The sequence below is a fragment of the Panthera tigris genome, chromosome D4, assembly GCF_018350195.1.
Source record: "Panthera tigris isolate Pti1 chromosome D4, P.tigris_Pti1_mat1.1, whole genome shotgun sequence".
Lineage (NCBI taxonomy): Eukaryota > Metazoa > Chordata > Mammalia > Carnivora > Felidae > Panthera > Panthera tigris.
In genome coordinates, this window is record NC_056672.1 from 92764660 (window position 1) to 92894468 (window position 129809).

Genomic DNA, 129809 nt, shown 5'->3' on the forward strand with positions numbered 1-129809 from the left:
TTGGTTGTCAGAACCGAGTGCGTGGACAGCAGTCGGGGCGGTCAGCGTCACACAGGAGGGGACAGCCCCTCCCCCGTCAACACTTACTTGGCCCCAAATGTCACCGGCGCTTTGCCGAGCAGGGTTTGGCTTCTGCCAGCAGACTAGGACCGCTTAAAATTCTCCCCTGAGGCCTCTAGCGCCCCACAGGTACCCTGACTTCAGACTGCAGAGAGGACACGTTTGTTCACCCCACACCGAGCCCCAAGGACGAGGGGTTTCTATCCGAGTTGCCTGCCGACTCCACATCTCCCTCAGCTGGAGGGGCACGCTCTGTGGAAGGTCTCCCAGTAGAAGACGCCTGGGGCGGACGCCGCGCCACCTCCTGCCCCCTGAGTCACGTGAAGGCAGCACAGGGAACGCAGAACCCCCGGGCGTGGCGGACGCCCCAGAGGTCACCGCTGCCGAGCCCACCCCCCCGGAGGCTGCCACCTTCACTGTTCCGGCCTCTGGGCAGTCCTTCACTCCATCCTGGAGGGCTGGGTAGGAGCAAGCGGGGTGAAGCAGGGGTAGGGTGTTCCAGGAGACAGAGGAGCATTTGCAAAGACCGGAGGTGGGAGCTGACTGTCCAGCCCCGAATCATGTGGGGTAGGTCCTGGTGGGGGCGCTTGGCCGATGAGGAACCCTGGGGCACATCCGGGAGGCCCATGCGGACATCACTCCTGGGGACAGGGCCCTCCCCGGGACAGGGGCACACCAGAGCAACCCTGGTGACCACGTCCTGCCCTGGCTGGGGTGTCTGGCGGGCCCAAGGCCCTGAGCCTGGGTCACAGGTTGCTCCGTGGGGCCTAGTTTTGGCAAGGAGGAGTGACAGCTGACCCGAGTTGTTTTAGGGTCTGGGATCTGTGAGGAGGGGCAAGCAGGCCAGCCTCGGCCCAGGCATGAACTCTGGTCACTCTCCCCCAAAACCAGACACAGGCAGACCCCACTACTAGAAACCACCCCTTTTCTCCTCCACGTGCTCCCGGCCGAAGGACAGCCAGCCCCTAGACCTGGGGCTCCTGCGCCCAATCACCCGTTAGGCCCCCAGGTGTTCCTTCCCCCCCCTCGGGGACCCTGACTCAGACCCGGGAGGAAACCCCCAGCGGCGGCTCCGAGGCAGCTCTTGGCTACTGTGTGTGAGGCCCCTCTGCTGGCTGTGGTCGGAAGTGCAGCCCAGGGGAAACCACTATCCTTTCCCGAGACCCCGGGGTCAGAGAGGACAGGCCTGCCACAAAGCCGGGCTGCCCAGGGCTGCCGGAGACCTGGGAAACACGAGGAGTCGTCCCCCGCTGACCACTGACAGCCGCTGGAGCAGCTTCAGGCTGTGACAGCACAATGAAGTCCCGCCCCGGTTTAGCCCCCCAGGCCGCGACCGAGTCCGTATCTGGAGCCACAAGGCATTCCGGGCCACAGCCTGCCTGCTGGCCCCACCTGGGCTGGGGGGGGGGGGGCGCTCTGGGGGAGCCCCGACTGGAAGAGAGGAAGAAACCCGTGTCCGGGCCGGTCAGGTGATCTTTAGCCTAAGTGGGGCTCAAGGAGGCACCTGCCCAGGCAGACTGCCGGGCCAGGTCCTAAGAGCCCCGCGCCCGCGCCCCTGGCCGGCTAGATGAAGGTGGAGTCCAAGGGCCCAGCATCCTGCTGGCCGAGGGCGCGCGCCTCAAACAGCTGCTTGATGAGGGCAGATTTCTCCTGCTCCAGCTGCGTGATGCGCTCACTCTTGTCGGTCACCTCCTGGACGGGCGGGAGGTCGGTCAGGGCACCCCGGGCCTCCAGCCCCCACCCTGCACCCCTCCCCGCGCCTCACCTGCGTGAGGAGCCGGTTCTGCTCTTTCAGCATGAGGACGGTCTGCTGCTGCCAGCCTGGGGCTGACGGTGAGGTGGGGGCCAGGGCTGGGCACGGGGCCCCCGAGGACGATGAGGGCAGAGCCTACGGGAGGGCACAGTCAGGCAGGCCTCGCCTCCAGGACAAGGGTGAGGGGTGGCACCAAGATGGGCACGGGCCCCAGGTGGGCGCCGGGCGGTCTGGGGGGGGGCGCACTCACCCTGCCAGCACAGGCTGCGGCCAACAGTTCCCCCAGGCACCGGGCTACCTCCTGGACCTTGGGCAGCAGCCGGCCCAGCGGGAGGGGGTTCCCCTCAGTCCCAAGGTCCTGAGGGGAAAGCAGAACAGGGGAAGGTCAGAGAGCAGGACCAGCCACCGTGCCTCGAGAAGAGCCCTCACAGGCGGCACTCTTGTCTCCCCAAATTACTGCTTGAGCCGAGAGGGAGCCTACGGGTGTTTCCGGTGGGGGACATCACGCTGTGTGTGTGTGTGTGTGTGTGTGTGTGTGTGTGTCGGGGGCGGGGGTCCCAGCACCCTGGGAGGAGGGACGGCTGATGTGTCCGGGAATAGGGCATCCCGTGCCTACCTGGGGGTGCCCGGGGTTAGGTGGGTGGTTCCTGCAGGTGCAGGGGGGGTCACCCTGCCTGGGGACGGGGACAGCCCGGTCCCGGGCGGCGTTACTCACGGTGCTGGCCCTGCTCCGGCCCAGGCGGCGCTGGCGCTCCTGCACGCGCTGCAGCTGTTGCTGGTACCAGTCGCGGCCCCGGGCCATCATCTCCAGACCCTGGAGCAGCACCTCCTTTTCCTGCTCCAGCTCCTTCAGCTGCTTCAGCTGCATGTGCGCCAACGCACACGTGTGAATGGCGCGCGCGCGCACGCACACACGCACGGCGCGCGCCCCGCAACTCGGACGCGCGCCCGCGCAGGCCAGCGGCGCCAGCACAGATCTGCCGGCGCACGCGCCTGTACGTGAGTCCTACGCGTGCCCGTGTTGGGAAGCACCACCCCGTTTGTCCCCCTGCGGGCGGGCTGTCCTCCCCCAGCCCCTCCACGCAGGCTTCCCCCACAGGAACGCAGGTGACACCCCCGAGCTCAGCAGCTTCCTTTGGAGCAAATGGCGAGCACGCAGCGGGGGAGCCGGGCTCAGTTTTGGCAAAGGACAGCCTCGTGAAGCCGGCTGGTGCAGGGGCAGTTCTGGGGAGGGGCCGTGCCCACTGCATGGTGCACGGAGGCTGCTTTCTCCCTAAAGGACTTCTTCGTGTGGTCTAGAGCCACGTCTCCAGTGGATTCAAACCCAGACACGGAGACAGATGTATGCAATTAACTCACATTCCAGCCGTAGGTCCCCCAGAACCCCGGCCTGACTGCCACCTCCCAGGCAGAGGGGTGGTCCAGGAGACCAAGCGTGGGGGCCAAGTCCTATCCCAGGCAAGGTGGAGAATCCCCCAGAGCCCTCACTCACCAGGTCACAGTCCACGCCGTTGGTGATGGTGTGCCTCCGACGTTCCCCTCGGGCACGGGGGGCCCGATGGGCATCGCCCATGCCTAGCTCCCGGGCCCCGCAGGCCACTGCACCTGCCGCAGAGGGGCAAGGACCTGGGTCACTTCCAGGCCTGCCTAGTGAAGCTCAACGTCCCCCACCCCAAGCCTGGCGGTGCACAGCTCGGTGTCCAGGCCTACGTCTCTCTGGGGTCATGGGCAACTCAGAGCCTCTGCACGGGCCCTCCCCATCTCAACCCATCCTGGGGGGCATGGGCAACGGCCCAGCGCAGCACACACCTTGCCTCTGTGTCTGGCTGGCGGCTGGCTCCCCACCCCATCCCCACCAGCTCCCCTCACCCCTCCCTTGGTAAGGGCCGTGTGACCGCTGAGGCTGCATGTCTGTACACACAACACAAACGTGCGCGCCCACACACATGTCCCAGCACGAGCGCCCTGGGGCAGGGGCTTTACCCGGTTCTTCTCAGCACTCCCGCTGCCCAGGGTGCTTCGAGTACACTGCAGGGGCTCATGGGCTGCTAAGTACAGGGGGAGGGAGCAGGCCTCTGGCCGGCCCTGCTTCTCCCTCCTGGTCTGCCGGGGCCTTCAGGGGTGACGGGAGTCCGTGCAGGTGAAGTGTGTGCAGCTGAGTGTGCTTGGGGCTGAAAAGCCATCGGGGCCAGCTGCCTTCCCCGGGGGATGGGGAGCGCGTGCCGGGCAACCCGCGAGGCAGAGTAGGGTGCGGGTGTGGAGAAGGTCACCCTCCTGGCTCCCGGGCCCTATTCCCCCACACCAGGCTCAGCCTCACAGGCTCTGCCCCCTGCACTGGGGGCGGTGGTGCAAGGAGGGAACATGTCCACGGGGCTGGCACCAGGTCTCTGCAGGCCTCCAGCCGGCCCTGGCAGACAGGCTCCGAGCCAGCCCAGAGTTCACGTCCCAACCTGCCCATGCTGCATGGCTGGCACAGAAGATACAGCAGAGGGAGGCTAGAGAGCATGGAACCTCAGAACCCCCGGGCTCGGTGTGGGGGCAGCTCCCAGATTCCCAGACGACAGCACGCTGGATGTTCAGAGGGACCAGCAGGCGGACGCAGCCCTGTCTGTCCCCATCTGGGCCTGAGCTAGCAGCTTGCACCACGGGGGCCAGGGCAGGCCTGGGTGCACTGAGCTCCAGCAGGGGATAGGGAAGGGGCCCCTGGATCTCTGGAGCGGGGGGCTCTGTGAGTAGGAGGGCTTTCTCTTCCTGGAAATCTGGGGGGGCTTGGAGTGCCAAAACATGCCATGCCTCTCGTCTGGGTCCCTGCCTGGAAAAGGGGACAGTGAGAGCCTGGCCTGAGACTAAAGCTGCTCTGTGGTGTCAGGCACCAGGACAGAGCAGGACTGCAGGTCTGAGGCCTCCAAACCCCAGTCCCATGGCTGATTTTCAACTACATGCAGCCACAGGGACGGCACTAGCCCTGCACTCAGAAGTGCCCCCTGCCTGCCCATACCACAGGGACAGAGTGGCTGGGCAGTGAGGAGCAGGGGGAGCCCCCAGCCTGGGGTGGGCTTCTGGACGGCTGCACCAAGGAGGCCAGGAGCCACTGTGGCTCCAAGCACCAGTCATGGGGCTGGGGGACATGGGCAAGGCTGGGGTGGAGGTCCAATGAAGCTGGCAGAGCAGTGAAGGCATAGAAAGGGCTGGCAGCGGCCATGGGGTTGGGGGGGGGGGGGCGGAAGGCCTGCACCAGGTGGTGCACAGGTGCAGGCTGAATGGGCTGAGGGGTCTGGACCCTGCCCCCAGCCATAATGCAGGTGCTATTTCCAGGGAAGACACTGGGGGGGGGGGGCGCACAGGGGAGCCATTCAGCCATCTCCCAGCACTGCCAACTGGACCGGAAGCTAGGCAAGCAGCCCGCTGTCCATCCACAGTGGCTGCACCTGGGTCTCTCCCTGGTGTCGCCCCTGCAGGCTTGAAGATTGGGCTGGAGACTCACCCACCGCTTCGCTCTTCCTGGCAACCAGGCCAGGTCCTTCGGGGCCACCTCGGGGGGCCCTGGCCTCAGTGGTGGAGGCAGCAAGCCCAGCCGTCTGAGCGGAGCTGCGGGACTGAGAACCCAAAAAGGCAGCGAGGGCCCCGCCCAGCCTGGGCCCCTGTCTCCTCTGCACGAGAGGAAAACTCTGCCTAGGCAGTTACCACGGATACGACTGAGGGTCTAAGTGTCCCCAGGTGTGGGGCAGGGGTCCTCAGTGCTCAGCTCAGGCCCGTACAGTGGCTTCCTGGTGGAGTTGGCGGCGTCCTCCACCAGCCCCCGGGCCCTACGACAGCCTCCCGCTGTGGAGGGGGAGGGGCTGGCCCCTGAGCACACCGGGAACCCAGGAGGCCGCTTTCCCTCCAGGCGCTTACCGGCCCCCGCGGTAGGAGAAGCGCCGCAGCGCCTCTGCGGCTCTGGCCTGAGGCGCCGGTCGCGGGGGTTCGGCGGGGGGCGGCTACGAGGCGGGGCTGGGGGCCGCCCCGCACTCACCAGCGTCCGCGCTCGGGCTCCGCTCCAGCGCCGCGCCCTGGGGCCGCTCGGGCTCCGCGGGACCGGGCGCTGCCTCTGCGGGTCCGCACAGCTTCTCTAGGCTCCGGGCCGCGCCGCCGGGGACGGCTGGCGGGGGCCGCGCGCCCAGGGGCAGGGGCTTCCTCTCCAGGACCGTCCGCGGCTCGTCGGCCGGCGCGAACACCAGGCGCGGCGGCGGCGGCGGCTGGCCCCCGGGCCGCGCCGGGCAGCCTCCCCGGGCCGGGGCGCGCGCCTGGCCCCGCGGGCCGCCGTCGGCGCTCAGCAGCGAGGTGCGCAGGCCGGCCACGAAGCGCTCGAAGGTCAGGTAGCCGCTGGCCGGGGCCACCTGGCGCAAGCCCTCGAGCACGCCGCGGGGCAGCTCGCGCGCGTCGGCGCCCTGCCAGCGGGACTCGATCTCGCGCAGGTGCACGCAGCCGCGCCGCCGGTCGTCCAGGATGTCGAACAGCGTGCGCAGGCTCTGCAGGAAGGCGCGCGGCAGCCCCTCAGTGCCGGGCGCGGGCGCGGCGGGCGGCCCGTGGCCCGGCTCGGCCATCGCGGCTCCGGCCATGGGCTGCCGCCGCCGGGCTCCGTCCCGGGCTCGGTCCCCGCGGCGTCCGCGCTCCGTCCCCCCGGGGCCCGACGGCGGGGCCCGGCCGGCGCGCGCAACCCGGCGCGACAATAGCTGCGACTTTTTGAATGGACCCTTCCCGTGGCGTCAGCGCTCATTAGCATTCGCGGCAGCCATTGGCCGAAGCTGGCCCGTCTGCTCCCGGATTGGCTGAGAGGCCGCCAGCCCGGTTTGATTTTTTCCGCCGAGGGCCCCGCCCCGCCCCGCGCGCTCCCGCCGCCGTGCGGGGAGGGGCCGGGGGTGCGCCGAGACACGGGTACTAGCCTGGGGGCGGGGTCCCGACTCGGCCTCCTCCGGGCCTGGCGGGTGGCGGGCGGAGCCCCGAGCGGACCCCTTTCTCCTCCCCCTCCCCCTCTCGCGGCGGCTCAGCCCTCTCGGAGGGGCGGGGCCTGGCGCCCTACGAAAACCTGTCCCCAGGTGGCCTCGTGGGGTAAGGATGGGGAGCACACCTCCTCTGGGAGTCACCTTCCCTGTCTGACTCCCCTGGGGACTCTTCGCTGAGGGTCCCCGGGCCCAGGCACCTCGACTCTGGGGCCCATTTGCCCGGAGAGTCCCAAGAGGACTGGGCTCCAGCCAGCAGGACGCTTCCCCTTACAGAGGCCTGTCTGTCCACACTGCTGCCGGCTCCTCCCCTTGTCCCTGGGGATAGCCTGGCCTTTCCTGCCTACTGCAGGACAAAGCCACTTTTTCCTGTGTCCCCAGATCCCCATCTGGTGACCAGCTCTCCTCTGCTCCAGCCTCTTCCCCTGGCTGGACCCTTCCTCCAGCGGTTCCCCAGGCGCTCCGGGCCAGGCAGCCCTGTGTCCCCAGCGGCCCCTGCTTCATTTCCAGCCAGCATCCAGTCATTCTGTCTGGTCAGTCTGGGAGGGGGCCGGGGCTTAGCCTGCGGTCTCATCCAGAAGAGAACTTCGTCTTGCTAGGGCGGTAAGGTGACTTTCTTCCTGTCCAGGACGTGCGGTCCGCTGGGACAGGTGCCCTGTTCATGAGAGCCCCCCTGTCAGGGCTTCCTGACTCCGTTGTAAATGTGGCCTTCCTTTATTACCTTTCACACGCCCCAGAGTTGAGGCTCCTTTATGGTAAGGAATTTTGGAAGCACCTAGAAAGCTGTGAGCCTGGAGTTTCCCCGTGGAGCCTAGCTCATCCCAGCCTTCCCCTTCAGGGACAGGACTAGCCAGAGTCCCAGAACAGCATTCAGGCCGCTTTTCCTGTAGTTCGCCTCTCCCTCCTCCTCTCCTTCCAGCACACCCTGCCCCATCCCCCATCCTTAGGGTGCCCAGCATTCTCTCGCCTCTGGGCCCTTGCACATGGTAGCTGTCCCGCCAGGAACATGTTTCCCTGTCTGCTCCTGGCCAATCACTGTGCATCCTTTGAAACCCCACTCAGGTACCTGACCCGCCCTTGGAAGTCTGGTTAGATGTCCTGACCTTCAAAGCATAAGGCTGCTTTCTCCTAGCTCTTGTGTTTCTCTCCCCATGGGTCCTTCCCTGTGCTTTCTGGAAGCAGGACAGGTCCACCCCAAGGCCGGGCTTCAGCCTGGCCCACAGTGGAGGCTTAGTGGGTGACCAGCACATGGGAAGCCTCATCCTGGAGGTCACAGTGGAAACGCCACCCTTGGGTGGGATGGGGAGGCCCAGGGACAGCTCCGTGGTGGTGGTGGGGGGGGGGGGTGTTGTGTGGATGTGGAGGCCAGCGGCCAGCAGCAGCAAGCGATGCTGCTACACCTCAGGACAGCAGGACAGCGTGGCCAGCAGCACCCAGGCCAGGGCCACTGTGAGCCTGAGTCCACCGTGCAGAGAAAGCAAGGCCTGCTCAGCGTATCGGGAGCCATGGAGGAGGAAGTCCCCACTGGCCTTTGGCCTGCCGGCCTCCCGGTGGGCTTCTCTGGCTAGGCACTGGAGGAAGGTACAGAAAAAACTGGAGTCTGTCCCAGCTCTGGGTGTGGGACTAAGGCGTGGCCCTCATGTACTTCCTGTCCTGAATTCTGACCGCTTCCTCCTCTCTAGCCTGGCCCGACGCTTTCCTAGCTCTGTACCTTTCAGTGTTGCTGTCTCCCCCGGAGGGCTTCCCAGAGCCCCGAGCCAGGCGGGTCCCCTGTGGCCCCTGTACTTTTTGAGGGGCCCATCCCCGTTGTGATTATGTTCTCACTGTGCCAGCTTGGAGCTCCTTGGAGGTGGACAGGGGGACTGGGGCCCCTTTGTCCCCTGCCTAATGCAGCATGGAGTCAAGGACAGGTAGCTGCCCAGTTCTGGCGATTCTCTGGTCTCTATTCCTGCAGTAACCACCAGGGACCTCGGCCAAAAGCCTGCCTTTGGCAGGTGGTCCAGGAGGCTGTACACCCCTGCCTCGCTGGCACTCCCACCTGTCTGCCCGGTGGGTCAGCTCTCCTTCTTCTGGCGCTTTAGGTGCCTCTGGCTACACAGCCTCAATTGTCCAAACCCTCCCGATCTCAGCCCCACCCCCACCTTGAAGTGAGATTTGGGGGTCACTCTGACTGAGATGAGCCCCGAGTTCACGTGACACTGCCTTCAAGGGCACATGTGCAGGGGGTAAGGGTTCCCCTAGACTCTGGCCTGGGGTGTGGGACCTACTCTGCTCCTTGGTTCCTTACCTCCCATGCACACCTCCAACATCTGCCCCAAACTGCCCTTCAACTGCCACAAACTATTGGAGCAGACCATTCATTCATTCATTCATTCATTCATTCATTCATTCAGAGAGCACTCCCTGAACACTTGCTGTGGCCCAGTCACTGTGCTAGATGTGGGATTCAACACTCATTCACCCAACAAACATTTCTTGACTTCCTCCTGTGTGCTGGGCATTCATCTAGAGTGAGGGGGCACAGCAGTGAACCAAACTATATCCAGCTGTTGTGGAGTTTCCTTTCTGAGGGGAGTCGGGCAGCAAAGAACACAGAAAGGCAGGAAGGAACAGAGATGGATGCGAAGGTGCTGTCTGAGCCAACATGAGCTGGGATGGTCTCCCCAAGGAGGTGACACAGGAGCAGAGACCTGGCAGAGTGTGGCAGGAAGTCTCTGGGAAAGAGTGGTCCAGGTAGGAGGAACAGCGAGTGCAAAGGTCCTGAGGCAGGCCTAAGGCCATCCTTGAAAAGTCCACCAGAATTTAGAGTGCACCCCCAGGGGCTGTGAAGCTCTCCTTCCTAACCCAAGAAAGGAACATGTGGGAGTTTCTATGTACAGAACCTGCCTGCACGGAGACACAATTGCCTTGTAAGGGTTAAATTGTAGTGTAGGGCTAACTCTTAGCTTGAAAAATAACAGCCTCATACTCTTGTAAATTAGGCTTCACCAATTAAGGAAACCAAAGTTCAAAGAAAAGAGCATCAGAGGCAGGGTCAAGGAGATCCACTGGTTGCAACTTAGAGGCAGAAAGTCTAAAATAAACACCTCATTAGGCAACTGTTTCTAACTCATCTGAAAATTGTTTCTTTGTTCTGTTCCCAGGTAATGATAAAACGATGTGATAGGCTATAAAAACTCTGTACCCCCGCCGTTCCCGGCGCACTCTTATCAAGAGTGTTGGTCCAGATCCGTCGGCCTTGCCTCTCATTGTAATAAACTTTGCTGTGACTGTCACTGGTGCCCGTAGCATTCTGTTTCAGGAGTCGTGTGGATGTAACAGCCTTAACAGGGGTTAGCTGGGGCAGGTCTGGAGGAGAGGTCACTTCTCATTTCGGGTCCCCAAATGCCATTTGAATTTGTTTTACTTTAAAATTTAATAAAAACTTTTTTTCTGGAAGCTTTGTCCCCAAATGGCCCAAGCTACTCTCATTATTATTTTTCACAAGGGAGTTTATAGACATCAAGATCTCTATCTTAATAATAGGAAAATATTTTAAAGTCATAGTTAAGATAATACGGCAGGGCGAAGGGCGAACCTGAGCGGTTCTGGTTACGTGGCAATGCGAAGGACGAAGGGTGTGAAGGAGGAAGCCCCCCGCGGGTGCTGGGTGGCCCTCTTGGGAGGCCTTGGCGGCATCCAGACAGCCGACCCTACAGACGATCCGACTCTATCCTCCCCAGCCCAGACGCCAGGGGTCTTGGTCAAGGCGAACACAGTCTCCACGTCGGGTGCCCTGACCCTCAGGGCTGTGGGGTCCAGAGGCGGGTACGTTAGAACTGACGTCCGCCCTCACGCGCCGGGGATCAGGGGTTTCCCGACTCGGGGGCCCCCGGGCCCCCACGCCTCGGGCGTCGCTAGCCCTCTGACTCGGCCCCTCAGCGTCCGGCGCCGAGCGGATAGGGGCGGAGTCGGGCGGGAGAGGGAAGGCGGCCCCTGGAGGAGGGGCGGGGCCGGAGGAGGGAGGGGGCACTCGGAGGCGGGGTCGGGGGCGTGGCGCCCTGGCCCCCGCCCCTCCGGGGGTCGCCACCGCCCGCCGGGTCCCGTGACGCCGGTAGGAGCGCGCGAGTCACGAGTGCCGACGCGGCCGACCGCGGCGACATGGCTTCGGAGCGGGACGTGCGCGCCCGGCTGCAGCGCGCGGGCCAGGAACACCTGCTGCGCTTCTGCGCCGAGCTGGCTCCGGGGCCGCGCGCCGCGCTCCTGGCCGAGCTGGAGGCGCTGGAGCCCGAGGCGCTGCGCGAGCACTGCCAGCGCGCGGCTGCGGCCCGCGCGTGCCCCCCGGGCCCGGAGCCCGGCCTGGCCGCGCGCCTGCGGCCCCTGCCCCCTGAGCGCGTGGGCAGCGCGAGCCGGTGCGACCCTGAGACGCGGCGGCTCTGGGAGGAGGAAGGTAGGCGGGGCGGGGCGGGGGTCCCCGGTCGGGGTGGGCCTGGCCGGCGCAGGGGGCCTTGCCCAAAGTGGGGTGACGGGAGAGCTTGTACTTGGAGGAGTTTGGCGCGCCTCCTTCCTTTGTGGGGTCTCCGTTCGCACACCAGCTCGCGACTCAGGTGTAGGGCTCCAAAAGCTGCGAAGGGGGCAGCCGCCCTCAGGCGGCTTCCCCCTCGAGCGAGTGCTTTGTGCAGGCGCACACCTGGATGGTCAGCTGCCCGGGCCACAAGCGTACTGACGGCAGGGAACCCCTTGCACATTTGTACACGCTCCGTTTCACAACCGCGCTGGCCCCGGGTGCACTCTTGGCTTCTTGGCCTTACGGGTGAGGCAGGTGCTCCTGGAGGGAAGCCTGCCCAGGGCCCCCGCCAGACTGCTCTGACCAGTCTGACCTGGTGTTCCCTCTGAAGGACCCAGGCTGGGAATAAGCCCTGGAGGACATCATCAGGACCTCTGATGGGTCTGGACAAGGTCAGATTTGGATGGGGCCCTGGCCCACGTGAAGTCGGAACGTTATTTGGAGATCTCTGTTCTGTGGCTCTCAGAAGTTTTAGAGCCCTGGGCACACGTCTGGCTTGCTCTGAAGTGAGGGGGTGGTTATATGGCAGGTCCCAGGGGTCCCCTCACGGCACCCTCTGCCCCCAGGTTTCCACCAGATCGCCCTGAGCAAGGTGGCTGTGCTGCTGCTGGCTGGTGGGCAGGGCACGCGCCTAGGCGTGACCTACCCCAAGGGCATGTATCAGGTGGGGCTGCCCAGCCGGAAGAGCCTGTACCAGCTGCAGGCAGAACGGATTCGGCGGGTGGAGCAGCTGGCCAGCGAGCGCAGCGGGACCCAGTGCGCCATACCCTGGTGTGCCTTTCCCTCCTCGCCTTGTCCCCAGAATGATCCCCCTGCCCACGCAGCATCAGCCCTGCCCCACACCAAGACTCGAGTCCCAACCCCCAACGCCCAGCCCCAGCCGGGACTCCGAGGCCAGCCCCTACGGGAGCCCTGGATCCCCGAGCGGCCGGGCCCTTCCAAGGGCCTGCTCAGCCCTGCCTCTCCTCGCAGGTACATCATGACAAGTGAGTTCACGCTGGAGCCCACCGCCAGGTTCTTCAAGGAGCACGACTTCTTCCACCTGGACCCCAACAACGTGATCATGTTTGAGCAGCGCATGCTGCCTGCTGTGACCTTTGATGGCAGGGCCATCCTGGAGAAGAAAGACAAGGTTGCCATGGCCCCAGGTATGCCCCGCCCCTGAGTCAGGGAAGCGCTGCCTGCTCTAGAACAAGGAGCTAATCGGAGGTCAGGAGGGCTGCGGGCGGCCAGGCCAGAACGTTATGCTAGAAGGCTGTGTGGTCCTGGGCGACTGGCCTCCTCTCTCTGGGCCTTGATTCCCATGTGTCGCATGACACAGCCATAGGGCTACTTGGATAGTGACACAGAGCTGCCTCAGGTACAAGGTCCAGCCCCAGGGGCCTCTCCTGCCTTCAGCAGGCTCTGGACTGGATGGCTGAAGCCCCGGGGACTGGTCCCTCTCTCCCTTGGCAGATGGCAACGGAGGGCTGTACCGCGCACTGTCGGACCACCAGATTCTAGAGGACATGGAGCGTCGGGGAGTGGAGTTTGTGCACGTGTACTGTGTGGACAACATTCTCGTGCGGCTGGCTGACCCTGTCTTCATCGGCTTTTGCGTGCTGCGCGGCGCAGACTGTGGGGCCAAGGTGAGCCTCCCCGCCCACTGCCCGGCTGCCTGCCTCGCCCCGCCCCGGCCCCGCCCCCGGCCCCGCCCCCGCCAGCCTTTCCCGTCTCTGCCTCGGCTGCAGGTGGTGGCAAAGGCGTCCCCGGAGGAGCCCGTGGGGGTGGTGTGCCAGGTGGACGGAGTCCCTCAGGTGGTGGAGTACAGCGAGATCAGCCCCGAGACCGCACGGCTTCGCGGGCCCGATGGGAGCCTCCTCTACCACCTGGGCAACATCTGCAACCACTTTTTCACTCGAGGCTTCCTCCGGGCTGTCGTCAGGTGTGCTCAGCAGGCGGCCAAGGGTGCTGGCCAGGGAGGCTGGCCTGAGCCCAGTGGGGCTGCGGTCAGGGGCCAGCCTGGGTTGGGGTGCATTTAAGTCGGCCAACGCCACCAGACCTCTAGCAGCCGGTATGAGGCTCTGGGGCCCGGTTGGCCTGCTCTTCCTCCCCACACGGTGGCGGTGGCCCCAGGCCCCACCTCTGCCCTGCGACTTGCCAGCTGCCATTTCACCTGGGGGGGGATGTGGCCAGTGGTGCCAGTCTCTCTCGCGGGCTGGGGAGCGTAAGAGGGTGCCTGTGTCCTTCCAGAGACAGGGCTCACTCCCGGGGCTCCTGTGCCCTGCGGTGTCCGTCTGTCGGCCCATCCTGCCTGGCCAGGTGTGCAGAGAGGTGGGGAGGGGGCTCCCGGGGGTGTCCCGTCTGAACCGTGTCTTTCCTTCTTTTGTTCTCCTGTCTCCCCCCCACCCCCAAGTGAGTTTGAGCCCTTGCTGAAGCCACACGTGGCTGTGAAGAAGGTCCCGTACGTGGATGAGGAGGGAAATCTGGTAAAGCCGCTAAAACCAAATGGGATAAAGATGGAGAAGTTTGTGTTTGATGTGTTCCCGTTCGCTAAGTTAGTGGCAAAAGTCGTTTATTTTTTTCTTTCTCTCCTCTCCTTGTTTTGGTGGTGGGTTCTGAGACCTAGTTGGGCTGGGAAGCGGAGGCTTGTGGGGGACAGTGGGGGTGCACCTTTGCAGTGGGGGGCTAGGGGCTGTAGGCGGGCTCCAGGAGAAGGGGGCAGGAGAAGGGGGCTCACACTGCCCCTGCAGTGTGAGCATGGTGACCTCTGGAGCGGTTGCAGTCTTGGGGCTGTGCTTCGGGGGCCACCCCTGCCACTCCTGAGCCTTCCGTCTGCTCCTGGCCGGGGTTAGGAGGCTGTTCCCGGGCCGGTGGCTGGGGGACTCCCAGGGGACTTGGCCCTCAATCTGGGGTCTCAGGGTCTGTGGGTTTGGCAGGTGGGAATGGGGTGGGGGGGGGGAGGGAATCAGGCAGCTCCAGGGATCTCAGAAACAAAGACACATGCAGTGACCGTGGAGCCTCCTGTGTGGAACAGACCATCATTCAGTCATCGTGAGCCCGGTGCAGGCTTTGCCTGCCCAGGACCGGGGCCTCTGGGTCAGGACATCTGGTCACCAGCTGTCGTCCGCACAGGAACTTCGTGGCCTTCGAAGTGTCTCGGGAGGAGGAGTTTTCTCCTCTGAAGAACGCTGCCTCGGCTGCTAGCGACAACCCCACCACGACTCGGTGTGCCCTGCTCCTGCAGCATTACCGCTGGGCCCTGCAGGCAGGGGCCCACTTTCTGGACGCGTGTGGGGCGCGGCTCCCTGAGCTGCCCAGGTGAGTGTGCCCGTCAGCATGCTCCTTTCAGAGGACAAGGGTGTCAGGGTCCAGCTCCCCACCCCAGGCCCTTGCCGGCTCCACTGCTGTCTGAGCTGCGCTGGGAGCTTGGGCTCCAGCACCACGCTGAGCATGGGTGGCCACGCACCCGGCCCAGCCATACAGTGACTGCCTGCAGCTTTGAGCCCAACTCCTCAAGGTCTGCTCAGGGCCTCGGGGAAGGTGAGTGGCTGCCAGCCTTCCTGACTCATCTGTAAGCTCTGAATCCAAGACCTAGGCATGATGTGTAGAAAACAGCAATGCGGGTCACGTTCCGGGACTGGAAAAGGAAACGACAGAGCCACCACCTGAATCGTGCTGCCCAGGGGGACCTGTGCGGGGTACCTGCAGGGCTGAGGGGTGTCTTCCAGCCCAGATCAGAGCTGATCACTCAAGTCGGGGGCAGTTTGCCGAGGGCTCTGGGGGTGCCGTGGAAGGGAGTGGTGCTGAGAAAAGATCTATGGGAGCTGGACCAGGCAAGGCCAGCCCCAGGGCACACACCCTGGAGCAGGTGCTGACACATGGGCTCCCACAGCTTGCCCAGCAGCGGAGAGCCTCCTGCCATCTGTGAGATCTCGCCTTTGGTATCCTACTCTGGAGAGGTGAGAGTTGACTGGCTCGTTCAGGTCTTTTCTGGGGTAGGGATGCATGATCGGGAGGAGGGCTGGGGAGTGGTGGATGCTGGGGCGGAAAGTCACAGCTCTGCCTGACGTTACCGATGAGACAAATAGTTCTTCAGATACAGAGGACCTTCTAGGACGTAGGGTGGGTGAGGCATCAGGAGGCCTCCAAGGACCAGGAGAGGCCAGGAGCATATCAGGTGAGGCCAGAGGCTAGGGTTCCAGCCAGGCTTTGTGGGAGCCTTGCAAGGAAGGAATGCTGGCGTGGACCCTTTGAGAAGATCTGGGCTCAAGAGGGCCTGGGTCTGCAAGTGGCATCCGACCCTTAGTGCCGGGAGCGAGTCTGGCCCTACCCCACACGGGCTCAAGGCAGAATATGGACCCCACCTGGGGACAGAGGTGAACGTGTGGACATAATGACGTCCTTGTTTCCAGGCTCTGGAGGTGTATCTGCAAGGCCGGGAGTTCCCATCCCCGCTGATCCTGGATGAGAACCGGGCCAGGGCTCTGCAGCCCTGACTTGCTCTCTGGCCTGCCAACCCAGGGGTCCTGAGGGGTGGCGCCGCTCCCGTCATCGTTCCCGGGGACACAAGTGACCAAACAGGGCTCTTTGGCCGTGCTCCTGGCTGTGAGGTCTGGGCGAGAGGCAGAGGTGCGGCGTCCTCGGGGAGGGCAGCAGGCCTGCCTCTGTCGGAACGGAGACGTACGTGAGGACGGCAGCACCTCAAGCCCTACGCGCAGATCCGCCCGGCGGGGAGCGCCGGCCACCCCAGCTTTTCTGCAGACCCACGGACGGACGAGGCGAGAGGAGGGGACGGTGTCCGTCCCCCGCAGGGTGACCTACCAAAGGTGCTGCTTCCTCCCTCTCTTGCAGCTGACCAAGTACCTGGCATGGCGGGGGGGGGGGGGGGGTGTCGCGGCCTAGCCCTCCAGCCCCCCATTGCCCACCACCTACCCTCACCCCCCCCCCCCCCCCCCCCCCCCGCACAGCCTGCACACCTAAAACTGAATTCTCTCAATCTCCCTTGGAGGCCTTGGCTCCTCGGCCAGGGCTGCGGTTGGTTCAGGCTGCTGAATTTTAGGTCTTTTCCCCAACAACCAGTGGGACCAATTCCAGTGGCCGCACGTGGTGGCTAATTAGTCTGAAATATAAGCAGGCGGGGAGCACCGTCCCCCAACCAGCTTGCCAGTAGCTTCCGACAGATCGTGGTGCTCACGGACCTCCCGCGCTCTCTGGAGGGAGACACAGACTCCACGTACGGGGCCACGGTCCCCACGCTGCACCCCTGCGGCCCCACCGAGGCTGGGGAAGACCCGCTGGCCCTGGCCCCTAGCCCTGCTGCTCCGGGCCCCAGTGCCTGCTGCTCTCCCCTCCGGAAAGCAGCACGGGGGCACCTCCCCGCCCGCTGACGCGAAGGGCGGCGTGGAACGCAGCCTGCCGCCCCGCCAGGCCGCCTGCTCCCACGCCCTCACACTGCGGCGACACCCCCACGGAAGCCGGTTTCCCCAGGGCAAGGATGTCACCTGGGCGGTGGGTTCAGAGGCTGCTGACTCCTCCAGTGGCTTGTAGTGGACCAGCGGAGGGTGGACGTGTGTCCCCGCACCCGGACCTGGGCGTGGCGGCGGGGTCGGGGCCAGGCCCAAAGCCCGGAGGAGGACTCTGCTCCCACCCGCGCTGTGCCAGTCCTTCGCAGACCTCAGAGCTGAACCGCGTGCCTTACGACGCTTCTCCCAGCTGCTCCGCTGGCAAGCAAAGGGCCTGGGACAGAGGAGGGCCAGCCAAGGCGGGGGCCCAGGTCCGGGGTCCTGCCCACAGCTGCTGCTCCTCACTGCCACAGCCCAACGACCGTGCAGCCTCTTTCCTACACCAGCTGGGGAAGCTACTGAAATGGCCTGTTTTTAAAGACCCCGTTTATTGTACAAGAATCACAGCTGCGCGTAAAGTTTCAAACACGGCCCAGAGATCCGGGGGCACAAGAGCCTTCAGAAAGGCTTTTCCACAGGGTTTGCAGCTTACAGGATTGAAGCACGTCCCCAAACCAGGAACACGGGTGGAGCCCTAGGTCACTGCTCACAGGTGCGCGCTGCTGTGCACACTGCACTCAAGAGGCAGGACGGGCCCCTCAGCACAAAACTGTCCCTCCCCAGACAACCGATAAGGAAGCCACGGACTTCTGAGAGGCTGCCAAACTCTTTGATTTCCCACAGAACGTGGCGGATTCCCAATAAACGCAAGATGCCGTGATTGATCCCTGGCCTGGCGAGCGCAGTTTCTGACCGGCACGGGTGCTGGGAACGGCAACCAGGGGTTCCCAGCTCCGTGCGTCCAAGAGAGCAAGAGTCCACACGCTGAGCCCGCACCTGCTCTGGGCGGCCCAGGAGGCCCCTCGAGCTCCCACCCAGCTCTTCGCCAGGGTCTCAGGGAGGCCAGGGACCACCTAGTGAGTCTGACACCCTGGGCGGGGGGTGGGGCAGAACCACCCCACCCCGGCTAGGTCTCCAGGGGTGGGCTCCCGCGCCCTCAGCTGGAGAGCCCGGTGATCCACCTTCCAGATACCACCTTCTCCCTGCTGTCCGCATGTGCAGGGACGGACGCACGAGGGCACCGCTGGCACTACCGGCAGAGCCCTGTGTGGGGGAAAGACCCGCAGGGGCCTCGGGGATGACCCCCGCTAGGGAAGGGGGGGGGCGGAGAGCAGGAGGCGCTTTCTGGGGCAGCTTCAGACAAGCCAGGGAAGCGCACACGCCGGGGAGCCCGCCACACACCCCTAAGTGCGGCGGCCAGGACTGCGGGAGGCGGCGGGCTCACCCGAGGGGGCCGGCAAGGAGCGGGGACGGCCCTCGGCGCTGCGGGGCTCGCTCCGCCCTGCCGCGTGTCTACTGAGGGGAAACGCGCGCACACGTCGCCGCGGCGGTCGTCCGCGCGCCCCCAAGCCCATCGGCTCCAAAGAGCGGACACCGACAGCCGCCCCGCCTCGACTCGGGCTCGCACCGGACCCGCTGTCCTCTCGCTGAGCTGCGGCCCCCACTAGCCCTGGGCCGGGAAGTCCGCCCGGGGCCGCGAGTCGAGCCCCGGAGCGGGGGCGCGGGGCGCCGGACGTCCTGCCAACGCCACGGAGCCGGCCGGTCCCGGGGACGCGGCGCCCAGCCGAGTCCCAGGCTCTGCGCCGGCGGGCTGCGCGCAGGCGCGGGCGGGCAAGCGCGTCGCGGCGCAGGTGCGGCCGTGCGCCGACGCGGCGGGACGTAAACACGCACGCTGGGGGCCACGAGGGCGGGCGCAGGCGCGGTGGGGAATAGGAGGGCGCGGCGCAGGCGCATTGGCCGCGCGCGCGATGGGCGGGGTGTGGACGGCGCTGCGATGGCTGCCCGCGGGTGTCGGACCAGCGAAGCCCCCGGCGCCTCTCAGAGCCCGGCCTCCTGACGCCGCCAGTGGGCGGGGTCGCCTGGGCCGCCGCCACCGCTGTCATGTATCCGCCGCCGCCGCCGGCGCCACATCGGGACTTCATCTCGGTGACGCTGAGCCTTGGCCAGAGCTACGACGGCAGCAAAAGCTGGCGGCGGCGCTCGTGCTGGAGGGTGAGGGTCGGCGCCGGGCCGGGGTCCCGCGGCCCGCCCGCCGCCCCCTGCCTGGAGCTCAGGCGCTCGTCCGGGCCCGGGGAGCGGTGGTCGCCGGCCGCAGGCCGTCTTTACAGCCCGCGCTCGGCGGGGCGGGGTCGGGGAGGAGGAAAGCTGTAGGCTGCCCCTCGGTGCGGTGGGTCAGGAGCCCCGCGGTCTCGGGCTGCAGGGCATCGGCACCCCCACATCTGGGCAGATGCGGGGTCCCGCCGGCTGCCTGAGACGGAACACGCGCGTGGCGCGAGCCTTTCCTCACTGCCCCTGCGATAGGACACGTATGGCTTCTGCGTCTGTTGTTTATTTCCGTTCCCCTATACCGTCTGGAATATCCCCGCGGCTCGTCAGTCTCTGCCGCCGGGGCGCTTCCCCCGGTTCAGAAACCGGACCTTGGGAGTTACCCACTGTGCTCCCTGAATTTGCAACGGTTGCACGGGTCCCAGCTGTGTCGTTTTCCGTCCCGTCCCGTAGAAATGGAAGCAGCTGTCGAGATTACAGCGCAACGTGATCCTTTTCTTCCTCACGTTTCTCGTGCTCTGCGGGCTCCTGTCCTACATCAGCGTGGCTGACCAGTGGAGAGGTACCGGCTGCGCGCGTGCCTCGACCCCGTGCGTGTGCGTCACTGACTGCGGGTGGCCGGGCAGAAGCGGTCTGGCCGTGCGCCTTAAGCGCCTGGAGCGTGTGCGAGCTGGCGAGAAGCGCAGATGAAAAGGAGCGGAGAGTGTCTTTAGCCACCGTGCTAGAACGTGGCTCGAGTTCGTGTGATGTTGCCCGGCTGCTTCCTGGGTGTCCGGTGTGAGGGCCGGCCTCTCCGTTCTCTGTGCCTCACGGGGGAGACGTTGGGGTCCTGAGGTCGCGTGCCCCGTCCAGACACGCTCCCTGAACTCCCTCACACGTGTCACCGTGTGTTCCGAGCGGCCCGGGCAGTCTGGGTGAGGGCGTAGGGAACCCCTGTGGGGGAGGAAGGCTCAGGAGCTGCTGCAGGTGGCTGGAGACAGCTGCACCTAGGCCAGCTTCCGCGCTTCCTGGAAGGGAAGCCGCTGAGGGGAGGTCCGTGTGGGCTGGGCTGCAGGACGGAAGCTGCCAAGTGCTGTGAGGAAGGGTTGGTTACCCTTGGCCGTTCTTGAGTTGCTTTAAAGGACCTTCCCCAGGTCTCACGGTGTCCTCTCGTGGTGAGGAGTGCCCGCCTAGACGTGCTCCTCCACGCGCTCGCTCGGGCTCTCCTTGGGGCTGTGCGGCACGTTTGGGATAAAATCTGTTCTCTCGTTTAGCCGTGGATGGCAGGTCAGCGGAAGAGCGGAAGGTGAGACCGGCAGATCCGCCCGTCTTGCCGGCTCCTCGGAAGGCGGATGCTAATCCAGAAAACTCGCCGGGGCTTTTACCCCAGGTACGTTCAGTGAACTACACGTGGGGTTGCGACCGGGGTCGGTCCCACGGGCGTTTCAGAACCGCGCGTGATGTTCCACACGGACGGGGGAGCAGTTCTTTCCCTTGTTGTTCGTCTGATGTTCGCGCCCTGCGCCCCTTATCCTGAGCCAGTAGGATGACGCCTGGGGCAAGGAGGAGGAATATTCTCTCCTTCCTTCCTTCCCCTTGGACACCTGCTGGTGAGCGAAACAGACCCGCCCCTTGTCTGGAGGAGCTGCAGGCCGGTGGCCCGTGGTGTCCATCCCGGGAGGAAAATAGCAGTCGCCTCCAGGGATGAGGCTGGGGACGGGACGCTGAACTGCGGTGTGAGACTGGGGAGCCGCCGGTCCTGGGTGGAGTCGGGAGAGCAGGGCTTGAGTCCAGTGACGTTGCCCGAGGCAGGGGGAGCTGGGCTTGTTCGGGGAGCTGCAGTTTCAGAGGGCGTGGGCGGGGAAGGGGGCCGGGGTCGGGCCCCACGGGGAGCGGCCAGGAGGCCTCTCTGCAACCCGTCTTACTCGGAGGCTGTGTGTCAAACAGCTCACGTCCTCCCTCGTGGAGCCGACACGCACGTCTCTCGCTCCTCTTGGCCGCTCTCGTGCACCTGGGCTCTCGTGACGGCGATGGGAGCAGAGCCCGCCTGCACGGCCGCCCGCCGAAAGACACGTTTCCGTTGCTCGGGAGGCCCGCGCTCCCGTCTGTGGTGGCGGCCGGGGTCGGTGTGCACGGCTCCCCGGGTCCGGGCCTTGGGGCGCGGGGCGGGGCCCCTTGTGGCGGGGCCGCTGGGACCTTTTCTGCTGCTCAGACTCCGGCACTTGTGCCCCAGGCCTGGGTCAGCCCCGGTGCTTTGTGTGCGGCCAGATCCCGTTCTCTTGGCCACGGGCGTCCCGGCTCCGTGGCACTTGTGTCTTTACGACGAGGACCTCTTCACGGGTCCTGTGGGTACCGAGCGGCAGAGATGTTTTCGATCCCTGAGTCGGCCTCCTTGCTGTGTCCTGCGGAGGAGGGGCCTCCTCCTGCCCTCTGCTGACGACGGGCTACGCCTGGGCCCCTGCGCTCCGTCCCTGGACCCGGTGCCCCGGCCACCCGGTTCTGAGGACAAAGGGTGGGAGTCCTGGGGCACAGGCCCGGGACAGTGTTCTTTGCGCCTCCGTCCACGGGGACGTGGCTCTGACCCTTTATTGCTATCTTTAGGGTCTGTGACGGCCTGGAACCCTCCCGGGCCAGGATTCTAACCCACTGTCCGGGGCTGCGCCAGCCCGCTGGCACAGTCTCCGTCCCGGTTGGTCAGGGCCCGGAGATCGTGAGAAAGGATCTTCTGGCCAAATCTGCATGTTGCCGTGGGAGCGGGAAGGCATCTGCTCCGGGGGCCGTGCGCCACCAGCCGTTCCACGCGGTCCGTGGGGTTGGGTCTGATAGGGAGAGCATCCCAGGTGGAAACGGAGTGGCAGCTCCTGGGCCGTTGAACTGTTTTCACGAGTGGCTCTTGTTTTGATCTAGAAGCCTCAGAGGCATCTCCGACGGGGACCGCCCAACCTGCAGATTAGAGCCCCCGACAAAGACTCCAAGGACCGGAGGCAGGATGACACGAGGCGGAGGGACGAGGTGGTGGGCGACGCTCGTCAGGAAGAGAGCACCCAGAGAACGGTGGTCAGGTACAGGGAGCGTCCGAGACGAGGCAGCACGGGTCGCTAGATACGCAGGGGCCGGTCCGCTTGACGTTTCCTGAAAAACAAAGGGATAGGATCGGCGCGCTGTCTGAAGCGGCTTCTCCTCTCAGAGCAGACAGGGGAGAGAGCGGGACCCCGGTGGGGGCGGGGCCCTGCCTTCTCCGCGTCGTGCCGCATGGAGCGGAGGGCCGCCGCGAGCCCAGCCAGGCTGTGACCGCGGGCGTTTGCATCTCTGCCCTCGAGCCGGCTGACTTCTCTTCCTCCTCTCCCTGAAGCTGGAGGGGTGCAGTGATCGAGCCGGAGCAGGGCACCGAGCCCCCTTCGAGAAAGGCAGAGGGCCCCCCCACCAAGCCTTCCTCACAGGCCCCCGGGATTCAGAACCAACCAGGTAAGGCCCCGCCTGCGCCCCGTCGGGCCTCACCCGGACATGGTGACGGAGAGGGCGCGTGGACACCCAGCTGGGCACCCGGGCGGGCCCCAGCTCTCTGTAGAGCCTTGGAGAGGACACGGGGCTCCACGGCGGCCCGCGGTCCCAGGCCCATCGCGGCAGCCACAGGCTGCCTGTGCGGGAACTGCCCGCGTCCGTGCCAGCGCGGGGCCTGGGGAGAGTGGAGACACGGCCCCGGCTCGGTGGGGTCCTGGGGTCCTGCGTTCTGGCACCTGTAGTTGAGGGCCCTCGGGGCACTGGCGCTTTGTACACTCCGTGCGGCCTGTCTGCTTTGGTTCTCGTGGCGGCCTTTGAGGTCATCGGTCTGTCGTAGGCCCGTTCCACGGACGGGAGACCTGAGGTTAGGCCGGCAGCGGCCACGGCCACTTGCCTCCCGGAGCGGGGGCTCGCGCCAGGTCAGCTGAGCCTGGGGCCCAGGCTGTGACCCTCCAGTCCTGTCGCTGTTGCCACTGAGGGGAGGAGGAAGAAGGAGCCCAGAGCCGGGACGGGCGGCCCGGGCGTGTGGGGGGAGGCAGAGCGGTCGCGGGGCTCTGAGGACCGATGTCAAAGCCGCAGATACCAACACGACTGGGCCTCGGGCCACACCGAGAGGACACGTGTCGCGAAGCCGTCGACGCTCACGTTTTTGTCCGCCTGGTGGCCCTGTAACTTGTGCCTGGTCCTCCGACGTGTGGAGGGGAGAAACCTTCTCGGTCGGTCGGTGTCGAGGCCACCCTGGAAGGGCCCCAGGGCGGCCTTGGGTGTGTCCGCCACACGCTGTTCCCTCCCCGAAAACACCCAGAGCTGCTGAGGCACGACGTGGGCACCTGTGAGATGAGGCGCTCTCGTGGAGGTCACCGGGGCCCGCCCGCCACGTCTGACGCTCCCCCGGCCGGATTGCACAGCGCGGCTGCCGTGGCGGAGCGGCAGGCACCGGTCTGCTGCCTCAAACACCTCCGCCCACCGCGTGTTCCCCGCAGCTCCAGAGGGTCGTGCCCGCCGGGCGTCTGGTGGAGGCGGACGGGCGCAGGCCAGGCGGATGAGAGGCCGAGCCGTCGCGTGTGGGCCCTGGAGGCCTCGCCACCTTGGCAGCCGCGTCCAGCCGTGCGGCTCCAAGCCCGGCGGCGCCGCGCCCCGACCTTCGGGGTCGTCCGCTGCTGACCTGCGGCCCCGGACGGTGTCCCCCCCCACCCCACCCCACCCCCACCCCACCGAGCGCCCCGCAGCTTGGGGCTGCAGAGGGGCGGTGTCTGAACCCTGGGCGGTTCCGGTCCCCACGACCCGCCGTCTTCCTCCCAGCCTCCCCGAACGAGCGTCAGAGGGCCGTGATAGACGCCTTCCGCCACGCGTGGACCGGCTACCGCAAGTTCGCCTGGGGCCACGACGAGCTGAAACCCGTGTCCAGGTCCTTCAGCGAGTGGTTTGGCCTGGGACTTACGCTGATTGACGCCCTGGACACCATGTGGATTTTGGGTCTGAAAAAAGGTACCTGCTCGTCCCCGAGCACGCGGCCAAGTTCCCCTGGTGGAACGCTTGGGCGCGCGAGTGAGCGAGCCGTGCCCTGGAGGGTGTAGACGCCACTGTTTCCGTCTGAGGAGCTCTCCCTTCCCCTGGGTGGCAGGCAGTGGCTTTGTCCCTTGATGTCAGGCGTCCCGGGGACGCTCAGGGCAGTCGCCCCCTCGGCTCCCGGCCGAAGGCCTGGGCTGGCGCCCAGGGGCAGTTCCAGCCCGTGCTCCTGTGCTAGCCGGAAAGGGGCTCCCTGGTGGGAGGCGGCACGTGATCTGATAAGGCCATCGGCGTCCCGGGGTCTCTCCGTCACACCCTTCTCAGGCCACGTGGACGGGGTGTGGTTGAGGCTACGGGTCTTTGGGTACTTCCGAATCGGTCTCTCGGAGTCCGTTTCCGGTGTTCTGTAGAGGCCAGAGGCTCCCCCTGAGTTACTCACGTGGCCCTTTGGGCCGTGGCCTTTACCCGTCAGCGTTGGTGCTCACGACGGCACGCTGGCTCCCCGTCCTCCGGGTGCAGGGGGCTCCGCGGTGTGTCCCCTTGCTGTGGGAAGTGAGAGAGAGCGAGCTCGGGAGAGAGAGAGACACGAGGACGCACGTGGCCCCCAGAGCCAGCGAGCGGTCACGGGGGCGCCGGGACCTGTAACCTATTCCCGCTCCCACCCCGTCTCCTGTCGCAGAGTTTGAAGAAGCCCGCAAGTGGGTGTCTAAGAAGCTCCGGTTTCAGAAAGACGTGGACGTCAACCTGTTCGAGAGCACGATCCGGATCCTGGGCGGCCTTCTGAGCGCCTACCACCTGTCCGGGGACGACCTCTTCCTGAGGAAGGCCGTGAGTGTCCGGGCGCCGGTGGAGGTTCCGCGGCTCGAGGGGCCCCCGGGGGTGGGGGCGGGGGTCTGTTCCGGGTCTCGCTCCCGCGCACGTGCGTGGGAAGGTCCCTGTCACCGTCGCGACCCGTGGGGAAGTGCTCTCGGGGCTCCTCGGTCTCGCCGCAGTTGAGCGCCGAGGCCACGTGAAGCCAGTGAGGTCCCGTGTCCACTCACGGGGGTGAGCACGGGTGGCGGGGTGGCGGGGGTGGCGGAGGTGGGGCGGGAGGGTGGGCGTCGTGGAACGGAGCCGAGGCTGCCGTGTGACGGGAAACCTCGGTCCTCGTCGTGTCGCGTCATCAGGAAGACTTTGGGAATCGGCTGCTGCCTGCGTTCCAGACGCCCTCCAGGATCCCATACTCGGACGTGAACATCGGCACCGGAGCCGCCCACCCGCCCCGCTGGACCTCGGACAGCACGGTGGCCGAGGTCACGAGCATTCAGCTGGAGTTCCGAGAGCTCTCCCGCCTCACGGGGAGTAAGAAGTTTCAGGTACGGGGGGGCCGGCCTGCCGGCCGGAGGCGTCACACCAAGCGGAGGCGTGCGTGGACTTGACCCGGGCCGCAGGACCACCGTCCTTTGTGCTTTCCCGTCCCTCGTCCCTCACCTTTCCTCAGCTGCACGGGCGGGAAGGGCGTCGACTGGGGGCTGAGTCCGAGCGCGGGCCCGTGTCCTTGGGGTCCCAACTGCCCCCTGCCTCGTGCTGTGGTGGCCCCCGGGGGTGGTCCGTGCCGGGAGCGAGGCAGGGGCCCACAGTCGTGGGTCTCGGCCTTGCTAGCCCGTCGCTGACGGTCCTTATGGACCTCGCTCCTGGCCCTCGCCCCGACCCCATTGGCCGTGGTCCCTCTCCTCGTGGGTGAGTCTCCAGCACGCGGCGGACCCTCTGGACTTGGCGCTCTGCCTTGTCACTCTTCCTCTGCCTTAAAAACCTGAGCTGCGATTTGAACGTCAGGAAGTTTTGCCTCTTGGCTTGAACGTCGCGCCGCAGTCCCACGTGGGCAGCGGCTGCCACCGTCTGATTCCAGAACCAGGTCCTCACCTCAGGAAGTAGGCCAGCGCACCCTAGCGCTCCCACCCGGGGCCCCCTGCCTCGGTGGCCGCAAATCCACTCGTCGTGCGTGGCTTTCTCCTGTGTGGAATGCTCGGCGTGAGCGAGGTCCTACGTACGGCGTGGGCCGTCCGTGGCCGGTTCTGTCGCCACGCGTGACGTCTTCGTCCGCGCTGGAAGCGTCCGGGAGAGGCGCACCCGTGTCGTAGCACGTGTCCGAAGCATCCCTTTTCGTGGCCCGGTGGTCTGCCATCGTGCGGTCGGACCACGTGCTGTCCGGGCTCTCGTGCGTTGAGGAGCAGCTGGGTTGTTTCCCACGCGGGGGTGGTAAGAGCGGCGCTCCCGGGAGAAGGTTCCAGGCGCACACAGGGCTCTGGCTTTTCCGCGGCAGCCCGCGCTTGTCCTCCGGTCTTTCTCGGGAGCCTTCGCGGTGGGCACATGAGGGTGCCTCCTCTGGGCTGTGGATTTTGTCCTGATGACGTGTGGCGTTTTCCAAACGCCCACGGGCCCCGTGTTCATCTCCCGGGTGGAGGTGGGCGTCCGGGTGCCTGTCTGCTTGTCGGCGGATTAGCGGCTTTCCTGTCGTTGGCTCGTACTCCGGAAGCTCAGCGTCTCTCTGTGTGCTCTGAGACGTCGGCCGGGCGCCATCGCGATGCCGGATCTCTGTAGCTGCTGGAGACCCAAGGGAAATTGAAGCCGCCCCTGCCTCAGAGCACTTTGTAAAAGGGGGCGGGCGTACGTGGCGGGTGGAGGCCAGGAAGTCACTCCCGAGGCGGGGTCCCGAGCACCGTGAGCAAACGCGCACAGGGCCATGGAGCACAGATGCGTGGCGCTGCCTGGGAGGAGCTGAGGTTGGTTGGGTCTCGAAGGATGAGCAGGATCAGCGGGCGGGTGTGCCGCGACCGCGGGCTCGGAAGCAGACGCGCCTGCCTTCCCTCCAGCGAGCGGGAGCAGACGGCCACGCCTGGGCAGGAGGTCCCGGGGACCGCGGCTGTGGCCTTCAGACACGGTCCCCTGCCGGGAGGAGGAGCTCAGCCCCGTGTTCGGGGCCCTCGGCATCCGCCCGCTCATCGAGGCAGCCGCGTGTGAGGGTGGGGACCTGGTTGCCGTGTGGCTGGGGCCACCCTCAGAAGCCCTTGCCCGGTGCGGCCGGGCAGGGGAGCGCCGCGGGCCGGGACGCCGGCCTCTTCCGGCCTCTTCCGTCCTCTTCCGTCCTCCGCTGGGAACGGGCCCGCCTGTCACGGAGGAGGGGTGAGCCGACGAGGCCCGCCTTCCTCGGCTGGCCCGAGGTCCAGCAGCCCCGTCCCCCTGGCTCACCCGCGCTCTCCCCTTGTGTGTGTGTGTCCCAGGAGGCCGCGGAGGAGGTGACGAGGCGTGTGCACTCCCTGTCGGGGAAGAAGGACGGGCTGGTGCCCATGTTCATCAACACGCACAGCGGCCTCTTCACTCACATGGGAGTGTTCACTCTGGGCGCCAGGGCCGACAGCTACTACGAGTACCTGTTGAAGCAGTGGATCCAGGGCGGAAAGAAGGAGACGCAGTGAGGCCTGTTTCTGCTGCCTCGGGGACGGGGTCCCCGAGGCTCCCCTTGTCCCGAGTTCTCGGTCAGGAGGCAGCGGCCGTGCCGGACCCGGACTCGGCCCCTCCGCGGGGGACGTGTCTCTTCCCGGCACGGCCTTCGTGCCAGAGAGGACGCCTGGCTGGTCACGGAGGTCCCCGGCCCCTCTGCGCCAGGCGGGGCCTGGGGTCTGGGCCCGGCCGAGGGGCCCCCGGCTCACCGGCCGAGCTCTCGTCCTCGGGGTTGTGGAGGCGGCTCTGCTTGTCCGCTCCCCAGCAGAAGGTGGCCAGGGGCCCCTGGGCCTCCCCACGCTGCCTGGTTGACGCTTCAGACGTGCGCTTTCCCAGACAGCAGTGCCTCGGGGAGCCTCGTCGTGCGGTCGGGAAAACACAGGTCACTCTAGTGAAGGAACTGGAAATCCTTGAAGTCTCACGCCAGAGGGTGACCACGACCTAGGACCGCTGGGGGGGTGGGGGGGGGGGGGGGGGGCAGCTCCAGGCCGACCCCTACGGGCAGAGATCAGGGCATCCCGCCTGGGGAGCCGGAGTCCCCCACGCCTGAACGTGGGGACGTTGAGAGAACCCTGGTGGGCACGTGGGGTCCCGGGTGGTCCACGGGGGCCGGCTGAGGGGAACGACCCTGTTCGGGGGGAGCGGCGGGCACAGCCCCGTGTGTGCCCCGGGCCGCTGACTGCCACGAGCCTGCATCTCCAGGCCGGCGTGGTGCCACCCCAGACAGGGCCAGGCCTCTTGGCCGCTGGCGTGGGGATGGCAGCTCGTGGCCACGTGCCCGTTCCTGGGTAACCGGGCGGGGGGTCGGGCCGCGCACCCACCTGGCCTGAGCCCACGGGGCCTGCCGGTTCACAGGTTACTAGAAGACTACCTCGAAGCCGTCGAGGGAATCAAAAGGCACCTGCTGCGCAGGTCTGAGCCCAGGAAGCTCACCTTTGTGGGGGAGCTGGCCCACGGCCGCTTCAGCGCCAAGATGGTGAGCACGGTCGTGATGCAGGGGGGGCGTAGGGGGGCGTAGGGGGCCGCACCCACCCACCGGGGCCCCCGGTGGCTCCGCGAGTCTGGACGTTGGAGAGATGGCTCAGATTCTGGTCGTGGGGCGTGAGCCCTCACAGGTCGATGATGGACTGCGCGGCGGTGTGCGGCAAGGGGGGCTGGGGTCTGTGATGGGTCCCCGGCCCCTCCCCCGGGGTGCCGCTCCCGTCCCCCAAGACCCCCCCCCCCCCCCCCCATGCCCAAGACTCCACTCCCTCCTCCCTCCCCTCCCCCCTCCCCTCTCCCCTCCCCCCTCCCCTCTCCCCTCCCCTCTCTCCTCCCTGCCCCCTGCCCCCTGCCCCCTGCCCTCTGCCCTGGGTCTAGTTACTTGTCCCCTGCCCCTGGTACTCCATCAGTGTTTGTGGGGTCAGGGCCAGACCCGGGTCAGCATCCGCTCCCCTGGCAGGCGGGTGTCCGTCCGCCACCCTCCCCCCTGCCCGTGTGGAGCTCCAGGGGCCGGGCCCGTAGTGGCGTCGCTTTCCACGTTCCTGCCCTTGTGGGCCCTGAGGAGTCCCTGCTCAGGCCCGTCGACCCCTGGGGATGCGGGGGGCCTGAGGTAGCGCTGGACCCTGCACCCGGTGTGGCCCCCGCCCCTGCCCCACGTGGCCACCGACTCACAGTGGTGAGGAAACCGCTCTGGTTTCAGGACCACCTGGTGTGCTTCCTGCCAGGGACGCTGGCTCTGGGCGCCCACCACGGCCTGCCCGCCGACCACATGGAGCTGGCCCGGGCGCTCATGGACACCTGCTACCAGATGAACCGCCAGATGGAGACGGGGCTGAGCCCCGAAATCGTGCACTTCAACCTGTACCCCCAGAGCGACCGCAAGGACGTGCAGGTCAAGGTGAGCCGGGCCGGGGTCTGGGCGTGGGGGCGCCCTGCGGGCTCGGCCTAGCTCCGGCCTAGCTGCTCCCGGGTCCCCCCACCCCCCACCCCCCACCCCAGCCGGCCGAGCTCAGCCCGTGTTGTGTCCCCCATCCCTCCCTCCCCCCTCCCCCGCCCAGCCGGCCGACAGGCACAACTTGCTGCGGCCCGAGACGGTGGAGAGTCTGTTCTACCTGCACCGCCTCACGGGAGAGCGCAAGTACCAGGACTGGGGCTGGGAGATCCTGCAGAGCTTCAACAAGTACACGCGGGTGAGCGCCCGCCCCGCCCCGCCCCGCCCCGCCCCGCCCCTAGTCCCTGCTCCCCCCCTAGTTAGTCCCTGCTCCCCTAGGGCAGGGCTCCCCTGGGCAGCCAGAGGGGGGCGCGGCCGGTGCAGGCTCACCGCCCTCGGGAGTTCGGCGCCATGTGCCCCAGGGTCTCGGGGACCAGGCTCTGTGGCCCGGTGTGCACAGGGCGACTCTCCTCCTGGATCCTCCGTGTGGCCCCGGGCGGCCCTTTCCCACCCCAGACGGCACCGTGACCGTGGCCCCGACACCCGTCTCGCGGTCTGGGCCGTGGCTCGGAGGTCACGCCGTGTCCGGGGCCTGCCACCCACCCCGGCAGAGAGAGAGCGCCAAAACCCGACCCGCGTAGGCCTCCTCCGGGTTCCGGAGCACGGGCTGCACGTCGGGTCACGTGAGGGCGGCTGGCGTCTCTGAGGGGCCGTCTGGAGGAGCTGCGGCTGAGCTCCGGGGGGCCGGTCCCCCTGGTGGACCTTGGGGTCGTCTGCCTCAGACCCTGCCCTCGGCCACGGGTGCCGCGGTGAGGCGCAGAGGCCCCGGCCGGGGGCCTTGCGGCCGCCGGCGCCCCCGAGGGCTGAGCCCGGCGTGGGGAGCTGGCTGGGCCTGCGGCCGTGGTGACGCCGCGGTCTCCGCTCTCGGGCAGGTCCCCTCGGGTGGCTATTCTTCCATCAGCAACGTCCAGGATCCCCTCAATCCCCAGCCCCGGGACAAGATGGAGAGCTTCTTTCTGGGGGAGACGCTCAAGTACCTGTACCTGCTCTTCTCCGACGACCCGGCCCTGCTCAGCCTGGACGCCTACGTGTTCAACACTGAGGCTCACCCCTTGCCCATCTGGGCCCCGCCTAGGGTGGGGTGACCCCCCTGTGGGCACTGCCCGGGGGCCTCACACGTCTTGCGTTTGTGGGTACCTGTCCTCGGAACCCTGGCCTTGGGTAGGTTCGCTCTCCTGACCTTGGCCGCGGCGTGTCCCCTCGGCCGACTGTCCGTGCTCCAGGGTCAGGCTGATGACATTCCCCGGGGGGTTACCGAGCCTGACATCTCAGGGCCTCAGAGGTGGTCAGGGCAGCTGGGCGCCCGGTGCTTTGCCGCTGGCTTTGCACTTCTGGCTTGTGGTTCTCATGACGTCGGATGGTGTCGTGAGGTCAGCGCTGTGAATCCCCGAGGCCCCACCTGCTGGGGACCTTCCTGCTTGAATCATGACTTACATTCCTGATCCCCAAACGTCTTCTGTGTGGCCCCAGTGTCTCTGCTTGTCCCCTGGGGCCGCTCTGGGTCTCCTGGACCCACACATGTTCTGAGATGAGCTGAAGGGACAGCCCGACATGCGGTTCAGCCCGGGCTCTCCGAGTCTGTGAATGTGCCCTGACCCGGGAGTCCTGGGCGGGGCACTTGTGACCTCCTGCGAATCCGGGCACCTGGCCGGCTGTGGTGTTTACATGTTGGACTCAGGGATCCTCCCCCGGCCCTGCAGGGGCGGGGAGGGGCGGGTGGACGAGTTCATCCTGCTCCTGGACCACCCGACAGAACGGACTTTCCAGGCAGCATAAACGTGGATTTGCCCTGACTGGTGTCTCCCGTGTCTGTGATGGAACCTGTGTTCCTTGCGCCATGGGTGGGGCATGCGTCACACTCCCACTCCCCTGATGCGTCGCCATCAGGCTGGAGAGCTGGTAGGAGGCGGTGTGGACACGGAGTCCAGGTTCCCGTGGGAGCTGATGCCCTGCACCTGCTCCTTCTCCAGCAGCTGCTGTTTCCCTCCTTGAGCACGGACTCAGGGCGCTTTTCCAGAAACAAACCTCAGCTTCTGCTTGGGATCCTGCCTCCTGGAACCAGGTGGCCCCGTGGGACAGGCCCAGCTCCTCTCTATGTGATACTCTTTCCGGAAGGTCCTCTTTGCCTGAAAAGCTTGAGTCTCTCTGCGTTTGCAGAGACCAAGGCTCCCAGTGCTGGGCAGGACCTCAGTTCTCAGACACTCTATACTCCTGTCGCTCCAGCAGCCCTGGGGGCCGGTGGCCGCTCTTGGGGCTGCCTTCTGCTCTTGGCCCCTAGTCCCGTGTGTTTTGTGCCTGGAACAGGGCTCTGTACCCCCTCATGGCTGTTGGCTGCTCCTGTGCACCCAGGGGCCTGGTTGGCAGCTGCCCACCCAGGGGTGCAGCCGTGGTGGCAGTCGTGGGCAGAGCTTTGCGGCCCCCCTCTCCAGTGGGCCACCCGGAAGGACGCCTGGGCCGGCCACAGGGGGCCCCAGCGCCCACCCCTTGCCCTGAGACCACACACAGGTTGAGGGCTTTGTTTTATTAAACATGAGGCTGGTTTGAGAGGTGTGGCAGTGTGCCCGGTCTGTCACCCCATGAGGACCACAGACACCATGCTTTGCGCTGTGCTGTGCACAGCCAGGCCACCAGATGCTTCTTTGGCCCCTCCCTTGGCCTTAGCCCCTCACCCCCAGCGCCCTGAGCTGCTCCCCAGCGGGCCTGTCCGGTCCCGAGTCGGGGAGCGCTCCTGAGCCCCCCCGAGTCCCCCACGCTGGGCCAGCTGCAGCCGCTGTTCTCTTCTGGCTGCGGCCACCCACTCGCCGATGAGCCTGGCCTCGAGCCTGCGAGCCTCCCGGACGGACGTGGGGTCTTGTGGGTGAGACGCTCTAAGGAGAAGGCGCGGGGGCCTCAGCCGGGCAGCAGGCCCGAGCCTCGCCTCACCCCACCTCGGCCCACACCCGGCCACGGCCTGGGGCCCCACGTCGCTCCCCTGCCGGGGCGGGACTGCACCTGAGGTCTAGGTGGTGGGCTCCCCCCCGGATGGTGACAGCGAGGACGGAGGTGCTGAGGTTTCTCTGTATCTGTGTCGGTCGAAGGACATTCCGTCGGCTACTCGCCGTGCTCTGGGCCACGGCCGACCCCACCTTCGCCCGCCCGGTGCCACCTGCTCCAGGGCCTCGTGTCCCAGCCCGTGGGGCACAGCCGAGGCCATGACTTAAAGACACTACGTGGCCTTGACGGCCTCATTGAAAGGGAGAGACGGAGATGAACGAGCCAGATGTCAGTTCACGTAAAGAAGTCAGGGAAAAAAGCAAAGGAGAGGAGGGGATAAAGCGGGAACAAGAGCAAAGGCGGCACAGAACCCACAGAACCACGTGTGCAGCCTGGCGAGGGCAGAGCCGGTTCTTGAGCGGAGTCTGGCGAACCCAGGGAGACTCACCCCGCCCCCTGCCCAGGGGTCCAGGTCACCGTTGGAGAAGATGATGTTGCTGGCAGCTTTGAGGTCTGAAAGCACAGATGTGGGGGGTGGAGAGCGGGCCCAGCCCCCCAGCTCTGAGCCACGGAGATCGGGGGGGGGGGGGGGGGAGTCAGCTCAGCACAGAGGGAAGGAGGCCACCATCTCGAGCCTCACCTCCCGCCCCGAAGCTGATCCGCAGCCAGTCCCTCCGGGGCCACACGCCCCACGTGTCCAGGCAGTACTGCTGGCGGAGGCCCTCCGTGAACGGCAGGTCGGGGAAGAGGTCGGTCACGTTGTTGCTGGAAAAGGTCAGGTTGATCTCGGTGCAGGCCTGTGGGACGCCACACACCGAGGTCAGCCCGGCGGGGCGGGCGACCTCACCCCGCACCCCCGCGCGGCACCCCCGGACCTGGTAATCCCAGGCCTTGGCGTCAGGGCCCGAGCCGCAGCCTGTGGGGTCCGCGCAGGCCTGGTACTGTCGGTAGATGTCATAGCAGGGCTCCGTGCCCGAGGAGTTGTACACCAGCCCTGGTGAGAGGGGCGCTGGGGCCGGGGGCCTGCACGGCCACCCTGCCCCCTCGGTGGGGGACACGTGCCCGTGAGGCGCGGGGCTCCTGGGGGCGGGGCTCTCAGCTGCCGCTCCGGCTGCTGAGGGTGGCCAGGCGGTGGCCGGGCTGGAACTCGTCGGAGACCCCGTGGAGCAGAGCCTCCCCCACCGACCCCCGCCGGGCTAGGGACTGCACGGGGGCAGCTGTGCTCCTGGCCTCCACGTGACCCTTGCCCCCAAGCCACACCCACCCCCCCACGCTCAGCACCAGGCCCAGGGCCGAGGGGCAGACGCACCAGCCAGCGCTCGGAGCCCCTTGATCCTCCGGGTCTCGCTCAGGAGCCGGTCGCAGCCAACCTAGGGGTGCCAACCAAAGACCCACGCTCGGCCTGCAGCCCTCTCCCCAGCTCACCCTTCGCTGGTCCCAGGCCCCAGAGTGGCTTCAAGGCGCTCGGGCTGGCCACCGCTGGCCACCCCGGGGCGGCCGGGCCCCTCTCCGTCCACAGATCCCAGCCGGAGTCTCCTTGCCTTGACCGGGTTGGCAGGAAGGTGCCCTATGAAGTCAGTGGGATACGGGTAGTCCATCATGGCCAGCACCGTGAAGGCGTTGCGGGCAAACCCGAAGAGCTGGGTCAGGTCCTTCTGGCCGGAGAGGGGCTGGCAGGTGCCGAACTCCTGGCTGACCGTGTCATAAGCTGCCAGAAGAAGGCGGGACGATGGCCTTCGGAGGCTGCTGTTGGGCGAGGATTGGGGGGAAGGAAGGAGGCGAGGGGGCGGTCAGTGGGTTGTGGGGGGGACTGCTCACCTCCCCGTATGAACAAGTCCTTGATCTGCCGGAATGCGTCCCGCACGCCCTGGGCACACTTGGGACTCTGGCCTTCAAAGTCCTGGAGAAAGGAGGATCGTGGCAGCTGCCACCATAGCCTGGTCCGGCCCGTGGGCCCCAGAACCTTCACTCACCGCCGAGACATCCCGGAAGAACTGGTAGGAGTCACCGAGGCCGGCCACAGCCACAACGGGCGCACTGGCTGCCAGCGCCCCAGCCACGAGGTGCGGGTACTTGATCCTCATGTAGGCGCTGAGCATCCCCCCGTAGCTGGGCGGGGACACAGAGCGCCTGGGGCCAGAGCCTCCCCAACGCCCCTCTCCGCTCTCCCTTGTTGGAGCCCACGGTGCCCCCAGGAGGACCCGAGACTTCCGCGTCTCCCAGAAATTCTGGCCCTGGGGCCGGCCACGTGTCTGTGCCTCAGGGAGAAATGAGACGGGCGAGAACCCACCTGCCACCGAACACGATGGCGGGGGTGTCCTGGGCCCCAAGGTCCCGCCGCAGCGCGCTGAGCAGCCTCGCGAAGTCGGCCAGGGCCTGTTCCACGGTCAGCAACTCCGTGTGCCCGCGCTGTGTGGACCGCTCTCCGAAAGGGAGCGACTTCCCGTAGTACCGCTGCAGGTGGCCGACCAGACGCTGAGCCCGGGCCCCGCCCGCCCTCGCCCGCCCTCCCCTGCCACGAGTGCGTGTACCCACGTGCTCCGCGAAGACGACCAGGGCCCCCTGCTGTGCCGCCAGCTCCAGGATGAACCCCGAGTTGTTGGCGAAGGACCACACGTTGCCCTCATTGCCCGTGTAGAAGAATATGGGCCCCTCGCCCTTTTTCCAGAACTTCTCTGTCGGGCGGAGGCGGGAGGGGGCGGGTGAGGCACAGGGCGGGACCTCAGGGCCCCGGGACCCCCAGGGCCACCTCACCTGACACCAGGAACCGCTGGAGGAAGGTCTTGTTGCCGAACCTCTCGAAGTTGAAGTGGTCCAGAAGCTGCTCAAAGTAGCCCTCCTGGAAGTCACACTGGGGGACTCTGTGGGCTGGAGGGGCGTGGTGCTCAGCGCATGGGGACACTGGGCACGGCGGCGGGGGGCGCCCACGGGCCCGCACTCACCCCCAGCCTCCGGGCTGCACAGCCCCAGCGCCAGCAGCAGGGTCAGGGCCCGGGGGAGGGCCGGCTGGAGCTGGGTCCCCATCTCCGCTCTGCCGCGGGCTGCGGTCACATGACCGGCGTGCCACCCTCACGTGACAGCCCGGGCGGGGCTGGACTCTGGGCCCGACCTCCCCCGCCCCGCCGGGCTCCTGATGCCTTTTCTCCGGGTCCTCCAGGTTCCTGCCACCCACCGTGTCGCTACGGAGACGGTCACCTTGGAGACACAGGAAGCGGGAGAGGGCTCCAGGGCTTGGTGTCGGGGCAGGGGACGTGCACCCAGCCACCTGTCCTCTAGGGGCCACTGCTGAGTCATGGGGAGGTGGGAGAGACCTGCCAGTGTCCCAGCTGCACCCCCCCTCCCCCACCCAGCCGGGACACACCCAGGCCTCTCCCAGCCTCTGGGCCGCTGGGTGATGCCCTGGGCCACGTTGCGCCCCTAGTGACGGCCCGCAAGGGAGGGCGGGCTCTTGAGGGCAGGGCTGCGAAGGCCACGTGGGCTGACCCCCCGAGGAGAAGTGGGGGAGCCTCGGGAAGATGGGGTGGCGGCAGCAAGGAGGGGGCTCACGCAGAAGGCCAGCAGCTCTGAGGAAGGGGCTTGTCCAAGCGAGAGTGTGAGGCCTTGTGGCAGCAGCAGGGGCCTCGGAGCCCAGGCGGGGGCTCGGACGGTGCAGACACGCAGCTGCCGAGAGCCCAGGTCGGGAGGCGGCTGCCCCAGGCCCCTGCTGGGAGTTGGGACCCTGACCCCAGCCCCTCAGGCTATTCCCTCCACTGGCCCCTCAGTGCCAGGGGCTGCGGCAGGTACCCAGTGCCCAGACACCAGGGGGGCCACCTCTCCCTTGGCATCCGGTCCTGGGCACGCGTGAGGGGCCAGATCAGCAGAGCCACCCCCTGCCCAAGGCCACAAAGGGAAGGTGAGTCACCTGTCCCCGTGCCAAGACTGTCCCTGGCCAGCACGACCCCAGTCTCTGCCCAGGTCTGGCCTGTCTAGCGCTGGGACAGGCCAAGGCTGGGGTCCTGCGCTCTGGCTGCAGCCTGAGAACCCGGGGCCCCAAGCCAGGCTGATTGGGGAGCAGCCGGTTAGCTGCCCCACACACTGTCCCAGGACTGTCACTGTGGCAACCAGCATGGTGACAATGACTGTTGATCATGTCATACCACCCCAGGGGTGTGGTCACCCCATGGTCACCGAATGCCACACCACAATCATTGCACAGTCCCTGTCCCCATCCCCACATCCCTGTGTCCCTGTCCCTGTGCCCCCATCCCCATGTCCTGTCCTTGTCCCGTGCCCCGCTCCTTGTGGTCCTGCGTTCCCACATCCCCGTGTCCCTCTGTCCCTATACCCCTGTGTCCCCATCCCTGTGTCTCTGTCCCTCTTTCCCTGTGTCCCTCATGTCCCCGTGTCCCTAGCCCTATTTGCCCACCATTGTTTCCCTGTCCCCGTCCCTGTGGCCCCATCCCCTGTCCCCGCCCCTGGGTCCCTGGGACCCCATGTCCCCGTCCCTGTGTCCCCACGTCCCCGTGTCGTGTCCCTACTTGCCCATCATTGTGCCCCTGTCCCCGTCCCTGTGTCCCTATCCCATGTCCCAGTCCCTGTGTCCCTGTGCCATGTCCCTCTCCCTGTGTCCCTGTGCCATGTCCCTCTCCCTGTGTCCCCCTGTCCCCATCCTGTGTCTATGCCCCCAAGCTCCCATGTCCCCGTCTCCCCGTGTCCCTGTTCCTGTGTCCCGGGACCCGCACCCAGGGCTGCCTGTCCTGCGTTGAGTAGAGAGCTGCCCTCGCAGGGTCTCCATGGCCTCTGCAGGGTAGAAGCCAGGACAGGACAGAAGGGCTCACAGCTCCTTCCCCTGGATGGCAGCCTCGCCCCAGGCAGGCCCTCCTCTCATCCTCTCCTCTCAGCTCGGCTGCCTGACCCTCATACCCCAGCTGCAGACCCAGCATATCCTTCCCTCCAAACCCTCCCGGCAGCACTGGGAAGGCCCAGAAGGTGATTCCGATTCTCTCTGACTGTCCTGCCACACCTGGTGGCCCTGAGCTTGCGGGTACGTCTGGGGGTCCAGAAGCCCTTCTTCCAACTCCCTGGGGAGGGGGGACAGTGACTTTGGGGCCAAAGCTGGGTCTTGATTCCCCCCTCCACAGCCCATAGATCTGGGGAGACAGGCCCTGTCTCCCCCCACCAGCTCTGCCCTTTCGGCCCTCAAAGCTGCAAGCAACAGAGTAGCGGGTGTGGACGACAGGAAACCCCACACGGGTCCCCATAATCTGGGCTCTGATCAAGCTGCACGTGAGGTCGGGGCCACATTTGTGTGCATGCTCAGTTATACACGCTACGTGCTGAGCCCCCTTTCATGTCATGAAAGGTGCTTTTATCTGTTGTTGAGCATTACTTTTTTATTGTTATGGACATTTAAAAAAACATATTCTAGATATAAATTCCTTATCAGATATGTTGTTTGCAAAGACTTTCTCCCATTCTGTGGGCTTTGGTTCTGTGCACTCCGCATCCTTCGATGCACAGGTTTCGACGAAGTCCTACTTGCCTGGTGCTTGTGCTTCTGGATTGTGGCGTGAGAAGCCCTGTGAGGCCCGCTGGGTGCAGACCTGTCTCCGTATTGCTGTTGCTGCTGTTTCTAGGCGCCGGATGGTTTCGCTCTTTGGGTTGCTGATCGATTTTTAGTTGATGTTTTGTATGTGGCGGGAAGTAAGGTCCAGCTCCATTCTTTGCATGTGGAAATCCAGTTTTCCCATCACCATTTGTTGAGGACAAGGTTCTTTTCCCCACTGAGTAAACCTACATACCCTTGCAGAACATCAGTCGGCCATCCACGTATGTGTTCATTTCTGGGCTCTCCCTTCAGTTACAACCACGTGTCTGTCACTACACCAGCACCACACTGCTCGGAGTACCATGCCTTCGTCGTAAGTTTTTAAATCGGGCAGTCCGTGTCGTCCAACTTTGTTCTTTTTCAAGAATATCTTGCTATTTGCGGCTCCTTGCAATTCCACATTAATTTGAGAATTCATTTTCCATTTTGGCAAAAAAGGCTGTTGGAATTCTAAGACGGATGGTACTGAACCTGTAGATCATTTTTGTCTAGCATTGACGTCTTAAAATTAAGTATTCCTGGGGCGCCTGGGGGGCTCAGTTGGTTAAGTGTCCGACTTCGGCTTAGGTCATGATCTCACGGTTTGTGAGTTCGAGCCCCGCGTTGGGCTGTGCTGACAGCTCAGGGCCCAGAGCCTGCTTCGGATTCTGTGTCTCCCTCTCTCTATGCCCCTCCCCCGCTCATGCTCTGTCTCTCTCTAAAATAAACATTGAAAAAATAAAAAATAAATAAAGTATTCCTATGCATGAACAAAGGATGTTTCCACTTATGTAGATCTTTATTTTAGCAATGTTTTATACTTTTTGGTGTACATTACATCCTTAAATTTATCCCTATTTATTCTTTTAGATGGTGTTTTTATTTTAAAGCTCTGTGCCCAACGTGGGGCTGGAACTCACAACCCCAAGATCAAGAGCCAAATGCTCCACAGACTGAGGCAGCCAAGCGTCCCAGCCCTAATGTTATTTTCAATGGAAGTGCTTTCTTAATTTCCTTTTCAGATTGTTCACTGCAGGTGCACAGGAACATAACGTTTTGATTGCTGATCTAGTGCCTTGCAACTTTCCTGAATTTATTAGCTCTAGTCATGTTCTTGTGAATTCTTTGGGATTTTCTATACACAGGATCATATCATGTGCAAATAGAGTTTTACTTCTTCAATTCCAGTCCGAATGCCTTTTATTTCTAGTGGCGGTGGAAGCAGGTAGTCCTGTCTTATATCCGGTCTTAGAGGAAAAGCTTCGTCTTTCACTGTTGAGTGTGATGTTGGCTGTGCGAGTGTGATGTTGGCTGTGCGTTTTTCCATGATTACCCTTTATTGTGTTGAAGAAGTTCCCTCCTACATACGGTTTCATGAGTGTTTCTACCATGAAAGAGTGTTGGCTTTTGTCACGTGCTCTATGTCAATTGCAGTTATCGTGTATTTTCTCCACTGTGCTCTATGAATGGAGTGTATTATTGTTTCTTTTTCCTCCTGGCGTGTGCCTTCTTTCATTCAGCACAATGTCCTTGAGGTCCATGCAAGTTGTTGCTTGTATCCACAGCTCATTCCTGTGTATTGTGTTGTGTGGATGACTGATCTCCTTATATTGAAACACCTTGATCATGGTGTAGAATCTTTAAACATACTGCCAGATTTGTCAGTATCTTGCTAAGGATTTTTGCATTAATATTCACAAGGAATATTGGCCTGTAGTCTTTTACTGAAATGTCTGTATCTGGTTTTGATATCAAGGTAATTTTGGGTTTACAGAGTGATTTAGGAAGTTTTCCCTCCTCTCAATTTTCTGAGACTTTGAGAAGGACTGGGGTTAACTCTTAAAATGTGTGTGTGTGTGTTTTAAGATTTAAGTCATCTCTACACTCAATGTGGGGCTCGAACTCAACCCCAAGATCAAGAGTTGCACGCTCCACAGACTGAGCCAGCAAAGTGCCCCAACTTTGAAAATGTTTGGCTGAATTCCCCAGAAGCCACATGACCCCAGGCTTCTCTTTGTTGGGAGGGTTTTGTTGTTGTTGTCTCTTTGTTTACCATTGGATCCATCTATTTGTTCTAGGTCTGTCGAAAATTTATAGATCATCTTGAGTTTAGATCATTCTTGCATGTCTGGGAACTTGCCATCTTAAAAAGACCGTCAGATTTGATGGTGTGAAATTTTTCTGTAAGACCACTGGTGACGCCCCCACTTCTGTTTCTGGTTCTAGCTATTGGACATTCACCTTGTTAGTGTAGCTTGGAGATTCAGTTTTGTTGATGCTTTCGAAGAACCAACTTTTGGTTTTGTGGACCGTCTCTGGTGTTTTTCTATTCTCTATTTTACTTATCTCCATTCTACACATTTCCTTCACACTGCAAGCTTTGGGTTTAGTCTGCTCTTCCTTTCCTAGTTCTTCAAGGTGCATAGTTAGCTACTAACTGGAGATCTTTCTTCCTTTTATATTATTTTTATTTTTAAAAAATTTTTAATGTTTATTTTTTGAGAGAGAGAAACAGAGTGTGAGCGGGGAAGGGGCAGGGAGAGGAGACACAGAATCTGAAGCAGGCTCCAGGCTCTGAGCTGTCACTACAGAGCCCGACGCGGGGCTTGAACCCACAAACCGCAAGACCATGACCTGAGCCGAAATCAGGTGCCCAACCGACTGAGCCCCCCAGGCGCCTCTATATTATTATTTTTAAAGTAGGCTCTACACCCAACATAGGGCTCGAACTCACGGCCCTGATAAGGAGCTGTGTGTTCTACCGACTAAGCCAGCCGGGCGCCTCGTACATTTTTAATTTTTTTTAATGTAGGCATTCAAAGCTATGGATTTTGATCTGAGCACAGCCTTCCGTGCATCCCATAAATTGTGTACTTTGTGCTTTCAATTTCATAGGTCTCAAAAGTGTTTAACTTCCTTTCTGACTTCTCCACTGACCCATTGATTGTGTTTATTTATATTTGGGAGACAGAGCATGAGCAGGGGAGGGGCGGAGAGAGAGGGAGACACAGAGTCGGAAGCAGGCTCCAGGCTCTGAGCTGTCAGCACAGAGCCCGATGAGGGGATCGAACCCATGAGCAGTGAGATCTTGACCTGAGCTGAAGTCAGACGCTCAACCAACTGAGCCAGCCAGCCCCGCCCCTCTTTCAATCATTTAAAATACACTGGGGTGCCCGACTCAGTTGATGGAATGTGCAAGTCTGGATCCTGGGGTTGTGGGTTCGAGCCCCATGTGGGGTATAAAGTTTACATAAAAGTAAAATCTTTAGGGGCACCTGGGGGGCTCAGTCAGTTGAGTGTCTATTTGAGCTCAGGACATGATCTCACGGTTGTGGGATTGAGCCCAGTGTCAGGCTCTACACTGTGCATGCACCCTGCTGAAGATTCTTTCCTTCTTCTGCCCCTCTCCCCAGCTTGTGCTTGCTCTCAAAAAAACAAAAAACAAAAAACAAATAAAATGCATTAATGCTTGTTTTGTGGCCTAATGCAGACAATGGAGAATGCTCCATGTGCCCTTGAGGAGCAGGGACACTCTGTTGTTGGGGGCGCTCTCGTCTGTTGGGTCTGCCACCTTTGTAGCCCTGTTCGTGTCCTCGGTTTCCTCGCTGGTCTTCCCCTAGCGGGTCTGTGCATCTTGAAGGCGGCTAACGAAGTCTCCACCTGCCACTGGAGACCGGCTGTTTCATTTGACTCTGCTGTTCGATGCATTTGTACCTGTTCTACCTCCTTTGTAACCCTGTCTTTTCTTCCCCATGGAAAAATCCTGTTTTGACCGAATACAAAGTAAGCTGCATCCACGTTGACCTCTTAAAAGTTTTTTAATTTTTATTTGAAAGACACCGTGTGCAAGCAACGGAGAGGGCAGAGAGGTAGAAAGAGAATCCCAGCAGGCACTATGCTCGGCGTGGGGCCCGATGCAGGACTCCACCCCACGACCCTGGGATCGTGACCTGAGACGAAATCAAGAGTTGGGTGCTCGACCCACTGAGCCACCCAGGCACCCCCCGTGTTTGAATTAAAGCCTATTTCGTCTGGCGTTCGCAAAGCCACCCCAGCTCTCTTTGGGTCACTGTTTCCATGGGGTGTCTCCCCCCATGCTTTTGCCTTCAATCTATTTGTATCTTTGAAAGCATGGTCTCTGCTAGACAGTATGTACTTGGGTCACTGTGTTTTAGTCCATTCTGCCAAGCTCTGGTTTTGATCGAAGAGTTTCATCCATTTTATTTTACGTAATTACCAATAAGACTTCTTTCTACCAGTTTGCGCGTGTTTTCTATACGTTAATCCTTTTTCGTCCCTCATTTCTTCTGAGGACTTTTTTTTTTAAAAACTTTAGTGAACCATTCTCACTCTCTTCTCCTTTCCACCCACGTGTAGCTTTTTGATGATTTCATCGTGGCCATCATGGGTGACATCCCGAATTTCTAACAATCTGGTCCACACATACAGCAACTCTGTTCACTAACATACACGACCTATCTCTGAGGCGGCTCAGACCAGTCTGCTTCTGTAGCTACTCTCAAAACTCACGCTGCACACCGTGGGCCCCAAAACATAAACTTGTAATTATCTCCCACGAACAGCTTTTAAATCCTGGAGAATAAAAACAGGAGTGGCAGCCAAACACGTAACTGATTTGACGCATCCCAGCCGCGTCTTAACAGAGCCCCGGGTTCCCATCCGGCAGGAGTTCGGCCCAGAGTCCTTGGAGCATTTCACGCACGTCAGGCCACCTGGCGACAAGCCATCCGGCTTTCCCCTGGAAATACCTAGAATCCTCCATTTCTGAGTCAGTTTTGCCGTACATGGAACTCCGGGGTGACAACTTCTCTCATCAAAGCGTCATTCCGTTCCCATCTTCTGGCCTTTTTGCTCCCTCACTGGGCGGCTGGCCTTGCCATGGGTCTGCACATCACAGGTCACCGCTCACGGCGGTCAAGACTCTCCCACCACTTATCCCAGGTCGTCTTGTGCTGATTCTACTAGGAAGTGTCTCACCTTCTTGAACTTGTAATTTACATCTTAGAACATCACATTTGGAAAGCGTTCAGCACTGTTTCAAATCCCCTTTTGCCCGAGACCCCAACTCTAACAGACTTGTGGGGCCTGCGGAGGGTGGGACCTGTCCCTCGGGCTCTGTCCACGGCTCCGTTCTGTGGTCTCCTCGCTGCTGTGGCTACTGAACTCTGCTGATGAATCTCTCAATCGCTGCACATTTCAATGGAAGATGATTTTTAGTAATTATTCCTTCTGGTAATTTCTCTGGTCGTCTCAGTGTGCTCGTAGTATTTCCCCAATGTCCCCTACTTCCATGTGTGTGTTCAAGTTGAGAACGTTTAGTTTTATCAGTCCTTTTCTAATAATTCTCAAGGCTGGACTGTCTCTAGCGACACTTTTTAGCAACTAATTTTGTTCCTTTCATGGAGACACACTTCCTTTTTTCCTCATGGTTCATTGGCTGTTGTCAAAACGGACCGCGACGGTTCTACTGCTGTTTTGTTTCTGGGGAGAACGGGAGGTGGATGTTGCCGCTCTGCCTCGCTACGGAAATCTTTTCTGTACGCTGACCTTACCAAGGTATCCGATTTTGCATTTTGTGAACTTCTGTCTTTCACGAAATGCACAGAAGCTGATGAAATAACTTGGGTGTGGCGCTCGCTGGCTCTGTTTGCTGTGGGTCTGTGTTCGGGACAGGCCGCGAAGCGCACCTTCCGCTCCCACCCCGTGGTGCGTTATCTCGTCCAACGACAGGTAAGGTGCGCATGTGCTAACTTATGTATGGAGGACGGCATGATTATCGGGCTGGAAACCGGACACCCCTGTGCACTGCAGTCAGAAGCGCCCCAAACCGACGATGGCTTTCTCTCAAACTACGCAAAGACATTTCACAGTAAAGGACCCACAGTAAAGGAAACAATCCACGTTTATGCTGCCTGGAAAGTCCGTTCTGTCGGGTGGTCCAGGAGCAGGATGAACTCGTCCACCCGCCCCTCCCCGCCCCTGCAGGGCCGGGGGAGGATCCCTGAGTCCAACATGTAAACACCACAGCCGGCCAGGTGCCCGGATTCGCAGGAGGTCACAAGTGCCCCGCCCAGGACTCCCGGGTCAGGGCACATTCACAGACTCGGAGAGCCCGGGCTGAACCGCATGTCGGGCTGTCCCTTCAGCTCATCTCAGAACATGTGTGGGTCCAGGAGACCCAGAGCGGCCCCAGGGGACAAGCAGAGACACTGGGGCCACACAGAAGACGTTTGGGGATCAGGAATGTAAGTCATGATTCAAGCAGGAAGGTCCCCAGCAGGTGGGGCCTCGGGGATTCACAGCGCTGACCTCACGACACCATCCGACGTCATGAGAACCACAAGCCAGAAGTGCAAAGCCAGCGGCAAAGCACCGGGCGCCCAGCTGCCCTGACCACCTCTGAGGCCCTGAGATGTCAGGCTCGGTAACCCCCCGGGGAATGTCATCAGCCTGACCCTGGAGCACGGACAGTCGGCCGAAGGGACACGCCGCGGCCAAGGTCAGGAGAGCGAACCTACCCAAGGCCAGGGTTCCGAGGACAGGTACCCACAAACGCAAGACGTGTGAGGCCCCCGGGCAGTGCCCACAGGGGGGTCACCCCACCCTAGGCGGGGCCCAGATGGGCAAGGGGTGAGCCTCAGTGTTGAACACGTAGGCGTCCAGGCTGAGCAGGGCCGGGTCGTCGGAGAAGAGCAGGTACAGGTACTTGAGCGTCTCCCCCAGAAAGAAGCTCTCCATCTTGTCCCGGGGCTGGGGATTGAGGGGATCCTGGACGTTGCTGATGGAAGAATAGCCACCCGAGGGGACCTGCCCGAGAGCGGAGACCGCGGCGTCACCACGGCCGCAGGCCCAGCCAGCTCCCCACGCCGGGCTCAGCCCTCGGGGGCGCCGGCGGCCGCAAGGCCCCCGGCCGGGGCCTCTGCGCCTCACCGCGGCACCCGTGGCCGAGGGCAGGGTCTGAGGCAGACGACCCCAAGGTCCACCAGGGGGACCGGCCCCCCGGAGCTCAGCCGCAGCTCCTCCAGACGGCCCCTCAGAGACGCCAGCCGCCCTCACGTGACCCGACGTGCAGCCCGTGCTCCGGAACCCGGAGGAGGCCTACGCGGGTCGGGTTTTGGCGCTCTCTCTCTGCCGGGGTGGGTGGCAGGCCCCGGACACGGCGTGACCTCCGAGCCACGGCCCAGACCGCGAGACGGGTGTCGGGGCCACGGTCACGGTGCCGTCTGGGGTGGGAAAGGGCCGCCCGGGGCCACACGGAGGATCCAGGAGGAGAGTCGCCCTGTGCACACCGGGCCACAGAGCCTGGTCCCCGAGACCCTGGGGCACATGGCGCCGAACTCCCGAGGGCGGTGAGCCTGCACCGGCCGCGCCCCCCTCTGGCTGCCCAGGGGAGCCCTGCCCTAGGGGAGCAGGGACTAACTAGGGGGGGAGCAGGGACTAGGGGCGGGGCGGGGCGGGGCGGGGCGGGGCGGGCGCTCACCCGCGTGTACTTGTTGAAGCTCTGCAGGATCTCCCAGCCCCAGTCCTGGTACTTGCGCTCTCCCGTGAGGCGGTGCAGGTAGAACAGACTCTCCACCGTCTCGGGCCGCAGCAAGTTGTGCCTGTCGGCCGGCTGGGCGGGGGAGGGGGGAGGGAGGGATGGGGGACACAACACGGGCTGAGCTCGGCCGGCTGGGGTGGGGGGTGGGGGGTGGGGGGACCCGGGAGCAGCTAGGCCGGAGCTAGGCCGAGCCCGCAGGGCGCCCCCACGCCCAGACCCCGGCCCGGCTCACCTTGACCTGCACGTCCTTGCGGTCGCTCTGGGGGTACAGGTTGAAGTGCACGATTTCGGGGCTCAGCCCCGTCTCCATCTGGCGGTTCATCTGGTAGCAGGTGTCCATGAGCGCCCGGGCCAGCTCCATGTGGTCGGCGGGCAGGCCGTGGTGGGCGCCCAGAGCCAGCGTCCCTGGCAGGAAGCACACCAGGTGGTCCTGAAACCAGAGCGGTTTCCTCACCACTGTGAGTCGGTGGCCACGTGGGGCAGGGGCGGGGGCCACACCGGGTGCAGGGTCCAGCGCTACCTCAGGCCCCCCGCATCCCCAGGGGTCGACGGGCCTGAGCAGGGACTCCTCAGGGCCCACAAGGGCAGGAACGTGGAAAGCGACGCCACTACGGGCCCGGCCCCTGGAGCTCCACACGGGCAGGGGGGAGGGTGGCGGACGGACACCCGCCTGCCAGGGGAGCGGATGCTGACCCGGGTCTGGCCCTGACCCCACAAACACTGATGGAGTACCAGGGGCAGGGGACAAGTAACTAGACCCAGGGCAGAGGGCAGGGGGCAGGGGGCAGGGGGCAGGGAGGAGAGAGGGGAGGGGAGAGGGGAGGGGGGAGGGGAGAGGGGAGGGGGGAGGGGAGGGAGGAGGGAGTGGAGTCTTGGGCATGGGGGGGGGGGTCTTGGGGGACGGGAGCGGCACCCCGGGGGAGGGGCCGGGGACCCATCACAGACCCCAGCCCCCCTTGCCGCACACCGCCGCGCAGTCCATCATCGACCTGTGAGGGCTCACGCCCCACGACCAGAATCTGAGCCATCTCTCCAACGTCCAGACTCGCGGAGCCACCGGGGGCCCCGGTGGGTGGGTGCGGCCCCCTACGCCCCCCTACGCCCCCCCTGCATCACGACCGTGCTCACCATCTTGGCGCTGAAGCGGCCGTGGGCCAGCTCCCCCACAAAGGTGAGCTTCCTGGGCTCAGACCTGCGCAGCAGGTGCCTTTTGATTCCCTCGACGGCTTCGAGGTAGTCTTCTAGTAACCTGTGAACCGGCAGGCCCCGTGGGCTCAGGCCAGGTGGGTGCGCGGCCCGACCCCCCGCCCGGTTACCCAGGAACGGGCACGTGGCCACGAGCTGCCATCCCCACGCCAGCGGCCAAGAGGCCTGGCCCTGTCTGGGGTGGCACCACGCCGGCCTGGAGATGCAGGCTCGTGGCAGTCAGCGGCCCGGGGCACACACGGGGCTGTGCCCGCCGCTCCCCCGAACAGGGTCGTTCCCCTCAGCCGGCCCCCGTGGACCACCCGGGACCCCACGTGCCCACCAGGGTTCTCTCAACGTCCCCACGTTCAGGCGTGGGGGACTCCGGCTCCCCAGGCGGGATGCCCTGATCTCTGCCCGTAGGGGTCGGCCTGGAGCTGCCCCCCCCCCCCCCCACCCCCCCAGCGGTCCTAGGTCGTGGTCACCCTCTGGCGTGAGACTTCAAGGATTTCCAGTTCCTTCACTAGAGTGACCTGTGTTTTCCCGACCGCACGACGAGGCTCCCCGAGGCACTGCTGTCTGGGAAAGCGCACGTCTGAAGCGTCAACCAGGCAGCGTGGGGAGGCCCAGGGGCCCCTGGCCACCTTCTGCTGGGGAGCGGACAAGCAGAGCCGCCTCCACAACCCCGAGGACGAGAGCTCGGCCGGTGAGCCGGGGGCCCCTCGGCCGGGCCCAGACCCCAGGCCCCGCCTGGCGCAGAGGGGCCGGGGACCTCCGTGACCAGCCAGGCGTCCTCTCTGGCACGAAGGCCGTGCCGGGAAGAGACACGTCCCCCGCGGAGGGGCCGAGTCCGGGTCCGGCACGGCCGCTGCCTCCTGACCGAGAACTCGGGACAAGGGGAGCCTCGGGGACCCCGTCCCCGAGGCAGCAGAAACAGGCCTCACTGCGTCTCCTTCTTTCCGCCCTGGATCCACTGCTTCAACAGGTACTCGTAGTAGCTGTCGGCCCTGGCGCCCAGAGTGAACACTCCCATGTGAGTGAAGAGGCCGCTGTGCGTGTTGATGAACATGGGCACCAGCCCGTCCTTCTTCCCCGACAGGGAGTGCACACGCCTCGTCACCTCCTCCGCGGCCTCCTGGGACACACACACACAAAGGGAGAGCGCGGGTGAGCCAGGGGGACGGGGCTGCTGGACCTCGGGCCAGCCGAGGAAGGCGGGCCTCGTCGGCTCACCCCTCCTCCGTGACAGGCGGGCCCGTTCCCAGCGGAGGACGGAAGAGGACGGAAGAGGCCGGAAGAGGCCGGCGTCCCGGCCCGCGGCGCTCCCCTGCCCGGCCGCACCGGGCAAGGGCTTCTGAGGGTGGCCCCAGCCACACGGCAACCAGGTCCCCACCCTCACACGCGGCTGCCTCGATGAGCGGGCGGATGCCGAGGGCCCCGAACACGGGGCTGAGCTCCTCCTCCCGGCAGGGGACCGTGTCTGAAGGCCACAGCCGCGGTCCCCGGGACCTCCTGCCCAGGCGTGGCCGTCTGCTCCCGCTCGCTGGAGGGAAGGCAGGCGCGTCTGCTTCCGAGCCCGCGGTCGCGGCACACCCGCCCGCTGATCCTGCTCATCCTTCGAGACCCAACCAACCTCAGCTCCTCCCAGGCAGCGCCACGCATCTGTGCTCCATGGCCCTGTGCGCGTTTGCTCACGGTGCTCGGGACCCCGCCTCGGGAGTGACTTCCTGGCCTCCACCCGCCACGTACGCCCGCCCCCTTTTACAAAGTGCTCTGAGGCAGGGGCGGCTTCAATTTCCCTTGGGTCTCCAGCAGCTACAGAGATCCGGCATCGCGATGGCGCCCGGCCGACGTCTCAGAGCACACAGAGAGACGCTGAGCTTCCGGAGTACGAGCCAACGACAGGAAAGCCGCTAATCCGCCGACAAGCAGACAGGCACCCGGACGCCCACCTCCACCCGGGAGATGAACACGGGGCCCGTGGGCGTTTGGAAAACGCCACACGTCATCAGGACAAAATCCACAGCCCAGAGGAGGCACCCTCATGTGCCCACCGCGAAGGCTCCCGAGAAAGACCGGAGGACAAGCGCGGGCTGCCGCGGAAAAGCCAGAGCCCTGTGTGCGCCTGGAACCTTCTCCCGGGAGCGCCGCTCTTACCACCCCCGCGTGGGAAACAACCCAGCTGCTCCTCAACGCACGAGAGCCCGGACAGCACGTGGTCCGACCGCACGATGGCAGACCACCGGGCCACGAAAAGGGATGCTTCGGACACGTGCTACGACACGGGTGCGCCTCTCCCGGACGCTTCCAGCGCGGACGAAGACGTCACGCGTGGCGACAGAACCGGCCACGGACGGCCCACGCCGTACGTAGGACCTCGCTCACGCCGAGCATTCCACACAGGAGAAAGCCACGCACGACGAGTGGATTTGCGGCCACCGAGGCAGGGGGCCCCGGGTGGGAGCGCTAGGGTGCGCTGGCCTACTTCCTGAGGTGAGGACCTGGTTCTGGAATCAGACGGTGGCAGCCGCTGCCCACGTGGGACTGCGGCGCGACGTTCAAGCCAAGAGGCAAAACTTCCTGACGTTCAAATCGCAGCTCAGGTTTTTAAGGCAGAGGAAGAGTGACAAGGCAGAGCGCCAAGTCCAGAGGGTCCGCCGCGTGCTGGAGACTCACCCACGAGGAGAGGGACCACGGCCAATGGGGTCGGGGCGAGGGCCAGGAGCGAGGTCCATAAGGACCGTCAGCGACGGGCTAGCAAGGCCGAGACCCACGACTGTGGGCCCCTGCCTCGCTCCCGGCACGGACCACCCCCGGGGGCCACCACAGCACGAGGCAGGGGGCAGTTGGGACCCCAAGGACACGGGCCCGCGCTCGGACTCAGCCCCCAGTCGACGCCCTTCCCGCCCGTGCAGCTGAGGAAAGGTGAGGGACGAGGGACGGGAAAGCACAAAGGACGGTGGTCCTGCGGCCCGGGTCAAGTCCACGCACGCCTCCGCTTGGTGTGACGCCTCCGGCCGGCAGGCCGGCCCCCCCGTACCTGAAACTTCTTACTCCCCGTGAGGCGGGAGAGCTCTCGGAACTCCAGCTGAATGCTCGTGACCTCGGCCACCGTGCTGTCCGAGGTCCAGCGGGGCGGGTGGGCGGCTCCGGTGCCGATGTTCACGTCCGAGTATGGGATCCTGGAGGGCGTCTGGAACGCAGGCAGCAGCCGATTCCCAAAGTCTTCCTGATGACGCGACACGACGAGGACCGAGGTTTCCCGTCACACGGCAGCCTCGGCTCCGTTCCACGACGCCCACCCTCCCGCCCCACCTCCGCCACCCCCGCCACCCCGCCACCCGTGCTCACCCCCGTGAGTGGACACGGGACCTCACTGGCTTCACGTGGCCTCGGCGCTCAACTGCGGCGAGACCGAGGAGCCCCGAGAGCACTTCCCCACGGGTCGCGACGGTGACAGGGACCTTCCCACGCACGTGCGCGGGAGCGAGACCCGGAACAGACCCCCGCCCCCACCCCCGGGGGCCCCTCGAGCCGCGGAACCTCCACCGGCGCCCGGACACTCACGGCCTTCCTCAGGAAGAGGTCGTCCCCGGACAGGTGGTAGGCGCTCAGAAGGCCGCCCAGGATCCGGATCGTGCTCTCGAACAGGTTGACGTCCACGTCTTTCTGAAACCGGAGCTTCTTAGACACCCACTTGCGGGCTTCTTCAAACTCTGCGACAGGAGACGGGGTGGGAGCGGGAATAGGTTACAGGTCCCGGCGCCCCCGTGACCGCTCGCTGGCTCTGGGGGCCACGTGCGTCCTCGTGTCTCTCTCTCCCGAGCTCGCTCTCTCTCACTTCCCACAGCAAGGGGACACACCGCGGAGCCCCCTGCACCCGGAGGACGGGGAGCCAGCGTGCCGTCGTGAGCACCAACGCTGACGGGTAAAGGCCACGGCCCAAAGGGCCACGTGAGTAACTCAGGGGGAGCCTCTGGCCTCTACAGAACACCGGAAACGGACTCCGAGAGACCGATTCGGAAGTACCCAAAGACCCGTAGCCTCAACCACACCCCGTCCACGTGGCCTGAGAAGGGTGTGACGGAGAGACCCCGGGACGCCGATGGCCTTATCAGATCACGTGCCGCCTCCCACCAGGGAGCCCCTTTCCGGCTAGCACAGGAGCACGGGCTGGAACTGCCCCTGGGCGCCAGCCCAGGCCTTCGGCCGGGAGCCGAGGGGGCGACTGCCCTGAGCGTCCCCGGGACGCCTGACATCAAGGGACAAAGCCACTGCCTGCCACCCAGGGGAAGGGAGAGCTCCTCAGACGGAAACAGTGGCGTCTACACCCTCCAGGGCACGGCTCGCTCACTCGCGCGCCCAAGCGTTCCACCAGGGGAACTTGGCCGCGTGCTCGGGGACGAGCAGGTACCTTTTTTCAGACCCAAAATCCACATGGTGTCCAGGGCGTCAATCAGCGTAAGTCCCAGGCCAAACCACTCGCTGAAGGACCTGGACACGGGTTTCAGCTCGTCGTGGCCCCAGGCGAACTTGCGGTAGCCGGTCCACGCGTGGCGGAAGGCGTCTATCACGGCCCTCTGACGCTCGTTCGGGGAGGCTGGGAGGAAGACGGCGGGTCGTGGGGACTGGAACCGCCCAGGGTTCAGACACCGCCCCTCTGCAGCCCCAAGCTGCGGGGCGCTCGGTGGGGTGGGGGTGGGGTGGGGTGGGGGGGGACACCGTCCGGGGCCGCAGGTCAGCAGCGGACGACCCCGAAGGTCGGGGCGCGGCGCCGCCGGGCTTGGAGCCGCACGGCTGGACGCGGCTGCCAAGGTGGCGAGGCCTCCAGGGCCCACACGCGACGGCTCGGCCTCTCATCCGCCTGGCCTGCGCCCGTCCGCCTCCACCAGACGCCCGGCGGGCACGACCCTCTGGAGCTGCGGGGAACACGCGGTGGGCGGAGGTGTTTGAGGCAGCAGACCGGTGCCTGCCGCTCCGCCACGGCAGCCGCGCTGTGCAATCCGGCCGGGGGAGCGTCAGACGTGGCGGGCGGGCCCCGGTGACCTCCACGAGAGCGCCTCATCTCACAGGTGCCCACGTCGTGCCTCAGCAGCTCTGGGTGTTTTCGGGGAGGGAACAGCGTGTGGCGGACACACCCAAGGCCGCCCTGGGGCCCTTCCAGGGTGGCCTCGACACCGACCGACCGAGAAGGTTTCTCCCCTCCACACGTCGGAGGACCAGGCACAAGTTACAGGGCCACCAGGCGGACAAAAACGTGAGCGTCGACGGCTTCGCGACACGTGTCCTCTCGGTGTGGCCCGAGGCCCAGTCGTGTTGGTATCTGCGGCTTTGACATCGGTCCTCAGAGCCCCGCGACCGCTCTGCCTCCCCCCACACGCCCGGGCCGCCCGTCCCGGCTCTGGGCTCCTTCTTCCTCCTCCCCTCAGTGGCAACAGCGACAGGACTGGAGGGTCACAGCCTGGGCCCCAGGCTCAGCTGACCTGGCGCGAGCCCCCGCTCCGGGAGGCAAGTGGCCGTGGCCGCTGCCGGCCTAACCTCAGGTCTCCCGTCCGTGGAACGGGCCTACGACAGACCGATGACCTCAAAGGCCGCCACGAGAACCAAAGCAGACAGGCCGCACGGAGTGTACAAAGCGCCAGTGCCCCGAGGGCCCTCAACTACAGGTGCCAGAACGCAGGACCCCAGGACCCCACCGAGCCGGGGCCGTGTCTCCACTCTCCCCAGGCCCCGCGCTGGCACGGACGCGGGCAGTTCCCGCACAGGCAGCCTGTGGCTGCCGCGATGGGCCTGGGACCGCGGGCCGCCGTGGAGCCCCGTGTCCTCTCCAAGGCTCTACAGAGAGCTGGGGCCCGCCCGGGTGCCCAGCTGGGTGTCCACGCGCCCTCTCCGTCACCATGTCCGGGTGAGGCCCGACGGGGCGCAGGCGGGGCCTTACCTGGTTGGTTCTGAATCCCGGGGGCCTGTGAGGAAGGCTTGGTGGGGGGGCCCTCTGCCTTTCTCGAAGGGGGCTCGGTGCCCTGCTCCGGCTCGATCACTGCACCCCTCCAGCTTCAGGGAGAGGAGGAAGAGAAGTCAGCCGGCTCGAGGGCAGAGATGCAAACGCCCGCGGTCACAGCCTGGCTGGGCTCGCGGCGGCCCTCCGCTCCATGCGGCACGACGCGGAGAAGGCAGGGCCCCGCCCCCACCGGGGTCCCGCTCTCTCCCCTGTCTGCTCTGAGAGGAGAAGCCGCTTCAGACAGCGCGCCGATCCTATCCCTTTGTTTTTCAGGAAACGTCAAGCGGACCGGCCCCTGCGTATCTAGCGACCCGTGCTGCCTCGTCTCGGACGCTCCCTGTACCTGACCACCGTTCTCTGGGTGCTCTCTTCCTGACGAGCGTCGCCCACCACCTCGTCCCTCCGCCTCGTGTCATCCTGCCTCCGGTCCTTGGAGTCTTTGTCGGGGGCTCTAATCTGCAGGTTGGGCGGTCCCCGTCGGAGATGCCTCTGAGGCTTCTAGATCAAAACAAGAGCCACTCGTGAAAACAGTTCAACGGCCCAGGAGCTGCCACTCCGTTTCCACCTGGGATGCTCTCCCTATCAGACCCAACCCCACGGACCGCGTGGAACGGCTGGTGGCGCACGGCCCCCGGAGCAGATGCCTTCCCGCTCCCACGGCAACATGCAGATTTGGCCAGAAGATCCTTTCTCACGATCTCCGGGCCCTGACCAACCGGGACGGAGACTGTGCCAGCGGGCTGGCGCAGCCCCGGACAGTGGGTTAGAATCCTGGCCCGGGAGGGTTCCAGGCCGTCACAGACCCTAAAGATAGCAATAAAGGGTCAGAGCCACGTCCCCGTGGACGGAGGCGCAAAGAACACTGTCCCGGGCCTGTGCCCCAGGACTCCCACCCTTTGTCCTCAGAACCGGGTGGCCGGGGCACCGGGTCCAGGGACGGAGCGCAGGGGCCCAGGCGTAGCCCGTCGTCAGCAGAGGGCAGGAGGAGGCCCCTCCTCCGCAGGACACAGCAAGGAGGCCGACTCAGGGATCGAAAACATCTCTGCCGCTCGGTACCCACAGGACCCGTGAAGAGGTCCTCGTCGTAAAGACACAAGTGCCACGGAGCCGGGACGCCCGTGGCCAAGAGAACGGGATCTGGCCGCACACAAAGCACCGGGGCTGACCCAGGCCTGGGGCACAAGTGCCGGAGTCTGAGCAGCAGAAAAGGTCCCAGCGGCCCCGCCACAAGGGGCCCCGCCCCGCGCCCCAAGGCCCGGACCCGGGGAGCCGTGCACACCGACCCCGGCCGCCACCACAGACGGGAGCGCGGGCCTCCCGAGCAACGGAAACGTGTCTTTCGGCGGGCGGCCGTGCAGGCGGGCTCTGCTCCCATCGCCGTCACGAGAGCCCAGGTGCACGAGAGCGGCCAAGAGGAGCGAGAGACGTGCGTGTCGGCTCCACGAGGGAGGACGTGAGCTGTTTGACACACAGCCTCCGAGTAAGACGGGTTGCAGAGAGGCCTCCTGGCCGCTCCCCGTGGGGCCCGACCCCGGCCCCCTTCCCCGCCCACGCCCTCTGAAACTGCAGCTCCCCGAACAAGCCCAGCTCCCCCTGCCTCGGGCAACGTCACTGGACTCAAGCCCTGCTCTCCCGACTCCACCCAGGACCGGCGGCTCCCCAGTCTCACACCGCAGTTCAGCGTCCCGTCCCCAGCCTCATCCCTGGAGGCGACTGCTATTTTCCTCCCGGGATGGACACCACGGGCCACCGGCCTGCAGCTCCTCCAGACAAGGGGCGGGTCTGTTTCGCTCACCAGCAGGTGTCCAAGGGGAAGGAAGGAAGGAGAGAATATTCCTCCTCCTTGCCCCAGGCGTCATCCTACTGGCTCAGGATAAGGGGCGCAGGGCGCGAACATCAGACGAACAACAAGGGAAAGAACTGCTCCCCCGTCCGTGTGGAACATCACGCGCGGTTCTGAAACGCCCGTGGGACCGACCCCGGTCGCAACCCCACGTGTAGTTCACTGAACGTACCTGGGGTAAAAGCCCCGGCGAGTTTTCTGGATTAGCATCCGCCTTCCGAGGAGCCGGCAAGACGGGCGGATCTGCCGGTCTCACCTTCCGCTCTTCCGCTGACCTGCCATCCACGGCTAAACGAGAGAACAGATTTTATCCCAAACGTGCCGCACAGCCCCAAGGAGAGCCCGAGCGAGCGCGTGGAGGAGCACGTCTAGGCGGGCACTCCTCACCACGAGAGGACACCGTGAGACCTGGGGAAGGTCCTTTAAAGCAACTCAAGAACGGCCAAGGGTAACCAACCCTTCCTCACAGCACTTGGCAGCTTCCGTCCTGCAGCCCAGCCCACACGGACCTCCCCTCAGCGGCTTCCCTTCCAGGAAGCGCGGAAGCTGGCCTAGGTGCAGCTGTCTCCAGCCACCTGCAGCAGCTCCTGAGCCTTCCTCCCCCACAGGGGTTCCCTACGCCCTCACCCAGACTGCCCGGGCCGCTCGGAACACACGGTGACACGTGTGAGGGAGTTCAGGGAGCGTGTCTGGACGGGGCACGCGACCTCAGGACCCCAACGTCTCCCCCGTGAGGCACAGAGAACGGAGAGGCCGGCCCTCACACCGGACACCCAGGAAGCAGCCGGGCAACATCACACGAACTCGAGCCACGTTCTAGCACGGTGGCTAAAGACACTCTCCGCTCCTTTTCATCTGCGCTTCTCGCCAGCTCGCACACGCTCCAGGCGCTTAAGGCGCACGGCCAGACCGCTTCTGCCCGGCCACCCGCAGTCAGTGACGCACACGCACGGGGTCGAGGCACGCGCGCAGCCGGTACCTCTCCACTGGTCAGCCACGCTGATGTAGGACAGGAGCCCGCAGAGCACGAGAAACGTGAGGAAGAAAAGGATCACGTTGCGCTGTAATCTCGACAGCTGCTTCCATTTCTACGGGACGGGACGGAAAACGACACAGCTGGGACCCGTGCAACCGTTGCAAATTCAGGGAGCACAGTGGGTAACTCCCAAGGTCCGGTTTCTGAACCGGGGGAAGCGCCCCGGCGGCAGAGACTGACGAGCCGCGGGGATATTCCAGACGGTATAGGGGAACGGAAATAAACAACAGACGCAGAAGCCATACGTGTCCTATCGCAGGGGCAGTGAGGAAAGGCTCGCGCCACGCGCGTGTTCCGTCTCAGGCAGCCGGCGGGACCCCGCATCTGCCCAGATGTGGGGGTGCCGATGCCCTGCAGCCCGAGACCGCGGGGCTCCTGACCCACCGCACCGAGGGGCAGCCTACAGCTTTCCTCCTCCCCGACCCCGCCCCGCCGAGCGCGGGCTGTAAAGACGGCCTGCGGCCGGCGACCACCGCTCCCCGGGCCCGGACGAGCGCCTGAGCTCCAGGCAGGGGGCGGCGGGCGGGCCGCGGGACCCCGGCCCGGCGCCGACCCTCACCCTCCAGCACGAGCGCCGCCGCCAGCTTTTGCTGCCGTCGTAGCTCTGGCCAAGGCTCAGCGTCACCGAGATGAAGTCCCGATGTGGCGCCGGCGGCGGCGGCGGATACATGACAGCGGTGGCGGCGGCCCGGGCGACCCCGCCCACTGGCGGCGTCAGGAGGCCGGGCTCTGAGAGGCGCCGGGGGCTTCGCTGGTCCGACACCCGCGGGCAGCCATCGCAGCGCCGTCCACACCCCGCCCATCGCGCGCGCGGCCAATGCGCCTGCGCCGCGCCCTCCTATTCCCCACCGCGCCTGCGCCCGCCCTCGTGGCCCCCAGCGTGCGTGTTTACGTCCCGCCGCGTCGGCGCACGGCCGCACCTGCGCCGCGACGCGCTTGCCCGCCCGCGCCTGCGCGCAGCCCGCCGGCGCAGAGCCTGGGACTCGGCTGGGCGCCGCGTCCCCGGGACCGGCCGGCTCCGTGGCGTTGGCAGGACGTCCGGCGCCCCGCGCCCCCGCTCCGGGGCTCGACTCGCGGCCCCGGGCGGACTTCCCGGCCCAGGGCTAGTGGGGGCCGCAGCTCAGCGAGAGGACAGCGGGTCCGGTGCGAGCCCGAGTCGAGGCGGGGCGGCTGTCGGTGTCCGCTCTTTGGAGCCGATGGGCTTGGGGGCGCGCGGACGACCGCCGCGGCGACGTGTGCGCGCGTTTCCCCTCAGTAGACACGCGGCAGGGCGGAGCGAGCCCCGCAGCGCCGAGGGCCGTCCCCGCTCCTTGCCGGCCCCCTCGGGTGAGCCCGCCGCCTCCCGCAGTCCTGGCCGCCGCACTTAGGGGTGTGTGGCGGGCTCCCCGGCGTGTGCGCTTCCCTGGCTTGTCTGAAGCTGCCCCAGAAAGCGCCTCCTGCTCTCCGCCCCCCCCCCCTTCCCTAGCGGGGGTCATCCCCGAGGCCCCTGCGGGTCTTTCCCCCACACAGGGCTCTGCCGGTAGTGCCAGCGGTGCCCTCGTGCGTCCGTCCCTGCACATGCGGACAGCAGGGAGAAGGTGGTATCTGGAAGGTGGATCACCGGGCTCTCCAGCTGAGGGCGCGGGAGCCCACCCCTGGAGACCTAGCCGGGGTGGGGTGGTTCTGCCCCACCCCCCGCCCAGGGTGTCAGACTCACTAGGTGGTCCCTGGCCTCCCTGAGACCCTGGCGAAGAGCTGGGTGGGAGCTCGAGGGGCCTCCTGGGCCGCCCAGAGCAGGTGCGGGCTCAGCGTGTGGACTCTTGCTCTCTTGGACGCACGGAGCTGGGAACCCCTGGTTGCCGTTCCCAGCACCCGTGCCGGTCAGAAACTGCGCTCGCCAGGCCAGGGATCAATCACGGCATCTTGCGTTTATTGGGAATCCGCCACGTTCTGTGGGAAATCAAAGAGTTTGGCAGCCTCTCAGAAGTCCGTGGCTTCCTTATCGGTTGTCTGGGGAGGGACAGTTTTGTGCTGAGGGGCCCGTCCTGCCTCTTGAGTGCAGTGTGCACAGCAGCGCGCACCTGTGAGCAGTGACCTAGGGCTCCACCCGTGTTCCTGGTTTGGGGACGTGCTTCAATCCTGTAAGCTGCAAACCCTGTGGAAAAGCCTTTCTGAAGGCTCTTGTGCCCCCGGATCTCTGGGCCGTGTTTGAAACTTTACGCGCAGCTGTGATTCTTGTACAATAAACGGGGTCTTTAAAAACAGGCCATTTCAGTAGCTTCCCCAGCTGGTGTAGGAAAGAGGCTGCACGGTCGTTGGGCTGTGGCAGTGAGGAGCAGCAGCTGTGGGCAGGACCCCGGACCTGGGCCCCCGCCTTGGCTGGCCCTCCTCTGTCCCAGGCCCTTTGCTTGCCAGCGGAGCAGCTGGGAGAAGCGTCGTAAGGCACGCGGTTCAGCTCTGAGGTCTGCGAAGGACTGGCACAGCGCGGGTGGGAGCAGAGTCCTCCTCCGGGCTTTGGGCCTGGCCCCGACCCCGCCGCCACGCCCAGGTCCGGGTGCGGGGACACACGTCCACCCTCCGCTGGTCCACTACAAGCCACTGGAGGAGTCAGCAGCCTCTGAACCCACCGCCCAGGTGACATCCTTGCCCTGGGGAAACCGGCTTCCGTGGGGGTGTCGCCGCAGTGTGAGGGCGTGGGAGCAGGCGGCCTGGCGGGGCGGCAGGCTGCGTTCCACGCCGCCCTTCGCGTCAGCGGGCGGGGAGGTGCCCCCGTGCTGCTTTCCGGAGGGGAGAGCAGCAGGCACTGGGGCCCGGAGCAGCAGGGCTAGGGGCCAGGGCCAGCGGGTCTTCCCCAGCCTCGGTGGGGCCGCAGGGGTGCAGCGTGGGGACCGTGGCCCCGTACGTGGAGTCTGTGTCTCCCTCCAGAGAGCGCGGGAGGTCCGTGAGCACCACGATCTGTCGGAAGCTACTGGCAAGCTGGTTGGGGGACGGTGCTCCCCGCCTGCTTATATTTCAGACTAATTAGCCACCACGTGCGGCCACTGGAATTGGTCCCACTGGTTGTTGGGGAAAAGACCTAAAATTCAGCAGCCTGAACCAACCGCAGCCCTGGCCGAGGAGCCAAGGCCTCCAAGGGAGATTGAGAGAATTCAGTTTTAGGTGTGCAGGCTGTGCGGGGGGGGGGGTGGGGGTGGGTGAGGGTAGGTGGTGGGCAATGGGGGGCTGGAGGGCTAGGCCGCGACACCCCCCCCCCCCCCCCCGCCATGCCAGGTACTTGGTCAGCTGCAAGAGAGGGAGGAAGCAGCACCTTTGGTAGGTCACCCTGCGGGGGACGGACACCGTCCCCTCCTCTCGCCTCGTCCGTCCGTGGGTCTGCAGAAAAGCTGGGGTGGCCGGCGCTCCCCGCCGGGCGGATCTGCGCGTAGGGCTTGAGGTGCCGCCGTCCTCACGTACGTCTCCGTTCCGACAGAGGCAGGCCTGCTGCCCTCCCCGAGGACGCCGCACCTCTGCCTCTCGCCCAGACCTCACAGCCAGGAGCACGGCCAAAGAGCCCTGTTTGGTCACTTGTGTCCCCGGGAACGATGACGGGAGCGGCGCCACCCCTCAGGACCCCTGGGTTGGCAGGCCAGAGAGCAAGTCAGGGCTGCAGAGCCCTGGCCCGGTTCTCATCCAGGATCAGCGGGGATGGGAACACGCACTGTGGGTCGCAGCCATACCAGTGGGAATGTTTTGGTGTTATATGATGGACAGTCATTGTGGCCTTTCTGGTTGCCACAGTGACAGTCCTGGTGCAGTGTGTGGGGCAGCTAACTGGCTGCTACCCGATCGTCTGGCCTGGGGCCCTGGTTTGTCGGCTGGAACCAGAGCGCAGGACCCCAGCCTTGGCCTGTCCCAGTGCTAAGACAGGCCGGACCTGGGCAGAGACTGGGGTCGTGATGGCCAGGGACAGTCTTGGCACGGGGACAGGTGACTCACCTTCCCTTTGTGGCCTTGGGCAGGGGGTGGCTCTGCTGATCTGGCCCCTCACACGTGCCTAGGACTGGATGCCAGGGGAGAGGTGGCCCCCCTGGTGTCTGGGCACTGGGTACCTGCCGCAGCCCCTGGCACTGAGGGGCCAGTGGAGGGAATAGCCTGAGGGGCTGGGGTCACGGTCCCAGCTCCCAGCAGGGGCCTGGCGCCCCCATTCTTTTCTCCTGTCGACAGCTGGAAGCCTGGAGTCTATTATCCTTCCAGAAGCTCTGGGAATTCCGAAGTGTCCTGACCATTCCTGTCATGAGTGCTGGGGAGCCATGTCCGTCTCTGCCGTACCTGGTGCTGTTTTTCAAGGACACTGGCTTCCCTACTCTTTGCATGGAGGCCTTCCTCATTTACAGCCTGTGTGACTCTCCCACTGTGGCCACAAACTCCATGTGGCGTCTTTTCTCACCACCTCCAGGTCGACTAGTCGTGTGGACCCCACTCAGAGCTGCTGGCCCTCACATCCCCAATTCGTGTGTGTGTGTGTGTGTGTAGGTTTCCATCCCATCCAACCTCCCAGGTCCCCTGAGCCTCCTTCCCTGTTCTTGCTTGCTTTCTGTTGTGACAATGGTGACCTCTCCACCTCAAGTTTCCTCGCAAGGTCCAGCCGAGTCCTAAAGGTCATGGTGAAGGCTCTAATCTGGCCTCTCAGGAGAGAGTTCCCAAATACAGCATCTTCCGTGTCGGGGGACGTTGTAACCCCTCATCAGAGGCTCCGGCATCCACTCCCACAGCCTGGCCCCAGCTCCCCTGATGTCAGCCGGAAGGATCCTGAGGTTCCTCGGGTGGGATCCTTTTCCCCCAGGTGCAAAGCTGGCTGGCCAGGTTCTGCTGGACTCTGCCCAGCAAAGGGCTCATGGTGGGGAGGGGAGATTGCTCAGGTATGATCTCGGGAGGAAGCTAAGTGTCTGCATTGTCTTCCTCGGGGCGGGTGGGGACCGTGTCTGCAGGCTCAGAAGGGTTAGGAGAGTCTGTGTCAAAGCTTTTGGGGCATTTCCACCCCAAGTGTGCAGCCCCAGGCTCCCAGCTAGGCTTCTGACCCTGGCTCATTGGGCCTGCCTTGGCTGCAGCCGTCTTTGAGATCCAGCTGTCCTGAGTGTGAAGGCTTGGGCTCTTTCCAGCACCCTTGACGGGGATGAGAACTTCTCTACTAGTGACCGGAGGCCCCACCTGGCATTCAGTGGCTGTCCCCCAGCACCCAGGTATTCATTGTCTTCCTGTCAAACAGGAAAGTGCTTAGCGTCAACCATCTGGGTGACACATCCCTACACAATCGTTGGCGGCTGGACAGACGCCTCAGACCAGGGGCTGTCAGCTCCACTGCCCATCAGCGCAAGAGTTGCTGTCAGCGGGGTGGGCCTGACTCAGACTGCCAGGCCCATCTTACTGCCCACCTTCTCAGACCAGTCCGGGAACAGCTGTGCCAGCTGGAGTTCTCTGGAAGCAGACGCTGAGGTAGAGTTTGGGATACAGGACAGCTGTCGGGGTTCAGCACTGGATAGGGCAGGGGAGGGGGCGGTCAGCTGGCAGTGACAACCTGCCAGGCCTCGGTCAGCCTTTTGGACCTTCATCCGGCTCATCACCAGTGTCCGGGAGGGTGTGGCTTTGTGTGACGTGACTCTCTTCGGGCAAGGCGGACCCCAAAGGGGCTGACGGCTAAGGCTGCCTGCTGACCACACTCCCCGAGGCTGGGCAGCAAGCCTTTCCTGGCAGTGAATCTCCGTTTCCACCACGTCCCTTCACCCCGCATTTAGGGACTGCCCAGCCTCTCCGCCTGCTGCCAAGATCTGCAGCCTTTAGAGCTGGGGGAGGGACTGGTGGCTAAACAACAAAAAGCTGCACGGCAGCCTCCTGGAAAAGCCTCGGCCACCTTTTCTGAACAGGAGCATTCAACCATGGCTGATTCAGGGCTGAAGGAAACCAGCTGCTGGAAGAGAGATCCACATTAGCAAGGAGAACAGTGCCCCTGAAAGCAGAATCCAGGATCAATGGGGTTTAAACACCGTGACAGATTCTAGGAAGCATCGCATCTATTAAATAAGAATCGTTTGCCGTAAAAGAAAACGAACAAGAGAAATTAAAAACATAGGGGCGCCTGGGTGGCTTTGTCGGTTGAGCGTCCGACTTTGGCTCAGGTCATGATCTCACAGTTTATGGGTTTGGGCCCCGTGTCGGGCTCTGTGCTAACAGCTCAGAGCCAGGAACCTGCTTCGGATTCTGTGTCTCCCTCTCTCTTTGCCCCTCCGCTGCTCGCGCTCTGTCTCTGTCTCTCAAAAATAAGTAAACAGCAAGAAAAAAATTTAAAAATATTGCTGCTGAAAAAATCCTCCATAACTATTCTGGAAGACAGCATAGTGGAAATCTGCTAGAATATGAAATAAAAACCAAAAAGGGGTGTGGTGATAGCAAAAAGATACCATGAAAGAAAAGATTAGAGGTCGGTCCCGGTGCTGCTCAGATCTTTTTGTGCAGACAAACCACGTGCAGATCTCTTTTTAAAAGTAGGCTTCAGGCTCAGCACGGAGCCCGCAACCAACTAAGCCGCCCAGGTGCCCCCTGCAGGTCTTAAAATGCATATTGTGGCTCTGGGGTTCTGGAGTAAAGCCTGAGGTTCTGAATTTCCTAAGTCTTACCAGGGGATGCTGCTGCTACAGCTGGTCCAACAGGCTATACTTAGAATCCCTCTGGGTTAATTAGGCAAGGAGAACAAGAGGGAAATAGAATGGAGAAAATTGTCGGAGCCTAACAAGAAATTTGGTAGCTGAAAACCTTCCAGTTTCAAGACAGGATGGATGAACAAAACCCAGTGCTAGACACACCCTTGTGAAGTTTTAGACTTCCAAGGATCAGTGAAGGTCTCAGAATAATTCAGAGAGAAAAAGCAGGCCGGCCATAGCCATCATTACTCTGATCCCAGAAAGGAAAGGCACACCTTCAAAATTCTGAGGGGGCTGGTGAACTTTTTGTCTCTAGTAACATTGTTTTGTCTTAAAGTCAATTTCATCTGATATGAGTATAAACACTCCAGTTCACTTATGGTTGTTTTCATAGTATATCATTGTCCAGTATCACAATTAAACATGTATGCGCCTAACAACAGAGCTCTAAAAATACATGAAGTAAAAACTTACAGAAGTGAAGAGACAAATAAATAATTCAAAAATAGTATTTAATATTCCACTCTCAATAATGGGCAGAACAATGAATCAGCAGAATACCGGCAAGAGTTAGGAAGACTTGAACGATGCTAGCAACCACTTTGACCTAACTGGCATCTATACAACACTCTACCCAACAGCAGCAGGTTATATGTTCTTCTCAAATGTATATGGAACATTTTCCAGCACAGAACATGTGCTAGTCCATGAAACAAATCTAGGTAAGTTTAAAATGTCTGAAGTTGAGGGGTTCCTGGGTGGCTCAGTCAGTTAAGCATCCGACTTCGTCTCAGGTCATGATCTCACAGTTTGTGGGTTCGAGCCCTGCATTGGGCTCTACACTCACAGTGCGGAGCCTGCTTGGGATTCTCTCTCTCTCTCTCTCTCTTTCTCTCTCTGCCCGTCTCCCACTCACTCGCATGCTCCCTCTCAAAATAAATAAACTTTAAACGAAAAACAAAGCTGAGGGGAAAAGGAGCAAACTAAATCCAAAGCAAGGAGAAGAAAAGAGTAAAAGTTGAAGACGTCAGTGAAACAAATCAGAAAAATAACAGAGAATCAGTGAAACAGAAAGTTGTTTCTTTGGGAAGGTCGACAAAATCGACAAACATTTAGACCAATGAAGAAAAAATAATATCAGGAAAAGAAGAGAGCCTGGCTGACTGGAGTGGGCGACTCCTGATCCTGGGGTCATGAGTTTGAGCCCTGCATTGGGTGTGGAGATTACATAAAAATAAATTTTTTACAAAAGGGAAGAAAAGGAATAGAGGAGGGGACATCACTGCTGACCTTACAGAAATCGAGAGGGTTAAAGGGCATACCGTGAACAACTTTATGTCAATAAGTCAGTTTAGATGAAATGGATATATTCCTAAAAACATATAAATTCCCAAAACTGGTGCAAGAAGAAAAAGAAAATATGAATATGCCTACAAGGAAATTGGAACCGTGATTTTAAAACCTTCCTGCCTTCTCCCTCCCCAACAAAAGGCCAGGCTTTTGCTGGTGAATTCTACCAAAAACTTGAAGAAGAATTAACACTGATCCTTCATGAACTCTTCCAGAAAATAGAAAAGGAGGAAACACGGTCCAACTGATTCCACGAGGCCAGCGTTAACCTGATATCAGAACCAGAACCAGACGGAGACATCATAAGGCACTGCAGACCAATATCCACTAGTAACATAAATGCAAAAATTCTCTACAAAACATTAGCAAACAATGTGTCAACACATAAAAAGTATAACATAACCAAGGAGGATTTATGTCCAGGATGTAAGGCTGATTTGACATTCCCAAATTAGTGTTCTACACCATATTAATAAAATAAGTCACAAAAAGTACATGCAGAAAAAGCATTTGACAAAATCCAACATCCATTCCTGATAAATACTCTCAACAGACTGGGGCTAGGAGAGCACTTCCTCAACCCAGTAAGGGTACCTGCCAAATCCTGCAGCTGACATTGTCCTTACTGGTGAAAGACTGAATGCTTCCCCTGTGAGATCAGGAACAAGGCAGACACTTCTGTTTGTCATGGGTGGAGGTTCTACCCAGCTCACTTGGGCAAGAAAAGAAACAAGAGACACCCGGACTGGAGAGGAAGAAGGAAACCATCTACTGAGAGACAACATGACCCTGTTTGGAAATGCTAAGGGCTCAACAAACAAACCTACTAGGATGAATGAGTCTGGAAAGCCCCATACTCAAAAGTCAATTTTATTTCTACATATCAGCAATGAATAGACCAGAAATAAATGAAGAACACAATTCCATTCATAATTACATCAGAGAGAATAAAGTACTTAGGAAGAAATTTAACAAAATAACAGCATGGGAGTGCAAGCTGGACACAGTCTGGAGGTTCCTCAAAAAACTAAAAATAGAACTACCCTACGACCCAGCAATTGCACTACTAGGCGTTTATCCACGGGATACAGGTGTGCTGTCTCGAAGGGACACATGCACCCCCATGTTTATAGCAGCGCTATCGACAACAGCCAAAGTCTGGAAAGAGCCCACATGTCCATCGATGGATGAATGGATAAAGAAGATGTGGTCTATATATATAGTGGAGTATTACTCAGCAATCAAAAAGAACGAAATCTTGCCATTTGCAACTATGTGGATGGAACTGGAGGGTATTATGTTAAGTGAAATTAGTCAGAGAAAGACAAAAATCATATGACTTCACGCATATGAGGACTTTCAGAGACAAAACAGATGAACGTAAGGGAAGGGAAACAAAAATAATGTAAAAACAGGAAAGGGACCAAACAGAAGAGACTCATAAATATGGAGAACAAACAGAGGGTTGCTGGAGGGGTTGGGGGAGGGGGGATGGGCTACATGGACAAGGGGCATTAAGGCATATACTCCTGAAATCATTGCTGCACCATTTGCTAACTAATTTGGATGTAAATTAAAAAAAAATAAATAAATAACAGCAACACCCGTACATTAAAATCTACGAAGTGCTGCCGAAAGTAAAGATGGTCTAAATAAATGGACCAAAGAGACTCAGTACTGGGAAGCTAGCAGTCTTGCACAAATTGATCTATAAAGTCAGCGCAATCTCTGTCAGATTGGTTTCTTAGCAGAAACCAGAGTGTGGGAACGGGGATGGGAGCAATCTCGTGGTGGAGGCAGGTAGCGGAACCATGTGGATACAGTGAGTGGAGACCAGCACAAGAGCAAGCCAGACGGCATCACTGGGGTCTGCGGCCGTCCTCTGTGGGAGTCCTGGGGCGTCCCCAGATCAGGGGACAGAGAGCCCGACGCCAGTCCATGTCGACAACCGGCCAGGCCTACTGATGGCCAGCCGCATTTCCCCGGTCCTAATTCGGAGGCAGGCCCTCACGGCAGGTGGACATCGGACGAAGGCCCGTCCTCTGCCCCCTGGGCTGGCCATGGGCAAGGTGTCTGCCTAGCTTCTGCACACCCCTCCCTGCCCGTCAGCCTCCTCCTCTCAAACGGCTTTCCTCTTGGCAGAATGTGTCCACAAGTGGCTCTTGGGCCCCGATTCTCAGGGATTCACCTCCAGGGAGGAGGTACAGATGGGTTCTTGTGCCAGTTTCTGGTCTGGCCAAAATCCTACGGAAGAACCCTGAGTGGGCTGCTTCGGTCTTGGGCCAACCCCTCGGCCAATCGACTGAGGCTCTAAGGAGGGCTGCGCGGTGACTGACTGCCGCTCGCGGGGAGGTGCCCGGAGTGGGGGAGGGGAGGAGCAGCTCCCTCCGTAGGGCCTGCTGTGCCTCAAGCATCTCCCCTGGGGGAGATCTGGGACAGACCCAGGCCTCCCTCTCCACCCAGGCCAGTGGAAACACCCAGGCCCCTGAGTCCTCCCCACAGAATTTGATGAGGATTCAGAGGCGCCAAAGTCCAGGCGGGTTCTTCCGTCACAGTGGGAGAAATGCGAGGTCCAGGCCTTCTATGGCTGTGCCACCAACCCCCTTGGAAAGGAAAGTGGAGGGCAGATCTCAGGAGGGACTCACTCATGGGAGGCGACCGAGGTCTGGTGGGCGGGCATAGCCTCCACCCCATCCCTGGATGTTTGGAATCTGTGCAAGAGGCTTGAGACAAAAGCTTCAGCATTGGCAGCCCAGGGGAGGTGGTGATCTGCCGGTAAACTCACGCTCTAAAGGGAAAACATCAGCGCCGATGCGCAAGGTCTGACAATTTCCCTGACATAACTGTTTCCACCACACCCAACTTGAAGCTCCCAGCTGCGTGAAAACTAGCCGACAGATTTCTGCGTATTTAGAAACCTCCCCTCCAGGGCTGATGGCACCCGACTGGCAGATGGGGGTAGACGGGAGGGGCCGGGCTTTCTGGCTGCAGCCCCCTGCTGAATTCTTTCCTCCCTCAAGCATCCTGAAGCTGCCTGGGCCACACCGGAGCTGGCTGCCAGCCCCCATGCAACCACACAGCCTCTAAGCTCCGGTCTGCCACAGGCCACAGAAGTTTGGAGACTTACCACAGACCCTGTGGAGGTGGGGCTAGCTCTGGGCCCCCAAGCATCCTCAGTATATCTTTCTGTGAGCCTGCTGTGTCCTTCCACTGTGGACCTCAGTCCCGGAACGGAGAGAGGTGTGGGCCTGCAGCAGGCTGTGGGAGGTTGGCCCCCCTGAGCAATGATTCCCTGGCATTGAGAGAGAAGGGGGCGGAGACAGGGAGCATGCCAGGAGCCGAGCCCCTGCCTCTCGGAGCCAGAGATGTCCCTCGGTGTCCGTGTTTGGCTCTGGAGGGGTGGGGGGCAGCGTCAGCCTAGTGCCGAGGACTGCAGGGGACAGGGAGTGAGACCCTGAGGGAACAGCATGGCTTTTCCCCTGCCTGATGCTCAGAACAGCACTTAAGTGCAGGGACCGCCCTTACATTATCCCTACTGGGGGCTTTTGCAGTTGGGTTTGCAGAATCCTCAGTTGCTATTGGAAACAATGATGTCACTGGCAGGGGGCGGAGCTTGAGCCATCCTTTGCTTTAGGGAGGTGAAGCACTCTGGGGCGGGGGTGGGGGTGGGGGCTGGAATAATTAGGATCATGAGGGCAAGAGGGACAAGGGAGGCTCTAGAAAGGGGCAGGAGGAGTGGGGACCGGGAGTGTATTAGGAAAGGGGCTGGGGAAGAGTGGAAGCAAGGGATCTGGGATGTCTATCTTGGTACACACCTCACCAGAGCAAGTGCTTTCTGATGTCTAACCTTAGTCCCATCTGCTACACATGCAACTCCCTCTGGCCTTGGCTTCTCCATAACTGATTTGGGTCCAGACCCCCAGACTCTCCTGGAAGATCCAGCTCTACACGGGGGCAGCCACCGTCACCCCTTCTATTCTTATCAACTCTCTGGGGGGAACGCAAGTCACATGGCCAGGCAGATGGAGTCTGTCCCCCATTTTTGAGCCTTTCAGAGAGGGGATCCTTACTGTCCCTCCCCCAGAGGCATGGCTTAGGGCATCTCCACACCCCTAGGTCTCCAGCCAGGAGAGTCGAGCAGAAATATCTTTGACTATGGGTGAGAACTCGCGTGCGCGCGCGCGCGCACACACACACACACACACACACTGGCCGTACACGTTCGGTCATGTTAAAAGACACGCAAGGCTGCACGCAGTGACACGAACCCCTCTAACCTCCCCAAACTCTTCCTCCTTGCAGGTCTGAGACAGTCCAGGTCACTGTCCCGGCGACCCCTCCAAGCACACCCGCGCACACACGCATACTCGCGCACAGGCTCCCCCGCTCGCGTGCTCTGATAAATGCTCACACCAACGCAGGCGCACACTCTGGCGCGGGAGGCGCCCCTCCGTGTTGGGAAGCGGGGGCGGCGGGAGGGGTAGGAGACGTTGGCCCCACTCGCGGCTCCGCAGCTGCCGCAGTCGCCGCAGCGTCGGGACCAGCACCAGCGAAGCCCGCAGAGGAGCCGCGGCCGCGGCGTCCTCCCGGCGCGGGGCGCCTGGAGCAGCTCCGGGACGCGCTTCAGCACCGCGGACAGCGCCAGCCGCTCGCGCGGAGCGAGGCACCCACGCGCGCCCAGCACAGCGCCCGCCGGCCCGGGGCTCGGGTGCCCTCTTCCCTCCCGCAGGCGCCCCAGGACTACGGCCCCGGGGGAAGACCTGGCGCCCCCAGCCCGCGAGATCGGGCGCGCGCAGGACGGCCGGGACACCCCGCTGGGGATGCGCCGAGGGCCCCGCATTCGCGCTGCCCAGAGCTAGGGCTCTGCCCGGAGCCCATGAGCACCATGCGCCTGCTGACACTCGCCCTGCTTTTCTCCTGCTCCTTTGCCCGTGCCGCCTGCGACCCCAAGATTGTCAACATCGGAGCCGTGCTGAGCACGCGAAAGCATGAGCAGATGTTCCGTGAGGCCGTGAACCAGGCCAATAAGCGGCATGGCTCCTGGAAGATTCAGCTCAACGCCACCTCGGTCACCCACAAGCCCAACGCCATCCAGATGGCCCTGTCGGTGTGCGAGGACCTCATCTCCAGCCAGGTGCCCACCACTCCCCGCCCCCCCCCCCCCGCCAGGGCCTCCACTGCGTTGCTCTTGCCCCTCCCCCACCGCCTCCCCACCATCTTCCCTCCTACTGTTCCAGTTTCATCCTAGCCTTCCCTAGCCCTCTTAAGAGACGACTCCTAAGTGAGCTGGCTCATTCTGGAGCAAGCTGGTCTCACTAGCAGCTGAACGCCACCTCCCCATCCTGCTCCCCTAAGCTGGTCACCTGCCACCCTGGTCAGTCCCCGCAAGGGTTTCCGGGCTCCAGATCCCGACCAGTGTGTGCAGACATGTGGCAAGCATTTCGTGGTTTGTTTCCTCACTGTGTCAGTGAGGGGGTGGGCATTCTGGGCTTGTGGGCAGAGATGCTGTCCCAGCCACAAGCACGCGCTATGCGCGGGTCTCTAAACAGGATGGGCCCCGGGGCCATCTTTGTCTCCGCTTTTAGACCTCCTTCCCTTCTTCCTCCCCCTCCCCCCATCCGTGGGTTTGCCTGAGATGGGAAACGGCCCAGGTGTTGAAGCAGGGTGTTCTGTGGGGTGGGAGTGGGGGCTGAGCATGTGGGAGGTGTCAGGGCCCAGCATGGCAGCCGCCGACAGCCAGCGCTGCGGGGGAGGACATGGCTCCTGGGATTTCGCCTGTCAGAGCTGTCCGCCCCTGTGCCGTGCTGCCTGCTGAATTCCAATGAAAGCACGGGATCACTGCAATGCAGCCCTTTATGTAAGAGCCAGGACCGACACGGGGCCAAACGAGGCTCGTCCTTGCTCACCTGACAGACACACCACATCTGTGGACATGCACACTCACACATGCACGCATTTACACCCAGGTTTACGCACAGAGACGCACAGACTTACATTAGCACACACTCACGCACATCAGCATCACATAGCCAATTTCACGTACTCACACACACTTGCCCACACACACGTGCACATCCGTGGACACGCACACTCATGTGCCACATACTGCCTGGCATACCCGGGTGTACATGCAAACACATGTGCCCACGCACACGGGCTCAATCGTGCACACACCCACAGTATACATATGGACATGTTGGGCCATAAATGTATACACAATGCACATCCCGCACACACTCGCGGGCACTGGCACGGCCAGAGACTCATCCAGACACGGACAGGGCACTTCTGGGTGCAGACTGGTGGGACGGCCTGGGACGGATAACCAGTCCTCACAGCTCCAACTGCAGACAGGACAGGGCTGAGCTTTGCTCAGAAATCTGCCCCCGCCCCCGCATACCTCATAAGCCACCCCACGCTCCCAGCCCCGAACACTAGAGACGACTGGGTGAAGCCTTTGTGGCTGGTGGCTTTGGTCACACGTCCCATCCGGGATGAGGGAGAGACATAAAGAGGTAGAGTTAGAGAGTCCAGGTAGGGCCCTTTCCGGGGGCCCCTCCTCCAACTCACAGGACACAGTCTGTTCCCTCAGAGAACAGCCAGCGCCAAGAGCAAAGGTGACAGCAGCTGCCACTCACTGAGCGCGACCTATGGGCAAGCGCCACGCTAGCATGGCAGCCGTCGCCCCCACCAGATGGGTCCAGAGCCTGCCACCCCCACCCCATTTGCAGGAAAAGGGGCACCCCGTTGCTCAGAGAGTAGAAGGCAAAGTTGGGACAGAACAGGTCCTCCCCATGAGGGTAGCGTGGAATCACCCAGACATCTGCTCCCCCCACCACCTCTCTGCCTTGGAGAGCTGAGCCACTGGCTTCAGACCTGCCCCCGGGGGCCTCGGTCTGGGCAGGAAAGCCGGGATGCCCCCCCAGCCCCTCCCTTCCCTTCCGTGAGGATGTGGTCAGCGCTCAAAATCAGCACTGGGTCTCCTTCAAACTAAGCGGGGCTCAGCCGGCCCCCGGAAGACACTGGCGAAAAGACGGAAGGTTCCGGTGGCTCCTTGCCTGGCTTCTCCAGACAAGGCCCAATGTGCAGTTTTAGCTGCAGCCTTCTGGAGCTCCTCCCAGTCTCTGAACTACGGGCTCTCGCACCCGGGAGGAGGGACAGTGGGTGGCACGGGTGTGCCTGTCATCATGATGCGGGACCAGTCACTCTCCCCAGCCCACGCTGGGGGCGGTGTGTACCATCACAAGAACGGTCCTGCACCCTCCCTGCCAGGGTCTCACTACGCACCCAGCACAGCCCCCCCGCCCAGTGTGAGAAGGTGAAGGGAGGCCCCGGCAGGGGAAGTGTGGGGAGGGGTCGGTCGCCTCCCTGTGTGTTCTTGCTGCACCCTGCAGTCCGGCTCCGCCTCCGGCTCACCCCTGCGATTGGTTTCTCCTCTGAGGGTGGTTGTAGGGTCCTGTCCCCTTGGCTGGGAGTGTGTCCCCTGGGGCTGTATGTGTGCACAGTCGGCGCCCCTGCCTGTCCCCACCCCCGGCCTGCTGAGTCAGCCTCTGCTGCTTCCCGGCAGCCAGCTCCAGTGCCGTGCCCACCCCGCCCTCACCCCCGGCGTGAGCTGACCCTGTCCCCTGTGTCCACAGGTCTACGCCATCCTAGTTAGCCACCCACCTACCCCCAACGACCACTTCACTCCCACCCCCGTCTCCTACACAGCCGGCTTCTACCGCATCCCCGTCCTGGGGCTGACCACCCGTATGTCCATCTACTCAGACAAGGTAAGCCTGACCACTCGGTGGGGACCCAGCTGGCTCTGTTCCTGTGTTCAGACCCAGTGGCCGCCGGAGGCAGCTGCCCTGGGGAGGGGGAGGAGGCCGGGCAGGCACCACGCAGGACGGGCGGGGCACAGACGTGCGCGGACCATGGGCTCCGGGCTCAAGGAGCAGCAGGGTGATACGTGAGCTCACGCGTCCAGGCATGTGCACACACTCGTACCCATACCCATGGCCTGAGACGCAAACTCATCCACACGCATGCACGTACACGCCAGCACAGACTCAGACTCGCAGAGTCACAGGTACAAACAGACCCACACACTCGCTCGCGCCCACACGCACCAAGTTCCTGTGCACACGAACACATTCACACGGACACTTGTGTGCTCTGACACGCACACGCATATCACGCACGTTGGCGTGCACAACCACATCGTCACACACTTGCGTTTGCACTCACGCACACACTCACAGACACGCTCCAGCACACAGACCAACCGTCACAGGCGCCCTCACGCACTCATACTCATGCACACACACGCACACACACACGCTCACCCTGGCAGGTGTCCCACTGGCAGGTGGCAGGCACCAATAGCAAGCCCTGGGGAGCAGCAGAGGTCCCCGTGGGCCGGGAGAAGCCCTCCCCACCGCAGGGCACAGCTGAGAAGGATGTGGGCACGCGCGCAGGGTAACAGAGGAGGCGGCTTGCGGCAGGAGAGCCTGGCCCGGGGTCTGCAGGCCCAGGGCCGGGAGCAGCACCAGTCAGCAGCACGTAGAGCCCTTGTGGTCCCCAGGAGGGGTGTGGGGGAGCCATCCGGTCCTGGAGTAGCAGCTGGAAAGGCCAGGAGGCCACTGGGGTGGTTTCCCATAGAGGTGGGGAACTTGTTCGAGGTCACACTGCTCTCTCACGGCGTCTGCTCGTGATTCCGGGAGGACTCATCAGCTGGGGGTGCCACTAGCCACCAAGAGGCTGGGAGGGCCCCACAGCCTGGCCCACATCCTCCTTCAGACCTTGGGCTTACCTGCAGACAGATCGGGAGGGGCCGGAGGAGGGGCCGTGTGGTGGGGGCTGCCCGGTCTCCCCATCCCCTCCAAGTTCGTCTTGCTGGGAGCCCACAATTCTAGATAAAGCCGCCTAAGGCACGAGGTCATCCCAGCCAGGTCCAGGAGTGTCTGGGGAGGTCAGGGATGTGTGTGTCCCGAGGCTCTGGGAACCCTGGCACGCAGCCGAGGCACCCAAACTGTTCAGATGCACTTGCCCTCAGCTGCAGAGAAGTGGGGGGTCCTTTCCTGGGCCCCCCAACCTTAGCTCTCTGGCGCCAGTCCTCTCATATGTAGAAGGAGGGAGAGCGGCAGACAGGCCACCTCACAGGCAGGGAGGAGACACCCTCTTCCAGGGCAGAACCCTAGCCCACAATCTGGGCCAGATTGTGGCCCAGCTCCCTGGTCCAGTATGAGGTCAAACCAAATGACCAAACCTCACAAATCCAGCCTGGCCCCACTCACCATCCCGGTCCACTGCGAATCTGTGCCCAGCACTTGGACCACGAAGGCCTGGGTCAGAGTCAGCCCAGGACCCCAACCCTAACCCCCTTGTAGCCATGTTGTCTATAAGTGGATGAGGGACAGAGGCACAGGGGCATTCTCACAGCCAGGTTCCAAAACACTGCCCCTCAGGTCACAACGAGGGAGCAGGTAAAAGACTAATCTGGACGTCTCAGAGGACCGCAAGGTCACTGTGGGTCTGCGGGGTCACCAAAGGGGCTAACACAGAGGACCTAGGCCGAGGAGGGCTGCGCACATGCTGTGTCCTGCCACGCCCCTGGCTGGCTGCTAATATTTCCACACAGAGGGGCGCCTGGGGGGCTCAGTCCGTGAGCCTCTGACTCTTGATTTCGGCTCAGGTCATGATCCCATGGCTCACGGGTTCGAGCCCCACACTGAGCTCTGCGCTGATGGTACAGAGCCTGCTTAGGATTCCTTCTCTCCGTCTCTCTCTGCCCCCCGCCCCCTGCTCACTCTCGCACGCTCTCTCCCTCTCAAAAATAAATACATAAACTTAAAAAAAAATCTGCAAAAATACGCACACAGAGAAGTAAGGCAGGGTCAGCAACCAATAACCCCTGGACTTGAAGAGAAGAAATATTTAGCCCCAAATAAAGATTTCCTGACAAATACTACAGTTATGCAAATTTGGGAAGCTCCCCAAGTCAGTGGGAACTTTCTTGAGCCCAGGCTGTCTGGCAGGGGGTGGCTGGTCGCCTCAGGAACAATTCCACGGAGGCCGTTTCTGAGATTAGATGACTCGGGGGTGGGAGGGGGGAGGGAGGCAGCAGTGGGAGTAGGGTCCCCGCGTCCGGCAGGTGTCCCCCAATGGTGTGAGGGTAGGGGTAGGAGGAAGCAGGGTCTCCAGCGGCAGGAGGGCAGGCCGGCGGAGCGCCCCCCGCTGGCCGCGGGCTCAGGTCTCCGTCCCCGAGGTCCCTCAGCCCCCTCCGTGTCCCCGGGAGAGCGCCCCCCGCTGGCCGCGGGCCGAGGTGCCGTCCCCGAGGCCCCTCAGCCCCCTCCGTGTCCCCGCAGAGCATACACCTGAGCTTCCTTCGCACGGTGCCGCCCTACTCCCACCAGTCGAGCGTCTGGTTCGAGATGATGCGCGTCTACAGCTGGAACCACATCATCCTCCTGGTCAGCGACGACCACGAGGGCAGGGCCGCCCAGAAGCGCCTGGAGACGCTGCTGGAGGAGCGCGAGTCCAAGGTGAGGCCCGGGCCGCGGGCGGGAGGAGCAGGAGGAGCCGAGGCGCCGGAGGAGCGGGAGCAGGAGCCGGCGCGCTGCCTGCCGCTGTGTCTGTGGCCCGTGTGTGAACACCCTTTCTTTCCATCGTGCATGGTCAGCACCACTACGTCTGGCGAGCGCCCGCCCCAGCCTGTTCTCGGCTCATTTCACTCGCTTTGCCATTAGTCGAAATCTCCTTCGTGTCAGTCCCTGCGGGGCGAGGGCAGGACCACCTGGAGCTCCGCAAACACCCCACCCCGCCCCCCGCCCGCGACCGGACCCTCGCAGCCCCGCCCCCCGCCCCACCGTCTACCCCGCCCCCCCCCCCCAAGTTCCCCAGCCAGGCCCCGGCTCGGCCCCTCCCACTCCCCAACCCCAGCGGCCTCAGGGCCACAGCGGCCCCGGCGCCAGGCCCCTCCCCAAAGGACCCTGTACCCTCGCTGCTGTGACGCGTTCCGCGTCCGCAGGCCTCGCCTCCCCCCCCCCCCACGCCTCCCACGCTGCCCGCCCCCCTCAGCTGCCCATTGTCCTCACCAAAGCTCATCCACGACACCTGCCACCCGGACCCCTCAGCCTGGGCTCTGCCCCCTTCAGGCCTCCCCCTCCGCTCCCCTCCCCAATGAGCGCCTTGCGAGTCCCCTCCTCACCCCTACCCTGGGGCTGGGCTCTGGACCCCAACAAGAGACACTGGCCGACCAGCCCCAGCCTGGCGCCCACTCTGGGGCTGCAGAGAGAGCAGAGTGGCAATTTCTGGGGGTCCAGGTGACCCCCATCCCCACCCCCACTGCCAGCCTGAGGAGGCCCAGGGTCCCGCCTTCACCCGGCACAGAGCCCTGGGTGCTCAACACCCGTGCCACGGCCCCTAAGTCAGGACGAGGCCAAGCCGGGCAGAGAGGGAGGGAGGCCTAGGCTGGGGCGGGCCCTGGAGGCCAGACCAAGGGGGTGGCGGGAAACACGTTCGGCCTGTGGAGTCAGAGCTGGCTTCAGCAAACTTAGCGCCAACCCCAGGCCCCTCGTAGGCCCCTGAAGGGAGTAGAGGGCACCGGCTGGGGTGGGCGGAGCCAGAGGGCAGACTCAGAGGGTCCTGGGGGGGCCCTGCTGTGGGACACTGAGTCTGAGAGGGAGGGCTGACCACCAGCGTCGTGGGCCCCACCCCTCCCAAGACAGCATCCCCCAGCGCCTGGCAGGCCGGTCACCTCCTGGCGTGCCCACCTGTGGCCGCACACACTCACACGCTCACCAGCCACGTCCCTGCACATCCACCCATGTGCACCCGTGGTCACAGGGACATGCTATCATTCCCAAGACAGTCCCTTCACACCTCACATCACCCACCACACGCTGAGACCACAGCTGGGCACACACGTGGGCATGCAGCCCACGGGCACACTCACCCCACCGGCTCACACACATGCACATGCTTGCACACACATGCGCGCGTGCACACGCACACACGTGCCAGGGCTCAGATGGCTCTGGCCCTCATTTCCCCACCGAAGAGCGTATGTAGACTGACACTTTCACACAGATGCCCACAGGTGCTCGCCACCCCTGCGTGCATGTGCGCGTGCACACACACACACACACACACACACACACAATCCTATCGTACTCGCTCTCCAGTGCACACGTGGGCCGACGGGTGTGCACACACCGGTCAGTGAGAACAGGCACCTGGGCCGCTAAGGGAGACAGAAGGGAGGACGCCACGGGCGGAGGGACAGAGCGGACAGGGCATGAGGGAGGGGCTGCTCACCCCCCATTCAGGACCGACCGGGGCGGGGTGGGTACTGCTGGGGCCACACGGCAGGTGCATGGCAGGGGTCGGGAGGGCAGGCGGGACCCCAAAGGGACACGTTTGGTGTGGACACAGACAGGGCCTCCCTTTCTCCCAAGTATGACCGTGTCCGAGAGCACAGCTCCGTGGCCGGGAGCCCCGGTGGCCCCCGTGCCCCCTCGTCCCCAGCACCGCCCTGGCCCCCAGCCCCGCTCGGGCCTAGGTGTTTGCGAGCTCCAGGTACGTGCCCGTCTGCAGACGTGCCGAGGAGGTGGTGTGATTGCTTTAGCGCCGTCATTTTCAACCGTTTATAATCTTCTTCTGTGTCTGCATATTTTCTCTGTGCACATTATTCATCAGAGTAAAAAAAGGAACTATGAAAACCTCGACCAACTGTCCTATGACAACAAGCGTGGACCCAAGGTATATATGCATGGACGTGCACGCCGCCCACCGGCTAGGGGGCCCTGCTCCGGCGCCTCGGCCGCTAGGGCCGCCGTCGGCCCGGCCCTGCCGCGCCGCAGGCCCGAGCGGTGAGGAGAGTGAGCTCGTGAGGCAGGCAGCCGCAGGCAGGAGAGGGCAGGAGCGGGCCGCGAGGGTGTCCGCGGCCCGCCCACCGCGGCCCGGCCTTGGCCTGCGCCGAGAAGCAGGCGCGGCCGCAGGAGGAGCCGCTCTCCGGGAAGTGCATGCGAATCTCTGGGACCCCCCGGGTTTCCTCGTGGAGCCCAGGAGGGAGCCCGCCCGCCCAGCCGCCCGCCCAGCCGCCCGCCTGCCCCGGTCCAGCCGCTCTCGCAGGGGGCCTGCGGGGTCAGGCCTGAGAGGATCTCCCGTGGTTTTGGAAAAGTCGGCCCCATCTCTGCTCCCGGTTGCCTTCCAAAACTCTTTTCTGTTTCCTGTCCGCTGCACGCGTCCTTCTGAGTCTCAGCCCACTTCAGCTTGCATGCTCAGTGCAAAAGTGAGGACAGGAGAGCGAGCAGGCTGAAGAAGGGACAGCGAGCGAGGCCGGGCCAGGCCAGCAGGAGCCAGGCAGGCAGGTGCACAGTGCAGGAGGCGGGCGCAGGCCGGGGCAGCCCGAGCCACGCCGCCTCTGGGTTCCTAGCAGCTGCGGCCCGACTCTCGCCCCTGAGGCGCTGTGTCCCCGGCCGCAGCCGGCCGCTGACACTCTCGCTTACACCGCAGGCTGAGAAGGTGCTGCAGTTCGACCCGGGGACCAAGAACGTGACGGCGCTGCTGATGGAGGCACGGGAGCTGGAGGCCCGGGTCATCATCCTCTCTGCCAGGTGAGGCTGGGCCGGGCCCCTCCCTCCACCTCACCCAGGGCTGCACCTGGGCCACGGGCACTGTGGGGCCCAAGTGGAGTTTCAGCTTCCGAAATGCCATCGCCAGGGAGACCCCGGCACCCCCCCCCCCGCCCCCCGCTCCCGTGTACACGGCTGGTGCCCTGGCAGATGCCACGTCCTCCATGAGCCCATCCCAACTCCTTCCCGTCACCTGCTGCCGCTCGCTCCGACGAGCAACGAGCTGGACGACGGATAAGGCCCCGCCTTTGGGAAGGCAAACACGGCCCGAGGTGATAGACGTGTCACAGGGCTCTGGGAACTGGGCGCAGGGAGAAGGCCCGGGGAAGTGGGAAGTGACATGTGTGCAGGTGAGCCCAGGTGAGAAGGCCACAGCGGGGAGAGAGCCAGGGTCCTAGGACGGGAAGACTGCAATGGTCAGAGTGGGCAGCACGGAGAAGGGAACCAGTTGGGGACCTGTGAACACCAGGCCGCCGCCAGACAGGGCCTGACCCACACCTCGACTCTGGAAACGAGCCCCTAGGGAACCTCTCCCCGTCTGTAAATGGCTAGGATCCCCTGGGAAGGGAGAGGGCAGGCCACCCGGAGCAGGAAAAGGAAGAGCCCCGCTCCACGGAACAGCCAGGAGGGCCTGGGTGGGCACGGCCCCCCGGCCACCCCTTCCTAGAAGCACTGCCAGGCTCCAACGGAGCGGGGGGACCAACGGGGGTCACCTCACCCCGAGAAGCATTCCCCAAATGCTGCTCTCCGGCAGACCACAGACAGACAGACAGACAGACAGCAACACCCCGAGGCTCAGGACAGGTGTCCGTTGTGCATTCAGTCAACAAATCTCTGACACAGAGCCGGGCGCCCCACCTCGAGGTGCAGGAGCAAGGTGGGGCCAATCAAGGCTCCTTGGGCTGGAAGGCAGGAAGCCCTCACTCACCACTCCCCCACGTCATGGGCCACTTGCCAAGCCAACCATCCGACCCTGGGCGCTTGGGGAGGAGAAGGGTTTGAGGGCTTGTCCAGACAAGGTCAGGGGGCTGCACGGTCCCTCCCAGAACAAGCCCCTCCAGGAAGGTGCCACCAGATCCTCTGACTGGTTCTCTTCCCCCTCACCCATCATAGGGCTTGAGGCAGACTCCGCGGGTGCGGTGGGGTGAAGGGTGGGTGGGTGGGCCAGTGGACGGGCAGGTGGGCAAGCGGACGGTCAGCTGGCAGCCAGAAGGCCCCTTCCCCCGGGACAGAGCAACTCGAGGAACTCATTATGCCAAAACATAGATGTTCAACCGTTGGGCGCTTTTACAAAGGATGAGGTCACGTCAGACTAGACCCGTCCAGCCCACACACTGCGATCAGAGTGGCCACCGGGACGCAGGCCAGAAAGCCACAGGTAAAACCGACCCACGCAATCCCACCACACCCGGGTCCCAGCAGAGGGGTGGGTGCTTTCTGATTGGTTTTCGCCTGGTCAGCGAGATCCCACACCACACCCTGAAGCCCCCTGAGCTCGGGCTGGGAGGGGCTCACCCTGTGTCGCCAGCCCCCAGGGTCAAGGAGGGGTTTGGCAGATGTGAGTCCAACAAAAAGGCCAGCCCGGGGAAGGGTACGTGGTCACATCAGACAGATGCACACACACCACACACACAGGGCCACGTGCACGAGTACGCGAGCACACACCGTGTAACGCCACACGTACACACACATCATTTGCACACGCACACCTCAGCAAACGGGTGCACACAGGCACACGGCATATTCACACCAGTCACACACATACACATATACACACACGTTCACACACTCACGTGCACAAATACCACGTACGCAGCACACACAACACGTACCGAGCACACACACGCCACATGCACACACGTTGTGCATGTGCTGTATAGACACATGGACGCCATATACACACTCACAAGCTTGCACGCTCACACCCACACATCCATACACAGTGCACACACACGTACCTTACACATATGCACACAGGCCATTCACACGCACAGACACCATATGTGCGCATACAGGCTCACCACACTTATGTGCAGACATATGCACACCTGCACACAGGTGCGTGCACCCCACACATGCACGTACTCCACACCCGCATGCACAGCGCACACGTGTTCCTGCGTGCATACGCACACACACCCCACACGCTGCCGACAAAGGCACAGCACTCGTATCGACCACACAGCCACCAACACCCCCTCTTGAATTCCTGTAAGGCCCCCGCCTGGACTGTTAAGACTGGAAGAAACCCCTCCGCTCACATACTGGGCTCCCTGGAGCAGAGACGCCCCAGTCCCACGACAGAGGGTAGCCCGGCCCCCAGCACTCCCAGCTCCCCAGGAGCGGCACCTACAGGCCTTCCTGACCCCGGGACCTCCCCCCACACACTGGCTCCTCCTTCTTGAGGGCTGTCGAGAGCACTTTGCAGAGAGACCTCATTAAGCCAGTCTTCATTTCTGAGCCATTTCCTATAGAGGGCGGGGAAGTCGGTCCTCAGACTTTTCATTCCTATCTTCCGGAGATTGTCTCTTCTGGGGCTGATTACTTCCCTCTAACAGTTTTGATGGATCGATCAGGATTTTGCGCACAACTTTTTACTGGCGATACCGATTTACACAGACACGAGCACAGGCGTGTGCTCGTTCCGCTAAGTCAAAAGTCACAGACCTGCACTGTGTCAAGCAGATGAGCTTCTCTGCCAGGTTTTGTGAGCACCACTGACAGGGGCACAGGTGCCCCTCCACACACAGTGCTGGTTTTTCCGGGTCATCTTGGCTCGATATTCTCCTTCGGTCTCGGGTACGGGGCTGCCCGGAGTACCTCTGTTTGTGTTGCTTATGTCTGAGTAGCATGTCACGTAGAGCGAACACTGAAGATCTTGGCTAAATCTTGAGAAAATCGAGGGCAGACCCCTTAGGGAGCCTAAGGCCACCTGGGTTTCCAGAGTCAGCCATTGTGAAAATAACCCAACACTCAGTCTGTCCAGCCTCTCTGTGCCCCAGTGCCCACGTGTTAGAGAGGCAAAGCGCCGGTTGTGGTCTAGGCCTGTGTGGGGCCAAGTCCAGTCCGGCAGAGAAGCAAGGGGTGGTTCCGCACTCCCCCGCCCCGTGGCCCCCATGGCCCTACCGGGCCTGGGATCCTTGTCCTGACCGGGAGACCCTTAGGGGATCAGGTGCACAGGGGCTCGCCTGTAAGGACATCCCGAGAGCTCAGGACCACCTGCACTGTCCCCCGTGATGGCCCGGTTCTAGGCGGCAGGACACAAAGCATAACGGGTGCAGCAGCTGCCGGCCCCCTCCAGCAGCTTCCGCTGCAGCGCTAGGGGCAGTTCCCAGACGCTGGGTCCCACCAACATCTGACCCACCTGGAGAGTCCCCAGCCCCTCGTCTCGCATGGGTGGACTTGGAGAACCAGAGTGTGCGCAGCCTATCCAGGAGGTCACAGGAGCATGGGCCCTGGGGTGACTGTCCAGACACAGACCCGGGTCTGCCATTACCGTCACTCGTGTGTTTGGGTGCCTTGGTTTCCCCTCCTGACACAGGGATAGTACTGATGTCCGCCTCGTAGGGATACCGTGAGAATTAAGTAAGAGAGTCCGTGTAACGCGCTCAGAGCAGTGCCTGGTACCGTGAGCAAGTAAGCAATCAACAATGATCCGTCACCATCTGGGGCGCCGTGACCCTGCTCACCAAGGGGGGAGGGCCAGCAAGAGAGGCCTGGGAAGCTCTGGGGGTCTGGGCCCCATCACCCCATCCCCACCCTCCACCCGTCACCTCTGCTGTCGGGGTGTGTGTGGGGGGGTGTTCTCCTGGTCCAGGTGCGGGCTGGCGATGCAGGCTGGGACCGGTCACCTGTGTAGGGTCAGTGGGCCCAGCTAGGGGGGTACCGGGGACTGTCCACTCTGCAGCATCACTGGACCCAGGAAGGGCTGGAGGTGGGGGGGGGGGTGCTGGGCCTGTCACCTCTGCAGTGTCTCCAGGCCTCTTTCCAGGGGAGGGAGGGGCTGGGGGGCGGAGCCAGGGCCACACTCCAGAGGAGGACCTGTGAACCCAGAGCATCCACAGGCACAGGTCCGGTGGGGAAGGGCTGGAGGGTTGGCCGGGCCCGTCACCCCCCTCTGCCCCACAGCGAGGACGACGCCGCCACCGTGTACCGCGCAGCCGCGATGCTGAACATGACGGGCTCCGGGTATGTGTGGCTGGTGGGGGAGCGAGAGATCTCGGGGAACGCCCTGCGCTACGCCCCTGACGGTGAGTGCTGGACCTCTCTGGGTCCCGGTGGGCAGGGGTCCCCCACGGACACTAAGCCCACCCCACTCGCCCCAGGCATCATCGGACTGCAGCTCATCAATGGCAAGAACGAGTCGGCCCACATCAGTGACGCCGTCGGTGTGGTGGCCCAGGCAGTGCACGAACTCCTGGAGAAGGAGAACATCACCGACCCACCGCGGGGCTGCGTGGGCAACACCAACATCTGGAAGACAGGGCCGCTCTTCAAGAGGTGGGCGGGGATTGTCTTCAAGAGGTGGGCGGGGACTCTCCTCAAGAGGTGGGCAGGACTCTTCTAGAGGTGGGGGCAGGATTCCCTTCTGGAGGAGGGGCGGGACTCTCTTCTAGAGGAGGGTGGGACTCTCATCAAGAGGGCGGGTTTCTCTTCTACAGGTGGGCGGGACTGTCTTCTAGAGGTGGCTGGGGTCTCTTCAAAAGGAGGGTGGGACTCTTCTGGAGGAGGGGCAGGTCTCTCTTCTAGAGGTGGGGGGGCGGGATTGTCTTCTAGAGGTGGGCGGGACTCTATTCTGGAGGTGGGTGAGGCCTCTCAGAAGATGACAGTGGTCGCTCCTCAGCAGGTGGTCAGACATCCTACGCGTACAGGCATCTCCCGGACTTCCCCTCGCCCCCCATCTCTCTTCCACCACCACCTCCAGCTCCACTGTGATAATCATCTGCCCCATTTCCAACAGCGACATTAATGTCCCAAATGTCACTGAAATCGTGGCTGCCTCCACTGCTCCTGACCCCGAGACCCACCCCAGCGCCCCAGGGTAGCTGACAGCCCTTGGGAGGAGGCTCCTGCTGCAGATGGGGACAGGGGGCTTCCAAGTACCGAGAACGTCAGACGAGGAGCCCCCTAAGGATGGGACCTAAGCCTGTAGAGAGCCAGGGCTGGCCAGATGTCCAAGTGGATGGACATAGTGGGAGTTACTTCACAGCACCCTGGACGCTATGCCACTCAACCTATCACCAGACCCCCTCCGCCCCACTAAGTAGCAGACGCGGAATCGCATGTGCAGAACCACAGTTAAGGCGCCCACAACAGGAGCACACGCACAACGGCGGGCTTGTGCAGCAGATGTGCACACACTGGGCGAGGCACGTGGCACGCACACGTGCGTAGGGATGCATCCACACAAGGGCCACGTGTGTTCACGTGTATGGCTCGTGGGCACGCTCCGCGTGCACGTACAACAGGACAGCACATCGGCCCTACTTCCCTTGTTGGTGGGCAGGTCACCGCTCCCTTCCGGGGCAAGGATAGCTGCTGGGAGGCTCGAGTGTCCCAAAGCGCAGAAAGCCCTCGAATGGGGCGTGGGCTCGGGAGTTGCTGGGCTACCACGGCGGTGCTCTCCGTCCGGTGCCGGCAGGCAGGCGCACCGTCCGACTCCCAGCACGAGGGTCTGGTTCCCGCTAACCTTTCCTTGTTGGCACTGAGGCAGAGGAAGGGGCTAGGGCTGCTCAGAAGGCCGGGGAGAGGGAACGTGTCCGGTGAGTGTGCTCACACCGCCCTCCCCAGGGTGCTGATGTCCTCCAAGTACGCAGACGGGGTGACAGGCCGCGTGGAGTTCAACGAGGACGGGGACCGGAAGTTCGCCAACTACAGCATCATGAACCTGCAGAACCGCAAGCTGGTGCAAGTGGGCATCTACAACGGCACCCACGTAGGTGGGGGTCATGAGGGGGTGGGGGCTGGGGCCTTAGGGTCCTGGGGCCAAGACCCCTGCGTGGCCACCCTCCATCTCATACTCCCACCCCCAGGTTATCCCCAACGACAGGAAGATCATCTGGCCAGGTGGAGAGACAGAGAAGCCCCGAGGGTACCAGATGTCCACCAGGCTGAAGGTGGGGGCCTACCGCCCTGCGCCAGCATCCACACCCAGACACTCCATCCAGCTCCGCGGGCCCACAGGAGGGGACAGTGAGGCCAGTGCAAAGGACCGAAGCAAGTGGGGAATGGACCGGCGCCCGGCTGCCACAGCCCACACCTGGTGACACAGAGCAAGCAGGGAGAGCAGGTGGAGGGAGGAGAGGCAGCTGCTGGGCCCCGTCCCGTGGGCTCTCTCCGGAGCGTCTCTGGATCCAAATGCACTTCAGTCAGGAAGCCGTGTGGGATAGGACTCTCCCGGGGATGAGCTGCTAGGGGACGGAGGGGCAGACAGAGGTTGTTCTGTGGACTCGAGCTCCTGCACTCATCACCCCTCTGGGGGACCCTAGCCACCCCACCCCCAGTCTTCACAGCCTCTCACCATGACTGAGTCAAACCGTCCTTTCACCCCTGCCCCCTCCCCCCCCCCCACAGCATTCTCCATGGCAGGCTGTTCCCTCCTTGACCCTCCTGCTGGGGCCTCTGGGAGACCCTCCTGGCTGGCCTTTCTCCTCACAACTTCTCTTCCTTGCTCCTTTGGGTTCATCCCTGGGCCCCTATGTCCTCCTCGGCACTCTCGTGAGAGCCCCTCCTGTTACCGGCCCACAGCAGCACTGGGCCAGAATCTTAGATCACCAAAGGCAAAGATCCTAAGTGCCGTGGACCCAGTGAACCTTCTCCCGGCACGCCCAGGTCCTCAAATGTCTCTTGACCTAGTCTCCTTTCTGAGGCCACCCCCTAGGGCCTCTCACCCAGACCCATGTCAGCACCTGCCCACAGGTCACCATCCTTCATGACAGGCAGAGTGGGCTTTTCCAAAGCCAACCGGCTCCTTGCAGTTCGATACCTTGTGTTGGAAAGTGAAAGTAAGAGCCAAAACACTGATGGCCAGATGGTCCAGATGGTCCCATCCAGGCTGCCAGATTCAGATGGCTTTTTCAACTTTTTTTTTTTTTTTTTTTTTTGGTCTCACCGATTTTTTAAACATGCAAACATACATTGCTTGTATAATAGAAAAACATGAAAGTTTACGCAGCTCCTGCAGGGGCTCCCAATCCCCCACGGGAAAAGTCAAAATGCTGCCCTTACAGCTGAGGCTCTGGCCAGCCCGCCCTGCAGACCCACCGTCCCCCATGTGCCAGGAGAGAATCCTTCTCAAACTGATCCCTGCTCACTCCGCGGGCTCAACCTGTTGCGTTTGGCTCAGCCCCCTGTGTCCTGTATCTGTCCCCCTCACCCCCTAGGCTATGGGCCCCCAGAAGATAGGAAGAAGAGAGAACCCCAGCATAAGCCTCAAGTATCCCCTTGGGCTGAGAGGCAAGCTACGGGAGAGAGGACAGCATTGGCAAAGGAAAGAGGAAGGCAGGACAGACAGATGATCAGACAGCCATTGCTGAAGAGGCTGAAGGCCAGGAGAGGCCGGGTGGTCAGACAAGGGTGATCCTTGCGGGTCCCAGGTCCTGTGCAGGCTCAGAGTGGATGTCAGACATGCCCCTGTCCTCATGGTGGGTGGTGGCAGTCAGGGTGCATGCTCTGGGCCGGGACAGGGAGTTTCTCATCCCTGAGAGATCAGAGAAGGTGCTGGGCACACTGGCCATTCCAGCAGGCTCCTCTGATGGAAGGAGTGATGTGTAAGCCAAGATCCCCAAGACAAGTGGCCAAGAGGAGGGCACACTGTTTCAGGAGGCCATGTGTCTTCTGAATGCTGAGGAGTCTGGGGACCCTCCTGAGGGCAACGGCCAGATGTTGTTGATGGTGGCCAGGGAAGATGTGGATTGGCCCCCTGAGGCTGAGCAGAAGGGAAGCGGCTGGAGTGGGGGGACACCAGGGGTTTGGAGGTTTGGAAGGAGTGCAGGGGAGTCTGGGCGCTGAGGGTGGATGGTCCAGGCTGGGTCTCTCCCCACCCCACCACCCCCCCCCCCCGCCCCAGATTGTGACGATCCACCAGGAGCCTTTCGTGTACGTCAAGCCCACGCTGAGCGATGGCACATGCAAGGAGGAGTTCACGGTCAATGGGGACCCGGTGAAGAAGGTGATCTGCACAGGACCCAATGACACGTCACCGGGCAGCCGTGAGTGCCAGACGGGCGTGGGGCGCGGGCGCGGAGCGGAGTAGCCAGGAGCTCGGTGGTTACCGCCCCTGTTCACCTCCCTAGCACGCCACACAGTGCCTCAGTGCTGCTATGGCTTCTGCATTGACCTGCTCATCAAGTTGGCGCGGACCATGAACTTCACCTATGAGGTGCACCTGGTGGCCGATGGCAAGTTCGGCACTCAAGAGCGGGTACGCGTGGATTGCTGGGAGCCACGAGGGACGGGACCGGGTGGACCGAGTCTTACTAGGGACAGGGACGGGGGTGGGCGGGGCCTGCCGGCGGGGGCGGGGCCCGAGCGGGGGCGGGCGGGGTCTGCGAACCGGGCGGGGCCTGGTGTGGGCGGGGCCTGCGGGCAAGGCGGGGCCTGCAGACTGGGGCCGGGTCTGGAGTGGGTGACCCAAGAGCTGAGCCAAGGCGGGAGCCGGCGGCCGGAGTGGGACGCACGGTGTCCGCGCACCCACCGGAGCATCGCCCCGCAGGTGAACAACAGCAATAAGAAGGAGTGGAACGGGATGATGGGCGAGTTGCTCAGCGGGCAGGCGGACATGATCGTGGCGCCCCTGACCATCAACAATGAGCGTGCACAGTACATCGAGTTCTCCAAGCCCTTCAAGTACCAGGGCCTGACCATTCTGGTCAAGAAGGTGGGCAGGGCCCGGCGGGGGTGGGGTGGGGTCCGAGGTGAGGTCGGGCGGCGCTGACAGCCCATGCGCCTGCAGGAGATCCCCCGAAGCACGCTGGACTCGTTCATGCAGCCCTTCCAGAGCACACTGTGGCTGCTGGTGGGGCTCTCGGTGCACGTGGTGGCGGTGATGTTGTACCTGCTGGACCGCTTCAGGTGAGCGCGGCCCGAGGGCCTGACGCCTCCACCTGCGGGGGGGTGGGGGGGGGCGGGCGGAGCCCGGCGAGGGGCGGGGCAGGGCTGCCCTTCCAGCCCTCTCCCGCCGGCCCTCTGCTCCCCGCAGCCCCTTCGGCCGGTTCAAGGTGAACAGTGAAGAGGAGGAGGAGGACGCGCTGACCCTGTCTTCGGCCATGTGGTTCTCCTGGGGTGTCCTGCTCAACTCGGGTATCGGGGAAGGTGAGGCCACGCCCCGGCCGCCTCCCGCTCCGCCCCTTCCCGCCCGCCGGGAGCTGACCGGCCTCTGCCCGCAGGCGCCCCCCGAAGCTTCTCAGCGCGCATCCTGGGCATGGTGTGGGCCGGCTTCGCCATGATCATCGTGGCCTCCTACACCGCCAACCTGGCGGCCTTCCTGGTGCTGGACCGGCCCGAGGAGCGCATCACCGGCATCAACGACCCGCGGGTGAGGCTTAGCCGCTGCGGGCGAACGGCGTGAGGTCGGCGGGTCTCTGCCTCGGGGGGAGCCCGGGAGCAGCCGCGAGCCCTGCCCTCTGACCCGGCAGCTGAGGAATCCCTCGGACAAGTTCATCTACGCGACTGTGAAGCAGAGCTCGGTGGACATCTACTTCCGGCGGCAGGTGGAGCTGAGCACCATGTACCGACACATGGAGAAGCACAACTATGAGAGCGCGGCCGAGGCCATCCAAGCCGTGCGGGACAAGTGAGGGGGGACGGGGCGTGCGGGACCCGCGAGGGGGGACGGGGCGTGGGGGACCCGCGAGGGGGCGGACGGGGGAGGGGCATCCACCCCTCCAGGAAGAGTGTCCGTCCGGGCTGGACGGGAACCACGGGACGGAGCGAGAGGTGAGGATTCGGGTCGGGCAGGACGAAGGCGTACCAGGCGCAGGGGCGAGGGCAGACCGCTCGTGCCGCGCGCCCATGACCCCCGCTCCTGCCCGCAGCAAGCTTCATGCCTTCATCTGGGACTCCGCGGTGCTGGAGTTTGAAGCCTCGCAGAAGTGCGACCTAGTGACCACTGGCGAGCTGTTCTTCCGCTCAGGCTTCGGCATCGGCATGCGCAAGGACAGCCCCTGGAAGCAGAACGTCTCCCTGTCCATCCTCAAGTGAGTCGGCCTCCCCCGCCGCCCGCGGTCCCGCACCTTTCTCCGAGAGCCTCCCACCGGAGGCGGACCCCTCCCCAGAGCCGGACCCGGCCGCCGCCGCCGCCGCCGCGGCACACAGACACCGCCCACCGCGGGCCAGGCCCCGCCCGCTCCGGGCCCCGCCCACTCCGGGCCCCGCCCTCCCCCCCCCAGGTCCCACGAGAACGGCTTCATGGAAGACCTGGACAAGACGTGGGTGCGGTACCAGGAGTGTGACTCGCGCAGCAACGCCCCTGCTACCCTTACCTTCGAGAACATGGCAGGTGGGTGTCCCCATCGCCCTCCGTCCCCCTGCGGACACTGGCGGGGTTCTCCAAGGGGCCTGCAGGCCGGCAGCCAACAGCTAAGGCCCTGGGTCCTGGCCCACAGGGGTCTTCATGCTGGTGGCTGGGGGCATTGTGGCCGGCATCTTCCTGATCTTCATTGAGATCGCCTACAAGCGACACAAGGACGCTCGTCGGAAGCAGATGCAGCTAGCCTTTGCCGCGGTGAACGTGTGGAGAAAGAACTTGCAGGTAGGACAGGCACTCTCCGAGGCCTGGTGCCCACGGCCCGGCCTGGCCCCGGCCCTCCTCCATTCCCGCAGGCCGAAGCACTGGCTCTGGCCCCCGGGAGCCCATGTGGGCAGGACCGGAGCTAGGAGCCACAGCCAGGGGCAGCGCTGCTGGGGGCCACCTGCGGGTGGCTGCCCCCTGCAAAGCCCGGCTCCAAGCCTCCGCCTGGCCCCTCTGTCTCCAGAGTCGCCCACCGGCGCCCATTCCATAGGAAGGCAAACTGAGGCAGGGTAAGACAGGGACCCACCCGGGTATAGCACGTGAGTCCAAGACACTCTGCCCTCGCCGCCCCACGCCTCCCCTCGGCACCCTCCAGGGACCCCCTTCCCTGCTGCCCTGCTGTGTCCTGTGCTCCATAACTCCAGCCTGAATCGGGCGAGCTGGCCCTGCCTGGCACTCCAGGCCGTGTCTGTGGGACCTCGCTGCCAGCTGGAAACAGGCTGCACACGGGGCAGCCACGGCCCACCTGGAATAGGGCAGGTAGTGGGGCCTGTGCAGGCCTGAGGGCTCACGCCCCGGGGTCCTTTCTGGCTTGCTTCTTCTCTTCTCTTTCTCTGGGTGATTCCCCAGAGCCTGTGTCCTGGGATGAATTTGATGTTCAGAGAGGGAGGGCCAGGTCCGGGGGGGGGGAGGGGGAGGATGGGTTGCTGGAGCCCCCACACCTCTCATCTGCCCACTCTTGCTCTTGGGACCTGGTCACTGCTCTCACTAGCTGGCACAGGGCCATCCTGGCCATCAGACCCCAGGCCAGGGTCTGGAAGCCACCTCCATCTATCTATCTCTCCAGTTCATCTCGCCACCTGCCTTCGGCCCCTCGGCCCCTTCCTGAATCTTGGCGTGCCCCCTCAGGGGACAGAATCGCTGGCAGGGCCCGAGGGGCGACTCCTCCGGTGCTTGGGGGACCCTTCTCCTCGGGACACCTGTAATCCAGGGCCACCCAGGAGCCAGGGAGCCAGGCAGACGTCCCAGGAAGAGAGCCAGACGGGACGGGACCCCCCCCCCCCCTTCCCAAGTCCAGCCCCGGCACGAGCAAGGTCAGGCCCAAGACCGGGCAGGAGCAGAGGCCGCCTGCACATGTTCGGCTGTTGGTGCGTCTGTCCAGCACAGGGAGGCAGGCAGGAGCGAGGGCCTGAGCGGCGGCCAGGCTGGGCAGCAGCCCCCGAGAAGCAGGCGAGGGCAGGTGTGGCCGCCACCCTTAGCCGTCTAATCACTTATACATATTCATTTTAGGATAGAAAGAGTGGTAGAGCAGAGCCCGACCCTAAAAAGAAAGCCACATTTAGGGCTATCACCTCCACCCTGGCTTCCAGCTTCAAGAGACGTAGGTCCTCCAAAGACACGGTAAGGGGAAGAACGCCCAGTCCCACGTCTCCGACTCTTCTCTCGCCCCGCCCCCGTGTCTGTGTCCCGTGCATCAGGCGTGCCCTCTCCCTCACCATCCCATCCACCCCACCTCTGACCGCTGTGGCCCTTCTGCCCTCATCTCTGCCCAGCACACGAGGTCTTCACTCTCTGGCTCTCTGGACCTTTCTTGGTCCTTTCTCCCACTGGCCCTCCCTGGGCCCTCTTTCCCCATGTGTCTCTGCGTTGGTCTGCCCCCCATGCCATGACGCCATGCGCCATCTTGAAGCTGTGTCATGTTGTTGGTCAGCCGGTCAGCCTCACCGACTCGGGGCTGCGCCCAGGGCCCCGGGAGCCCGGCGCCAATCTGTGCCGGACTCCTCGCTGTCAGGAGGCCACACCACCTCTCTGTTACGTCCGTTTCTGCAGCCTCTCCCAGAGCGGCCCACTGCCCTCTTTGCCACCCCTTGCGACATCCACGGAGGGGTGGCTGTGATGTCCCATCCGCCCGTCTGTCTGGCCGCCAGCCCCACCACGCAGACACCTGTCTCACGTGTCTCACCAGAGCCATGCCTGTTGCACCCTTTCCATGTGGTCTCTGTGTGGGCCGGGGCTGGGGGCCGGGCCTGGCTCTGTCTGGGTGGACGGCTGGGGCCTGGAGTTGGAACAGGCCCCCAGCCACAGGGGACGGTCAGGCGGGGACCGGGTGGCACCAGAGGGGGTGGAGCCCACCCCAGGCTGAGCTCTGGCCTACAGAGCCGGAGTCACTGAGGCTCCCAGACAGAGGCCCAGGAAGGAGAGGCCTCCTGAGGTGGAGAGGACCAGCGCCTCAGCTCCTGACCCTCCCGCTCCTCTCCCCACAGGGCCACGTCAGAGCAGGCCTCCTAACTTGGGCAGTTTGTCGCTGCACCAGATGCGCACACTTGGAATAAAAGCCCCTAAAATGGACCCAGCCTTGCTAGAGGCACCCCGGTCTGAGGTGGGGAGGGGGCCGCCCAGAGTTAGCACTGCCCTCGGCCTCCCTGCAGTCCAGGGGCAGCTTGGCCCGCATCCCGCAGAAGCTTATGCTTCAAGGTGGATATGGGATCTACACTCCCCCACACACAGTCCACTGGAAGGGGGGCACATCTCCAGGACACAGACAGGGCTTGCACAGAATAACCGGGAGTCCAGGGTAAAGCCATCAGGGTGCCCCAAGAGCGGCCCATGAGACCTGGGCCGCTCTGCTTCCCAGGAGGGGCTCAGCACTGGCAGAGGGTGGAGACTGAGGGTCGGGGAGCTGGGAGCCCAAAAGTGTGCAGAGCTTGAGCCAGGGGCCCTTGCCAAGGGGTTCAAGGAGAAACCCAAGACCAGAGAGGAGGGGTGGTGGGGCAGGCCTGGAGACAAGGTATCCTCACAGACAGCACTTTTAGGGAGGAGCACAAAAGCTACACAGGGAACTTTCTGAGGGCCTCCTTGAGCCCGCCCCCCCCCCCCAACCAATACTCCTGCCCAAAGAAAACACACATGCCCTTAGCTTGTCCAGGTGCAGCTCAGAGACCTTCGAGGTGCCTTTCTGGGGACACACTCCCAACAGACTCTGCCTGAGCCTCTGTGGACACCAGGGACCATCCCCCAGGCCAGCCCTGACGCCATGTGGCATCTGGGGCTGGGGCTCTGCCCTGTAGGGGTGGCTGGGGGTACTGCCACCTGGAGGGGCTGGGCGGGGGAGGGCAGCCCAGTTTCCCCGTTTCGGGCTGGGCGCCTGCTTGGAGGGAGGCCTGGGTGGGGGGCTCTGTTGGGAGGGGTGGGGTCGGTCCGGCTGCTAAGATCCTCTGCCCCTGTCCTGTGGCCGGTCCGGGCCAGGGCAGCACTGGGCGCTCAGGGCTGGGGTCCCTGGCGGCCGGCGGGGCCAGCGGGTATTGATTGTTGGTTCTTATTTATAGAGCACCGGGGGTGGACGCGGCGCTTTGCAAAACCAAAAAGACACAGTGCTGCCGCGACGTGCTATTGAGAGGGAGGAGGGCCAGCTGCAGATGTGTGCCCGTCATAGGGAGAGCTGAGACGCCCTGCCCGCCCTCCTCTGCCCCCCTCCCCCGCAGACAGACAGACAGATGGACGGGACAGCGGCCCGGCCCACGCAGAGTCCCGGAGCACGACGGGGTCAGGGGGAGGAGCGCCCCCCAGCCTCCCCCAGGCCGCGCCCGCCCGCCCGCCGGTCGGCCGGCTGGCCGGTCCACCCGTCCCGGCCCTGCGCGTGCCCCCGAGCATGGGGGCTAACGGGCTGCCTTGTCTGTGTATTTCTATTTTGCAGCAGTATCATCCCACTGATATCACGGGCACGCTCAACCTCTCAGATCCCTCGGTCAGCACCGTGGTGTGAGGCCCCCGGAGGCGCCCACCTGCCCAGTTAGCCCGGCCAAGGACACTGATGGGTCCTGCTGCTCGGGAAGGCCTGAGGGAAGCCCACCCGCCCAAGACTGCCCACCCTGGGCCTCCCGTCTGTCTGTCCGCCCTGCTGCCTGGCGGGCAGCCCCTGCTGGACCGAGGCTCGGACCAGAGCGGCTGAGGACAGGCCAGAGCTGAGCTGGCTGGGCAGGGCCACAGGGCACTCCGGCAGAGGCAGGGCCCTGGGGTCTCTAAGCAGTGGGGAGAGGGGCTAACCTGGCCAGAGGGGCTTGGAGCAGAGACTGAAGCCCCATCCTTCTCCAGCCACTACCAGAGCCACAGTGGGGGTGCGAGGCCCCGACTGGCTGGGTCACCCCCTCCTCCAGCGCCTGCTCCTGGAAGCCTCAGCTCCACCCCTCTTTTCTGACCCATTTCCCTTCTCTGCTTGACCCTATCCATCCAGCTGGCCCTGCCCGTCCCCCAGTGGCAGACTCTGACCCTCAGCTGGCAGCTGCCTCCTAGGAGCGCGCTGGGGTTCCCCCACTGCCTCCGACCTTCTCCAATCCCCACGAGGGCTGGGCCAGCTATTCGCGTCCTCCAGCCCGCAGCCCAAGATAGGCTCCCCGCCCCCGCCAACCACCACACTGGCTCGGGACTGTCCTCAGCCCTGCCCGCCAACCTGTACAGGCCCAGCCCTTCCCGTGTCGAGCGCGTGCCTTCCCCATGCGGCCCGTGCGCAGCCGCGCGCTGCCCCTCCGCCCGGGGGCCCGGCGCGCGCCGCCCCCTGACCCGGTGTGTGCAGTGGTGATGTCTAAAGGAATGTCACGGAATTTCTGTCTGTGTCGCTTGTTGACCCCTGCAGGGGGGAGTGAAGAAGGGCAGGGGACAGGGGAAGATTCGAGAACGGCCAAGGCCCGCTCAGTCCTGAGCAGCGGCCGCGGGGCTCCCGGGGCCAGGGTCCAGCGCTCTCCTCAGCGGGCCGAGGGCGGTGGGGCGGCAGCGGCGCGTGCGGCAGGCGGTGAGCACGGAGCCCAGCGCCAGGCAGGCGGCCAGGCTGGCGAGAAAGGAGACGGGCCCGAGCGCGTAGACCACAGCCAGGTCCCGGGGGGCGAGCCGCTGCGCGCAGTGGCTGAAGGCGGCGTCCGTTAAGGCGGTCAAGGGTCTGAGCGTCAGGCGCCCTGGCAACACGCAGAGCAGCGTCTCGGCCTCTGCGGGACACAGGTGCACAGTCAGGTGGCGGCGGCGGGGACCGTGGCCGTGGCCGTGGCTCCCGGCCCGCCTACCCCCACCCGGAGGGCTCACCTGGCGCCGGCCGCGGGTGGCGCCGCAGCCAGGAGCAGAGCGGACGCAGCGCGCAGCCGCAGACCCAAGGGTTGCCGCGCAGGCGCAGTGCGCGGAGAGCGGGCAGGCCGGCCAGCAGTCCCGGCGCGAGCGCAGGCAGCTCGTTGTCCTGCAGGCTGAGCGCGTACAGCAGCGGGAGCGCGCCCAGCGCCGCCGGCTCCAGGCGCGCCAGCCGATTGCCTGCCAGCGAGAGGGAACGCAGCGCGCGCAAGGGCGAAAAGGTGCCGGGCGCCAGCGCCTCCAACTGGTTGGCGCTGAGGTCGAGCTGCTGCAGCGCGCCCAAGCTCCAGAAGGCCCGCGCGTGCACCCGGCGCAGCCCGTTCTCGCGCAGGTCCAGGCGCAGCAGCGTGCCAGCGCCCACGAAAGCGCCGGGCGGCAGCGCGCGCACACGGTTATGGTCCAGCAGCAGCGCGCGCACGCGCCGGCTCAGGCCCGCAGGCACGGCGGGCAGCGCGCGCCTCGAGCAGTTGGCCTGGCCGCCCGGCGCGCACGCGCACGCCTCCGGACAGTCCGGGGTGCCTGGGGTTCCCGAGGAGGTGGCCGCGGCCGACAACTGGGCCCAGACTGACCACGGCGACAGCAGCAGCAGCAGCAACATCGGGGACGGCCACCGCGAGAGGGAGGAGAGGCTCCGCATGGGGGCAGAGCTCAAGGCCTGCTGCCCGTGCGTTCACGTAGCCAGGGCGTCTTTGCCGCGCCTGCACAAATATTAATTCTCCAGCCCGAGTGCCGGCAGTTCCTGTTCCACGGCTGGTCCCCGCGCCCAGGGCGGGGGCTGGGCGGATAGCCAGCACCCTGCACTGCCAGCCACCTGTCCCGGAGCCGGGATCCTCTTGGCTCTGTGCCAGCTGCGGCTGTGAGAAGCCCCACCTCTCCTCTCCCGGGGCATCCACCACCCTGTGCCCCCCTTGAGGCCTAAGCCGCTGGATGACCCCCCACACACACCCATCAAACTCATGGATGCCACGCATGGAATGGGACCCAGGGGCCTCACTGCTCACTCGTCCCTGCCTGTCTCCTGCCCAGCAAAGTGACCCTAGCACACACACAGTGGGGCCCCCCCCCGCGCCCCCCATATAGGGATGGTCCCATCTCCACAGTGGATGTTTGGTGGGGTCAGGAGTACATGATGGGAGCCTGAGCCCAGGGGATGGGCTGTAGGGTGGAGTGGGGACTGCATACCTGAGGCAGTGGAGACCGTCACGTCTGCCCTACCTGGCCCTATGAGGATTCTCCTAGAACCTCAAGGAGACAGTGTGGGTAGGGCACAGGCACCAGCCCAAGTTCTCCAGTCAAATGCTGCTCCCTCTGGAGTCACCAGAGTTGCACTTCCTGTCCTGGGGTTTTCCGGGGTGGGGGTGGGGTGGGCAGGGGCCCAGGAGCCATGCCAACTTCGTGGGGCAAGGCAGCAGGACGATGCCGGGAGGAGCCAGACGGAGGCCATAGCAGGAGGAGATGGAAACACCAGGGCTGTGGCTCCTGCCCTGAAGGGCAGACAGCGGGCACTTGTGCAGGCAGCGCACACTCGCGCGCACACACACACACACCCGCCATCCAAGATGAAGGAGATGACCTAGGTGTACACAGACCCCTCCCCACCCCTTCACGCAGCCGCACAGCGGCTCTAGGAGGAGCCCGCAGAGAGGACAGGGCAGAAGCACTAAATACCGTTTAATTCTCTTACCCTAGGCTGCCCGCAGCCCTACTCAGGTGGGGGGGTGAGAGGGGACGGCTCCTCTAGAGTCAGAGTTGGGGCCATCGGGTCCATGGGGATGGTTATGAGGCCGTGAGCCTCCAGGGGAGGCATCAGGGAGACCTCCAGGTCAGGGTCCGTGAGGTGGGACTCCACATGCAATGTGTGCAGATCCGTGCGATCTTCCTGGACCCCGAAGTGCCCCACCATCCTGCACGACACGGGCTGGGTCAGGCTCGTTGCAGGCAGTCACCAGCACAGGCTCGCGAGGACTTGACCCCCTCCCAGGGCAGGCCTGGCTCTCAGGTCAGTGCCCCTGATGCATCTGCGACCACACCTCCCAGTGGGGCAGGAGCAGGGGCACAGCTCCCCCGTGGGGTCCTCCCCTGAGGTTACTCACCTGCTGTCCATGTGTCTGCGGGAGGCATGTTCATGTCTGGGGGACAAAGGAAGGCGTGAGTCCTGGAGCAGGGGAGCTGGCCCCCAGGAGCCCAGAAGTGCCCCTCCCGCACCCCACCTCTTCACAGCCCAGTCCGGGAAATAGCGTTCCCCAGCTCTGGCTGACATCTCACCTGGGGCAGAGGCCCCTCTCCCAGCAAGGCCCCGTGGCCCTCACCCACCCTGCCCGCCCCAGGGCCTACACACCTCTTGGCTCGCATGGCACCAATTGCCACGATGACGAGGGCACAGAAGCAGCTGGCACCAACGCCCGCCAGCACCACCAGCAGGGCAATGAGGGCCTCGCGGCTGAGGCCGAGGCTGCACTCACAGTACGTTCCAGCTGCAGAGACAGGGCCCGTGTGGCCAAGGGGCCCTCGTCACCTGCCAGTGGAGGGCCCCCGGGGCCGCCCCTCACCCCAGGAGGGGCCCTGGCTGGGGCGGGGTTCAGGGACCGGAGGAGGCACCTGCAGCAGGGATGAGCAAAAGGGACAGACATATCAGGCCGAGAGGGCCGCCAGCCAGGCAGGAGTCAGGCTGGGGACAGGGGGCCATGTCCAGCCCCCAGCCCCACCACACACCTCTGGACGGAACCCATTGGAAGGCGCTGACCTCACAATAGGGCTGTGGAGCAGGGTGGGGTGGTGGGGGAACCGGGGGTCTGGGAGGTGTGTGGGGGTGGGCAGGGCTTCAGCCGGAGCTTCACTTGAACTTCTGTGTGGGAGCAGAGGAGCCCTGGGCAGGCAACCCCCGGGGTGAAGCAGGTAGGGTGGCTGGGGGCCTGGGAGCTGCTCCCCAGTGCCCTACTGGATCCAGCCTCAGGGGATGGTGCATTACAGGGAAGGGGGTGGAGATCACCCTTAGGCTCTTGGGATAGTGGAGACAATGACCCGGAAACCTGAAACCCTGGGGGGGGGGGGCCCTCAGCAGACAGCGGGAGGCCTCTGTTTCTCAGGGACTGTGACAGCCCAGGTGAGGCCTGGGCCCCAAGCTGACCTATGCCACCATCCTTCCCCCAAGGCTGCCAGGAGCAGGGGCCAAGAAGGGGCAAGGCATGGGCCTGTGCTCGCTGCCCTCCCTCGCACTGGCGGTCTCGGGGAGGATCCCGCCCCCAGCTCAGCAATGCCGGAGGCCGGAGGAACCGTCAGGCTCTCCAATCCCCCAGGAGGTGGGGGCGCTGCCCACAGGCCCTCCCACAGCCACAGCCGCTAGGCGCTTCTGGCTGAGAAAAGGCTACAGGTGGCATCTGAGGCTCCCAATCTGTATCATTTATCAGAGCCCCCCTGCCCTGCTCTGAGGGCTTCTTCTTCTGCATCTTCCTGCCTGAGGGACTGAGCTGCAGGCTGGCATCGTGGGACTTAACCTCAGCCTCCTCCCTGGCCTCGCCGTCCAGAGGCCTCCTCCCTCCTCCCCTAAGAACCTAGGACAGCAAACCACACGGGTAGCAGGGGGAGCTGTCCCACACCACGGATGACCCCACAGGGCACCAGGGGCAAGGGTGCAGAGGGGCCCTGGCTGACTCCTTGTCATTGGGGGGCCTCCCTGACTCCTCTGACACAGGTGTCTCCTCCTAGTGTTGAACCCTCCTTGGGGATCAGCCAGCAGTTTCTGGGACACCTCTGTGCCTGTTGTGTGATGCTGTGACCCAAGATGCAGCTTTTTTGTTTTTCTCACATTTCGTTAACAAACCCAAGTCCAAAGGGACGTGTGCCTGTGCCCAGGAGCTGACCCGCTGCCCCGCCAGACCCGTCTAGCCGGTTTGCATCCGGGTTAGGATGACGGAAGTAAACTCAGCCCCATGCCAGGTGACCTTCCGCCTGGAGGGAACGGTGGGTGTTAGAGCCTCTGGGCCTCCAGCAGAACTCAGAGAGGAGCGGGAAGCCCCTCTCCTAGTGACCACAGCACAGCAGCCTTGGTGGTGGGTGGAGCCCGAGTGAGGCAAACACTGGCTCGCCAGAATCCTGGGACTGCTAAGGCTACGTGCCTAGTCCTACCGCTCGTTCTCCAAACCCGTGGCCAACAGGACACTCTGGAGTGAGAGGGGGTCCCGTCAAGGACTGATACCAGGGCCCCAGGGGAACAGGTCAAAGTGGAGAGGTGGGGGCAGGCACTAGAAGACAGCCTGGCGGAGGGGGCTGCCCAAGGGTGTCTGGGGGCAACAGGCAGGACTCCAGGCCTGGGAAGGTACCCCGGGTGGGCGGGAACAGGACGCCGGAGGCTCGTTCCAAAGGGCCTTTGTTGCCCAGGAGGCTGGCACCACCAGCCAGCACGGAGCCTCCTGCACCGCAGGCTGTGGCGCCCAGTGCTTCTGAAGACCTCCAGCCTGCGTCCAGCCAACGCCCTTCCCTGCCTCCCGGACCTCAGGGGCTGGGGGCGGTGCCAGGACCCCTCGTGTGCTCCAGGGACGTCCACGTGCCAGGACCGTGGGTCTGGAGCCCGGTGACAGGTGTGCAGGCAGGGCTGGGCCCGGACACTCGTGTGTTTCCCCGCACCTGCTCCCAGGGAGCCAGGCCCCGCTGGGCTGAGCTGGAGAGGCCGCTGTGAAGGGCAAACCCGGACCACACGCCCGCGATGGGCCCACAAAGCCACCAGGACAGGGAAAGGATAGAGAACCATTTGCTTTACTCCGCACTCCGGGGGCCGGGCAGGGGCACGGGGGGGCACCCGCCCGGCCACCCTCCCTCCGTGGGGACGTCGCGGGAAGGGCGCAGTGGGCGCGTCAGCTGCAGCTCTTGGGCAGGCGGTAGACGCCGGCTGAGTAGACCAGCTGCTGGTCCCTCACCTTCTTCTGCAGGAAGCCCTGGAGCTCCTGCAGGTCGATCTCGGCCAGCGCGGGGCCGGTGACCACGAACATGCGCAGCATGCTGTAGATTCGCTCCAGCGACAGGCTCTCCAGGTTGGTCAGCATGGCCTGGATGTACGTCCAGAAAAGCTGGGGACACGGAGGCCAGGCCGGCCGTCAGGCCACCCCCCCGCGCGGCCACCGCACCAGAGGCCGAGCCAGGCCCCCGCCCCCGCCCCCGCCCCCGGCCGCACCAGCAGCTCCTCCTCCTTCTGGTCGGCCTGGGAGGCCATGCCGGAGTCGCTCTCGTCGTCGCTGTCGAGGAGCACCATGCTGTCCCGGTCCTGGGGCCGCTCCTCCTCCACCACAGAGAAGGTCCCGGCAGGCTCCTCCCGCAGCACTCCCTGCTGCAGCCACACGGACATGCGCCGCCGCAGCAGGGCCACGGGCATCTTCACCACCTTGCTCAGCTCCTCCAGGGTCCAGCTGGCTGCACGGAGCGGCCGGGAACACTAGCCACTGGGCCTCGTCGGCCCGCTCACCTTCCCAGGGGGCAGCCCCAGGAGGCCGAGTCCCGCCCCCAACCTCCACCCCCCACCCCCCCCCCCCCCCCCCACCCCCCGGCCACACGGAGCAGTGCCTGGCACTGGTCCCCCCCAGGAGGCAAGGCTGGGGCAGGCCAGCCAGGGGCCAGTGGGTTCACCTTGGTCCTGGAAGTAGAGCAAGACCACCGCCTGCACGGGAGTCACTGCCACAGACAAGGTACGATCGGCCAGCTCCACGTCCATGGTCACCAGGCCCAGGGTGTGCTTCCAGCTGAGGGTCCGCATGGCCTGGGGAGGGCCGCAGTCAGCACGAGCAGCCCGGGGGCCCGGCTGAGCCCAGCCGAGTGAGACTCCGCCACCTGGCACCGGGTGACAGAAGAGCTCCCTCACCGCCCCCCGCCCCCCCCGGCAGTGGGCAGCAGGGTGGATAGAAGACAGGGCTCCGCGTCCCACGCCCTCCACTACCACGATCTGATAGGACTGAACAATGAGGGCTGCCGGTGAGTTAACGGTGTCTGAAAGACGTCCAACGTCGTAACCCCCAGGACCTCAGAACGTGCCCTGGGTTGGAGACGAGGCCGCTGCAGACGGGCCTAGTTAAGACAAGGTCATCCGAAGTACAGCGAGCCCTGATGTAGCTCGGTCAGCGCCCTTGCGAGAGGGAAGACAGTGTGACGACAGGCAGAGACGGCAGGGAATGCAGCCACAAGCCGAGAAACACCGAGGGTGGCCTGCAACACCAGATGCTGGGGAGGCGGAGGGACCCTCTCCCACGGCCTTCGGAGGCGCACAGCCCTGCTGACGCCCTGACCCCTGCTCTGGCCTCCAGAGTGGAGAAAAAGATCTCCGTTGTTGCAAGCACCCGCGTCACGGCACTTTGTTATGGCAGCCACGAGAAAGTGACACATTTTGGTCCCGGGAAGGGGGTGCTGCTGTAACAAATTCCCAGAAGTGTGAGTCCACGGAGCTGGGTGACGGGCAGAGGCTGGAAGAGGTGTGGGCTGCATGCCTCTAAGAGCCTGAAAGCCCGAATTGCCCCGGAGAGACCGTCGGCAGGGACACGGCCAGGAAAGCCACGAGACGTGTCACGAGGAGGAAGAGGCCACGGCAAACTGGAGACAGTGTGGCCCTGCTATGTGGTGGCAGACTCCTGTCTGAGCACGACCCTGCTGGGCAGAAAGCACACCCCAGCACGATGAACCAACACTGAGCCGAGGAGACCCCGCAAACGTGGGAGGGATGGCCTCGCAGCGGCAGCAGGGGTGAGGCGGTGGGGGGGGGGGAGGGGAGCCAGCGCGAAGGCAGGGGTGCTGCTCTTCTCTGTGTGCTCTAGAGACAGAGCCGAGCGGGCACCAGAGACCCGAGCTCTGACGTGGGAGCCGACCTGCGTCCTCAGAAGAGCCAGGACAGACTGGGCGGTCCAGGAAGGGTGTCTGTGAGGGCCCACGGCCAAAGGCCTGGACGATTGGGAGCTGCAGGGAGGACGAGGCTCCTGAGAATTTTATGGCGACCCGGACTAAAACGGAGAGACGGCCAGCTGAGGAGGGCTCAGCGGGGAGAACTGCAGTACAGCGGGCCTGGCAGGGTGGGCAGACAGAAGACAGCCTTGAACCCAGAGCAGTGCCTCCACTGGCTTTTGGACTTGCTTTGAGCCTGTGACCCCCCTCCTTCCTTGAGAAGTCATCCTCTCAGAACGGAGGGGTCTGTGCCACACCTCGCAGGCACGCTCTGCCTTCCCAGGCTCGCAGCTGGAGAGGGACTGCCCTCGATGAGCTGCGCTCGGTCTCGCTCCTGCCCGATTCAGATGCTACTCAGATACCAAACTTTGAGGTGTGGGGTGATGTAAACTTGGTGCTGGAACGGCTTAAGACTTCTGGGGATGTCGGATGAATGTGTTCTGCATGTGGGAAGCACATGAATTTGGGGCGGTGGGGGGCACAGGGTGGACTGTTATAGGTCGAACTGTGTCCCTCACAGTTAAGGATGTTAAGTCCTAACCCCTGATAATTCAGAATGTAACTGTATCTGGACATCAGATTACCACACGTCAGTTCGTTCAAGTGAGGTCATTCTAGAATAGGGTGGGCCTTTAATCCAACATGACTGGTGTCCTCGTAAGAAACGTGGACACAAAGAGACACAGGGAGAATGCCGTGTGACAACAGAGGCGGAGGTCGGGCTGATGTGGCCACAAGTCAAGTGATGCCTAGAGCCACCAGAAGCCGGAAGCAGCAGGAGGAACCCTCCCTCAAGCCTCTGGACAGAGTGCAGCCCTATGATCGATCCTGGACTCCCAGCTGCCAGAACTAACACGATACACCTGCACTGTTTTAAGCCCCGATCATGGCACTTTGTTGCTGACCAACACAAGGGAGTCTTCAGTAACCCCCTCACCCCCTCAGCTCCAAAGGAGGCGGCAACAGAGAACCCCACCTTGTAGGGGGAAAACGGAAGCAGAACCCGCAGTTTGCCCAGGTCACAAGCAGTAGAGCCACAGACAGGCCCTCCAGCTCCAAGCCCACGACCGTACAGCCACCACCGTAGCCTGCAGCGGGAAAGATGCAAGGCCACCAACAGAAAACACAAGCAAGGATACTCTGTGGGCTGTGTGGCCACCCACGTGCCCAACACGATCCTCAGGCCAAGAGCTCTGGCGTGAGGCAGAGACACTGTGGCCACAGGGCCGACCTCCAGCGTAGCCCCGGGGCCTGCTCCTGCCACTCTAGTATCCAGCTGGAGTCAGGACAAAGCACGCTGAGGCATGGCCGTCACATCAGGTGCGTTAGGCCTGAGCAGAAAGGCATGGCTGAGCCATCCTCTGGGAAAGCAGCTTCTAGGGAAGCAAGCCGGGCAGTGGCAAGGCCGGGGCCGAGTCCTGGAAGTCAAATGCTTCGTGAGCAATCTGGAGACTTCTTGGAGGCAGACGCCCATGGGGCACACACAGCCCCCTGACTCTCTCTGGGGCAAGCCCGGTGCCCCAGCCCCCAGTTCCGAGATGTCAGAGAGCAGACGGTGGAAGAGGAAGCCCGGGAAGGTGGGGCCACCCGATGGGGGAGAGGGCAGAAGCGGCCCGGCCCCTCCCCCAGTGTGGGTGTGCACGCACACGTGCAGAGGCTCCTAAGGGACGAGGGGAGCAGAACGGGGGCTGCGCCCTCCTGCCCCGACGCAGAGGCACGGGAGGGGTGTCGGCAGAGAGCCGCGCAGGTGGGTCGCACCCAGGTCCCGTTGCACAGCCTGCTCGGAAGGGTCGCCAGGTCGGGATGCAGCCCCCACCTGCCACCAGAGGGAGGTGTGGCCCGTACCTTCAGCTTCTCGTACTTCTTGCAGTAGACCTCTAGGGCCTCCCTGATGTCCTCGGGGACCTCCAGCTTCTCGTCCTTGAAGGGAGGCCAAAACTCGCCGGACAGGATGACGGCATAGACCCCGAAAGGCGGCTGCTCCTCTACGGGCCGCTTCTCGTCCTCCTCACGGATGTTGGCATTGATGCGACGGGAGTCCGCCATGTCCTGCGGGGAGGAACGGGGTCTCGCGGAGGCCCCGGGGCCGGGCTCAGGGTGGGGCCGGGCCAGGTGGGCAGGAGCCCCGCGTGCCCACCTTCAGCATGACCTCGCAGAAGTGCATGGGAGCCTCGCCAAAGCGCAGCTTCAGCAGCTCCACGTTGCGGATCTCCCTGGAAGAACGTGTCTCTGAGCGGCACCCCAAGCAGCGCCCGTGGCGGAGCGGGCACCCTCCGCCACCCAGCGCGGGGACACCCGGGGGGAGTGGCGCGAAGTGCGGCTCCAGCCACCGAGCCCCTGGACCCCGTCCCGGCTGAGGCCCAGGGCGTCCCGGGGATCTGGTTCCCCGAGCCCCTGGGCCTCCCCCCAGGCCCCTCCAGGGTGACGGCCGAGCACGGGTGCACCTCCCCGCCGGGGAGCAGGCAGCGGCGCCCCCGGCAGCCCCATGGCGCCTTGCGGGCCTCACCGCTCAGGACTAAAGCTGAACTGGTGGAGGAGGCGGTCGGCCAGCAGCGAGCGGTACTCGTTGATGAACAGGTCCTTGCTGCCGTAGATGCTGACCAGCAGGCTGATGATGTCCGAGGAGCGCCGCTTGGAGCTGGACTTCCCTGCACAGCACGGGGACCGGCACCCATGGCATCTCGCGGGGACCGAGGAAGCACCATCTGTGCCCACGCAGGCCCCACCCTGCCACACCCGTGAGGCCCAGGCCCAGATCCCAGGCTGGGGGTGGGGTGGGTAGGGCACAGGCCGCCTGGGAATCGGCTCTTCTAGCAAGCCGGACGGAGACACAGGCCACCGTGGGCCCACTCGAGCCAGCCAGAGCCCCGTGCAGAAGCGGGTCGGGGTGGGTGCCGACAACTGATCCCCTCAAGCTTTCGGGCACCTGTGGAATCAGACGCCTGCCTTGCCGGAGCGTCACGCACAATCCAGAGCCAGGTGGGGCTGGTGGCACTGACCTGGATCGGCATCCACAGGGTCAGGGACCCAGTCCTCGGGCTCGCCAGAGTCATCCTCGCTGTCCTGACCAGTCTCCAGGCTCGCCGGGTCTGTCTTGGACAGCTCGACAGCCAAGTCCCCCGTCCCATCCGAGTCCCCCGTCAGCCCAGCTACAATCTGCCGCACCGTGTCCTCCCGCGTCCTGCCAGATGTGAGTACCGCTGGCCTTCACGGTACCTCTCTCCGTTTGCCCACACCACGGCACCCCACCTCACCCCGGCAGCCAGCACCCGTTGGCCACGTGCTTAAGATGGGTCCATCAAACTTTCTCTCAGAAAACAGTAATACTAATCATAATAATTAAGATAAACCCCACCAGGGCGCCTGGGTGGCTCAGTCGGTTAAGCGTCCGACTTCAGCTCAGGTCACGATCTCACGGTCCGTGAGTTCGAGGCCCGCGTCGGGCTCTGGGCTGATGGCTCAGAGCCTGGAGCCTGCTTCCGATTCTGTGTCTCCCTGTCTCTCTGACCCTCCCCCGTTCATGCTCTGTCTCTCTCTGTCTCAAAAATAAAATAAACGTTAAAAAAAAAATTAAAAAAAAGATAAACCCCACCGTTTTCGGGAACACCGAGAACTAAAATAATACGGGATCTAGGCCAGGGCCTTCCCAACCAAGAGGCAGCAGACGTGAGTCAGGGAAGCACCAGATGCCTCCCAGCCCCAGCCCTGAGCCTCTACTGTCCCGAGGGGTCTCCAGACAGCGGTGCCCCAGCACCTGCTCAAACACGTCCTCTGACAGCCTGGGAGTCACTGCCGCTCAGGCACAGGGGTCCCCCCACCCACCCCGGCCTCAGCCTGGGTCTTGGTCAGCAAGCTAAAGCTGAGTCAGGGCCTCTATGGACTAGGAAAAGGGGATGGGAACAGAGAGCAGGGTTGCAGAGTGGGGTCCCCAGTGTCTCCCCATGGACGTGGTGGCACCCACAAGGCGAAGAAGCCCGGGCCGTGGCCAGGTCATGTGGCCCAACAGGAGGGACAGAGTGTTCCTGGTGTTTCGGGGGCCACAAGGACCCACGGGGAACTTGGCTGCACAAATGGAGCCAGGAGACAAGGACCCCAGGTCCGAGCAGCAGCCTGGAGCTTGGCCACGGGGCTCACCTCAGGTAGCGGCGAATGGGCTCACAAGCCACCTCCAGGATGACCATGGAAGGGTCGAGCACACGCAGTGCCTTGATGGCGGATATATACAGGGTGATGATGTCGCACGTGTTGACCCCTACGGCCAGGAGAAAGGACAGTAGTCCCAGCAGCACCCAGGAGTTGTCCCATGAGCGGCAGCGCCCTGGCCAGGTGGGTTTTTCGGCCACCACTGTGACCTCACTCCCCAGGATACCACTGTGACCCACAGGACGCTGTCCCCCTTCTCCCCTAACTCTCATGTGCTTTCCCTGGAACTTTCCAAGGTCCGAGCCCTCCCCTCACTGGGCGGTCTGCCCCAGGCCACACCCATCACTTCCCAGGACTCTCTTCAAGGGAGGATGAGGCGCAGCTCCTAAGGACCGCCCTACAGACCCACACCCTACACAGGCCCCTCGGCAGAGGAGACTGGCCTCTCGGGCAGCAGCTCAGGCACCTGGATGGAGGAGCCGCGTCTCCAGGGCAGCCTTGAGAGACAGGAGCAGCTGCTGCCTCTGGTCAGTCCTTTCCAGGCAGTATTTGAGGTCCTCGATGGCTGGCCGGGAGTCTGGGAAGTCTGTAGGAAGAGTGTGGACCCTTGCACACACACGTGCAAGCACGCACGTGCTGCGCGTGCAAGAAAGGACACAAGGTCGGCAGGGCCCAGAGGGCGAGCGGTGGCGCCTCCACTCAGTAGCGATGAGAAACACCGCTAGGTGCTTCAGGCCATCCCTGGGCGGTCACGTGCCCTCCAGCCCCCGCCCCGCCCCCGAGTGCCCAAGGACAGAGCAGGAGCACGAGGCCGCCGAGAGGATGGGGGTGGACGCCCAGAAGCACCGTCTGGGGGCCACACTGGCGGGCCCAGCTCTGCCTGGGACACCACTGTCTGTCCTAAGCGCCCCTGACCGCCTGCAGGATCTGAATGGCGAAGGCACGGGGAAGGTGGCCGCTTCAGCGGGCAGGGGGCCGACCTCGGATGATGCTGAAGAGCTCCTCGATGCGTAGGCCGGCATAGATACGGTAGAAAAACCTCTGCACGTGGCAGCGCCACCGGCGCAGTGTGTTGCCAGCCTCCGGGGACGCGGGCCTGGCGGGGCCATCCTGCAGGAATACCTTGCCGAGCCAGCCGACCACCCTCTCGATCCACTGGCGGGAGAGCACAGGTGTAGGGAGGTGAGGAGCTGAATGAACCCCAGCCCGACATGGAGCAGAGGCTACCGGCACTGCAGCCAGTCTTGGGGAGCCTCTAAGGCTCCTGGACACTAGGAGCACATTGAAAGCAGCAGGATAATGGGTCCAAAGTGGGCCTCCCAGGCCTCCCATCGAGGTGTCCCCACACCCGATGAGCACCAGAGCCCAGGCTTATCTCTAGCAACAGCGGCCCTGATGCAGAGCACGGAGAGAACGCTCACCTCTGACCCGGCGGACAGACACACCCTGGGGGCCACGTACCTGACTAGTCCCACCACGCTGGGACAACGTAAGGGCCCTTCTGAGCACACACGCGTAAACTTATAGGCAAAACAGCCGCACAGAGCCTAGGATGCACACGTCCCCCCGCAAACTACGCAGCCCCTGATGACAACAGCCTGATACTCTGCCACCTGGGGGCAACGCAGGTGCCCCGGCCAGGCCTCTGGGCTCACACCCACTCCAGACCGCTGCTGTACAGACACTTGCACCCCCACCACAGCTAATCTGCGTCCTGGGACGCAGACGCCAGGAAGTGGCGGAGAATGACATGCGGGAAGTAGGGGCAGGCTGGACGGTCCCCTGCGGTTGGGCCAGCACCTCCCCGGCTCTAGGGAGACCGGGGCAGAGCCCCAGGGCAGAGCCCCAGACCACGCCCCAACAGCACGGGCGCCCTGAGGTCCCTCAGCGGGACACCCCAGATCTTGGCACCGCCTCCAGCCAAGTGATTTCTCACAGACCTTGCCGAGCAGGTCACGGGCTCTTTCTTGCTGTCACAAGGGCAGGCCGGGAAGGGCCAGCTTCCACCCAGCACCAAGACAGCTTCATCCACCGGCCAGGTCCTAGCCCGTCCAAGTCCCCATACTGTGGCTGCTTCTAAGACCACTAGGGTGTCAGGCTGGCCAGAAACCTGTTCTACAGCCCCCAGGGAACGGGGCCCGAGAGGCTGTCCTTACCTTGTGGAACTCTCGCAGGAAGGAGCGCTCGTACTCGCCCCGACAGCGGTCCTCCATTCTCTCCCTGGTCACCTGGTGCAGGGTGGTGGTCACAGCCTCCGCACTGACCCGCTCCAACAGACTCAGCCTGTGTCTGGAGGACAGCCCTGCTCGTGGAGCACACGGAGTACCCTGCTCCCCCTCACACCCAGCGCCCTCTGTACCGAAGGTTTCAAGGAAAAGCTGCTGGGGAGGACAGAGCCCTGCCCTCCCCAGCCGGCCTCTCTGCCCAGGCTGAGACCCTGGCCTTGCCCATGTGAGGAGTGGGTGTGGCTCTCAGGGCTAAAACCGCATCTCCTGAAACGTGGCTCTGAAGCAACAGCTAAATATATCACCGTCCTGACCACGTGAGCATAGACGCCACCAGTTATGCCGTTGGGTGCAGACCCTGGTCAGCGACGGCAAATGAACTCGAGAAAACGAGAGGGAACATTTCTGGGCACCCTGCATCTGGGATGAACCAGCAAAAGCCATCCAGGGCCTCCCTGACCCTCGCCAGCAACAGGGCCCCTCCCTCAGTCCAGCTAGAAGCCCCTCCCCCTTCCCAACAGCTGTGCTGCTGCCGCTTCACTCAACGTGACAAGATCATTACCAGCAACCACAAAGGATTAAAGGCTCACAGCTCAGAACCCAGCTTTAACGGCGACAGCAAAATCCTTTCCTCTTTAAAAGGCTGGAAAAGCAATCTGCTTGCCCAGCGTGTTAGCCTAATCCCCAACTTGTCTGGAAAGAATAAAAAAAGCAAGCCCACCTTTTGCAATTACAAGAGAGGATGAACACCATCCCTTCCCCGGGGAGCCTACAGAAGGCACAGCAGAATTCTACGTGGCCCAGAAAATTTGCAATCCCTAGGGTCTCAGAGTAAGCAAAGAGTGGAAACCCAGGGCTAGTGTGAGTGGCAGACACACACCTGTGTCCAAGACAAAACGTATAAACTCACAGCACGGGGATCCTGGGGACCCGCCCCTGGCCACACCCAGGACTATCCGGCAGAGACCCCACCCCCCACCCCACCCAGCCAGCTGGACCCAGGAAAGCCAGCCAGAGGCAAGAACAGAGGCGTGGCCACACAGGCGTGAGTACTCACAGGACCTGGCTGAGCTGGTGAAACTGCTCCAGGGCCTGGCGGCACCAGCACTGCTGCTTGTCACTGCCGCATCCCGCGCACAACGGGCTCTGCAGAAGCCGGTAGTACCGGCGACGGGCATACCTGCTGTCCAATTCCCCCTCTAGTTCTGGGTCTGTGCCCCCTTCCCCCTTCCTCTTACTCTGCATGTAGACTCTCAAAAAGCGCCCATAGAGGCGCTGAATCATCTCCTGAAAGGTTCTGGGAGTGGAAAAGAACAGGACGCCCCGCAAGGTGGTGTGGACTTTTTCCCGCAGCCCCTGAGCGCCTGCGCCCATCAGCAAGCCCAGGCGAGTCCATTTCTCCAGCAGCTCTAGACTATGCAGGTAGGGATCCAGGCGGCTCTCCAACAGGCCGAAAGCGTCAAGGAGAAGCAGAAGGCACTGGGGCTCGTCTGCACAGTTCTCACGCTGGGAGATAGTATTCCAGAACTCAAGGGAGATGTTGGCCTGCAGGTCGTTCTGCAGCACCTCTACAAACCACTCCTCCAGGACCGAATGCAGACCGTGGGCCCTCAAAACCTCCACCGCCGCCCGGAGCTCCTCCTCCTTTGGCGGCACCGCACCGCTGGTCCGGGAGGACGCCTGGAGTGCAGGGAACCGTGAGAAGGGAACACAGAGTAGCGGAGGGAAGGGCACTGACACGCGGGGAGAAGCGGGGAAAGGGACAGAGCGGAGGGGAAGCTGCGGGACTTCCGCTACCCCTCGTCCACGACGCACGGGTGCTTGGCCGACGCTAGGGAAGGGCCGCCTCGGCAGCGGAACGAACCCCAGGGTGGACGTCCTAGTAAAGCGCGCAGGGTCCCCGGAACCCCGCGCGGACCCGCTGCCCTCTTCCGGGGCCTCACCAGTCCCAACGCGGCCGGCGGCACCAGCCCGGTGCTCACGGTGTTCCAGGCCACCAACAGCTCCTGTGCCGGCCCGGGGTCGCCGTCTCGCACCGCCGTCGCCATCTGCGCCCACCAGCTCCCAGGGCTTCGCGGCGAGGCGCGCGGCGATGACGCACACGAGAGGCGCGCCGCGGTGACGTATCGGAGGGCGCGCTGTCGGAAGGCAGTGCGCAGGCGCGAACGGCGAGGCGCTGGCGGCGGTTGGAGTGGTCGCGGCCCAAGCGGCGACCATGACCCAGCAGGGCGCGGCGCTGCAGAATTACAACAACGAGCTAGTCAAGTGTGAGCGGCCGCGCGGCGGGGTCTGCCGGGCGGGCTGGGAGGGCGCGGGGCTCGCCGGCGTGCAGGCCGAGGCAGCAGCTGGCCCGCAGCGCGCGGCCGAGTGGGGTGCATGGTCCGTGCGTGGGTGTCTCGGCCGGGAAGGCGCCGGTGGCCGTCGGACCTGCCCGGCGCACGGCCGCTCTGTGGCACGCACCAAGCCCTGGGTATCTGTGGAGAGAGCCAAGGAACGAATGGCTAGAGCACGCACTGCCGCCCGGGCGCCACGCCCGCTGGTCCGGTGCGGTGCTTTCTCTAACCCCGAGAACCCCTGGGCGGTCGGAGCCTGGCCTGGCGGCGGTGGAAGGTGGCCGAGCCAGCCCCGGGCCTCCCGCCGCCCTCTCCTCCTACAAAGCAGTGGGCTCCAGAGTGGCAGGGGTGCTGCTGTCCTTCCTGCCCTGGGTCCACAGCGCCTGCCCCGCTCGGCCCACTGTAGGCATCGAGGAGCTGTGTCAGAAGCGAGAGGAGTTGTGTCGGCAGATCCAGCAGGAGGAGGATGAGAAGCAGCGGCTGCAGAGCGAGGTGAGGCAGCTGACAGAGAAACTGGCCCGAGTCAACGAGAATCTGGCGCGCAAGATTGCTTCTCGCAACGAGTTTGACCGGACCATCGCAGAGACAGAGGCTGCCTACCTCAAGGTGGGGCTCGGGGCCGGCAGGAAGCCTGCATGCCTGTGGCCTGCGGGGGGTGGCCTGGGGGCGCCCACGGGCAGAGGCGACAGGACTACAACATGGTCAGGACCACTGTGGGATGACAGTGGGGCTGTCAGTGGGGCCCGGCACGCCCCAAGTCCTGTTCTGTGCACCGTAGTTTTATGGCTTGTCCCAGACCACGGGCAGAGAGCGGCAGCAAGGGCCAGAGCTCATCTCGTCTGGCTTCCCAGGGTGCAAGGAGGGGGGCTTTGGGCTAAAGGCTCTGCTGACCCTGTCCGACCCTCCTGTCAGGGGCTTCCTCTCCCTGCTTCTGCCCCAGGCTTGGCACCGGCTTGGTAGGAGCAGAGCTGGACTGTGCGAGCCTTCTGACGAGAGGGATAGTGACAGCCATCTCGTGTCCCCGTTTCCAGATCCTGGAAAGCTCGCAGACTCTGCTTAGTGTCCTGAAGAGGGAAGCCGGGAACTTGACCAAAGCCACAGCCTCGGAGCACAAGAGCAGTGGAGGCAGGGAGAGCTGAGGAGGCCATTGGTGGGGAGGGGCCTGCCTCCCACGTCCCTCAGTGGCTCGACCCCCAGCAAGCCTGTCTTCAAAGCGTCTTTATTGTTCGTGGTAGCAGCTGCCTCCTTTCACTGTCTCGGGTGCCAAGAGGCAGTTGCCCAGCTTCACCTGCCCCAGGTGACAAGTACAGCCCTGGGTGCAGCCCACCAGGTGGGGGTCCTGACCCTGTACTCATAGGATATGGGAAGGACAGGCTCTGGGTGAGTTCCGCTCGGGGCGGAGGTCCCCTCACCCCCGCCCTGGGCTGCCAGAAAGACCCTGCTCCCTACTTTCACCAGCATGGCAGCCACCTCACCTCGGTGCCCAGGCCAGGGGAGCAGGGGAGGGGCTGGGGCCCACCCCCTCAGAGCTTGCCCTGGTGGCCTATGACTGTCAGTAAAGATTGTCTTTGTGAAGGTAGCTTACTGCCTGTGTCCTGTGTCCGGCGTGTGGGACGTGGGACTGCTGCACAACCCCAGAACCAATGTGAGCCCAGCTATATGGCTTCTTGGCAGAGGAGGGCCTGGAGTGGCTTTCCCTGTGCAAGCCTTGTTGGCTTTGGGGACAGAGTTGAGGGTACCCTTGAGCATTCCCTGGGACCTTGTCACCCACCCTTTCTCCCCACCAGGGCTGCTGGCCCCCTGCCCCCAACTCCAGCACTTAGCCTCCCCATCGGGTGGTGTTCTGCCTGTTGGTCTTGGTCTGTGCGATGCCCTATTCCCCAGCAAAAGGCCTGGCCCAGGGAGACGCTCTCCAGCCAGGGCTGTGCCCCAGCTCCAGGATTCTAAACTTTGCTCCAACCCCACAGCACCACCACTCCCCACTCTCCCTGGTCCCACCAAGCGTGCCGACTTCCAGCCTCCCACGCTGCCTGGGGCCCAGCCCTCCACCCCGAGTCCTCTCTGGGACTGTCTCTGTTGGCCAGTTAGCTCCTATGGGGGTCCCTGCAGCTAGGCAGGTCTGAGAAGCATGTACTGAGAGGGTCTGGAGAAACCTGGGCCCACTCCACCCAGAACACTAACAACACCCTCCTCCTTCCCAAGTTTGGCCAAGCAGCATTTCTCACGGGCTTGACTCTTCAGGAGGGATGTACTTGCATCCGTTGCCTGGATTACAAGCAGCCCCAGCTCCCCAGCTCCAAGCTGAACAGGCAGTTCTGTGTCTCCTGTTGCCTCTTAGATTCCGCTGGGTTTTCCTGCCAGCCGTTAGCACTGACTCCAGGGAAGTGGTCTGCCTGCTACAGCCTTGCTGCAGGCTCCTGTGGGTCAGGTGGCTTTCCAAGCCACACAGGAGGCGAGATCCCTGAGGTTCCGCCCGTTCCTCGTCCCCTCCCAGGCGCCTGGCCTTAAAAACGGCTCTGGTCCAGCCAGAGTACCGGACCCCAGAGAGCAAGGCCAAAGTGCTCCTCCCCCTAGAGCTCCCACTGTGTCAGCCCAGAGACCAGAAGTGCTCACGGGGGTCCCTCTTCCCCCAAGGGGGTGGCTGGGAGGGGAAGCAGGGCAGGCGGGGCTACGGGAGCGAACGCCTGGACCACCAGACAGCAACGTGTGGGGGTGCCACACAGGACTACCCCATACCCAGGCACAGATGTCCTGGCTGGGCTCCCGCTGTACCTTCCTCCTCGCTGCCAGGGCCTCGATGGAGCCCCACAGACCCCACCCCTGCTCCCTGCTTCTTTGGCCAAGGACCACACAGGGAAGGCAGAGGAGGCCTTGTCCAGTGGTATTTATTGAATCCATCATTAGAGGCAAGAAAAAACTTGCTGTTCATCACAAACGGGGCGAGTTGAGGTCTGCAGTTGGGGGGTGTGGGCTGGGAAGGGCTGGAAGTCCCACAGAGGACAGGCAGCCAACCTAGCCCTTCACACGTGCACCAGACACCTGCCGGCATGGTGTCCAGCGGGACTCTGTCCATCCTCCACAGGCAGTGCCCCCAAACCAGGGCTGCAGAGTGAGACTCGGCCTCAAGGGAAGCAGGAGACCCCGGCGCCCTAGGCTCAGGCCAACCCCAGGAAGGGAGGGTGGGATATGGCAGGGCAGAGCCCAACAGGGCAGCGAGAGGTGGGGGGTGCAGAGTGAGGGCGGGCTTCTGGGCACTGCCCGGCTCCCAGGGCTCAGCCTTGGCCATCCTGGCGGGGCTGGGGTCAGAAATAGAGGGCTGGCTCACTTCGGAAGTCTGAGAGGTCGTTCTGACTGGCAGGGGTGAGCTGAGAGAGAGGGACAGAGAGGGAGCCAATGGGACTCATCCAGGCATTAGAGACACCCCCCACCCCGGGCCTTGGGTGTTGGCCCTCCCAGCCGCACCCCTGCTCACCATGAGCTCCTTGGGTGTGGGCTCCACCTCCCTCGGAGCCTGCTCCAGTGTCTGTTCCTGCCATTTACTGAAGGCCACAGAGTGTTTTGGAGTGTAGCCGGACAGGCCTGTGGGCCAAGAGGCACATGTGTGGACGTGTGGCCCAGCTACCCACTGGGCCGCCCATTCCCACACGTGGGCACTCACCTGAGCTGCCGTCCGGCAGGTGAGGGCTCTCGGGCCCCACGCTGTTCACAAAAGTGGCTCGGGGCAGGAACAGCGAGAAGGGCTTCTCCACCACCCCGTCTGAGCTGGACTCCTCCTCCTCCTCCTCTTCCTCCTCCCCCTCCTCCTCCTGGGCCTCAGCCTCCTCCTCCTGTACTAGCGAGCTCTCAGGAGGGTACTCAAATGTGGTCTGCAGGCGCTTGTCATTGAAGGAGATCTTCATCTAAGGACAGGAGGTACATCAGCAGGGCTCTGCTGCCTGGCTACCAGGGGTTAGCCAGGCTGAGCTGGGCACAGTGACCCTGGAGGGCACGGTAGAGGTAGCCCCAGGCAGGTAGCAGAACACGCCATCAACCCTTCAGAACTGAAAGGTGGGGGGGCTACCCCTCATCGGAGACCACTCCTTTACCGGCACCCTGCAGGCCCGGGCCACAAGGACCCCAGGAAGGTTGTTCTGGCTGCCCATGCAACCCAGGGCCAGTGTGTCCAAACACCTGCCTCCCAGACCCCACCCATCCCCTTCTCCCCCCAGGCCCAGGGTCACATCACCTCGGGTAACCAACCCTGCCCAGGGACCAGACCTTAGCCAGCACCAGGAGCCCAAAGTCTCAGTGTCTCTAGAAACTTCTATGGCAGCTCCTAGGGTTGAAGGGCTGCCTTCGCAGGGGAGCACCAGCCACCTAGAGGCTCTATGGCAGGAGCAGGGTCTAAGTGAGACGGCACTCGGGGGCCCACCTACTCGGGTGCCCTACCTCCTCAGCCACCAGCAGTGTGTTGTTGGCTGGGGTCTCTCTCCAGGACCGAGTTCACATCCTGGCTTGCTAGGCACCCGAATGACGCTTCCTGCACAGCTCAGCATGGACCAGTGCTGCTGGGCAGGACGGGGCACACACCTAAGGCCAGGCCCCCGGGGCGCCCATGAGGTGACAAAGCAGGGTGGCTGGCATATGCCAAACCCCAGGGGGGCGACACCAAATGCCATCACCCCATTTTAAAGACCAAGTCAGAATTAGACCCAAGTGGGGGTCGCGCTGACCCTTTCCTCCCACCTGGGCTGTCCACTTGGCCCTTGTCTACCCTGCCCACTCTGCAGGCTGCAGAATTTCATGCCTGAGCAAACCCTCTTTTCTCCCAACGGCCTCAGAGTGCAGACGAGGCTGCTGGTGTGGAGAGGAAGCGAAGTCAGGCGCAAGCAGGATGCCAGATGGACCCTCGCACTCCCTGACCCAGGACTCCACTCCCCACTGAAGCCACAGGCCCACCAGACTTGCTCAGCAGGGTTCGGCCAGGCCCAGCAGGTTGGTAACGAATACGAGAGGCACCAGCCTGCAGCAGATGGGAGCGGCCCTGCAGGAGCCCGAAACATTAAACTCCTGAGCACAAGACTCCAGCAGCCAGCTCAAGTTCCCCTCCTCCCCTGGAAGGAGCCGGAGGCAGGAGCTGGGCCCCCAGGCAGAGAACCATGGGGCCCAGCGACAGCAGGACATGCAGGGGCCTCACAGGAAAGCTGGACTCGCAGCCTGGGCAGCAGAGGGGGCCCCGGCACTGGCCTCAGGGGGCAATGCCAGGCTGAGCGAGTGTCCCCAAACAAGGGCACATGCTCCAGCCGCCCCCTCCCACAGCCACACGCGCACACACAGCCCCACGCGGCCACCGGCACCCCCAGCTCGCGTGCTTCCCATCTCAGTGTGGTTCACACGCAGACCTGCTGGGCGAATCTCAGGCCCAGGCCCAGTCGGCTTTGCCCAGCCAGCGGCACAAACGAACAGTCGGGGACAAGAGCAGATGAGTGCAGATCACCCAAGTCAGGCAAAACCAAGAGATACTTCCTCCCGTCGCGTGAAGGCACGCTGTTCCTCAATCTGCCTGGTCCCCACAGCAGGCCCCACCCAACCCTCCAGCTGCCACCCCCGCCCCAAGCCTAGCAAGACAGAGGCCTAACCCAGGGGCCTGCCCCTGACCCAAGGCCCCACAGTGACCAGGGCGTCCAGTCACCCCTGGGTACACAGCATTGTCCCCAACGACCCTGAGCCCTCCAGGCCCATCCCCCACCACCGAAGACACAGGAAGGGCTGGCTGCCAGGGCCCGGCCGGATTAGCGTGCCCTCATTAGTCCACATGACCAGCTCCTAGCAGGGAGACCGAGGGGGCTGGGCTTGCACAGGCACTGAGCCTGGCACAGCCTGGCCGGGAAGGGGCGGGGCGGCGCTCACAGGCCACTGTCTGCGCCCAGCTGGGGCCCAGGGCTTGGGTCACATCCGCCTCCCTTCAGTCTCCACACTCCATGGCCTGGTGGGGCTCACAGGCCTCCTTGTGGGTACAGGTCTCTGAATCACAAGACACCCTGTGACAAATGCTCCTGGGGGGGGGCCAGCCTCCAGACCCCAGGCAGATGGGCCGGGCGTGGCCAGGGGCTGGCACTTGCACGCACCTGGCTCTTGGGGACTTTGCCCTCTGTGCCAAGTGCAGTCGGCAGGTGGGTCCTCGGTCGGCCCACCTTCCAGCTCTCACAGGCCCTTTGTCCCCCTCACCCTGCCCTACCTGTGCACACCCAGCTCGGGTTACCGAAGGGCGTCCACCCTGGACTCTGGTCGGGGAGCCGGGTTCAACCAGTCCCCCTGCTGGGGGTGAGCACCCGCCCTGTCCTCACTCCCTGGCACACGCCTGCCTCCTCCCATCCCCCACTCAGTCTGCGTTCTCGGGGACAACGGGACCACCCCACACAGTCTCTGCCAAAGCTCCCACACTGCTTCCGGATGCCCCAGCCCAAGGCAGACCCTCTGGCAGTGGGGAAGCTGAGTGAAGCAGGGTCCAGGCCTGCCCAGTGGCACCTGGGCTGTAGGAAGAACATGAAGGGTGGGTGCCTACAGGAAGAGCTGGGGTGGGGGGGACAGGTAGGAAGCGGGGGAAGGAGGGCAGAGGGGACACAGCCATGACACATCGGTGGTGGCGGGCACAGCGTTGCACACCGGCAGGGAAGCAGGTGACTGGGGCAGCCGCACCACAGGTCTGGGGACTGGAGCGAGGCTGAGGGCCAAGCCCCGGCCAGCAAGACTGGGGTGTCTGGGTGGCAGTTACTCCCTAAGTGAGGGCAGATGGCCTAGGGTGTCATAGATTGAGCCCTGGGGACACTGACACACTCAGGCTGGGCAGAGAACCAGAGGGTAAGGAGGGGAGGAGGGCAAAGGCGAGGGGAAGGAGCCGCCAGAAAAGCAGGAACCTGGCCAAGTGGCACCTCACAAAGGGGAGAGGCCCTCAGCACCAGCCCACCAACCCCGAGGGAGGCAGGTGTGGAGAGCAGCTGGACAGTCCCACTCAGCAGCACAGCCTGGGGGCTGGGGCAGAGGTGAGAGGGGGCATGGTGATGATGCCCCCCGCAGCCAGTCCCTGCTTGGCCATTAAGGGAGGGACAGATAGGGCATCAGCAATTCTGCCAAGAGACAATCAAGTAGAGGCGCCCCCCAATCCCCGGCAGGCCTCCCAGGCACAATGGCAGGCTGGGTGCCCCCACCACCAAGACAGGGCTGTAGCCCTCCAAGGCCCAGCAAGGTCACAACACCCTACACGCACCTGCCAGCTCAAGGGCAGGCTGTCCCGACAGTCCCCCTGCAGAGCCATACCTCACCTGCCCCCTGGAAGACCCCAGTACCTCCCAGCACTACCCTGGTCAGCCAGAGGGCCCCAAGGTCCCACTAACCTCCAGTCCACTAAGTCCCTAGTCAGGATGGAGACAAACAGGACAAGGACCCAAACCATAAGCTGGCTGGAGTGGTACAGGTGAGGGCGAGGTCCCGCAGCCCAGGGCCTGGAGGGATGGCCGGAGGACCACCAGGGAACGGACGAGACACAGGGGACAGCCCGAACCAGCGGACTGCCCCGAAGGACCGGGCAGCCCCACACCTCTGTCCCACTCAACAGGAGCTCTGGCTCTTCCTGCCGGGCAGCTGGTTTGGGGGTGGGGCAGTGCCCACAAGGAGGAGTCACCTCCAGTAGTCACGCTGCTCTGGCAGGGCCCTGGTGAGGCCACTCGGCTTGCCAGGCATCATCCATCTGGACCCCCAACTCCCTCAGGCTGGCATGGAGACCAGGCCAGGGCCTGCTTCCTCCCAGCACTTCCTCCCGCCCTTCTCACCCCAACCCTACCACACAGGACCCCCACAGCTCTTTCCCCAGCTGGGGCCAGATGAGCAAGGCTCTAGAAGCAGAAACCAGCACTCAATTCCTGCCCCACAAGCTCCACGACCTCCTGCCACCCTCAGGTTCCCCATCTACAAAGTGGGGAACTGTTATCACCTCCACTTCTTGGGGCCAGAATAGAAAGGTACTGCTTCCTAGAGTGTAGGGTCAAAGGTCAGGAAGCAGGAACGAGGGGGAGGGGTGGTTTAGAGCCTGGAGGTGGGGTTGATGACTGTGTCTAAGGGTAGGAGGGAGGGTGGGAGAGCCGTGGCACTAAAGAGAGGGTGAGTCAAGGTCAGGCAGGCAGGACGGGCCCTCCGGAAGTACGAAGGGAGTTGGGTGTGGATGCCTGTCTCAGCAGATGGAGACGGCAGGAGCCCCGATGCCCTCACCCAAGGAGCAGGGCGTGATCACGGAGGAAGACAAGTCCAATTCATGTCAGAGGGAGGAGGTGGCTTATGTGATTGGACGACCAGCAGGCATCGATGGGGGGGGGGGTGCTTCCGTGGACATAAGGCACATCACCACCCCCATCGCCCAAGGCAAGTGAGGCCAATGGCAGAAGTAGCTTCAAGGGTGAGCCTGGAGATACCACTGGCTGACACAGAAGCTTGCCAGGCACCATCTCGGTTCCAGGGGAAGACACGTCTGCCCCATGCCTGCTGAGGGGGGTCATGTGGGGCTGGCCTTGGAATTTGCCCCAGGGCCAGACACAGGTGCTGGAATGACCAGGAAGAATCTGAGGAACTTTTTTTTTTTTTTTTTTTTTTTTGTGCCCAGAGGGTTCCGGGTCGCTGAGCAGCTGGGGACTGAGGCTCCAGCAGGGCTCCTGGTCTTGCACCTGGGTCTCTCTGTCTGAGGCCTCTCCTCCCCCATGAGAGGGAGAGTCTACACTGCTCCTAGCAACACACCCCGGCCCTGGCACACACACTAGGAGTTCAATAAACACTTGAATGAAGCCTGGTCCTGCTGAGCACCAGGGCAGCCTGCCTTCTGCGGAGCTGGGAGCCCCCCCACCCCCCGCCCCCAGCCACTGAATAGCTCCCAGCACTGTGCCCCTAGGCTGACAGTGGGGTAGGGATCTGACCACACCCAAATCACAGGTCTCCTGCCCCTTCCCACTTCTGTCCTGGCACCTTTGGCCCATGTAGGCCAGGACTCCAGAAGACCACGGCAGGCTACACCCTCAAAGCCAGGCCGGAGTGGAACCAGCAGGCACAGGACTACTTCCTGCAGCTGGACCCTTGATGAGACAGGTCTGCCCTGCCAATTCCACATGGAGCCGCGAGAACAAGGAAGCAGACACGGTGCTGGCGGGACCGACCCTCCCCGCCAGCCTTGCGAAGTACACCATCAGCAAGCTGTCTTCTCTGGGTCATTAGGGCTCCCCTGGGACCCAGACCAGGGATCTCCCCCAGCCCAGCTCCCTCCAGGAGCATGCATGGCCACCCAGCCCCAGCTCTCCTCTGGTCCACACAGAAGCCATCCCCCAGCCAGGCCAGTTGTCCTGGGAAGTGGGCACCTGCTACACCCACAGCTCTCTCTCCCCCGCGCCCAGCCAGCACCCCTTCCCCTGTGCCCCCTGCTGACCTTCTTTCTGGAGGAGCCGGCCTTGGTGAGACAGGATTTCTCCAGGGCCAGGTAGCCACCGATCACCTCAATCTCATGCACGGTGGGATAGCGCTTCTTCAGTGAGGTCCCCAGGGCAGCAGGGGTCTCTGACAAGCTGCCTGCCTCCTCCTCCTCCTCCTCGGCCTCCTGTGGCCCGGGCTCCCCGTTGGCCTGCAGGGACCCCGGCTTCCTCTTGGGCACCACGGTGAAGGTGTTGCCACCTCGGTGATGGAGCCCTGATGGGTGCCCAGGCCCGGTGGGGTGCGGGTGATACCAAGGAGGCCCCCCGGCTCCCGAGCAGGGCAGTTTGGCTTGTTGAGGGACCTCATCCTCCGAGTCCACCTCATCAATGAAGGTGACAGGCAACCCTGGCCTCCCAGGCTCCCCACCATCCTTGGCCAAGCTGGAAACCCCGAGGCCCTGGGCAGGCTTAGCTTCTGCAGCGGCTAAGGGACACAGGGGTGGTGAGGGCAGCCTCTGCCGCCTAACAGCCTGGTTCACAAGGGTGGTAGCTGGCCTGGGGCACCCCCCCTCGTCGACCCCCAAGGGGCTCCTCCCTCCAGCAGGCACGCTATCCCTTGCAGGCACCAGCTGGGCTTCGAGCTCCAGGCGTTGGGAGGCCCAGCCAACCTCTCCCTCTGGCAGTCCCCCCACCTGCCTCCCTTCAGGAGGAGGGGCCCCAGAGGCCTTGCGCTTAGGGATGAACATGAAGGAGTTTCGGGAGTTCACACGGAGGCTGGCCAGGGCCCGGGCCTGGAGGTCCCCAGCGGGGATTCGATCCATGTCTGGCTTGGAGGCTGGCCGTATCTCGAAGGAGTCATTGGCGCTGGTGGCCGCGGAGACCCACTGGCGCTGGCTGGGAGTGGCACTGGCAGAGTTGGTCATGGGCAAGGCCAGGGACGCGGCTGGAGTGGCACTGGGGGTCCCGGGGCTGGGGGGCGGGTGGACAGGGGGCTCCCCCGACTCCACCTTTGGCTTCCACTCGGCCGGCCCAGGCGCAGAGCCCGCGAGGCCGTTGGCAGCACCCGCCCGGGACTCGGGGGCCGCAGGCCCGTTGGGGAGCGGGCGAGGGCCAGCGCCGTGGTGCAGGCCCCGAGGGTGGACGGTGAAGGAGTTGCTGCCGGTCTTCTGCAGGAAATCGCTGCGCCGCGTCCCGGGTCCTGTAGCGCGGCCCTCGGGCTCGAAGCGGGCGGCGCGCTCGCCCACGCGCGGGGCGGCGGGGCCGGGAGCGGGCTGTGGGTGCGGCGGCGGGGGGCGGCCGCGTTCCGGACTCCCGCGGCGGCGCGGCGCGGCCGGAGCGTCGAACTTCTGGAGCAGACGGCTGACACGGCCGGGTGGCGGCGGCGCCTCATACACGAGCACCTCGGCTGCGCGGATGCGGGCGGCCGAGCCAGGGCTAGGGTCCGGGCCAGGGTCCGGGCCAGGGCCCGCAGGCTGGAAGCCGGGAGCTGACTCGATGATGAGGATGTTGTCGGCGCGGATGGTGCGCACGCCCGGCACGCGGCGGTACAGCTCCAGCAGCTGCTGCACCGGCCGCGCCCCCGCCGGCCCCTCGCCCCCGCCGCGCCGCGCCCCGCGCCGCCGCTCCGATTCGAGCCGCATGAACGGGTTCTCGCGCAGCGGGCCCAGGCTCTCGGCCAGCACGAGCCGCTCGGCCGCCGGCCCCGAGGGCTCCGCCGCTCCCGCCTCGGCCCCGGCCCCCGCGCCCCCGCTTAAGGCAGCCAGCTTGGCCCGCTTACGCTCCAAGATCTCCCGTTTCCAGGCGGGCATTGCGGCGCGGGGCCCCGGGCCCGGCCGCCCCAGGCCGGCCATGCTGCGGAGCGGGCGCCGGAGCCAGCGCGCGCCGAGAACTGCGGCCGCCGCCCGGCGCCGGCCTTCTCGCCGCGGCCACGCCCCCCGCCCGCCGTCTACGGCGGGGGGCCGGCTCGGACCCGCCCCGCGCCCGGCGGCCCCACCTACGACAGGGGAGAACGGCCGGCCGCGCTGATTGGACACCGCTCGCCCTGACCTCTCTTTCCCGGGGACTTAGTTGGGTAGCGCCGGTCTCCGGAGCCAGTCCCCATTGGGGAAAGGGCCTCTTGGGCACGCCCCCGACCCCTCAGGCCGCTCATTGGCGGCCCCACTTCCGCCTCTGCGCCATTGGTCTGCAGCGACCGGGGGGCGGAGCCCGGAGGGGGCGGGTCCTGGCGGGCAGTCCCAGCCGGACCCCTGGGCCCAGAGCGGTGGGTGACCTTGGCTGGGCTCGGCCCTTCCTCATCGTGCCAGCACCCAGTCCACCTGTTCCTCGCGCTCAGAGTGCAGTGGGAGAAGGGCCTTTCCAGGACTGGAAAGCTGTTCTCGCTCCCGTGAGTGGTACACGGGCTGTGCACCAGCCTCCTGACTCCATTCAGGGACTGCCCACCTGTGGTCCTCGGTCTTCTGCGGACTTAGTGGGGATGCCAATGCCGGAGATCCACCCAGTGCTGAGGAATTGGTTTCTCGGGAACCCCTAGCTCTTGCCAGCCCCCAGAACTCACCCTATTAGACAATTGGGAGAAGTGCTACTCCACACTTTGCCATCCAGGGCCCGCCGAGCAGGGACAGGAGTGCAAAGCTGTGAGGAAGCACAAAGCTCCCCGCACACAGCTCTCTAACGCGGAAGGAGCCACAAAAGCCACACTGTGCATTTCACCCTGTTGCCTCCCCACGCTACCCCTCTTAACATCTGCTGAACTTCCCCCATCCCAAGGCTGGAAGGGGTGCCAGTGACCCCAAGAGCACAGCTTCTTTGCCCACATGCCATGAAGAAGCTCACTCCCAGTTGAGGGCTGCACAGCACCCACCACACTCTTTCAGGCCCAGTGGAGCCAAGGGGAGAAGGGGAAACGGGGGCACGGACACAGAGATGCTGCTAGCCTTCCCCTCCTCTCTCCCAGTAACGGCACTACTGCCTGCTGCATCACTCACCTTTCAGGGACAGGGCTCCAAGGACACCTGGGGCTCTGCATAGAGCGGGGGCACGTTTCAACCTGGGGTGCCCTTCTCAGCTTCTGGGTCCCGTGGTGGTCTGCACTGACCGACTTACACCTCTCCATTCTGTTGAGCCGAGAAAATAAACTGGATTTCAGCTTTCGGAAGTCAAGTGTTTCCTTCCTCGGCTCTCATCAAATCACCTTTCTAAAGGAAACTAAGCCTTCTCATGCACATCACCTCTACAGCAACAGGATCACTCAGTCCTGAACTACAGAACACAACAGGATACAACACATGCGATCTAAAAATAACATTAAAGGGAAAAAAACACTTCCTGGCACTTGGCTGGCTCGGTCAGAGAAGCGTGCGACCTCTTGATCTCGGGGTCGTGAGTTTGAGTCTCACATTGGTTGTAGAGATTATGTAAATAAACTTAAATAAATAACAGTCCATTTCTAATGTTCAGCTTGTATCTGACTTTGACGCAATTATGCCAATACTGGGTAGAAAACATTTTTATAGCCGTGGGACACACCAGAACAGTCTCCAACTCAAGCATCTCAATGGTTCAGGCCACGCAGCATCCATTCTAGGCAAAGGGTCACAAAGCTGCTTCACCAGAGTAAGACTGCAAATTTGTTCTAGAGAGGGCCGGACAGTAAATATTTTAGCCTAGTGGTTCTCACCAGGGGCAGTTTTGTCCCCCAGGAGACTTGTTAATGTATGAAGACACTTTTGGTTGTTACAAGGGAGGCATGCTACTGGCATCTAGTGAGTAGAGGCCAGGGATGCTGGCCAGGGATGTTGTATTCTACAATGCTCAGAACAGCCCCTCCCCCCGCCCCCCCCCCCCCAAAGAATGGCTTGACCCAAAAGGCCAAGAGTGCCAAGTTTGAGAGACCCTGGACACTGCAGGCCACATTCACTTTCTGTCACATGTTCATGTTTATAATCCTTTGAAAATGGAAAAGTTACTCTTAGCTGAAGGTAGTACAAAAACAGACCTCAGGCCATAGTTGGCTGACCCCTGCTCCACAGCAAGGCCTACAAAGACTGCACACTGGCAGGAAGACAAGGTTCTGATGTCACACAAACCATTCAGCAGGTCCTCAACACAGGCCTACCCCATGATATCTTCACCCTGGCTCCCCAGGCAGGAAGCAAGGATTCCCCAAGGGAACACCCCCCCCCACACACACACACACACATTGGCTAAAGAAACTCTAGTGCATTCCTGTCTCCCTACAGTCAGCTCTGTAACCAGCTACATCGCACAGCAGGGACCTTCTCAGCATTCATATTGTTTCACCCTCAAGAGGTCAGGCAACCACTGCGCATCTCAGCAAAACATTCTCTTATTTTATTTTTTATCTCAGCAAACGATCTCATTTGGCATCTTAAACTAAACACCTCAGGCCAACAAATGTGGGCCAAGACCATTTGCAAGTCTCGATGCCTATGAGCATCAAAGCTGTTCCTCTCTCTGGTCCCTTGAGGGAGGCCTAAATCTGTCTCAGGTGTGCTAACAGTGCTGGCCACAAGGTGGTGGTGGAAAAATTGTGGACGATGCAATCCGCTGGGATAGGAAGCCAAGCAGCGCTTCATAAGCAAAGTTCTCTCAGGCGACAGATCTCCAAATAGGGTCCCAGTCGTGCTTACTCAACATACTCCTGTCTGCCTGAGCTGGAATGAAGAAGAGGCCATCCTCCCCAGTGGCTCAGGGGAGGAGACACAAGCTGGTTTACACTTTGAGCTCAAGCATCTAAGTCTTGTCCAGATGGAGGGGGCAGTGAGCTCTTAGGTTAGTGCTTCTGGGCAGAGGAAATCCATAAGACCAGCTCTGCAGCCCTTGCACAGAGAGTACTTTCCCAGGATCCATAAACATACGCAGAGCCCATCAGGACATTTTACCGTCAGAGAAATGGCCTGGGGTCCTTCTCAGGATCTCAATTCAGGGTTAGCTATTCAAAGCATGAAATAACAGGAAATACATTTTAAGAATCAAGGCTGCTCTTTTTAGCCCTGCTGAGGGAACAATTTCAGACATGGACTGGTAGAAAATTGGGCACTCGCCAGGGCAGGAGCTGGCTTTCCTTTCAGACCCAGACTTCTCCTTTGGTACGGTGGAAGTAGGAACTCAGCTTGGGGTCCAGCATGCTAGCCGTCCAGAGTTCACTCCCGCCTGAGGCTAGTTGACCCGACAGGCGCGGATCATGAGCAGCTGCAGGAGAATGAAGACCGGAGACGTGATCAAGCCGAACCAGAGCTCCCGAGTCTGCTCCACCAGCTTCTGGCACAACAACATCTCGAAGACAAACTTGAGGCTAAGAACCGTGAGGACCCAGAAGAGGCGGAGCACTGCCAACCTCTTCTCTCCGTCCTGGAAGAGGCGCACGGACACGATGGTGGTGAAGTAGGTGCTGAGCCCATCAGCGGCGAAAAAGGGCACGAATACGTTCCACCAGGAGAGGCCGGGGGCCAGGCCGTCCACACGCAGTGCCAGCAGCACGGAGAACACCAACAGGGCCAGCAGGTGCACGAAGATCTCGAAGGTGGCGAAGCCCAGCCACTGCACCAGCTCCCGGAGCGAGAAGAGCATCGCGCCGGTTGAGCGCGGGCCGGGGCCCGGCCGAGCGTCCCACCGGCAGGGCTGCGCCTCCTCTCCCCGTGGGCCTCGCCGGCGCCCGCCGCCGGCGCCGCTGCGGCGAGCACGAGGCAGCGAACGGCTCCGCCTGCCCCGGCCCTCGGTCCTGGCGTGTCGCCAATATCTTGGCCGCGGCCCGGGACCCAGCACCGGCCGCTAACGGATACCCGCCCCCCTCGGTCGCCATGCCCTGCCGGGCGCGGTCTAAGGGCGTCACTTCCGGCCACCACCGGAAGTCGGAAGTCCAAGCTGGTCCAGGCCACCTAGGCCTGCGGGATCTCTTAGCTGGTCCGGTGCTTGGGTGCCGGGGTTTCCCGGCGCGCCCGGATGCCGAGCCCGGGGCTTCTGGTGCTCTTCGGCAGCCAGACAGGCACGGCCCAGGATGTGTCGGAGAGGCTGGGTCGCGAGGCTCGGCGCCGGCGGCTTGACTGCCGGGTGCAGGCCCTGGACTCCTACTCGGTGGTGAGGGAGCCCTAGGGCTTGGGCGGCGAGACCGAGCAGGCCGGGGGCGCCAGCCCCCAGAGCCCTCGACCGCAGGGCACCGTGTGTTGTGTGAGAGCGGACCGTTCCATTATGGCGGGTTTAGGGGGCAGGAAAACTTGGGGACAGTGGCAGGGCTTAGCACGTGGAGAAACGGGCAAGGTGGGAGGATGGAGCCTGAAAGGGCAAAGGCAGGCCGGCCGCTCACGGGTGCTTCGTGACTCCGTTTGCCATACCCCCCGAGTGAAGGAGAGGGGCCAGGCTGCGGAGAGCATACCTACTTGCTACAGCCCGAGGTCTTAACACATGTGTCTTTTTGTTGAGGTGAATCTGATTAGTGAGCCCCTGGTGATATTTGTTTGTGCAACTGCAGGCCAAGGAGACCCCCCTGACAACATGAAGGTAAGGCTGACCTGAAGGCTTTCTTTGCTCAGCAGCTCAGATCACTGCCCTGGACCCTCACTGTTTTCATTGCCTGGGGAGTCCAAGAAGCACAATGAACAGTTGCCCTCCTATATCTGTTGCACGTTAGCCGTGGATTTGGGAGGGAACTGGGGGCTCTGGCTGTCCTCCCTAATAAACCGTTCACAGGCCACTAAATAGCCTTGTTCTCCATTTTAACCTTTAATATTTTCTCCAGGGCTATATATGAATCTGGTGTGGGTCTTGTGAGTGTTTCAAAATTGTTGGACCTTCCTCTGGGAACATTCTTCAATTCTTTGACCATCTTTTGAACACACATTCTATTCCAAACATGGTCTAGTGCTGGGAATCCAGCCAGGAACCTATTTCTTTCCTCAGGGAGCTCACAATATAGCAAAAGCAACAAGTTTAACAGGCAGTTACAATACGAGGAGATACATGCTGCCAGAGAAGGTGCCAGCCGTTATGAGGACATTAGTAAACGCTATCTAGCCCAACCTGGAGGCTCAGGGAGAGCTTCCTGGAAGAAAGGAGTGTAGGCTAAGTCCTGAGGATAAGTGGGGGCTAGCCAGGCACCAGGAAACTGGGAGCAGCCTGTGCAGAGGAGAAAGACCAGCTCAGGGAAGAGCAGAAAGCAGTTGAGGATGACAGAGCCAAGGAATGCATCAAGGGGGGGAGGGGAGACGAGAGGCAGGAAGCCAGACCTGATCCCAAGAAGCTGGACCACCCCAGCAAGGTGGATGGGCTTGAGGTGAAGGGCCATGCAGTCCACTGGGTGACAGTCATATTTGTGTTCTAGCGAAACTGCTACGTGTCGACGGGGAGGGCAGGCTGTAGGAGAGCAAGAACAACTCAAGAGGACGCACAGTGAAGGCAGGAGGGTGGCAGACAGCAGAGAAAAACAAGACACCTTCCAGAGATGTTAAGGTAGAATTGAGAGGACGTGGAATCACACAGGCCTAAAAGCTGGGAACAAAGATGAAGTCGAGACAGGGATTCGGGCTCAGGGACCAGAGTGGATGGTAGTTCCATGCACAGAGATGGAGACCAGGAGGGCCAAGGGCTGGAAGTCATCCAGGGGGAGATACAAGGTAGGTGTGGAGCTCTAGCAAGGACCCTGGGCAAGGCATGAGAAAGCCCCTCCCTTTCCCCTGGGACAGGTGGCCCTGAACACTGAGGGCATGGGAGGTGGCGAAAAGCCTGTGAGGGGCAGGAAAGTGGCTCCAACAGCAAAAAGAGGGAGTGCCCCAAATCCAAGGTCAAGGCAGGAAGGTGATTGTTCTGAGAGAAAGGTCTCCAGCACTCAACGCTGCACAGAAGTGAAGTAAGATAAAACCTGAGCAGAACTGGTAGGGTTTATCAGCAAAGGGACCGCTGGTGACTTTGGGGAAAGCGGTATCAGCGACTTACTGGGGGAGAAGCGAGGTCACAGGGGAGCAGCAGGTATGTGGAGAGAATCTTAAGGACGTCTGTACATTAAACAATCACCAGAAAGATTCTGGCTGTGAGTGGGGCTAAGGGGTTGGAAAGAAGGTGTTAAGGTGAGAGAAACCTGTTAAAGGCTGGTGGTGGGGGAGAAAGAGGCTCATGACCGAAGAGCAGGGTCAGAGCGGGGGACGATGGGAGACATGGGGCCAAGACCCCAGCACAGTCAGGAGAGGTCTGAGACAAGCAGAGGGACAGGAGAGAAGGCAAGTGTGAGGGGATCAAAGGCAGGAGGTGAATTGTGGATGCCCGTGACACAGGACATGGGAGGGGAAACAAAGACCTCTACGAGGTCAGCTGGGCTGGGGTGCAGACTGGACATCAGAAGCCAACAGCGTGAAGGTGGCGATGGTCACCCTGGATGAGGGTGCACAGCGAAGACTGCAGGCATGGACACCTCCACGGAGGTGGTCAGGAGGGGCCCTCCCCGGCCACAGTGCGACCTGCAGGCTCCTTGGAGAGGCTGCAGACTGAGGTCCCAGGAACACGGAGGAGGGGGCGTGGCACCTGCTGAAGACCAGGCTTAGTGACCAGCTGTGTACTAAACAGGAAGACACTGGCTGCCTTGCCTCAGTCCTCAGAACGCTGTGGTCAGGCACGTGCTCCCGGCTAGTGGACCAGAGGAGCCCTCTGTGGGGAAACTAACCACAGGCAAGTCCCGCAGGGTCCCGGCCACGAAACGCACGTTGGGTGACAGGCCCAAACTCACAGTTTTCTGTCAGCGTCTTAAGTACAAATAGACCACGAAGAACCACCATACCCTCAGGTACCCTGGAGGAGTAGAGGCGGAGCAGGCCGTCCAGAACTCGGCACCCACAGGACGGGAAGGAACACACAAAACAGGGCAAAAGCTGGAAGCGCTGGGAATGCTCTTTAAGACGATAGCAGGAAAACTTGAAAAGATCAGAGAGCAGAGTTGAGAAATTCTCCTGGAAAGTGTAACCAAAAATGAACGAGGAACCAAGAAAGGAAATAGCAAAATTCTAAGATCGTGTTAGTAGCCTCGGAATGAGAAGCAGTGGGGAGAAACTGACCAAAGAGAGCAACTGACAAAACATCCCAGAACTGAAAAAGGGTCCACCGGGTACTTGGGAAGGGCCCATCTGGAGTGGAATGGCTCCCGCCAAGGCACATCATGGTGGGTTACGGCTCTCGGGGATCGAGAGTGCCCAGGTAGCCGGTGGGGGACAGAGGGGGAAAACATGATGCTGATTTCGTGGCCCAGCTGAACCAGCTTGGAGCAAGGACTCGGGCTCTTTGGAAAAACCATTTCCACCAAAAGTGTGCCCTGCCAACCTGCCAGTCACTGTGAAGGGAGGGCCCAAGCATTTGCAGGTGCGGAGTTGTGAGAAGTGTACCTTCACTGGGAAGGATATTTTTGGCAAGCTTCGGGAAACAGGCCTTTGAGGAGGAGCATGCAGGAGAGGTCTCCAGAGGCAGAGTGTAGTCCCCAGTTACTGGCTGATGCAGCTCAGCCCTTGGGGTGTGGTCCAGGGTGGTCCAGGACCAGTGAGCAGAGCTGTGCCCCAACAGGGCCCCTCCATGCCAGTTATGAAGTACAAGGGACATGGAATGCAGCTAAAGCCTGGACCACATGTGAAAGTTGGTGTCCAGGGCTCAGGTCACCACGGGCTGAAGGTGATAGGGAGCTGTATTTGAAAAGTGCTTCTGGAGGCCTGTGGGGAGGCTGGGGCAGAGTGTGGGCCAGACAGGTTCCAGTGAGGGTCCCCGGAGGGAAGAAGAGGCACCTGGGCTGTGACCTTGGGGGTCTGGCTGTAAGGCCCCTGGGTTGGCCAGATGCATGGAGGTGAGGGTGTCCTGGGGAAGGACACAGGTCTGGGTCCTTGGCCGTGAGGGTGGCAGTGAGCACAAAGCAGCCTGATGGGGGCCCAGGGCTAGAAGAAGGCTCCAAAAGAGAAACTTGGTTTGATGGGATGAGACTAGGACCACAGAGGGGTCCTGTGGTGCCCCGAGGTTCAGAGCTGAGAACAGAGGGGTCTTTGGGACATGGGGCTCAGTGTGAAGGGAGGAAGTGGTCCCAGGGGCAGCCTGAGCAGGAGCAGGTGCCACTCCTGCCCTGGGGAGGCAGCGGGGCAGGTGCCAGTAGCCCTCACAGGGCCCCCTGCCCAGGAAGGGGTGGGGCTCCACACTCTGGTGGTGGCTCTGGGGCAGCTCTATGGTTTGCGAGTTTCTGCCTTTTTCCAAATCTTTTGCCATTGTGACAGAATAAAAAATGGTCTGGTTTCAGTAACAAAGATCTGAAGGAACAGGGAGGGTCTAGGTTGTGGCTCCTCCCTACTCCACCCTAGGGCCCTGGTGGCCCAAAGCAGGGCCTCTAACTTGGCTTCTTCTGGCTGTAGAACTTCTGGAGGTTCATATTCCGGAAGAATCTGCCACCGACTTCCCTCTGTCAGATGGACTTTGCTGTTCTGGGCCTCGGGGATTCCTCTTACGCCAAGTGAGTAGGGGCAGGAAGGCTGCTGGCCTGCAGGGACTGCCCTTGGGGTTGAGCACAAAGTCCTGGTGGAGGGACAGGTGACTCAGCCCCCAGGGCTCCTTCTAGACTTTGGGCCATGGCCAGGCTGTGGGGACCATTGGGGAGCATCTGGGCTTGAAGGGTGAGCAGAGCACAGACAGGAGGCTGGCAGGACAGGAAAGTAGGCACCAAAACTCCGGGGTGGGCCCAAGGTGTCTCGTAGGACAGGAAGTGACGTCTGGAACTGGACATCAGGGGCCTCAGGCAGCACCATAGGCTGACACGTGACTTAGGGCAGCAAAGGCCTACCTGGCTCTTCCCACTTTCCATGAGAAATTTGGGCTCACAAAGACAGCACAGTGGGATTAGGCAAGGGGCCCAGAAGACCCCCCAGCCCCAGGAGCCACCTCCAAGGCCACTGCTTCCCTGGGTATGGTGGCATGACCACCTCGGCCTTGTTCTTGCCAATTGTCAGGACCTATCTGTATCCTAAGCCAAGAATGATGTTGCTTTGTGTGATTTCTTAAAGAAGCACTGAGGAATTTGTGTGTGAAGGTTCGCATGTCATTAGGTCACTGAAACAGTCCAGCACAGGGCGGGCAGGGTGGGGGTGGGGGGTCGTTGGTCGTACCAACGCTTCCAAAGCCAGATACAACAAGGGCAGGACTGTGCTCGCTGAGGTGAACAGGGCAGCGCGACCCTCCTGTGCCCGGGGTTTTGTTCTGTGCACAACATAGATGTTGGTTCACGGCAGCACAAACACGGGCATCTTGCCAACAGTGCTCTCTGGGAGGGGTGTCATTTGAGGCCCGGGGTCTTCTGCTTCTCCGGGGCTGCTTGCCCTCTGCCCTCCGCCCAGGGCCTGCCCAAGCAAGCCTGGCTCTCTCTCTGTAGGTTCAATTTCGTGGCCAAGAAGCTGCACCGACGGCTGCTGCAACTTGGGGGCAGCGCCCTCCTGCCTGCGTGCCTGGGAGATGACCAGCATGAGCTGGGGTGAGTGGGGTGGGGGCAGCTCTCCTGCAGGCCCGGCCAGGGGCAGGGGCCCCTCAGGACAGCGCGCACATGCTCTCTCTCCAGGCCCGACGCTGCTATTGACCCCTGGCTGCACGATCTGTGGGAGAAGGTGCTGGGGCTCTACCCGGTGCCCCCTGACCTCGGCGTGATCCCCCCCGGAGTCCCGTGAGTGTGGGCCTCGGTGGGGCTCCCGCAGGCGCACTTAGAGCGGCCTGGCCGCGGGGCCACTTGTGAGGCTCTGCTGACGGCCTGACGGGTGTGTGTCC

At 63.3% G+C, this 129809-nt stretch overlaps 13 protein-coding genes and 3 long non-coding RNA genes across 32 annotated transcripts in view; 6 read left to right on the forward strand and 10 right to left on the reverse strand.

Moving 5' to 3' along the window:
- Positions 1 to 1465: 1465 nt before the first annotated feature.
- On the reverse strand, positions 1466 to 6411 carry SAPCD2 (suppressor APC domain containing 2). Its single transcript, XM_042964244.1, has 6 exons — positions 5826 to 6411; positions 3306 to 3418; positions 2529 to 2675; positions 2064 to 2171; positions 1826 to 1948; positions 1466 to 1752 (listed from the first exon to the last, which is right to left on the reverse strand). The coding sequence occupies exons 1-6, from the start codon at positions 6409 to 6411 to the stop codon at positions 1624 to 1626; spliced, it is 1206 nt and encodes a 401-aa protein (XP_042820178.1). The 3' UTR covers positions 1466 to 1623.
- A 4494-nt stretch (positions 6412 to 10905) lies between these two features.
- UAP1L1 (UDP-N-acetylglucosamine pyrophosphorylase 1 like 1) lies at positions 10906 to 17546 on the forward strand. 3 transcript variants are annotated; one of them, XM_042964766.1, is made up of 10 exons: positions 10906 to 11221; positions 11905 to 12109; positions 12311 to 12486; positions 12794 to 12966; positions 13069 to 13262; positions 13734 to 13874; positions 14453 to 14638; positions 15213 to 15279; positions 15733 to 16146; positions 16329 to 17546. In XM_042964766.1, the coding sequence occupies exons 1-9, from the start codon at positions 10933 to 10935 to the stop codon at positions 15814 to 15816; spliced, it is 1515 nt and encodes a 504-aa protein (XP_042820700.1). In that variant the 5' UTR covers positions 10906 to 10932; the 3' UTR covers positions 15817 to 16146; positions 16329 to 17546. The 3 variants fall into 3 exon arrangements, with proteins under 3 accessions (XP_042820700.1, XP_042820699.1, XP_042820701.1); XM_042964765.1 differs by having other exon boundaries at positions 16400 to 17546; XM_042964767.1 differs by having other exon boundaries at positions 16455 to 17546.
- A 1087-nt stretch (positions 17547 to 18633) lies between these two features.
- On the forward strand, positions 18634 to 31161 carry MAN1B1 (mannosidase alpha class 1B member 1). The gene is made up of 13 exons (XM_042965275.1): positions 18634 to 18873; positions 19381 to 19489; positions 20181 to 20296; positions 21814 to 21968; positions 22259 to 22371; positions 23710 to 23895; positions 24596 to 24744; positions 25083 to 25271; positions 27177 to 27367; positions 28252 to 28372; positions 29078 to 29275; positions 29436 to 29567; positions 30241 to 31161. The coding sequence occupies exons 1-13, from the start codon at positions 18763 to 18765 to the stop codon at positions 30451 to 30453; spliced, it is 1983 nt and encodes a 660-aa protein (XP_042821209.1). The 5' UTR covers positions 18634 to 18762; the 3' UTR covers positions 30454 to 31161.
- On the reverse strand, positions 19195 to 22528 carry LOC122233286. The gene is made up of 2 exons (XR_006210834.1): positions 22405 to 22528; positions 19195 to 22038 (listed from the first exon to the last, which is right to left on the reverse strand). It is a non-coding gene; the product is annotated as an uncharacterized LOC122233286 (long non-coding RNA).
- Positions 31162 to 31862: 701 nt separating the features above from the next.
- Positions 31863 to 35482, reverse strand: DPP7 (dipeptidyl peptidase 7). 2 transcript variants are annotated; one of them, XM_042965273.1, is made up of 13 exons: positions 35284 to 35482; positions 35096 to 35209; positions 34877 to 35016; positions 34632 to 34795; positions 34315 to 34450; positions 34160 to 34241; positions 33883 to 34049; positions 33651 to 33711; positions 33217 to 33335; positions 32982 to 33138; positions 32790 to 32854; positions 32360 to 32430; positions 31863 to 32235 (listed from the first exon to the last, which is right to left on the reverse strand). In XM_042965273.1, exons 1-13 carry the CDS (start codon positions 35363 to 35365, stop codon positions 32034 to 32036), a joined length of 1560 nt encoding a protein of 519 aa, XP_042821207.1. In that variant the 5' UTR covers positions 35366 to 35482; the 3' UTR covers positions 31863 to 32033. The 2 variants fall into 2 exon arrangements, 1 of the variants encoding a protein (XP_042821207.1); XR_006210832.1 differs by having other exon boundaries at positions 32209 to 32235; positions 32360 to 32591.
- Positions 35483 to 36417: 935 nt separating this feature from the next.
- Positions 36418 to 55768, forward strand: LOC122233285. The gene is made up of 2 exons (XR_006210833.1): positions 36418 to 37364; positions 52925 to 55768. It is a non-coding gene; the product is annotated as an uncharacterized LOC122233285 (long non-coding RNA).
- On the reverse strand, positions 43248 to 56329 carry LOC122233284 (endoplasmic reticulum mannosyl-oligosaccharide 1,2-alpha-mannosidase-like). The gene is made up of 13 exons (XM_042965274.1): positions 56090 to 56329; positions 55474 to 55582; positions 54667 to 54782; positions 52995 to 53149; positions 52592 to 52704; positions 51068 to 51253; positions 50221 to 50369; positions 49694 to 49882; positions 47598 to 47788; positions 46597 to 46717; positions 45701 to 45898; positions 45409 to 45540; positions 43248 to 44735 (listed from the first exon to the last, which is right to left on the reverse strand). The coding sequence occupies exons 1-13, from the start codon at positions 56198 to 56200 to the stop codon at positions 44523 to 44525; spliced, it is 1983 nt and encodes a 660-aa protein (XP_042821208.1). The 5' UTR covers positions 56201 to 56329; the 3' UTR covers positions 43248 to 44522.
- A 1089-nt stretch (positions 56330 to 57418) lies between these two features.
- LOC122233216 lies at positions 57419 to 59697 on the reverse strand. Its single transcript, XR_006210734.1, has 3 exons — positions 59485 to 59697; positions 58817 to 59121; positions 57419 to 58565 (listed from the first exon to the last, which is right to left on the reverse strand). It is a non-coding gene; the product is annotated as an uncharacterized LOC122233216 (long non-coding RNA).
- An 8697-nt stretch (positions 59698 to 68394) lies between these two features.
- On the forward strand, positions 68395 to 92450 carry GRIN1 (glutamate ionotropic receptor NMDA type subunit 1). Of its 5 annotated transcripts, XM_042963440.1 has the most exons (21): positions 68410 to 68667; positions 71171 to 71305; positions 73883 to 74059; positions 76215 to 76277; positions 77034 to 77134; positions 81281 to 81402; positions 81478 to 81652; positions 82943 to 83087; positions 83185 to 83268; positions 85221 to 85362; positions 85447 to 85574; positions 85866 to 86030; positions 86106 to 86224; positions 86352 to 86464; positions 86539 to 86687; positions 86788 to 86945; positions 87187 to 87348; positions 87541 to 87650; positions 87757 to 87902; positions 89172 to 89282; positions 91576 to 92449. In XM_042963440.1, the coding sequence occupies exons 1-21, from the start codon at positions 68410 to 68412 to the stop codon at positions 91642 to 91644; spliced, it is 2832 nt and encodes a 943-aa protein (XP_042819374.1). In that variant the 3' UTR covers positions 91645 to 92449. The 5 variants fall into 5 exon arrangements, with proteins under 5 accessions (XP_042819379.1, XP_042819374.1, XP_042819377.1 ...); XM_042963445.1 differs by lacking the exons at positions 76215 to 76277; positions 91576 to 92449 and adding an exon at positions 91208 to 91556 and having other exon boundaries at positions 68395 to 68667; XM_042963443.1 differs by lacking the exon at positions 89172 to 89282 and having other exon boundaries at positions 91576 to 92450.
- A 19-nt stretch (positions 92451 to 92469) lies between these two features.
- LRRC26 (leucine rich repeat containing 26) lies at positions 92470 to 94451 on the reverse strand. Its single transcript, XM_042963447.1, has 3 exons — positions 94173 to 94451; positions 92952 to 93688; positions 92470 to 92857 (listed from the first exon to the last, which is right to left on the reverse strand). Exons 2-3 carry the CDS (start codon positions 93625 to 93627, stop codon positions 92568 to 92570), a joined length of 966 nt encoding a protein of 321 aa, XP_042819381.1. The 5' UTR covers positions 93628 to 93688; positions 94173 to 94451; the 3' UTR covers positions 92470 to 92567.
- Positions 94452 to 94646: 195 nt separating this feature from the next.
- Positions 94647 to 95719, reverse strand: TMEM210 (transmembrane protein 210). The gene is made up of 4 exons (XM_042963448.1): positions 95589 to 95719; positions 95329 to 95464; positions 95084 to 95119; positions 94647 to 94894 (listed from the first exon to the last, which is right to left on the reverse strand). The coding sequence occupies exons 1-4, from the start codon at positions 95674 to 95676 to the stop codon at positions 94693 to 94695; spliced, it is 462 nt and encodes a 153-aa protein (XP_042819382.1). The 5' UTR covers positions 95677 to 95719; the 3' UTR covers positions 94647 to 94692.
- Positions 95720 to 97723: 2004 nt separating this feature from the next.
- On the reverse strand, positions 97724 to 108361 carry ANAPC2 (anaphase promoting complex subunit 2). Its single transcript, XM_042963446.1, has 13 exons — positions 108217 to 108361; positions 107331 to 107953; positions 106205 to 106337; positions 105029 to 105203; positions 104515 to 104634; positions 104040 to 104157; positions 102905 to 103086; positions 102412 to 102553; positions 102043 to 102118; positions 101751 to 101954; positions 98607 to 98736; positions 98158 to 98393; positions 97724 to 98053 (listed from the first exon to the last, which is right to left on the reverse strand). Exons 1-13 carry the CDS (start codon positions 108319 to 108321, stop codon positions 97841 to 97843), a joined length of 2457 nt encoding a protein of 818 aa, XP_042819380.1. The 5' UTR covers positions 108322 to 108361; the 3' UTR covers positions 97724 to 97840.
- Positions 108362 to 108415: 54 nt separating this feature from the next.
- Positions 108416 to 110185, forward strand: SSNA1 (SS nuclear autoantigen 1). The gene is made up of 3 exons (XM_042963450.1): positions 108416 to 108540; positions 109013 to 109212; positions 109638 to 110185. Exons 1-3 carry the CDS (start codon positions 108489 to 108491, stop codon positions 109743 to 109745), a joined length of 360 nt encoding a protein of 119 aa, XP_042819384.1. The 5' UTR covers positions 108416 to 108488; the 3' UTR covers positions 109746 to 110185.
- Positions 110186 to 111473: 1288 nt separating this feature from the next.
- TPRN (taperin) lies at positions 111474 to 119906 on the reverse strand. Its single transcript, XM_007092991.3, has 4 exons — positions 118049 to 119906; positions 112265 to 112505; positions 112079 to 112185; positions 111474 to 111971 (listed from the first exon to the last, which is right to left on the reverse strand). Exons 1-4 carry the CDS (start codon positions 119879 to 119881, stop codon positions 111909 to 111911), a joined length of 2244 nt encoding a protein of 747 aa, XP_007093053.3. The 5' UTR covers positions 119882 to 119906; the 3' UTR covers positions 111474 to 111908.
- A 2454-nt stretch (positions 119907 to 122360) lies between these two features.
- On the reverse strand, positions 122361 to 123842 carry TMEM203 (transmembrane protein 203). The gene has a single exon (XM_007092992.2). It carries the CDS (start codon positions 123618 to 123620, stop codon positions 123210 to 123212), a length of 411 nt encoding a protein of 136 aa, XP_007093054.2. The 5' UTR covers positions 123621 to 123842; the 3' UTR covers positions 122361 to 123209.
- Positions 123843 to 123908: 66 nt separating this feature from the next.
- NDOR1 (NADPH dependent diflavin oxidoreductase 1) overlaps positions 123909 to 129809 on the forward strand; it is an 8765-nt gene continuing 2864 nt past the window's right edge. For 4 of the 10 annotated variants that reach the window (XM_042964387.1, XM_042964377.1, XM_042964378.1 and 1 more), the window contains exons 1-5: positions 123909 to 124127; positions 124470 to 124547; positions 128414 to 128511; positions 129424 to 129522; positions 129607 to 129708. In XM_042964387.1, coding sequence (XP_042820321.1) covers positions 123993 to 124127; positions 124470 to 124547; positions 128414 to 128511; positions 129424 to 129522; positions 129607 to 129708 — 512 coding nt within the window. In that variant the 5' untranslated portion in view covers positions 123909 to 123992. Of the gene's footprint in view, positions 124218 to 124469; positions 124548 to 125367; positions 125496 to 128413; positions 128512 to 129423; positions 129523 to 129606; positions 129709 to 129809 lie in introns of all 10 variants that reach the window. The other 6 variants (XM_042964384.1, XM_042964386.1, XM_042964383.1 and 3 more) reach the window with 6 other exon arrangements.

Excerpts from the sequence above, each read along its gene's own strand:
- SAPCD2 (XM_042964244.1), bottom strand. The coding sequence starts at position 6,411 with ATGGCCGGAGCCGCGATGGCCGAGCCGGGCCACGGGCCGCCCGCCGCG. Across the intron at positions 3,419-5,825 it reads GAGCCCGAGCGCGGACGCTG|GTGCAGTGGCCTGCGGGGCC; the intron begins GTGAGTGCGGGG and ends CCTCTGCGGCAG. Across the intron at positions 1,753-1,825 it reads AGAACCGGCTCCTCACGCAG|GAGGTGACCGACAAGAGTGA; the intron begins GTGAGGCGCGGG and ends CCGCCCGTCCAG.
- UAP1L1 (XM_042964766.1), top strand. The coding sequence starts at position 10,933 with ATGGCTTCGGAGCGGGACGTGCGCGCCCGGCTGCAGCGCGCGGGCCAG. Across the intron at positions 11,222-11,904 it reads GCGGCTCTGGGAGGAGGAAG|GTTTCCACCAGATCGCCCTG; the intron begins GTAGGCGGGGCG and ends CTCTGCCCCCAG. Across the intron at positions 13,263-13,733 it reads TTCCTCCGGGCTGTCGTCAG|TGAGTTTGAGCCCTTGCTGA; the intron begins GTGTGCTCAGCA and ends CCCACCCCCAAG.
- MAN1B1 (XM_042965275.1), top strand. The coding sequence starts at position 18,763 with ATGTATCCGCCGCCGCCGCCGGCGCCACATCGGGACTTCATCTCGGTG. Across the intron at positions 18,874-19,380 it reads GGCGGCGCTCGTGCTGGAGG|AAATGGAAGCAGCTGTCGAG; the intron begins GTGAGGGTCGGC and ends CCCGTCCCGTAG. Across the intron at positions 21,969-22,258 it reads ACCCAGAGAACGGTGGTCAG|CTGGAGGGGTGCAGTGATCG; the intron begins GTACAGGGAGCG and ends CTCTCCCTGAAG.
- DPP7 (XM_042965273.1), bottom strand. The coding sequence starts at position 35,365 with ATGGGGACCCAGCTCCAGCCGGCCCTCCCCCGGGCCCTGACCCTGCTG. Across the intron at positions 34,050-34,159 it reads GGACTTGTTCATACGGGGAG|CTTATGACACGGTCAGCCAG; the intron begins GTGAGCAGTCCC and ends TTCTTCTGGCAG. Across the intron at positions 33,712-33,882 it reads TTCCTGCCAACCCGGTCAAG|GTTGGCTGCGACCGGCTCCT; the intron begins GCAAGGAGACTC and ends TGGCACCCCTAG.
- LOC122233284 (XM_042965274.1), bottom strand. The coding sequence starts at position 56,200 with ATGTATCCGCCGCCGCCGCCGGCGCCACATCGGGACTTCATCTCGGTG. Across the intron at positions 52,705-52,994 it reads ACCCAGAGAACGGTGGTCAG|CTGGAGGGGTGCAGTGATCG; the intron begins GTACAGGGAGCG and ends CTCTCCCTGAAG. Across the intron at positions 44,736-45,408 it reads GCTTCAACAAGTACACGCGG|GTCCCCTCGGGTGGCTATTC; the intron begins GTGAGCGCCCGC and ends GCTCTCGGGCAG.
- GRIN1 (XM_042963440.1), top strand. The coding sequence starts at position 68,410 with ATGAGCACCATGCGCCTGCTGACACTCGCCCTGCTTTTCTCCTGCTCC. Across the intron at positions 81,653-82,942 it reads ACAGGGCCGCTCTTCAAGAG|GGTGCTGATGTCCTCCAAGT; the intron begins GTGGGCGGGGAT and ends CGCCCTCCCCAG. Across the intron at positions 87,349-87,540 it reads GTCTCCCTGTCCATCCTCAA|GTCCCACGAGAACGGCTTCA; the intron begins GTGAGTCGGCCT and ends TCCCCCCCCCAG.
- LRRC26 (XM_042963447.1), bottom strand. The coding sequence starts at position 93,627 with ATGCGGAGCCTCTCCTCCCTCTCGCGGTGGCCGTCCCCGATGTTGCTG. Across the intron at positions 92,858-92,951 it reads CCACCCGCGGCCGGCGCCAG|AGGCCGAGACGCTGCTCTGC; the intron begins GTGAGCCCTCCG and ends TGTGTCCCGCAG.
- TMEM210 (XM_042963448.1), bottom strand. The coding sequence starts at position 95,676 with ATGGCCCCCTGTCCCCAGCCTGACTCCTGCCTGGCTGGCGGCCCTCTC. Across the intron at positions 95,120-95,328 it reads GGTGCCATGCGAGCCAAGAG|ACATGAACATGCCTCCCGCA; the intron begins GTGTGTAGGCCC and ends TTTGTCCCCCAG. Across the intron at positions 94,895-95,083 it reads CGCAGACACATGGACAGCAG|GATGGTGGGGCACTTCGGGG; the intron begins GTGAGTAACCTC and ends CGTGTCGTGCAG.
- ANAPC2 (XM_042963446.1), bottom strand. The coding sequence starts at position 108,321 with ATGGCGACGGCGGTGCGAGACGGCGACCCCGGGCCGGCACAGGAGCTG. Across the intron at positions 106,338-107,330 it reads CACCAGCTCAGCCAGGTCCT|ACACAGGCTGAGTCTGTTGG; the intron begins GTGAGTACTCAC and ends GCTGTCCTCCAG. Across the intron at positions 105,204-106,204 it reads TCCTGCGAGAGTTCCACAAG|TGGATCGAGAGGGTGGTCGG; the intron begins GTAAGGACAGCC and ends CTCTCCCGCCAG.
- SSNA1 (XM_042963450.1), top strand. The coding sequence starts at position 108,489 with ATGACCCAGCAGGGCGCGGCGCTGCAGAATTACAACAACGAGCTAGTC. Across the intron at positions 108,541-109,012 it reads CAACAACGAGCTAGTCAAGT|GCATCGAGGAGCTGTGTCAG; the intron begins GTGAGCGGCCGC and ends GGCCCACTGTAG. Across the intron at positions 109,213-109,637 it reads CAGAGGCTGCCTACCTCAAG|ATCCTGGAAAGCTCGCAGAC; the intron begins GTGGGGCTCGGG and ends CCCCGTTTCCAG.
- TPRN (XM_007092991.3), bottom strand. The coding sequence starts at position 119,881 with ATGGCCGGCCTGGGGCGGCCGGGCCCGGGGCCCCGCGCCGCAATGCCC. Across the intron at positions 112,506-118,048 it reads CCGGCTCCTCCAGAAAGAAG|ATGAAGATCTCCTTCAATGA; the intron begins GTCAGCAGGGGG and ends TCCTGTCCTTAG. Across the intron at positions 112,186-112,264 it reads CCTGCCGGACGGCAGCTCAG|GCCTGTCCGGCTACACTCCA; the intron begins GTGAGTGCCCAC and ends CTTGGCCCACAG.
- TMEM203 (XM_007092992.2), bottom strand. The coding sequence starts at position 123,620 with ATGCTCTTCTCGCTCCGGGAGCTGGTGCAGTGGCTGGGCTTCGCCACC.